At 35.2% G+C, this 144179-nt stretch overlaps 10 protein-coding genes, 1 non-coding gene and 1 pseudogene across 16 annotated transcripts in view; 7 read left to right on the top strand and 5 right to left on the bottom strand.

Annotated features, from left to right (window-relative positions):
* The window catches only part of LOC132307742 (uncharacterized), a 3470-nt gene extending 790 nt beyond the window's left edge, over window positions 1-2680 (bottom strand). Inside the window, exons 1-2 of the mRNA XM_059805589.1 lie at window positions 2540-2680; window positions 1-1551 (exon numbers count right to left, since the gene is read on the bottom strand). The exon at window positions 1-1551 is cut by the window's left edge and continues 790 nt beyond it. Coding sequence (XP_059661572.1) covers window positions 76-1500 — 1425 coding nt within the window. The 5' untranslated portion in view covers window positions 1501-1551; window positions 2540-2680 and the 3' untranslated portion in view covers window positions 1-75. The remainder of the gene's footprint in view (window positions 1552-2539) is intronic.
* Window positions 2681-7606: 4926 nt separating this feature from the next.
* LOC132307741 (uncharacterized) lies at window positions 7607-8263 on the top strand. The gene is made up of 2 exons (XM_059805587.1): window positions 7607-7779; window positions 7919-8263. Exons 1-2 carry the CDS (start codon window positions 7642-7644, stop codon window positions 8108-8110), a joined length of 330 nt encoding a protein of 109 aa, XP_059661570.1. The 5' UTR covers window positions 7607-7641; the 3' UTR covers window positions 8111-8263.
* Window positions 8264-32252: 23989 nt separating this feature from the next.
* LOC132307740 (double-strand break repair protein MRE11) lies at window positions 32253-47784 on the top strand. 3 transcript variants are annotated; one of them, XM_059805584.1, is made up of 23 exons: window positions 32253-32391; window positions 33149-33191; window positions 37067-37202; window positions 37735-37892; window positions 38624-38714; window positions 39285-39404; window positions 39494-39562; window positions 39650-39741; window positions 40124-40226; window positions 40305-40412; window positions 40560-40622; window positions 40689-40760; window positions 40912-40989; window positions 41115-41177; window positions 41261-41321; window positions 42996-43078; window positions 43900-44013; window positions 44216-44293; window positions 44869-44940; window positions 45076-45347; window positions 45918-46038; window positions 46692-46889; window positions 47445-47784. In XM_059805584.1, exons 2-23 carry the CDS (start codon window positions 33175-33177, stop codon window positions 47475-47477), a joined length of 2202 nt encoding a protein of 733 aa, XP_059661567.1. In that variant the 5' UTR covers window positions 32253-32391; window positions 33149-33174; the 3' UTR covers window positions 47478-47784. The 3 variants fall into 3 exon arrangements, with proteins under 3 accessions (XP_059661567.1, XP_059661568.1, XP_059661569.1); XM_059805585.1 differs by lacking the exon at window positions 32253-32391 and having other exon boundaries at window positions 37724-37892; XM_059805586.1 differs by lacking the exons at window positions 32253-32391; window positions 33149-33191; window positions 37067-37202 and having other exon boundaries at window positions 37735-37845.
* A 769-nt stretch (window positions 47785-48553) lies between these two features.
* TRNAF-GAA (transfer RNA phenylalanine (anticodon GAA)) lies at window positions 48554-48626 on the top strand. The gene has a single exon. It is a non-coding gene; the product is annotated as a tRNA-Phe (tRNA).
* A 1309-nt stretch (window positions 48627-49935) lies between these two features.
* Window positions 49936-51548, top strand: LOC132307739 (chlorophyll a-b binding protein 13, chloroplastic). Its single transcript, XM_059805583.1, has 3 exons — window positions 49936-50149; window positions 50252-50413; window positions 50911-51548. Exons 1-3 carry the CDS (start codon window positions 50012-50014, stop codon window positions 51418-51420), a joined length of 810 nt encoding a protein of 269 aa, XP_059661566.1. The 5' UTR covers window positions 49936-50011; the 3' UTR covers window positions 51421-51548.
* Window positions 51549-51844: 296 nt separating this feature from the next.
* Window positions 51845-72732, bottom strand: LOC132307738 (myosin-2-like). The gene is made up of 24 exons (XM_059805582.1): window positions 71707-72732; window positions 70668-70769; window positions 70388-70525; window positions 70147-70297; window positions 70007-70034; window positions 69678-69846; window positions 69440-69503; window positions 69297-69310; window positions 69129-69213; window positions 66777-66880; window positions 66521-66659; window positions 64492-64604; window positions 64113-64265; window positions 63938-64027; window positions 63445-63522; window positions 62805-62963; window positions 61574-61732; window positions 60938-61143; window positions 60715-60850; window positions 60170-60299; window positions 57869-57967; window positions 57678-57787; window positions 53944-54156; window positions 51845-52797 (listed from the first exon to the last, which is right to left on the bottom strand). The coding sequence occupies exons 1-24, from the start codon at window positions 72148-72150 to the stop codon at window positions 52339-52341; spliced, it is 3543 nt and encodes a 1180-aa protein (XP_059661565.1). The 5' UTR covers window positions 72151-72732; the 3' UTR covers window positions 51845-52338.
* Window positions 72733-77270: 4538 nt separating this feature from the next.
* Window positions 77271-80136, top strand: LOC132307737 (uncharacterized). 2 transcript variants are annotated; one of them, XM_059805579.1, is made up of 4 exons: window positions 77271-77446; window positions 77550-77604; window positions 77929-77949; window positions 79781-80136. In XM_059805579.1, exons 1-4 carry the CDS (start codon window positions 77365-77367, stop codon window positions 79938-79940), a joined length of 318 nt encoding a protein of 105 aa, XP_059661562.1. In that variant the 5' UTR covers window positions 77271-77364; the 3' UTR covers window positions 79941-80136. The 2 variants fall into 2 exon arrangements, with proteins under 2 accessions (XP_059661562.1, XP_059661564.1); XM_059805581.1 differs by lacking the exon at window positions 77929-77949 and having other exon boundaries at window positions 77275-77446.
* A 4132-nt stretch (window positions 80137-84268) lies between these two features.
* LOC132307736 (B3 domain-containing protein Os07g0563300-like) lies at window positions 84269-99060 on the top strand. Of its 2 annotated transcripts, XM_059805577.1 has the most exons (8): window positions 84272-84673; window positions 87207-87288; window positions 87428-87526; window positions 87769-87905; window positions 88118-88217; window positions 95124-95298; window positions 95735-95814; window positions 98768-99060. In XM_059805577.1, the coding sequence occupies exons 1-8, from the start codon at window positions 84555-84557 to the stop codon at window positions 98804-98806; spliced, it is 831 nt and encodes a 276-aa protein (XP_059661560.1). In that variant the 5' UTR covers window positions 84272-84554; the 3' UTR covers window positions 98807-99060. The 2 variants fall into 2 exon arrangements, with proteins under 2 accessions (XP_059661561.1, XP_059661560.1); XM_059805578.1 differs by lacking the exon at window positions 95735-95814 and having other exon boundaries at window positions 84269-84673.
* A 2089-nt stretch (window positions 99061-101149) lies between these two features.
* Window positions 101150-113142, top strand: LOC132307735 (cytochrome c-type biogenesis ccda-like chloroplastic protein). The gene is made up of 13 exons (XM_059805576.1): window positions 101150-101258; window positions 104329-104668; window positions 104873-105010; window positions 105208-105263; window positions 108884-109014; window positions 109118-109203; window positions 109321-109352; window positions 109815-109976; window positions 111242-111314; window positions 111410-111510; window positions 111963-112055; window positions 112445-112491; window positions 112757-113142. Exons 2-13 carry the CDS (start codon window positions 104578-104580, stop codon window positions 112827-112829), a joined length of 1083 nt encoding a protein of 360 aa, XP_059661559.1. The 5' UTR covers window positions 101150-101258; window positions 104329-104577; the 3' UTR covers window positions 112830-113142.
* Window positions 113143-114794: 1652 nt separating this feature from the next.
* On the bottom strand, window positions 114795-116619 carry LOC132307734 (uncharacterized). The gene is made up of 2 exons (XM_059805575.1): window positions 115709-116619; window positions 114795-115280 (listed from the first exon to the last, which is right to left on the bottom strand). Exons 1-2 carry the CDS (start codon window positions 116493-116495, stop codon window positions 114895-114897), a joined length of 1173 nt encoding a protein of 390 aa, XP_059661558.1. The 5' UTR covers window positions 116496-116619; the 3' UTR covers window positions 114795-114894.
* A 5468-nt stretch (window positions 116620-122087) lies between these two features.
* LOC132307732 (ADP-ribosylation factor GTPase-activating protein AGD5) lies at window positions 122088-132797 on the bottom strand. Of its 2 annotated transcripts, none has more exons than XM_059805573.1 (11): window positions 132522-132797; window positions 129957-130015; window positions 129682-129772; window positions 125299-125353; window positions 125065-125155; window positions 124694-124928; window positions 123914-124133; window positions 123543-123718; window positions 123005-123253; window positions 122867-122925; window positions 122088-122559 (listed from the first exon to the last, which is right to left on the bottom strand). In XM_059805573.1, exons 1-11 carry the CDS (start codon window positions 132570-132572, stop codon window positions 122436-122438), a joined length of 1410 nt encoding a protein of 469 aa, XP_059661556.1. In that variant the 5' UTR covers window positions 132573-132797; the 3' UTR covers window positions 122088-122435. The 2 variants fall into 2 exon arrangements, with proteins under 2 accessions (XP_059661556.1, XP_059661557.1); XM_059805574.1 differs by lacking the exon at window positions 132522-132797 and adding an exon at window positions 130967-131121.
* Window positions 126310-129675, bottom strand: LOC132307733 (receptor-like protein 44; annotated as a pseudogene).
* Window positions 132798-144179: the final 11382 nt, after the last annotated feature.

Genomic DNA, 144179 nt, shown 5'->3' with positions numbered 1-144179 from the left:
CAACAAAAGGCTTTCATCATATTCAACCTCCTCCTCGCTCACGCTTGATACAACTGAGGCGTGGTAGCAACTGTTTTAAGAGAGAACCCAATCACCTCTCGCTGAAAATATATCCTTTGCAGTTTTTGAATCCTTTGCTCTCAGAGCCTTTGCCCTCAACTCAGAGAAAATAAATTCCTTTAGATTCTCCTCAACAGGTTTGGTTTCCTTGTATTGCATTTCATCAAAAAATTCCTTGAGCCCGAAAAAATCAGTTACTTTGTCCAGCCACTTGAACCGTTCATTCAGACAGTATCTTATCAAGCTGTGCTGTGATACAGATTTAGACCACCGCCATCTATTGTCAAATGAAACTCTATCACGGATGGAAGAAACAGTAGATTTGGCCTTGGAATTGTTGAGTTTCACTATAGTCCAGTCAGAGAAAATGAGCTTGAAGAGAGCCAGTAAGTCCAAGCCAATAGCACCGATTAGCAAAGTGTAGGTAACAGCAACATCAATTCTATGGATTTGGTGGTCTTTATGAATGGATGCAAATTGTATGAAGGATGCCGCTATCAGAGTAGAACATATGAGGCGGAAAAAGTATCCGATCTTACGATGCACCACTGCCATCTTGGTGTAGAGCACATCATACATCAAATTGAGCTCAACTTCCATCACTTTAAAAGCATCTTTATAATGCCTTTGAAAGAAGAATTTTCGACTGTCATTGCGCTCCTGGAAGCTAAACATGAGGTCAACAATAAGTCCCTTAAAAATTTTAAAGAAGTCGTGCCCACGATTCACTACCTGAATATCTTCGAGTTTTGGTTCTGGATCTGCAGTTATTCCTTCCTCTTCCTGTGTAGGAGTTCTGAAACCTTTTTCAGGTTCCTTTACTATTTCAATTTCAACAGGAACTTGGGCAGCTTCCTTTGATGAGTATTCCTCCATGAGCTGAGCATAGTTTGGTCCAGCATCTGGTTTTGGAAGCATGTTGTCCTTGAAATTACCCAAGCATGCTAGATATAGAGCACGGGTCCGCTCAGCATACTTAATAGTTCCAGCAATCATCAGGAGGACTGTTGGAATCCAGAATTGGTTAGGGAACGATTGTGAGAAGACATAAAGAACTGCAACAACCTGGATGACAAGCCCAAGCAAATGTCGAATCCACAGTTCATTATCTTCGAGAGAGAAAGCAGCGATGGTATCGGGGCCACCAAGGTGTAGCAAAAGGAATGGAGCCCAAAATGCTGCAAGCTCATCGTTTACCCTAACCTTCTCACAGTCATCCCCTTGCCCATTGGAGATGAGTCCAACAGCAAAGGCCGCAACCCAATCGGCAAGCAAATAGGCCGACCAGATCATCATGGTTACAATTCTGTGTCCAGTTCGTTTCCGTGATGTTGCAGAGAAAATTAACACTACCTGGAAGAAGAGACTGACAAGAACAGCACCACGGAGATTCCATTTATCCCACACCCTCTTGACCCCGTGTGGAATGGTAAATTTCATTTTACTACTAATTTTTCGATATCTTTCTTAATTTGCTCCGTGCAGCTGCTCCTGATTAGTTTGAGAGAGACAAATTGCAACAAAGTATCAGCAGTCTAAATGAAGGACCCAATATCTAAAATATGTATAACTAAAAGGAAAATCATGATTGGATAAACAAATAGGAGTAAAATGCTGCAGTTTAAATTAGAGCAAAAAATTCATTGTCAATTATGTAGTGCAAATTGCAAAAGTTTTGTTCAATCCAAAGAACAGTACAAATAAATGGAAGGAACTAATTATCATCGTCATCCTTGCCTTAATTCCATATGAAGGGGTTGGCTGTGAAAGGAACTAATGAAAATCAAAATGACAATCTATTTTTACTTGAATTACTCCAACCCGGACAATGAAATTGCACCTCCAAATATTATCTAAGAATCTCAATGGGGCACAATTCAATAACCCCATAACCCCCAAATGAACTTCAAAATCACCCTAAACGAAACTGGGAATTTTTTTCTTTGTGTCTTTCTTTTAATTGAAAATGCTGTTGTTTCTCCAATGGACCAAAACCAATTTGCAACATATCAGTAAATTAGTAACAAAATAAGGTAGGTTAAGAAACAAGATAGTGCTTTGTGGATGTCCCGCATTCACTTTGCAAATAAAGTGCTGTTTGCTTTGCAAAAAAATCGAAGTAATATTTTGATCTCAGAAGCAAATCAGTAGCAGTGCAAAATTTCAGTAGTTGCATCACTGCTTGATCATGAGATATTCACTGTCACTGTTCCCCTCAGGCACTTGAATAGTATTAGATTTCTATATTATCATTTTAATCCCTTTATAGTAATTTAAGTAACACAAGATAATTATGAGTCAGATTACCCAGAATTGATACACCACGACCACTGGCTAACACAATGACAGATCAGAGTAACTAAATTAAGATGAAATAAATCTAGTTTTTCAAGCATTTCTTTGAAATGTACTGACAATACAAGAATGCATACCCAATTATAGTGTACGAATATTCACAAGGCGAAGATAGTGAAATTACCTGTGTGTTTTTCTTCCTCCTGCTTCTTCTTGCTCTCCTCCTTTTGCTTCTTGATATAAGTTTGTGTGTGTGTGTGTGTATATGTATATATTCCTTTATATAATGAGGTTTTAGATGAACAAAAGAAGGGGCTCAGAAAGTTACTGATACCTTCCTTCACATTGCTCAAAGACTCAAAATCTTCGTCAAGTCAATAATATTTTTTCTTTCATTTTTTTTTTTTTTTTTTTTTTTTTTTTTTTTTTTTGATGTGAAGGTTGCATCAAGTCGTTAAGAAATTCGTAATTTGGATTTATTTTATTATTATTATATTATTTATCTTGTATATGTCCTTTTCGCTTTTCACGCGCTTCATGGGAAACCAAACTCTACGCGTGGGGTACGAGGTAGGCAGCAATCCAATGATCTCAACCTCACTGGAACCTCGGTTGGTAAAGGGTTTGCATTCTTGTATCGTCAGTACATTACAAATGTTCTAATTATCACATGAAGAAAAAAGGAAATCAAATTATTGTCAGTACATTTCAAATGTTCTAATTGTCACATGAAGAAAAAAGGAAATCAAATTAATTTGATCATTTTTCATATTAATACTCTGTAGCCTTTACATATTAGATCGGACTTGAGCATGTGTTGGATTGATTAAAATAAAAAGTCAATAATAAGTTTTCCAGGTAAGTAACCACAGTTCTTGATAACCATCACAAATTACGAATTCTTGATTTATTAATGAGCATGAAAATAGAACAACAGGTTTTTCCTCAATATAGTTTGAGTTGGGAAAAATATACATATATTTAATTGCATAAATGCCACCCTCCGATGTTATCAAACAAATTTAGTATTGGGTCAAGTAAAGAACTTGATATTTTAAATGCATAAAAATTACAAAAATTAAATCACATAATGAAATTATGGTATTTTTTTACTTTTCAAAATGAAAGGTCAATAATTCTATATTTGAATCTATCTGGAAGCAAAGTGTTTGTGAATCTAAGAATGCATCAATGTGTAAAAACAAACACGTGATCAATACAAAACCTTGTATCCATATGGTTCTTCTTCTTCAATTTTATCACAAACCTGTAAAAAAAATGCCTGCTTTTGGGAAACTGAAATACTACAAACCATTAATTTCCCATTTTACCCCACATTATATATATTAAAACCCCTCCCTACCCATTTTCCATACACCTAATTCTCAACCCCCTCAAAGAGAACATTGCTACTCCATTTTTCTAGGACAATATTATATAATATTTTTTCTATGAGCAAGTAAAAAATATATATATATGATATTTTAGAACTAAATATGATAAATAAATAACACAACTTAATTAATATTATATAATATCATAGTGTAGTGTAGTATGTATAATAAGTTTAATATATTTATGTCCATATAATAAATTATATAATATTAGTTAACAGTACCAAAATTATATGCATTATTATCTTTTTTAATAAAACGTGTTATATTATTTATGAAATTTTATATTCTTTTAATGTATTGTGTATATTATTTACTAAAATTTATTTTATATACTAACTAATTATAAATTGTTAATTATGTTTATCATCACAATAACCATCCATCTTGTTTTTTTCATATTAATTTTTATCTATAATATAGATTATGTCATTTATTTATTAAATATGCATTATTATGCCAACATCATTATCCGGACCTTTATAATAAATTAATTGAGTCATAAATTAGATAAATTATATTATTTAATCATATCAAATATGTTATCTGTTATACATAATACACTATTATATTATATAATATTAAATAACACAAGTATCAAATTATAATTTTTTAATTCCTCTTAATATAAATTTGAGAAAATTTAGGTTTACTTTAAAATGATTTTTATTTTAGGTTTTCTTTTTAAAATATAAAAAAATTAAGAAAATTTTGAAAATTGTTTCAAGATATTTTCATTTTCTTATAGAATCACCATTAAAAAAAAAAAAAAATCATAATTTTTTAACAACACTATCCCAAATGAATTATTTGTATTAATATTAAATTTGATTTAATATTAAAGGGGTACCATTTTATTAAATTTATATTGAGGGATAGTTTAGTCATTATAACATTACTTTGCAACAAATTAGATATTTAGGGTGGTTTTATGTCAACTTTTTTCTTTTGGAGAGTTTCTTGTTTCATGCAATTTGTCCTTTTAAATATTATTTCATTCTACTAACAGAAGGGTATTATAGTGTTTTTATAGGAACATTGCATCAAATTAAAAAGTATAAGAGTGCTTTATACCACGTATTTGCACTATAGGATAGTGTAGGATTTTTTTTTCACTTAAATATAAAATTATATATATATATATATATATATTGAAGGGTAAAATGTTAGGGGGTTGGTGCCGAGTCTCAAACCCATGCCCTCCAAGAGCCAACATAAGCTTCTTATCAACTAGGCTAGAAGACTTTGGTTATATATATATATATATTGGTAAGCGCCTATTTCACTATTTTTTATTTGGTAATTGAGATACACCGTTACTTAAATATTGTCCTTTTAGATAATGCAACGTGGTTAACTTTGTTAAATTTATATATATATATATTGGTAAGCACCTATTTCACCATTTTTTTATTTGGTAATTGTGATACACCCTTACTTAAATATTGTCCTTTTAGATAATGTAACGTGGTTAACTTTGTTAAATTTAGGGATAATTATATCTGCCTTTCCTGGACTGCCTAAATAGCAAGGACATTACCTATAGTTTTAAATATAACACTGCCCATCAATGTTAAATTTGATCTTAAGGTGTTAAATGATTATTATATTCATTGCATTGTTATTATTTTAATGTAAAATATTTGTATCTTATAGACAAAATAACTATTTCAAACTTTCTAAGTGTAGTATCAAGTTTTAAGTGAATATTGAGTGTCAAATTTTATGATAGGAGAAGTTAGTGTCATTCATACCTAAACCAAAGATGAAATTAATGTAATATTTGAAACTAGAGATAATGTCTTTGTTATTTAGGCAATTTATATTTATTCTTAAATTTATTTCCGATCTAAGAAAAAATAGTTACACTAAAAGGAGTATACTGCGATAAACAGAGGATTGGATCCGAAAATAATGCAATTCAACCGGTTTGTTTTCTTTTCTACACGTCCTGTTTGACTATTCAATTCTGCCTTTAATTCTAAATGGATTAAGCACTTATTTAATTAACTGTATTTAGTAAAGCAATTTAAGTATTATTGAAAATGATAAATACCACTTAAAATGGAATAAAATTTGAAGTGATGTATACTTATAACTCAATGTTGAACACTAAAAATTTTAAAAAATTTAATTATTATTTTTATTTTTTTAATACCACTTAAAATCTTTAGTAATTAAAATTTTTAATTTTATCAAATACTTTACCTTAATTTTTCAAAAATTATTTGTTAAAGAAACACTGCCAAATTTTCACTCCAAACCCTCTCTCTTTCTCCTACAGCTAAAACATTCAAAACTCTAAATGCGAAATTCTAGAACCGAGTCCACTGAGGACATAACAATTGTTTGAGATTTTCCCTTACCAAGTTTAAGTAAAGATTTTCGACTTATTTGGTTTAGTTCAATTATTTAAAAAGAATTTTCAATAACTTTGAAAAATGGTTATTTTTAAAAAATAATTTTCAATTTTTTATCAATCAAATAATTTTAAAAATATTATCGATCACTTGCAACTCTCTTCCTTTGAGATTTGGGAGTCCCAACTTGGGAGACGACACAGACGAGAGAAGCAAGAACAAGTCAAATTAATGATTTATGGTCACAACTCACAAGTTATAAACTTGTATGCAGTGACCTAAAAAAGGCCAAAGAGGGTGCAACAATGATTAATAGATTATACTATAATAAATTCATTTGGGTTGAATCTAATCATTTTGACTCATTTCTTCCTCATAAGAGACGGTAGCTTATATGCTATGATTTTGCAAAATGCCAAATACAGTTGGTTCTTTATTATGAACCAAGAAAACACTTTTTCATTAATTTTTTTTTAAAATTGAAAAATATTATGAGGTCTTACAGTCACTCTTGCTTCAGATGGCAAAAATGGCCAAAAGGTATTGCAACATTGGCCGCTTATACACTCCCTGAACCAACTAGAAACAACCAAGTCTGGGCCTTTAGTAAAATTGAGTTCAACAACCAACAACATAAGCAACTCTAAAATGACCGAATTTTTTAATTTTAATTTTTTGCGTGATTCCATAAATAATGTGATTAGCTTCTAATAAAATCTCGTAGTCACTAATAAATATTGTATGCTTTCAAATTATATGGAATTGTAGTCTTGAAATTGAAATTGAAATTGAAATTGTAATCAGTTGAATTAGAGAAAAATAATTCAAAATTTTGAATTAAATTTTTTTTTCATTCCATATATTCTTTGCATGGATTCGAACAAGCATTATCTCTATTTAAAGTGTTTATCTAAATGATTATCACATTTCGATAAAATGATAAATTTGACATCTCACCGACCGACACATAACATAATATGATTGATGACCCAAATGAAATGGACACCTACACAAGATAAAGAGTGTTTATCTCAATAATTACCGTATTCGGAGAAAATGACAAAGTTTGACATCTCACTCACCGACTAACACATGGCATAATATGATTGGCGACCCAAATGAGGACACCTGTACAAGATAAACCACGACCAGAAAATTCTAGTAAAACTGTGCTTGCCATCTGCACTTCCATGTGATCTGTTCCACAGTTCCACCACAAGAGTGTCACATTTTGAACCCACTTGGCTTATCCATACACATTAGTTGCCCAACTAGTATAATGCCAAAGCATCATTTGTGAACTTGTGATCACCACCACAACCACAAACAATTGATCCACATGCACTTATGTTATTGACAAACTAGCCCCAGGGGACCCTTTATTCCCCAACTCATATATAATCCCCTCACCACTCCATCTTCATGTCCACAAGGACCATCACTAACTAATCTACTTGTATTTGCTCTTTTCCTTCTCTCCACCACCACCACCACCACCACCACCACCACCACGTTTTTCTAACATCCTCACCATGCTTGAAGGCAAGGCAGTCATCGGCGAGACTGACATGCTTCAAACCATGCAACAAGATGCGCTTGATTTAGCTGCGAAAGCACTGGACTCTTTTGATGTCACTGAGGCCACTGAAATAGCCCGCTTCATAAAGAAGGTGAATAACTAAGTATAGGGTGGATAGCTCTTCATATTTAATCACGGAATTGAAAGAAGTATTAAATAATTTTGTTTATTAAAAAAATAGGCTGATTTTTGTGCTTATTAATTGATTTGGGGTTTGGTGTTTGATGCAGGAATTTGATAGGACATATGGAGTGGGTTGGCAATGCATAGTAGGGACCGATTTCGGGTCATTTGTGACACACTGCTATGGCTGTTTCATCTATTTTTGCATAGGTAGCCTTGCAATCTTGCTCTTCAAGGGGTCAGCAGGACCAGATGCTGAGGCAAATCAAGTTCCAGCCTTAGAGGCGTTGAAAGCATGAAGCTTCTCTTTTATTTTTTTCTCTTGTTTCATGTTTTACTTTTGTAGTTAGTGAAGTAGAGAGAAAAATTCCAAGTTTCAATGCCTGAACTCTTTGTTCTAACATTCTGTACTCTTTGTAGATACCATTGGAAGTTGAGAGTTGCAAAGATTAGGTGTTGGTGTTGCCGTGTTGCCAAATTAAGTAAAAAAAAATTAGATTAAAAACATACAACAAGAACACACAGATTTTACTTGGTTCACTTAAAAACCAAGGTTACATTCAAAGTTGAAGGAATTTCATTATGATGATAAAAAATAGAGAAAGTTTAGAAAAGAAAAAGGCATAGCAATCAACATGATAATTTGATAACACATGCTATAGAAGCTAAATAAAATCTTAGCCCTAGAAAAATCAGAGCACCAAGCAAATAAGAAATTGGTTTCTCAGACTAATTTATGGAATGACATTGTGTTATGGTTTCTATGCCGATAAGAACTCATCCAATTACGTGCCTTTTCAGACACCTGGCTGCAAGGTTAAACGAGTATACAAGGTAGTTTCCAAACTAAGTACACCAATTTTAATCAATACTCGTAGTTTCATATCACACAATCCTTTTGGTATTTTGATCCATACACCAATTTTAATCAAGACTTGCAGTTCCATGTCACGATTTGTGGGCGTTTTGGTCCATATACCAATTTTAATCGAGACTTGCAGTTTCATGTCACCATCTTTGAGTATTTTGACCCAGTTGCCTTTGATAGACAGCTAAATTGGTTCAAACATGACAAAAGGAAATTGAATAACTTTCACACTATATGAATAATTATGACAGCTGAATTAACATTATTGTCACAGTGGATATGAATGAAAAAGTTAAAAAGTGATTTCATATTAATATAAAACAAATTAAAATTTTTTATAAATAGAGCAAATTATTTAAGGGCGAATCCAACCTTTCTGAATGGGATGAGCTAATTTTGGACTAGATTACCATTACTGGTTTTTTTTTTTTTTTTTTTTTTTTTTTTTTTTTTTTTTTTGGGACTAGGTTTAAAGTAGTATGGTAAAAAAAAATTTTGGGGTGGGCTAAAGTCCAGCTTCGCCCACCCTTGGATCCGCCCTTGAAATTATCTAAAGTACCCCTCAAGTTTTCATCTCATGCATACAAATAAAAGGTGGTATGATATATTAGTCAACTACCTTTGTGATCTTACACACTAGCTCCATTTGTGAGTTGAGCGTAAAATTAGCTTGGGATAAATTATTTTTTGACAAAACTAACCTTCTTGTTATAAGAAGACCAAATAATCCATTCATGTCAACTGAAATTACGTATTTCCCGGACAAAAGTACCCTTCTCCCATTTGGATCAGCTGACCCACTTATTATCATTGCCATAACCACTTGAATATCAATATCGCCATTGTCCCCCTCTCTGTCTCTCTCATTGCTCTCTCTCTACTTCAAGAACTTCTCTATCTATTTTATTCATCAAGGTGAAGAGCATGTTACTAGAAATGTATATATCATTGAAGGTGATGAGCGCTGCAAAGTGCGTATTTAAACCCCTTAAGCTTAGGTATTCTAGAACCTTTATCTACTTTATTTTACCGTTTTGTATTGATTTCGTGTTATTTTCATTTTCAGGTACTTATCCCCAAAATAAGCTAACTCAGCCAAATAAGAGTATAATTGAAGCAATTCTGGGATTAATCAAAGAAATGAGCAAAGTAGAGTAAAATGAACCAAATGGTAGAATTTCAGCAACTTCGATCGATTTCAAGAAAAGTTCGATCGATCCAACTTTCATCGATCTCAACACTTCAAGATAAATCTGAGTCATGTTTGTCCCTGTTCAAAGATCTCAAAAGTTTGATCGATCCAACTTCCTTCTTCGATCGATCGAATATTCTTGTCATTATCCAAATGATTGATCTTATCCAGTTGTATCACCCTATCAACCACTTTTGTCCTTTTCTCAAAAATATCTTCAAAATATCTCAGATTTGTTTTTATCCAAAAAGGCGCCGCCATTGAGGATCGATCCAACTTCAGTTCGATAGATCTCAGCCATGTTCGATCGATCCAAGTCCAAGGTTCGATCGATCGAACTTCCTCCAGTGCGAAAAAGTTAAATTTCCAGCTCATTGAAAGCTGTCCTTATCCAATCATTGGGGAATATTTGATGCACAACCCCAGCTCATTTTGAGGAGGATGATTAGCATTCTTAGAGATTCTTAGAGAGAGGCTACTCTTAGTGAGGAAGAAAAGAAGAGGAGGAGGCTAGAGACACCATTGGAGACTCTTCATCAACCAAGGAGCAAATTTCTTCCATGGAGCTTGCCCTTGAGGGTTGGAGGACATCATCCATGAGTGACTAGACATCCTCTTGGGGCTAGAGTTAGCCCTAAGCATGCTTTCTATTTCTTGATTTATGTATTTTTGAGGGGATTTGTATTGTAATTCATGTCTTGACACTTTTATATATATAGATCTTGTTTCTTCAATGATTTATGTGATTTAATGCTTCCAATTGATCATTTCATTCTATCCATATGTCTATGTATGCTAGAATAGATGTTCATGTGTTTGTCTCTATTTCTTGTGTTATTGATGTATGTTTATGTGTGTTGATGCTATAGATCTAGAGATTGTCAAGACTTAGTGTTTAATGTCATGTTCTTGTGATTTATTTGATGGTTCATACTCATTTCTTGATGGATTGTGCCTCTCCCTTAGTTTAATTAGTTTAATTTCATATCATTAGCTTAGTTGTAGTGTAGTTGTTAAATGGGAGGACAATCCATGCTTGTTGTTAATGTTCCATACTTATGAAAAGCAAGTAACATGTATCTCTAACCTTGTGATGTGTTTGGATTGTGGGCTTAAAGAAAGGATTAATGGTTTAATTTGATATGTTGTGTTTTTCACCATGTTGTTTAGACAATATATGCTTAATTTGTCATCCATGCTTGTTGAAACAACCACACACACACACTTTATTGCAATATATGTTCTTCCCCTCATTAATCATTCATTAAAGGTGTAGAAAAGCTATACTTAGTGGTGATCTCTAAAACCCAAGATCTCTCTCTATCTTTTGTCCTCTCTATTGCATTATTACTTACTTTAGTTTAATTTACATCTAGTTTAATTCAACCAACCAACTACTATTTTGATCACTCGACCTACTAACCCTAATTTTGATTCTTAAGCTAGTACGACAACTCAATCCCTTGGGACGATCCCTTCTCACTCATACTACATAGTATAGGTGTTAAGTGGTTTATAAATTTAAATTATGGTACCCACTTGACACTAGTTTCCAAATTCAAAGTTTTGTGCATTGTTTTGTGCAACCTCCGAGAAAGACACCAGAAGGCCTACAAGATTCGCGAGCAAAAGTGTTGCAAACCAGAGTCTAAGGTGGGATTGGCCCAAACTTGAAAACTCATATCACTAGAAGTGGCAAATAACATATACTCAAAATCAAAAACGGCAAATAAGTGCATTTACATGTGTGTGTATATATAGATATATATATGAAATTTCATATATATAGGTATATGTATTTGTTATATATATATATATATATAACAAATACATATACCTATCTACAAATTTTTGTATCTAATCACATCCTAAATTTTTAAGGCTAACAGAATTGTTTGAATTCAACATATAGGGAGAGAGATACACACAGTATGTACATACGTGTAAATAGGAAAGAAAAGGATAGGAGTCCCAACTAGAGTATGTTTTTCGAGAAGGGGCGAAATCATAAATTAACAATACACAATATTTTTTAGATTTTTTTATTAAACAAATGGTTTAACTCTAAGGACAAAAATGTAAATTCATACTAATCCACTAACCTCAAACAATTTCCATTATATCGTAGCATTTTCTATATACATGCACAAATAAACACCTACTTTGTAGTTGGTGTAAGTGGTTATAATTTTGAAATATATATAATATATATTTTTTATATTTATAAATTTATATAAAAATCAGGTTCGGTCGGGCTTCAATTGCCAGCTCGTGTTACGTTTAGGTTGACCTGTAACGACTCGAACCCGAGAGTCCAAATCGCTAACTGGGTCCTTACCCGAACCCGAAGTCGTCTAAGGGCACTATAGTAAATTCTAAGGTCAATGCATAATATACGTGCCATCCTAAGGCTTATACAAAACAAATGAGATTACAAATATAAAAGATGATAAAATAGTCTATTAACCCATTTAAACCTATGGAGGAACGTCATTCACCCCTTCCTTCCCGTTACTTGAAAAATGTTAAACTGATAGGGTGAGCATAAAGCTCGGTAGGAAGCACCTAAGACATATCTCTTAAGACCCCGTGAATCCATACAATGAATAGGATACGAGAGAACGAGATCATATTTTGAGGAAAATAAGCAAACAACGGTAATATCAACAGATACATACGCAAGTCATCCAATCACCAAGTATGCAATGTATGTCAATGAAAGGCCATGCCATGCAATGTCGCTCCCCATTTTCGAAACACTACTGTTTCACCTTCCAAACCGTTAGTGTAATCCGACCCAAGGCACCTCCAATGCATCACAAAAGGAGGATTGGCTAACCATCCATGACCACAAGGCATCTCCAAGGAGTCGTATCCGGCCTAATTCTCTCAACCACGCTAGGGTCTCTCCCTAGTTCCCTCTAGACCACACTTGCACCACGGACCACTAGACACCTCCTAGGCGTCCAGTTTTCGTAAAGACTTTTCAAAAACTTTTCCCAAAAACAATTTCATTTGTTTTTTTTTAAAAAAATAAACTTTTCCCTTTACTTTCCCAATTTCAATGCATGAATTATGCAATTTCTTCAATGCCATGATAATATAGAAATTTCATACATATCATTCCATCATTTAAGCATGTTTAAAACATAAATTTCCACACAATATCGTATTCTCATATTTCTAAATCATGGCATTTTACATACTTTAAATTCGCAAATCCAACAATTAAATTCTACACATTCCATCAACATTATATTCACATTTTAAGAAGAAATTCTAAACATTTATTTTCACAACTAATAATCTCAAATTTACATAGCAATTGGCAAACATTTTACATACAACTTGTTATTATTGAACATGTTTTTCATCACAACAAATTAATTAAGTTCATAGGCTCAATTAACACACCATATCACTTATCATCATGAACACAACTAAATACAATCACTATATTCAAAATAACTAAAACTAAGCATGCTTATAACCAACTTTAGAAAGGAAAATTCACAAAGAATCAAAGAAATTGTGAATTAGAACACCCCTACCTTAAATTAAAGAGCAAACCAAAGGAAACCAAATTTCAGCCCCAAAACAACCCAAATTTGAAAATAGTAGAGTGCTCCAAACTGAAATCAGCTCCGATCAAAATGTAGGCCCCGTCAAGCTTATCAACTTTGCCTTCAATTGCAAAGTTGAAATCCAAATGGAAAAAGAAGAAATCAAGGCCTTAAGGATGTAGATATAGAGAGAGGGAGTTCTGGTAGTGAGAGAAAGCTTGGTCACGATTTTTGGGAGAAAAATGATCAGCCAAAAGATGATACAACAATGTAATAAGTTAGTGCTTTTGTGGGGCCTAAACTAAAAACAAATATCTCACTTAACATTTAACATATATATACACTAATCAAATAACAACAACAATAATTAAGCATCCACATAAAATGCACATCAAATAATAATAAATAAAATATAATGGATCCAAAATAAAATCCCGTACATGATTAAACCGACGGCGGGTCCCACGTGGGACCTCCTAGGCCGAAAAACATAAAAATGCCGAAATGGAAACCATTGCATTTCGAAGAGTCCTGAACTCAATGGAATGCCCCCAACCAACTCTTAGACACAACTGGTACACCCCACGGTGTCCAGCATGAAAAACGAGAAGAGACGAAAATACCCTCTAAAAATAAGGAAATTCTTGAAAATGAAAAACGATAAAAATTGAAAACATTACAATCTATCTTCCTTAAAGAGATTTCGTACTCTAAATCTACCCTCCTTATGAAGGAGGCTGTAATACTCCTAATTTTAAAAGGATAGTCTCGGCATTTTAATTATTGTTTTTATTATATTTTTGTGTGACTATTTGCTTATTTGGTAATTGTTTAGTTGTTTTAATTAATTATTTGATTTAATTATCTAAATATGTGTTTAAATTACATTAATTGATTTCTTGTTTTTTGTAATTGAATTGTTTTATTTAATTGTCTTTCTTTAATTAAATTGATTGTTTAATTGTTTTATTAAGTATTAATGGATTTATTGTATTTATTTAAGTGTATAAATACGTTAGCAGGATTAAGTTAGGGTTTTGGTTTTCTTCACCCTGTAGCCGACCTCTAATTTCCGTCTAGTATTAGGACTAGAATTAAGGTAACCTTATGGGCCTATAAATATGTGTCTTAAGGTTCTGCCTAGGGTTTTAGAACCCTATTCACGACTGTAGAGGCAGAGAGAAACCAGAGAGGGCAAACAGAGATTCCGCCGGAGAATTGAGGAAGACGTCGGTGTAAGGCAAGTTCTAATCCTAACTCTATTCCGTTGACTCGTGTTCTTTGCATGTCTAATGCAACTTTAGGAATGTATAAGGATTAAAAGTAAACTGGTTTTCATGTCTCTGTTGTTTAAACTGAACGTAGCCATGAGTTGTACTGCTTGTTTTATAATCTTTCGTTATGTAACTCATAAAATAATTCACGTAACTGGATGTATAATTCATGTAAATTGCTATATAAAGAGTTAAGTTAGTCTGTAACACACTGGAAAGTATTAATGTTAATCTGGTTTGCATGTTTAGGTTCGTCTGTAACTGTATATGTTTGCATGTTTCGTATTTGCTTGTTTTACTTCTTCCTTGAATATTTCTGTTCTAATTAGAGTGGATTTAAGATTAACGGTTTTAAAATATCTGGGGCATTAGAAATTAATTTTAATCAGTAAAAACCATTAAAGTTGAGGACTGATAAAATTGGACGTCACCTGAGAGGACGCAGTTGAAGGAAACAAGCAGATAGGAAGAGAGGAGGAAAGAGGCGGCTCCATGGAAGCATGGAGCCAGCTCTAAAGGGTTTGGAGGCGGCTCCAACTTGTTTGGAGCCGGCTCCATCTTGTTTGGAGCCGGCTCCATCTTGTTTGGAGCCGGCTCCTTCAAGGTTTTTTTTGCAGTTTTTGGTTTTTTCTGCGAGTTCTGGGCTACCGTGGTTGGATTTTTAAAGTTCCAGGTTGAATTAGGAGTTGTTCTAGGGGAGTATAGTGATGTCAAAACCCTTATTAAAGCTTCAGAAGGCATGGTAATACGTAAGATACCATAGGAAGCTAATATAGAAAATAGTAGGAAATTCTACAGAAAGTTTGAGTGTTGGCTTGGATGCGAATGATTCAAGTTGCTCATGTTTAAATTAGCAATTGACTTAAGGGATTTATGGTTTAAATCGTGTCGCAATGTTATAAAAATAAGCATGCCAATTATGATAATTTTCTGTTATGTTTAATGGGAACTTAGTTGCTAACTATACAGTGTTGTATCTTATCAACTTACTGGATATCGTGGAATAATTTAAAGTGAGCATGTTAATTCTGATATTGTTATTATTATGCTCATAGTGGGTTACAGGATGAATTATACATATTCTCTGTATTTTAAACTTATTGGAGAATCATGTATCGGTAATACAGAACAAGCATGTCATATACATATTCTTATCATACTTGTAATGGATTCTTGTTATATTTGTTATGGACTAATTGTTATTTACTTTCATTATTAGTATTATCAACTGCTGGATGGTATGGAATGTATGCACCGGTATGGGACGGTGACATACTAGGTTTGGATTAGCTTAAAACGCTAAGTCCTACCTATATCAGAATAAGGGAACGGATTATATAAATAAAATCCTACTTATATTTGAGTCAAAGAAGCTGCACAAGCTGAATGACTAATTGGATTACTCGCTAGTTATGTTAAGTCAAAGAAGTTGCCCAAGCTGAATGACTAACTGGATTGCTTGTTATCTATGTTAAGTCAAAGAAGCTGCACAAGCTGAATGACTAACTGGATTTCTTGTGGATGGATAGGATAGGACTTTAAATATATGTTTATGGTACCGCGATCTGAGCTTAAGCCTCAGAGTCGTCGGTTAGGGAACGTATATGCAGTAGGATGCGTAGCTAGATATGAGAGATTGAGGTATACCCTGTTAGGTCTAGGTACTCATGCCCACCTTTGGGTACGTTTTCGCATGTTGCCTTCTATTCAGGTTGAGACCCTCTCCATAGTCCAGTGAGAGTCCTGTAGTGTGGATATACTTACGTACGGACTATTAGCTATTATTGAGTTGCTTAGGATATATATGCGTATCGAGTCTCTACTTGGATTGTAGTAGGTTAGAACTTGTTCGTGACCTGACCCACTTCTATTTTTCAGGTACTCGTCAGTTCCAGACTTAGACCTGATCGTGCTGAGCAGAAATTACTATTCATTCTTATGACGACGTAGGACTTCTCTCCATGGATTAATTTTAGATGTCTTGTAGTTTTTACAGTTTGGATTTTTGTATTAGGGGTCTAATGGATGGATTCCCGAGTTGTTAAACTTTGGAGGTTTCAGATTTTAAGTATTTAATTTTAAGGATTCTCTTTTAGATTTCTTCCAGCTATTAATTATTTATTTCTGATTTCATTTTGTATTCCGTGTTCGTTTTAAATACTTTAATTGTTTGATATTCCCTCGGGTTTGAGCTTGGGCCTGATCAACCCGTGTCTCGGATCCGAGGGGTATCACAGAGGCTCACAGTCACACACTTCCCGAGAAACACCCCATAAAACTACAAGACCATGAACTCACCAGCATTATTACCTTTGACACCGAACGTCACCAGGCAATCAAAAATCACTACCACTATAGCCCAATGTTCATCACCCTAGGAGGGTACTCATCACTCAAAACATAACAACATAAAACCAGCTGGTACGTTCTACATTATACACGGCTCAAGACGGACATCGATCCACTCTACACTGCCACGAAAAGCTCCCAAGCCCGAAAAAAAACAGTCATCAGACCACTTGTGATAACCCTGTGGGCGGGTGTGCCGTGGGCGGGTGCGAGACACTAACAGGCTACCACATTGGAGAACTATGGTTGCACAATCCCACATCGCCTGGGAAAGGGAAAGGTGAAGTACTTATATGTAGGTGTGTCACTCCAATTGGTATAAGGCTTTTTGGGGTAAAGCCCAAGAGCAAAACCGTGCGGGTTCACTCCCAAAGCGGATAATATCATACTATGTGGTGGAGTGGGTCGTTACACCACTGAATAAGATGACATCCAGTCACAACTCGTCCTTTAAAGGATACCCTAAACCCTAAACTAGGAACCCCGTCCATCACATAACCAAGCTTAACTCAAATCTACATATCCTTGTCAGACCAAGCACTCACTATCTAACACACAGCTACACCACTACATAATCATACAAACGATCACCAACCACACCAATCGGCAATCACTATACTAATTAACCTCAAGATAACTAAATAATGAATCTCCAAACGACTATATAATCATGAGTCACTAGAACAATAAAACAATTTATCCTGTACCCAGGTCACAAATCCTCAAAACAAGATCTTTAATAGTCAATGGTTGTACCACAATCCTTTATTGGACACTTGATCCTATCTAACACACCTCGTCACCCGAGATAAACCACCCGAATCCATACTGCCACACCGACACGACGCGCAAAACCGTTCTCACTGTCATTAACAAGTTGAAATAATCATTGACCTTTGACCCGATATCGTGCTAAAGAGGGACAGATTCAAGAGAAATGGTTGGCCAGGCCATTCTCATCCTCGATCCAATCTCAGCACATTCGTCGTTCTTGTCCTCAGGTCCAAACCTCAAATACAATCTCACACAGTCCATAAAACAACCATAAGATCCACTCACTATCAATCCATCACTCTACGTAATCTCAACAACTATACAGTCACATACCAGCTCTAAGAATCCCAATCATTCCTCAATCATACAACTCGTAATAGGCTAAAAACAACACGGCACTAAACGTCAGAATCATCAACCAGCATAAAAGATCTCCACTTTCCTCATGACACCCATATCAGGTAAACAACTCATAACATTACTTAATTCAATTATTACCTCGTCAAACACATATTACGACCGTCTCATGCCTGAAACCTCAAAACCATAGTCAATCATTCCTATTATCCTTCAACGGAATCCCTTAATCACTTTCTAGCTGCTTAACACTCAAACAATACCAACACGGTAACACTTGTCCTCAAGACACTGCTCAAATCAAACATCTATAAAAACATTTGAGTACACGACTCACATCACGTCACCTAACCATCCTCAAGCTTACAATTCACGACACACCCCTAGCCATCACCGATAGTACCAAATACCGAAAACACAATCCCTATTCGGCAACTCGTGCCGTCAAAACCATTCTCAAAACAGGCACTACTAAAACCACTGACTTTATCTCCCTTCGTGGGAGTGAGTCAACCAAATCAACCAAACCTTTACTGATGAACATTAATAACATAACAAACCACACACAAATCTGTCCACCCATAGACACGCACAACTCCTAAATGGAGAACAAGACTCACGACAAATGACGTCATTGCCAAGACTAGAACAAACGGAAAGAGTAACAAATCCCCACTCTCACAAGAAACTGATAACTCGCACCTGAATGCACCAAACACCTTGTCATATGCTACATACCAACCGTCCAACCATGGGCATCCATCTCACCCGAGATGAACAAAACTCCTTACACACAAAGAGAATAACCAAATGGATACATGTACGGAACTACGAACTCAATTCTAGGTGACCTCGCCACTAATAGACCGTCATACAGTATCAACACAGAAACCTTGCATACAATACCCCACTACACCTATGCTAACCAAAACCAATCAGATCCCTACCACCCATTCGTCGAGTACTAACATACAACTCACAACACAACCATCAGACAAAGCATCAATGCTCACAACATACCAACACTAGAAACTATCACAACCCATCGGACACGTCATCCCGTCACTCCTAAATGACAATCCCTATGCTATAAAATGACACTTTACCACCCGTTCCATCACTACTTTCCCAGACGATACTGTCTCGATCACCATGTACACCCGACTTGTGACCTCAGTCACAACAACCCACTAACTCATCAAAAGAAAAAGGTGCATAAATGGCAACATCGCTCCCATTGGCTTTAAAGACTAAGCTGTTGTGACACCCCCACATTTTCCACGCATAAGTTGATCAGACTTATACACGAAAAACGAGGGATATCAAAAACAATTGGCAACATACAAGCATGGAATACAAAATGATAATAATAAAAGAATTTAGACAGGAAATGAACACTAAATAATACAACATCATTCCATCCTTTATTTAATACAGTACTCCATTACAACTTGGAAATCCTATGTCAAGGATCCCTAAATATAAACTTGAGAGTACAACGTCAAAAGTAAAAAAAACTGAAACTGAAGTAATACATAAAACTTCTACCCTGAACTGGATCGTAAGAGTAGATGAGTTCGGATGGTGGTCCCACACTGCTAACCTCAACCTTGGAACGGGTACTGACCGTATCCTGAAATAACAACAATGGTGGGTCAACCCCACGAGCAAGTCCTCTCTACTGTGACCCAAATCAGAGAATCCAATAAATTAATCATTATGGATGAGTACTATATCTGTATACATCCTAAGGGAACTACCCAATGTATAATATGACCTCAACCAGAATAGACGGTGATCACTTAGACTCACACTAGGTGGTTAAGTGTCTCCTTTCCCTACCCGGGAAATCAGTTATTATACATGGTACAAGGTACTGACAACACAGACTGTAAAGACTACACAGTAGTAACGCATCTCCATGTACAAATGAATATACTGAGCATATCAATTAGGCAACACATGCCAACAATATTAATAAATATACCAAGTATGTCAATTAGGCAACACATGCCAATAATATTAATAAATATACCGAGTATGTCAATTAGGCAACACATGCCAATAATATTAAACCACATACCCCGACAGTCACACATCTGTCTATCGCAACGAATGCATAAGGTATAAATGAGTCTAAACTTATTAGCCAGCTCACATGGTTCTATATGGCAACACATCCATATAATATAAATGCGATATAATTTAAACAGTCCATTTATTCTCTGAAATGCACACAGCATAATAATCATAGTTGATATATGATTAACAGTATAAATATCCCATAATATATAATGGATAATTTATATGACGATAACCGTGACATTATTATATTTGAACAGTAATAATGAATACCATTTAATAAAATAATAACACCATCTATAGTAATGTTGTTAAATGAATCACATTTATATCCATACGGTAAACGGGCCAATTAAGGTTTAGAAATATTAATCGGCCATAATAATACTTAACGAGTATTAAAATAATAATTTCGTGGCCCGTTAAACCCGTAAATACCAACACAGTACCTAAAAATCCAAGTTTAAGGTTCTGGAATTTACAAAACAGGCCCTAGGGGTATTCTGGTAATTTCTAACAGCTGACAGGGCCCTTTACGCGCCCCCACGCGCCGCCCTATGCTCCCCCACGTGCAGCCCTATGTTTTCCACTCCCTCACGCGCTCACACGCGCCTCCACGCGCGTGTGGCATCATCCACGCACGCGTAATAGTCACTTGCTGACACGGCGACTCCTGGTTCGCTCCTGCATCCGCTTCCTATAGGCGCGTCACACCGGATCATCTCACCCTATCTTCCCTCAATCCAACGCTCACAGATCCGGGTGTATCGCGGTAACATGGACCGCGGTGCACCGGATCAATCGCTCCTGTTAATGGCCCAGATGCGCGCGCATACCCTCCTATGGTGCGCCGCATCACACCAGATCACTCCGGTCATCTCCCCCATTGCTGGTGACCGGAAAACTCGCCGGAAGGTCGCCGGAAATTGCAGAAATTTCCTGGAAAAATTCTAAAAAATTCTAAAAAAATCCCAAAGGCCATAATAATTATTTTTTTAGTTATATTTTAATTAAATAGGCCATAAAATAATTATCTACCACCTTTAATAATTAAAATTTCCTTTCTTTAATAAATTAAAAATTAATTTAATAAATTTCCTAGCATGATCTCTATGCTCTATAATTATTTAAATAAACTAAACAATTAATTTATGGATTTAAAGGGAAAAAGTAGATAATAACTTGCCTTATGGATTTAAAATAAATCCGCCGGTCTGCGCGTAGTCGGGTAAATTCCTTACACCGGTCCAAGCTCCTTTCTTTCTCTCTCTTCCTTTCAGTCTTATACAAGAACTCACTTTTATTATTTCTTTCTTCAACCTACGTGAATCCTCAACCAAAGGGCTAACTTCTATATATAAATAACTTATATAATTTAAATATTACAAATATTTTTTTACTAACCATCTAACTTCCCACCTATATTTACTTAAAGCATGCAATCCAAGTCAAGTACATTGACTTAACCAAAATGCTACCAATATGTCAAGTTCCCATCATGACATTTGATCATTTGATTATTATTATGATTAGTACAATTATTATTAGTATTATTATTATTAATATTCCTAAACTTCCCTAACCACATTTCTTTAATGTCATGCCCCTATGTCCTCTTTGAAATCATCTCATTCAACCAAGATAGTGGAAATTCTATCTTAAGACTAAGTTGGCATCATAACTTGTTTTAATAATACTATTCTTATTATTACTATTATGATTAATTTATCACTATTATCATTATTATATTATTATTAATAAATTATTATTATTATATTATTATTATTATTACATAAGAATACATTATAATCATAATAATACTTTATAACACAACTATAAAACTTTAATTAGCTAATATTGCTTAATATAAACATAACCAACAAATAAAATTATTAATAATAATACATGCACAATTAAATGAATAAATTTACTATTTTAACATACACAATTAATTTACATGCACAATTAAATGAACTTAATATAATAATGTAGCATGCACAATAAAAGGTAAAGAAATCTACACATAAATGAATTTAAATAAACTAAGCTCTTTAATAAAATACAGGGTATTACAGCTGTCCACCATCACCTCGACTGATGTACAATCCCCCATCACCTACCTGACAACACATAACAAACAACTCACAATCTCTAATCTATCATCGGACCATACTCTAAACCATTATACTCACCAGTACTAAACATCATGTAATGACCCGGTCATTTTTCCTCCTTTCCTTTTCACAGATATTTTTTTTCGGTTGATCTTTTCCTTTCTGAGTTCAGTTTCTCGTCACTTAGTGTCGTCTCGGGTGCTCAGAAATAGTTTCTGAGACTCTTTTCTTTGGATTGACAACTTTCTTTGAGAACTGAGTCATTTTCATATTTTCATTTTTCGGACGCTATTCACTTTTCGTCTCTTTCCCTATTTCATCATTTTCCCTATTTTGTCTTTTTCCCGTTTATCACTTTGTTGGCATAACCTCACTTCTTGTGTTCGGAGTTGGTTTTTGACTTCACATATCTTCATTCTAAGTGGTTTCCACCAAATACGTACCTTTACTTTTGCAGAAAAGTACTCTGGTTGCTCCCGGTGTCCATAGGGGTATGAATGCACAGATTTTCAGAAACATTTCCATTTCTTGGGGTGTTTTTCGTAAATACCTTTTGAAGATATTTTATTTCAGGGGTTTTTAAGAAAATATTTTTGGAAGATATTTTTATTATGGGCCATTAGTGCAGTTTTCACTTTTTGGAGGGGCCATTGTGCAATTAATGAAAGTTATTGCTAAATGTCTTGTTTTGAGTCTGGATCCTCGTACAAAATTCATTTTCACTTTTCATCGAGTCGTGTACTCTTTGAATTTCCTTCTGGTTATTTTTCTCCAGTTTCAGGGTTTCCAGCACTGGTTGTCGCCGAACTTATTTGGGGCATAATTTTCTGCTCGGGACTCAGTTTTCGACGTTATTTCTTCTATTGTTCATATTTTCTCATTTTGGTTCTTTTTCATTCACAGTGTTTTACCATTTGAGCGCGTCTGCTCAAATTCCACTTTTTCGGACCCGGCGGGGCCCTTTCGGGACATTTTTAGGGTTTTTCTATAAATAGGAGGTCTTAAGAGGAAAAATGAGATTTTTTTTTTCTCTCTCTCTCTCTCCTCTCTCTTGGCTGGCAGCCAAGGGGCTGCCACCCTTCTTCTTCATTTTTCAGCCACTTCCCTTTAGTAAAAAGGTGTAGTGCCTTAGTGTTTTATGCTCGCATTGCCGTGCTCTACCTTTCCCCCTTATTAGAATCCATTTTTGGCCATTTCTTGAGTTCGGGTTTGAGGTCAAGTTGTGATTTTTATGGGGCTTCCTTGGGGGTTATGTTCATCGTGTTGTCCCCGACAAAACCTAGAAGTTTCGTCGGATTCGGAGCGGTTTCGTTTTGGTGGGGATTTGAGATTTCATCTCAAATGGAGGTAGGGGGTGTTATAATTTCATATTTTTGTTGTCTTGCATGTTTTTAATACTTATACAACTTGTATGCATGCTTTTGTTAAGAATCTATAATTTAATTTAATTATTTTCTATTGTTAAGATTTAAGTCTCATGATGGTATTCAACTTAAAATTAAATTGTGGCATGCTAGGAAATTAAGTTTTGATGTGTTAGTTAACATATATGAAATTTGGATTATTTGGAAAAGAATTGCAACTTTTATTTAATATTTTTCTTTTGTGAAAGATTAATTATCATGGTCATACCTTGTATGAAATTAAGTAGTGATATGCCTTTAAATTAAGTCTTGACATGTTCTTCAATATACTTTAATTTGAGAGCATTTGGATGAGTATGAAAATCTAGAGATTTTGATTACAAGCATTAATTAAAATCTATTTCAAAGGCTCCATTGGCTTACTTGTGTTTTAACTTGATATTTGTGATGACTAGGACTTGTGTACTAGCATATATTGATTTGGGATCATTTAGAGTAGATTTGGAAAAATAGAGATTTAATTATTATGATTTAATTAAATTCTATCTCATTGCTCCATGGATTTCAATTATGTTGTAAAAGTTGTTTCTATATTTAAATCATGGATTTGGACTTGTTGTGTAGTCACTTAGTTATGTTTTAAACATTGAGTACATTATTGTAAAATTTATATTCATGAGAACATGTTTTCTTTATGGAATATATTATTACCTTGTGTAATGATTTGTACACTTTGTAATTGACATTATGTATGTCATTTTAGAATTGAAACTCTAAGGCATGGATTGTGTGGTTTCAACTTACTTGCGCATGGAAGATGTTTTCATGCATTATATAAACTATATATAAGTTGTGAATTTATTTGGATTATTTTGGAGTCTTGAGACATTGTTGTTACAAATGACATGGTAAGAGTTTGGCTCTAGTGTGGGAGGTACGAGTTCTCCCCAATTGAGATAGTGCGCACTAGGGTGGTCTTCACAGCAGGTTAATGCCCGGAATAACCATTGAGGTCTCGACAGAATTCCAAGCGTGATGTCCAAGTCTTCTACTATTTGCTTTCACATTCAATTACAAGTTGACAATCATGTTTAATTGTGACTTGTGGTTTTGGCTATTGGCGGTTTGATGTTGTTAAGTACATCCATACTAAATTGTTATATTTAGTTGTTTTCACGCTTTCAGATTTCAAGTCGATAACTTAGAGAATCTATGTCTTGATGTGTGGTATTGAAATTCTAATTGTACTAAATTGTTATATTTAGTTGTTATTGCATTTTAGATTTCAAGATGGTAACCTTGAGATTTTGTATCTTGTTGCTTTGTATAGCGTGCTCCTATGTTGTTGAAATGGCATGAAGGATGTGATTTATGCTAAAAATAATTTAAGGTAACTTAGGATGCTCCCTAAGTCTCACCTTTGACATAGACGTTAGGTGGCATGTCCCTTTTGAATTGTTTCATGTTGTTATAAAAATCTCTAAAGAAATCAAGTCGATGCATGCCCATTCTCTACGAGTAAACTTGTTTACTCACCCCGAATTTACTGGGGGATTTGTTCAGGTATAGGATTCAAGACTTGGAGAATTGCTTTTGCCTTGGGTGGTTTGGAGAATTGAAGTTCCTTTTAAAGCATTCTTGTTCACATGCAAGTGTTAGCGTGTTTATATCTTATTATCGATGTTGTAACACTTAGTTGGGTTCAACATACCCTTTTTGCCTTATTGTATGTAAAGTGTATTTGGATATACTAGTTGGGACCTATTCAATATGTATGACATGAGGCCAATGGCCACAAGCTTCTAAGTTTATGTGTATGCATTTAAATTCTAAGTTTTTGCCTTTGAAATGTAATTTTTCTAATCTTGAGGTTTGGCATGTCAAATTTTGTAAATGTTATGTAATGAGGCTATGGGCCATTGTAACATGTTTCTTTATGTAAATTACACTTGTTGGCATGCTTTTATAGCTTAAAACCTTGTGCTTTGGACCAATTCCATGTTGGGGTTTGAGGCATGGGTGAAGCCTCAATGATTCTTGCTCATAACAGGAGTTTCAGTACCATTTCGAGGAGTTTCGGTCGACCGAAACTCCAATTCGGTCAACCGATGGCCCAAAACGGCCTACCGAATCAAGCAACCCTTAAAAATCACTGTTCATAAAGTGTTCTGTGAGTTTTGATCGACCAAAACTCACACCACTTCTATTTCAGTCGACCAAAATAGCCCTCATTTGCCCAGCTTCTTCAGTTTAGTTTCAACACTGTTATTTTAACTTCAAACGATCATATCTCCTTCATTTCTAATCCAAATGGGGTGATTCTTGAGCCTAAACTCAAGGATTTTGAGTCAGCTTTCTAATGGTACCTATGCCTTTCTCAGATTCCAAACATAGTGGGAGTTATTCATGTTTTAGTGAGGTAGTGTTAGTTTTCGCTTAAACCGGGAAATGGCATTTTGTGGGATTCTTGTCCAAAGTTTATAGAACCTCTTGGAATATTGTGAAATGACTAAATTAGGTTGTATTCACCTTGTTTGAAATGTTTAGAGTCAAGTTCCTCATTTTAATTGTGAATTAACCATTTTACCCTTGGTTCACAGATTTGCCGTTTTGACCTTTGTTTTTGCTTTCGCTCTCTTTAAGTCTCGTGACTTCATGGAAGGTCACATTGGTGTCTTAGAGATGGTTTATATCTCTAAAGACTTTGGTTTATCAATTGCTTCCGCATTTCGAATCCGTTGTAGGATTAACTTTTGGTTCATCACTGACGCACCGAGTTGAAAAACTTGGGCCGTCACATATCGCACCATTACACATTCACTGTCACTCATTCTAAACAACAGTTCAAACTTATCATCCCACCGGACCATCAAGCCACTACCAAGCAATTCTTCTTCTAACATCCTTAAGATAATACCATCATAATAAGAAAATAAGCATTACTCTCGATACTCCCCACAACGACCACTATTTACTACTACAAAAGAACATCTATACGGCAATGCTATGCCAACAAATCCTCAAAACAAAAATGAGCACAAAATTCTAGAATGCTCAACACCCAACTGTCTCCTTAAAACCATCAACAATGCAATCAATCACAACGCTTAACCGGCTACTCAAACCACTCTTTCAAAGGCAATCTACGTGCCTAAAAAATAAAACTTCACACCCTAGGTTTAACATTATTATCTCAACTCCACACCGTTCCTCAGAACACCCTTGCCCTGATAAATGACAAATGGGGCTACTAACTAAACTTATGGAATCACCCTCGTCCCAATCATTCCAATCGTCAGTCTACCTTTTTTGATCCTCAAACACCAAGCACTATTTCCTGATACCTCAGACACAACTTGACTTACAACTCCTGCATTTTCAACTTCCAAAATATAGTTTATTTGGTAACACAATACTTACCATCAATCACTTCATCCGCAAATGACCAAGCACTTCAATAACCTCATTCAACCTGCCTTATAGTGCAATCATGTTCTACATGACTAAAACTAACCACTATACACCACCTCAAGACTCTTTAGACAGCCGTACCAACCCAGAACCTCGCTCGTCGACCGAGCCATGCAATCGACTCACCGAGAGTCGATTACTCGTAGCACCCGACTGCAGTTTCCCGAAATGGGAGTCACATCTCAACCAACCGTAACCAGCACACTCTCTTAAACCATACCAGAACACCCATAATACACATCAACAACCCACAGACTACATTCGTGACTCAAACAACCTCTGTCACACCTACCACAACCGGTTCGAAAAGAACTTCGCACCAAACCATGACCCAAGTCACAAACACTAACTTCTTAAAGTCATACATTTCTCCCTCGAAACCCTCACTCGCACACCTGACCTCCACGGTCACAGAAACCCATCCACCGATGCATGAAACTCACACACAACAAAGACACCACGCCATGAAATATGAACCCGTTTTAAAGTCGTGCCCTTAGCACTGCACAAAATGTAACAAGAAAATTAGCATGACTACACACTGAATAGCTCAATACACGAGTTAGAAGTCAACATTTATCGTTCGATAAGAACTAGTATCCAACAACCCTGGAGCAACCGAGCTCCTTGCTTACTCAGGTCAAAACTTACACAACCATCTATGCCGTGACAAGTACTATACCGTACTAGCAACCATCCCGTACTCAACCATATGCACACACATAAACACACATATATATAATAACCGTGCCCCTTACCATGATACAATCGTATCTCATAATTTAAAATAAAATTGCACACATCGTGCCTACCACTTGCCACTGTCATGTATCTCATAATTGTCATTTTATCACAATTAACATGCTTTCAGATCACGTATACACTTCATTTACATATACTAGCATTTAAACACGTAAGCGGTAACAGGTAAACATGCTTCTTAAACAGTAAGCACTTTAACACATAGGCACATAAATGATGCAAGTTAACTCTATACCTCATCTAGGTAAGCCACTACCCGTTATCTAAAAGGTATTCGAACATAACGCTCTGATACCAAATTTGTAACAACTCGAACCAGAGGGTCCGAATCGCTAACCGGGTCCTTACCCGAACCCGTAGTCATCTAAGGGCACTATAGTAAATTCTAAGGTTAATACATAATATACGTGCCATTCCAAGGCTTATACAAAACAAATGAGATCACAAATATAAAAAGATGATAAAATAGTCCACTAACCTATTCAAACCTATGGAGGAACGTCATCCGCCCCTTCCTTCCCGTGACCTTAAAAATGTTAAAATGATGGGGTGAGCATAAAGTTCAGTAGGAAGCGCCTAAGACATACCTCTTACGACCTCGTGAATCCATACAACAAATACGATATGAGAGAATGGGATCATATTTCGGGGAAAATAAGCAAAGCAACGATAATATCAACAGAAACATACGCAAGTCGTCCAATCACCAAGTATGCAATGTATGTCAATGAAATGCCATACGATGCAATGTCGCTCCCCATTTCTGAAACACTACCGTTTCAACTTCCAAACCGTTAATGTAATCCGACCCAAGGCACCTCCAAAACGTCACGAAAGGAGGATTGGCTAATCATCCATGACCACAAGGTACCTCCAAGGCGTCGAATCTGGCCTAGTTAGCTCAACCACGCTAGGGTCTCTCCTTAGTCCTCTCTAGACTACACTAACACCACGGACCACTAGGCACCTCCTAGGCGTCCGGTTTTCGCAAACACTTTTCAAAAACTTTTTCCAAAAACAATTTCATTTGTTTTTTTTTTTATTTTTTTAAATCAAACTTTTCCCTTTACTTTCCCAATGGCAATGAATGAATTATGCAATTTTTTCAATGCCATGACAATATAGAAATTTCATACATATCATCATCATCATTTAAGCATGTTTAAAACATAAATTTCCACATAATATCGCATTCTCATATTTCTAAATCATGGCATTTTACATACTTTGAATTCCTAAATCTAACAATTAAAGTCTACACATTCCATCAACGTCATATTCACATTTTGAAAAGAAATTCTAAACATTTATTTCCACAACTAATAATCTCAAATTTACATAGCAATTGGCAAACATTTTACATACAACTTGTTATTATTGAGCATGCTTTTTATCACAATAAATTAATTAAGTTCAGAGGCTCAATTAACACACAACATCACTTATCATCATGTACATAACTAAATACAATCACCATATTCAAAATAACTAAAACTAAGCATGCTTATAACCAACTTTAGAATTGAAAATTCACAAAGAATCAAAGAAATTGTGAATTAGAATATCCTTACCTTAAATTGAAAAGCAAACCAAAGGAAACCCAATTTCAGTCCCAAAACAGCCCAAATTCGAAAATGGTAGAGTGCTCCAAACTAAAATCAGCTCCGATCAAAACGTAGGCTTCGTCAAGCTTATTAACTTTGCCTTCAATGGCAAAGTTGAAATCCAAATGGAAAAGGGAGAAATCAAGGCTTTAAGGATGTAGATAGAGAGAGAGAGTTCTGGTAGTGAGAGAAATCTTGGTTACAATTTTTGGGAGAAAACTGATCAGCCAAAAGATGATACAACAATGTAATAAATTAGTGCTTTGTGGGGCCCAAACTAAAAACAAATATCTCACTTAACATTTAACATATATATATACATTAATCGAATAACAACAATAATAATTAAGCATCCACATAAAATGTACATCAAATAATAATAAATAAAATGCAATGGACCTAAAATAAAATCCACGTATACAATTAAACCGACGGCGGGTCCTATGTGGAACCTCCCGGCCTGAAAAATAGAAAAATGTCGAAATAAAAATCATTACATTTTCAAAAGTCCTGAACTCAATGAAATGCCCCCAACCAACTCTCAGACACAACCGGCATACTCCACGGTATCCGGCACGCAAAACGAAAAGAGATGAAAATACTCTCCAAAAATCAAGAAAGTCCTGAAAATGAAAAACGGTAAAAATTGAAAACATTACATAGCCAGTTCAAATTATAGCTATACGAGAAAGTGAATTAAAAAAATAACATTTGACATTAGTTTTTATATCCATTGCCTCTAATCTTTATACATTGTAGTCGAACGCTTTCAAACTTGAACTCATATCCATAGCTACTTTGAAGAATATTTTGAGAACAAGAAAGTAGAGATGGCAACCTGTGAGGGCCATTTCCCACCCCTCCCCTTTTAAATTCTCATTTCCACCCAAAATTGTTTGACAAACAATCACAATTGTATATTCTTTTTAAATTCCAACTCAAGAGATTTTTTCTCTTAAAATTCTACTTTAATTTTAGAAGCTCATATTTAGGAATATATATCAAACAAACATTTTTCCAAAATTTATACAATTGAATCAAAATAATTAAATAAATATTAATTCTTTGTTTGGTTGAAGAGATGAAAAAAAGAATGAAATCAAGTGAAAAATGAATGATGCATCATTTGGAACTGAAATGCATTTATTTTTTTTATCTGATTGGAAGAAGGAAATGAGTATTTATATATATATATTACTAATATATCATTATATACGGAAAATTTTCACTAAAATTTAACAAGAATTTTGAAAGTAAATAAAAGTTGAGAGAAAAATCACATAACCTCCTTTTACTATCATTTTCGTGTAAAAAATCTCCCACTAAAATTAAAAAACCTCCGAACTTAAGAAATGCTATCAAGTTGCCATATACCCGTGTCCAAACCGTTTATTAAGTTGTGAAATGACAAAATTAATCTTATGGTTTAATATTAAATTTAAAACTGATAATTTCAAATTTTAAATTACAAAAATACCCCTATTAAAGTGGGTCTTCTTCCTCTCACACTCTGAGTCAACCTAGTTCCTCTTCACCCCCCTCCCTCTCTCTAAAACTGGACCCATTTCCACCACGACCCACCACCTATAATTCCCCAGCAACCTAAGCTTGCAACGTAGTGGAAGATTGACGAAGAAGAACGACGACGCCGTAGCGGGCATTGAATATGGTTTAGTATGGTTAATTGGTTCCCAAATCAATCTTTATGCTTCTAACACCTTCGTTTCTCAGATTTCTTCTTTCAGCCATCAATAGTCAATCTCGGGGAATAGGGAGTTGGATTACAGCGAGCGAGAACCTTATAGAGATAGAGAGATTAACTTAGAGAGGGGTATAGCGTGCGCTAAAGCTCACATAAATGGTCTACACGACCTGTTATCAGACCATACAAAAGGGGCTTTCAGAAAAAGTGGGTGAAAAGAGAAGAATATCAACTTATAAAGGGTACTTTTATAATTTAAAAATTATAATTATCGATTTTAAATTTAATATTAAATTATAAGAATAATTTTGTTATTTCACAACCTAATAAATAGGTCTAGCACGAGTACATAGTAACTTGATGGTATTTCTTTAGTTCAGGGAATGTTTAATTTTAGTGGAGATTTTTTTACACGTAAAAGGGGTTATTTGATTTTTCTCCATAAAAATTATTATATATTTATAAAAAATATAGAAATTATCTTCCTCTTTCTCTTCCCTTCTTTGCTCATTCCTTAGTCCCAACCAAATACTCCCTATGTCTCATATCAGCTGTCTATTAAGTTATTTGAAGTTATTTTTAGTTATATTTTATATATATATTTATATACTATCTCCGTACTTATATTAAATGTCTATTTCAAAATTTTTAATTCTAACATGGGAAGGAAGTGGTATGATACAACATTCTTCCAACCATAAAAAATAATTTTTTATATAAGACATCACAAGGGCAAGTGGGTGAGCCCGGGGGGGGGGGGGCACCACAGGAAAATGCTATCGACCTTTCTCTGTTCCCATCTCGGCCCTACGCCCGTATGGGTTTTCATAATAAACCTGTCCGGTCCAAAACTATTTAAAGGGGCCTCTAACTGTTGTAAGCAGGCCGGGCCGGGCCGGGCGGGGCATGAGCGGGCTATCTTGTCATCCCTACAAGAAAGGGAACTATGTAAAGTACTCCGTATGTAATAATTTGTCAACATGGTTTTCCCCTTTTGTACTCGTTTGCTCTTTTAAATTCCCCGCCACCGTTTTATCACTCCCTCCACTGCTCGGCTCTGGCTGTTGCTGAAATCGTTCCCCTTTTGGTTCTGAGAAAGAGAAGGTACTAGTTTTTCCTTCTTTTTATGCTTATTCTACGTATCTTTGAACATTCGCCTGTGTTTGGTTGCCGAGAAATGGTAGGAAAGAAAATGAAATATTGGAGTTTTCACAAGGGCTGGGGGTGGAAGTGGCCGTCGTTAGGGTTCCAAAATTTCATTTCCTTTCTCACAAAGTTCTAATCAATCAAACAGAGCGAGTTAGCTGTTTACTTATGTCGATTATCGCTCGCTGTTTCTTTTATGTAATCGGATGCGGTTGCTCTAGGGTTTTCCGTTTTTTCACCTTGTATAAAATACTCTTTAAATAATGTTCTGTTTTTCATTTATACCTTAAATGCAAAGTCTTTAAATTAGTATTTCTGTTGTCTTTTTCATTATTCTCACATTCTTTGGTCTCTCTCTTTTTTATGTCTATGTGACTTTAATTTTGAACCTTTTAAAAAAAAAAAAAAAAAAAATCAAGGTTAATGAACTGGACACGATCTTGTGGTGATACTTACTATTTCTCTGCATCAAAATTGTTTAATTTAAGATTTGAAGCTACACGATGTTTTATAACTTACAACCTCCAGCTTCCAGCTAAATTGAGTTTTTTCTTGTTGCCCCAAGGGAGAATTGCAGTTTTCTAGTCTAGGTCGGTACCGCACTCACTTGGTGTGCCATACTTCTAGTACAAAGAAAAGTGGCTTATGAGTTGTGCCTGGCCCTTATAAAGTGGTTGTTTTCTGCTAATCATGTTTTGTCACTGTGTAATTGTAGGTTCAAGGAGGTGAGGCTTTGTTGGCATGGCTGATTCGTCAAGGTAAAACATGTTCCTTAGAATACAAGATGGGTATATTTTTGTTTATTTCTAGATGCAGTTATGTCAATCCCTCTCTGTGGCTAATGCAGAAACTTCTTCAAATTACAATTTGTTCACGGTTAAACATCCCCTGCTTGTTTACTAAATGTTCACTATAATTTCAATAGAAATTATGTTAGAAATGGAAGTGATTCGGGTGAACCTAATTTCAATATTTGGTTTGTTTGACAAGTGGGAAGACAACAAGTCATCCGTCAAACAATCTTTCACTATTTGGGTTAGGATCATGGATAACATTTGGCACATTATACCCAATTCACCAAGGAAAGCTTTAAACTAGTGGTCTGTCCTGTATGCATTCCCATGTATGGAAAAAATATCTTGTTTTCAGTACAAAAACTGTACAATTCTCATAGATCTCCTTACAAATATCTTTCTTCGAACCCTATGTACAAGCACACATATTGATGAATGCATGGTAGCTTATGAAAAATATTTATGTACTTATCAATTTTTTTTCATCCATATATTAACTATTGATGAATTACATTCGAGTGACTCGTACTACGGAACTATGAAAAGGGTAATAGAACATAGATTAAGGAAAGAATCCACATTATTAAAAACCTATTTAGATTTATGTCCCATAGATCTACTATGGAGTATGGAGGCCATTGACCATATAAGACAATTGATTGAAGATTGCACAAGGCAAAAAGAAATATTTTTAACATGATTTTGACAGACTTACAGTGGCACATGATAGAGCAAAAAGAAACGAAAGAAGAAGAAGAAATAATTCTTACTAATTTTATTAAAATTGTCTAGGATATATTAGATATACGTGGAGAAACTAATGATTTTTCTTTAAAAATAGGATTATACCAAGGATTGACACTAAGTCCATATAAGTTCAAAATATTTTTTGAAATGTTGTTTGTTGATAATGTAGTTTTTTGGACACTTTTAAGGAAACCTTTGATATAAAAATGTAAAGTTGGAGAAAGAAATTAAAGTAAAAAGGATCAGAAATTAGTATAACTAAAGTAGTTTATATGAAACATAAATTCAATAAAGTTAAAGATGCTCATGATCGTTTAAATGATGATGGTGGGTTGGCTAATCAAGTTGTTTAATGAGATAATAAATAAATAAGGATGTTACCCAAGTATTGACTCTAGAGGGAGGGGGGGGGGGGGGGGGGGGGTGGTCGGTAAACACTGGCCAATTTTCGGTTTTAATTGATTTGCAAATTCTAATAAACACCTTATAACAATTATGCAATAATCGGGATATAAACTTAAGCAATTAATAGCACAATTGTAAAAGAGATAAGGGAAGAGAAATGCAAACACTTGACACAACGATTTAGCGAGATTCGGTAACTCCTACTCCTCGGCTCAAGATCCCTCTTGAGACTTTCTCAATCCCATTATAGCACCTCTTTATGGGAGGAGAGCAAACCAGTATAAGACACACACTGCTTCTAATTCTTCTTGCTAAGAGAACAATCTTCCCTTAGAATTTTGCTGGATCACACCGATCCTTGGGTCACACCAACCCTTACAATTGATTGTAGATAGAAATTTGTTGCACAAGAATATATCTCTCAAAGATTGATATGCAAATCAAAGCTCATAACTAGAGTATAAATGAATACAAATGAAGCTCAATACTCTATGAATGATATGTGTGAGAGGATGAAGAAGATGAAGAACAAAACCTCTTTGATACTCAAGAAGGTTTCTCTATTTCTTTCCAATGCCACAATGTCCAAACATTGTGTATTTATAACCCCTTTGAAGAATATAGCCGTTTAATATGAATTCATTTTCTCAGATCTGAAATTTTAGTCCATCTGATCGGTTACATGTACCATCTGTGCGATCACTTGGAGTCATCTGATCGATTAGATGAATGATCTGATCGTTAACATCAGATCCAAATGTCATTTGATCGAATACATGAAGCATCTGATCGGTCACTTGGACCCATCTGATCGGTTAGATCATTGAAGTGATCGAACTTCATAAAGACGTGAGTTCACTGTTTTATTCATCTTATAGATAACATGAGTTGATCTGGGCGATCACTTTCTTTGATCTGATCGCACACATCGGATGATCTGATCGGTTAGATGAGTAAATGAAAAAATGAGTTTTCTCTGTTTTGGTCATCTGATCGACAGCATGGTGCCATCTAGTAAATCACTGTAAATGTTTTTACTATTTTATATGTCCATTTACTTTAAGTTTACAATGTAAATAAGGAAGTACCCCTTATTTGGATTCAATAAAAAATACAAGAAAATTAAAATCCAACTAAATCAAAATGTAAAAATTCAGTTTTAGTACAAATTGGGGTTCTTGACAGATTTGGTAAAACTTGATCCTCTGTGTAGGCCAATGTAGAATTGATGAAAAAATCTAAAAAAATCAAATTTGGCTAATTGAAGTATAAGGAGTAATTACCGAAAAAAATTATTTTGAAATAATCATTATTACAAAAATTCATTTTTCACACTTAGCCAAAAACACAGTTTTTCATGAGGCGCATTCAAGGGTCCTAATGTCCGTTACTAAGTCATGGTAACAAAGGCTTCATATGCCTTAACCCTTACATTCTAGTGACCAATATGAATCATGTGATTGATGTGTATGGTCCTAGCATTTCTAACTCAAGTGATGAATTCTTTCAAAACTTATGCAAGCTTGAACTAACTCATTCACCAACAGGCCTATGGCCTAGCGGTACAATGCTCCTACTTCCCAAAGGGAGGTCAGGAGTTCGAACCTCAGTGGAGGCAGTGTGTGTGAGTCCCAATTAGGAAAAAAAAAAAAAAAAACTAACTCATTCTTTAGCAATGATTTTATATCTCAATTATATATATATGATGAAGTTCATAGTCTATTGCCAATGGATATAGGAACATATGAATGATGATATGATATGAATGGTCCTATAGAGATGAGCTTCAAATGGATTCATAAATACTTTGACATTGAATCCTAAACACTCACCGAGCTATCTACCCCTTTCTTTAAGCTTTGTCCATGATTGCTTAGGCTTTGAGGTATTCTTGCTTTCTTCCTTTTTTTGAGTTACTTGCTTGCTTGTTGTAGTCTCTTGCATATGGTTTCTTGCAACTTCACGTCTCTTTGCATCCATTCCTTCCCATTGATGTGATCGTTATTGCTTTATTGAGGTCATTCTTGGAATATGAATTATCTATAACACTCAAAGAAAACATTAGTCCATAAACACCATTAATGGTTTGTAATCATTAAAATCACTAGATTGTTCTTGGTTAAAGGCTTTGTGCTAACAAAGGAAGCACCTGATGGTGCCTTGGCTAATAAAGTTGTCCAACTATCTTATATTGAACTAAATGCTGGTCAGTAATACGTAAAAAAAAATAAAAAAATTAAAAAAAATATAAAAAAAATAAAAAAAAACCACTCCTCCATGTCTTTGAACAGAGAATGTTGAAATGGAAAATAGAAGTAACCAGAAAAGGTATGCACATATACTCCATGGATCAATAGAAGTGGTGTGAGAAATAATCGATTTTGGTTTGTTTCTTAGTCTGTCAGGACGCATCCCACGGCCACGCACCAGAATTAACATGGGTGGTGAAGTAATGAGAACATACCTCAAAATATTAGAATAATAGGAGAGGTAATTTGTAATAGAAAAGAGTAGAATAACAGAATCCACATGGCCATTGGGAAACACCATTTTATTAGATCACAACAAGAATGATGATGTGCATGTTTGTTGAGTTGGTACCTAGGATGAAATTTCAGGTAGTATGGAATTCTTCATATGTTTTGCTAAAAATATTCCTGGTCATATATAACGATTAAAAATTTCAGGGAGGATATCAGCGATACGCTTCGAGTACTTGTTGCTACAGATTGCCATCTGGGCTATATGGAGAAGGATGAAATACGTCGGCATGATTCATTCCTAGCGTTTGAAGAGATATGTGCAATAGCAGAGCAAAAGCAGGTGATAATTTTTTTTTTCAACTTCACTTTAATATATTATTGATATATCTTCTGTACATTACAAATGTTTATACTGCCAATCTTATGCTTTTCAGTCCAAGTTTGTTCCCCTCTACTCCTGCATGCATCCACTATTTCAATTTTCATCCAACAGCTGTTAGCTGTAGCCCCCTCAAGAACTCCTGTCCCAACTAATTCTTGTTTATTTTCCCTGTGTTTTTGCTAGCTTATTCCCTCAGCTGCTGCTCCTCTTCTTTGTTTTCTTGGACAAGTTGCTTTTGCACTCAAATAATCTTGGTTCTTTCCATTTTTTCTTCCAAATGATGATATGTTGTTTACATTACTAAATCTATGTTTGAAGATGGACACAGAAAGTATGTTACAGTTTCTGCTTTATTTTCTTAACTAATTATGAAATATTGACTCCATGCAGAACTAGTTGATTATCACAAATTATAAAACTTAATTAAATGGATTTTTGTTAGCTTGTGCATATTAAAGATCACTGTACATTGACTCCAGTGTGGCATCAGGTGGATTTCTTACTCCTTGGTGGTGATCTTTTTCACGAGAATAAGCCTTCAAGGACAACATTAGTGAAGGCCATTGAGATTCTACGGCGTTATTGTTTAAATGATCGACCGGTACAGTTTCAAGTTGTCAGTGATCAGATTGTGAACTTCGCAAACTCGTAATGATTTATTTTTGCTCTTGACAGCCTTTGATTTTGAAAATATTTTTCCCTTCCTTTCTTTGGGAAAGTTGATACTTCATTACTAAAGGTTGATAAGTTTCAGTTCAACTTGATTCCTGTCTTCTTAACACTGTCAATGTGATTGCTTGTTAAGATCTTAATTATTCTGGATTGAGTTTGCAGAGTTCTTATTATGAAACCAATTTATGCTAAGGATGCATCCCGTTTTGACTTCGTTCAACTATTCATTTTGAAACTCTGAGAAAATGTGGAGCTTAACATCCCCCCCAAGCATTGGTTTCTGTGTTAAGTGTATATATAAATGTTTTAATATTTCTTATGAACTCTTATTATTTTAAACAAAAACAAAAATAAAAAACCATGAAAGTACTACCTGGCACGCGTAGGCTCCAGGCTCATTCAGGCGTAACACTTGCGCCTGTTGTGGGCCAGGTGCGCCTTTAACAACATTTGCGCCTTTAATGTTGAATATGAATATGCTATAATAGTAATTTAATTTTTCAATTGTGCGCCTCGCCTTGTGCCTAGGCTCCAAAGGACCTCTAGCGCCTTAGTGCGCCTTGGGCCTTTGATAGCACTGCGGACACACTTACATATGTGTGTGTAAGTGTGGGTATTTTTTGGCAGGTATGCATGTATTTGTATTAGTCATCAAGCAGCCTTTGAAAGGCAGTTTTCACTTCGTAACAAATTGTTGGTCTTTACAGATTTGGTCATGTAAATTATGAAGATCCTCACTTCAACGTTGGCTTGCCAGTGTTCAGTATTCATGGAAATCATGATGATCCCGCTGGAGTGGTATGGATTGTACCACACAATCTTTATATATATCTGTTATATTCTTCACACAATTTGTTTATTCTCTCATGTTTCCCTTGCTCATATTAGCATCTTTTAAAATCTTTGACCAAATTTTGAACGTGCTACTCCTAAAAATCAAGTATTCTGATTTTATTAATTTTTAAATCAACCCATGAAATTCTATTTATTTTATAACCATGAAACATAAGTGCATCAATCACACAACTTGCTGGTTTTGGGTCATGAATTTAAGTTCTAGTTAGTCTAGTTTTACCTTTCCCTCTCTCACTCTTACTCTCACTCCCTTACTCAAATGATTTGCTGATCCCCTTCCTCTACGTACTCAAATGAAATGTATGATCCCCCTCCTCCATCCTCAAAGGAGTATTACTCCAATTGGTGCTAAACAAGACTACTGCAAAGTTTGACGGTAGGAAAGAGAAATTTATCAAAGATATAATTTGGTTATGAAAGAAGTTAAGAATGCAGGAATATTGCCTAAAAATAGGAGAGTTCTTGGATCTTGTTAAGTATATTAATCATGGGTTGTTGTCTACTGTTGTACAGGACAACCTTTCTGCAGTTGATATTCTCTCAGCATGCAATCTTGTGAACTATTTTGGAAAAATGGTTCTGGGAGGTTCTGGTGTTGGACAGATCACTCTGTATCCCATTCTTATCAAGAAGGTGGGTCTGTAGATTCCATTAATTAGAGGCTGAGGAGTATGGACCATTCATTAATTTTTTCATAGAATGACTTGGAACTTGGATCACAGGGTTCAACATCTGTTGCTCTATATGGCCTTGGAAACATTAGAGATGAACGTCTTAATAGAATGTTTCAGGTATTTTGTCTTGGACCAACTGCTTTCAGATGCTCTGATTACTGACTAGAACTTATTTATTAGCTGGGTTTATTTTTTATTCCTCAGACACCACATGCTGTACAGTGGATGCGACCTGAAACTCAAGAAGGATGTCAAGTTCCAGACTGGTTCAATATTCTGGTACTTCATCAAAACAGGTTGTGCTTATTTCTCAGTAATTGTATTAAATCAGGCATGAATAGAGAAGATATTGATTGATCTTGAAAATTCAATTAAATGTTCAATTTTTAGGTGCTTACACAGTTTTTAATATAAAAATGATGTGGTCCTCAATGAGGGTATTGGTAAGGGTAGGGCAAGACAAAAAACTGACATGGATTGAAATAGGGATGACATGATAAAATGTGGTTTAATTGACGTTATGGACTTTGAGCGGAATGGCGAAACAAGATTCATGTCGCTGACCTTAAATAGTTAGTAAAATGCTTTATTGAGCTGAGTTGAGTACACAGCCTTTAATGTAAACTTAAGATATTTATGTATTGAATTATATATCTTGCTTTCTCATGTGCATTACAGAGTGAAGACAAATCCTAAAAATGCAATAAACGAGCATTTTTTACCGCGGTTCCTGGATTTCGTAGTGTGGGGGCATGAACATGAATGTCTTGTTGATCCTCAGGTGCAAAATGATATGGATGTTTCTTCATGAATTTACTTTTAGTTACACTATCTCATATCACGTTTATCGTGACAACAGGAAGTCCCGGGCATGGGTTTTCACATTACTCAACCAGGTTCTTCTGTTGCAACTTCACTCATTGATGGAGAATCAAAGCCAAAACACGTACTTCTTTTAGAAATTAAGGTTGTGAGCGATTTCTAGTTTCCTACAATGATCATTCTCCTCTCCTTTTTTTTTTTTTTCCCTAATTTTTTTTGACGCAGTGTGTGTTTCAATTTTTTAATTTGTTTAATATCGCACTGAATTTGATATTGATCATTTTTTGTACAGGGAAATCAATATCGCCCAACCAAGATACCTTTAAATTCTGTGAGGCATTTTGAATATACTGAGGTAAGCTCATGTCATTTAGGATATCTGTGAAAGAACTTCTGTTGAACGACTCTTATCATGATGCAGATTGTGCTGAAGGAAGAATCTGACATTGATCCTAACGATCAAACTTCAATTCTTGAACATCTGGACAAAGTGGTAAGCCCCTTTTTAGAAGTTTCATCCCCAAGTTGGCAAAGAAATAGACTTTTTGTTAACTTGTCATCTATCAGCTGATATGGTAGTGTTCTCTGGCGACAGTGTGCTATTCCTTGTGTAAGTGTAAATTTGTACCTTGAAATTGTTTTAGGTTAGAAATCTGATAGAGAAGTCTAGCCAAAGGGCTGTTTACGGATCAGAACCCAAGCTTCCGTTAGTGCGAGTGAAGGTAACATTTCCCTACATTTTTCAAGTGATACTACAATTGAAGATGATTTCAAATTTGGCACATCTGATTTTCCCACTAACTCCTTACCAATCTGTTTTACTTAGCTTTACTGTTTGATTTGACAGGTAGATTACTCTGGATTTATGACAATAAATCCTCAAAGGTTTGGGCAAAAGTATGTAGGGAAGGTAACTTATTTCGTTCACTAATCATGGATAATGAATATGATGCTAAATCAAAAGGTAAATAACTCTCTTTAGATCTCTTGTAGGTTGCAAATCCCCAGGATATTCTCATATTTTCAAAGGCTTCTAAGAAAGGTCACAGTGGAGGTAATTCGGTACCCTTTATTTTTTTTCCCCTTAAAAAAAATGATTTCTCCTATTTGTCAATTTGGATTCAAGTGGAGTAGACTATATTTATCAAGGGGTAACACCAAGCGTATCCTGTCCTTGCTTTTGTACCTGTGTATTTCTGCACGAATTATTGCTCTGTGCATGGTGCAGTGTTGTCTGAAAACTAAATTGTTGTGAACTATCAAACAAGCTCGATGTACCATATGATTTTCTTAATATGAGTTGGTGAGATCAAAATTTAGAAGTTACAAGTATTTAATAATCATATTTACGAGTGATTATGTGCCTATAGTAATGTTGTAATTGTCAGAGTTTTGCAAACTTTCACAGGTTAATTCTGCCATTCTAGAACATTCATGTGTTTAAAACATTCTATACTTAGTAAAAAGGGGGGAGAGAGAGACAGAGAGAGAGAGATTGATTATAACCCTGTATACCTTAATTATTTTTAGAGCAGAACTGGTGTGACTGGTTCTGTCCTCTCTTAACATGTCAGGGGGTAGGTTGCACCATTAACTTTTTTCTGTCACTTAAAGCTGTGTATCTTTTGAAAAAAATTTAAACCGTGTGAACTGGGCAGTTCCAATGGTTTTTTTATATCCCCCAAAAATAGTTTTAGATAGCCTAGTATTTCCTAACTGCCCTTTAAGTATGGCAACCCTCCCTCCCAACCTAATTTGGCTTTGCCAGCCTTTTGCTTCCTAATACCACATATACCAGTGCTGCTATTTTGAGCTCCACCAAATAGTTACCAATGGAGGATTGCATATATATTTATATATAAATAATTATTAAAAAAAAAAACCCAAGATATCTGATGCCTTATTTTTCAATAATCGAACTGCCCACAGCTTGTCACTTCAGAAGGAACTACCTTTGCTCTCTCTCTGTTTCTCTCTTTCTCTCTCTCACACACAGGCATTCATTCACACATAGATAGTAAAATACAGGTAGGAAAAGAACAAAGGATTAGTCTGAGAGTATAATGAGTAAGATTTCTAGATTCAAAAGGAAGGTTGACAGATAATGCAAAGGCAAATTATGGGGAGATTCTAACTTCCAATACTCTTCCAGAAGTGAAGTACATTAGACATGAAAGCAAGCCCCCATTGGCTAAGGTCAGTCCATAGGTTGAACTGGCTTACCAGCAGTCCAATTTTTTTTAACGTAACCTATACTTTGTGCTTTTGTTTTTAACCTTCTTTGACATCATTGAATTTGTTCACATTATGGAGCGGTCTGACTGCAACATGCAATAGAAGGTGAAATCATTGATTTTTCAATGCATATTCAGCTGCAGCTTTTGTTCATTTTCCTTCTATTTTAATTAAGTTCTACAACAGTTGAAGTTGATCGACCAAACCCTAACAATTATATGCTACTGATTTATCAAACATGCATTTATTTATTTGAACTTTCCTGGAAATTAAACTCCTTATGAGAATGTTGGAATCTGGAACTGTCCCTTATTCTTTTTATCATCTCCTGGTTGTTGTTTTTTTCTTTCTAGAAATTAGATATCCAGCGTCAATATATTGTTCTTAGATTCTAATACATATAGTCATGGTTTACGTGTCTTCCCCTTTAGAGGTGTTTGGTTTGGCTGCTTACATCGTGATGGAATACATGTATTTTTTTGTTTGACTGCAGCTAAAATTGATGATTCTGAACGGCTTCGACCAGAAGAACTAAATCAGCAAAATATAGAGGCTTTAGTTGCCGAGAATAATCTGGTACTGAAGCAAGTTTCATCCTGTTATAGTTGTTTAACTATAAGATTCATCAGTTCATTTGTGCATCATGAACACTGACAATACATTTTTTTTTTTTTGGTAAGTCATGAACACTGACAATACATATGTTTAGATATTTGGTCAAAGAGTTTTTACAGGCAACTCATTTGTTTCTTTTTATAAAAAAGAAGAAGGAAAGAAATGAGCAACCTAAGAGAGCTTAATGTATACATTGTTGGGCTCATTCTCTTATAGTTTGAACTTTTGGAGTAAGTGGTTATCTAAAATGGTATAACAGTTTTTGTTTTAAGAGTCTTGGATTCAAGTCTCTTTGTTTTCATTTGTTTTTCCATTCTGCTTCTGTCTATTTCCACTCAATGTTCGTTCTATTTGCCTGCTTGTTTCTCCATGTGTGAGGGGTCTTATGTGAGGGAGGGTTTGAGCTTGAGATAATTCATTGTTTAGCCTTCTATTAGTTCAAGCTTTTGGGTCAAGTGGCTGTCTAATAGCTACCAAGAGGGGAAAAGAAAAACCTTCTTTTTGGTCAACTAGAATAGAATTTTCAAAATATATTGAAGTCTCCAGTTGGGCATTGTATCTACGACTATGGATTTTCCGGTTTTCCATTTTGTACTAGAATATATTTCTTTTGGAATTTATATTTTTGTATTTCTAATGCTGGATCATGGAGAACTTACATAGACAACAACTGAAACGACATGTAACTTGTAAGATTAGAAGTAATGTTGGTAAAGTTGTTAATTTTATGTTTTTCTTGTTTCCATTATGTGCCTCTTTTTTATTAGTGACCAATTTTACAGAAAATGGAGATCCTTCCAGTCAATGATTTGGATGCTGCATTACACAATTTTGTTAACAAGGATGACAAAACGGCTTTCTATTCTTGTGTGCAATATAACATCCAAGAAACACGTGTAAGTATTCCATCTTATATCGCCAAGTTGCTGCGACAAACTTGCTGATACTATCTTGACATAATTTTAGACAGATCACAACTATATGGCACTAAAAATATTACATAATTAAAAATTAGAATGTTTCGATTTTTTATGCATGTGCCACATGTAAGGATATTGTCAATGTGTGCTAATGATTGTATGCTTTTCTACTTGGCAGAATAAAATTGGTCGGGATTCAGAGACTGTGAAGTTTGGGGAGGAAGATTTGATTCTAAAAGTTGGAGAATGCTTAGAGGCAAGTTCTGTTTTAATATTGCTTTTAAGGGTGGCTAACTTTTTCGAGTCTGAACATTGTCTTGGCAATTCTTTGCCTCAATAGAGGGCGTGGTGCTTACATTAGGGTCTAGCACAGCTGTGGTTACACACACACGCGCGCGACTTGGGGCCTTTGGTAACTGCCAACTCGTCATTTGTCTTTACCATCTGTATTACTACTGCAGCTGTTGCTATATATTAGAAATGAATGAGAGGCGTTTTACGTGGGAGGTTATAATTTTTTTAACCATGAAGATGGCATTTTACTAGAAAAATCAAGTAGGCTTAATGTTTTGGTGGATAAGAGAAGGCATTTCTCTCTCTCTCTCTCTCTCTAGCTGCCATTTTCCCTTTCATGCTAGCTCTTGTGTTTGATATTTTTTTATGCATTTAGTAGAAATTAGTATGTATAGAAGCAACTCACAGAAAACTCAGTGAACAATTTTTTTCTTCTGCCCTGTTGTCGCTGTGGCGTCACATGGGCATCTAGGAAGGAATGATAACCTTGACTCACTAGAATTATCTGACATGTTGACAATGGATGTATGTCTGCAGGAACGTGTCAAGGAAAGGTCAGTGCAGACTAAGGATGCTCCTCAGTTCACATCTAGTGCACAGGCCTTGGAGGTAATTCTTCAGCCTTTAGCTTGCTGTGCAGATTTGCACTGATCTCCACTGGAGAAAATTTTCCATCCATTATACTTGTTTGTCCAATATTTATGCTGTTCCGTATTCAGAGCTTCTGATTTCGGTTTTATATAGGAAACTAGAAGTAAAAGTACTGGAGGAGTTGGAAGTGCGGTTTCCTTTAGCGATGATGATGATACCACATTCTCTAATTCAAAGTCCACCGCTAAAAGCAGGAAAGGGTCAGCAATACCTTTTAGGTCCTCTAAGGATGCTTCTGAAGTTGGTACGGCTTCTTCAAGAGGCAGGGGCAGAGGCAGAGGCAGGGGCAGGGGCAGGGGCAGGGGCTCTAGTAACTTGAAGCAGACAACTCTTGATGCAGCTATGGGATCACGCCAGTCACAGAGGTTGCTTTTTGGTCTAACATTAATATTCCTGATACTGCTCTTTGAGAAATAAAAAGATATGAGTTTTATTGCTCATTGTGTGTATGCTTACCCGTGTCTGCGTATGAATTGAGAAATAGGGCTTTTAGTTTTGGGGTGTGGGGATTTCTTTCTGTTGATAAGGTCGTGGAGAAGTGTCGGCACTTCTAATGTGCAATGGTTTCTGTGAAGCTGCTGTCTGGTCCAATTCCTTCAAATTCCAGAATAGTACATTTCTGGTTTCTTTTCTCCCACGACATAATATAAGTGGACTCTGAATTTTTAATCAAATTTCCATAATCCCCTATCCAATTCACCCAGTTGCTTTAGAACTTGCACGCTTTGAGTTCCAAAGGGTGACATTTATTGTGGGATGGAGGGAGTATATATTTTCAAGAAGACTACACGGTGAGGAAGTATGGACTCCTGCCAAAGAAGGAATATATCCATATGCAAGAAATATCTGCTGCACCTTTCAGTATATATTGTGTGAAGTTAGATATGATATTCATGCTTGGAAAAGAACTTTCATAGATGACCTTGTTATTGCAGATCTGCATCAGTTGCTGCAACGGCCTCAGTTCGAAGAATCACTGATGATGAGGATAATGTGGATTCTGCTTCAAGTGATGAAGAAGGGCAATATAATATAAACGAGGTCAATGATAGTTCGGTATGAATTATCTTCTTAATTAGTTCATATTATTCACCATCAAGTCAGTTATTGGCTTTCTTTTCATGTTTTATGAGTTAAACATTCAGTAGACCTGTTTGGAATAAATTAATAAATAATTTCTGTTTAAGTATATCACTGACTTTCTGGTTCTAGGCTTAGAGTGTCATTTATCATCATTTCAGATTTTAGACAATCACTACAATTTTGGGCAATCATTTGCCACTTCAACATTCATCTATGCTTTTTTGGCCCGTTAATCTGGTATACAGGAATTAAGAATAAGAAAAAGGAAGAAAAACTGAGGAAAGAAGTTACTACCCTCATTTTTCTTATAATTGAATCGATTGACTGTGTAACTAGCACATTATGAGTCAGTAACTGTTTGGTGCACCTTCACTTGATTCACTTGCATCAGTCATTTGCTAGTCAACCATGTTGATACCTCAGACCTTTGTTGTAGGCTGACACTCATCTTAACATACATTTTTTTTTTTTGTCTTGGTACTCACTCACACATGCCTCGACTGAGGCTTGTATCCCTGACCTCCCTTTGGGAGGTAAAGGCCTAATATTGCTAGACCACTGACCCGTTGGTCTCATCTTAACATACTTATTACCCTTATTTAGCCAATTTGTTATTTCCTTTGAAGGATAATGATGAAAGTGTTCAAGGCAAAGGGCGTAAGAGAGCTGCTCCAAGGGGAAGGGGTAGAGGTTCTACATCATCTTCTAAGCGGGGAAGGAAATCAGATAACTCCTCGCTTTCATTTCAGAAAATGCTCATGAATAAAGATGACGAGGATGATGATGACGACATGGCAAAGAGACTGAATAAGCCTCCACCTCGAGTAAGTGATTTTTAAGCATCTTTTTTTATTATTATTTTTTAATTCTTATGTATACAGAAATATATTAGACATATGTCCACAAGAGGGCTTATTTTATGACTGCTCTCTTTTTCAAGATTCCCTACCCTTTCTGGGAACTCATTGCCTTTTCTTTTGCTTCTACAACTAGTTGATGGTCACATGTTTGGGATAATGTTACTGGAAGGGGAAGAAAAAACTAAACACGGGATGAGATAGTAAGGAAGTATATGGTAGTCTATTCTTTAACTAAAGTTGTTGTGATGGCTTCGGGTAGCCAATTGTAAATAATTAGGGAAATGCTTCTTTGTGTTAAGTTGCCATTAGCAAAAATCTCACTATATTAGCTTAACGTAGTCTAGTTACATAATTTGGTCATGGTATCACCATCTTGAAAAGTAGTAGTAGTTACACAACTCCAAAACAGATCTAGTCTTATATTTTATCTGTTTGGAGCATGTTCTAATTACACCGTTGGTATCATTTATACTCTTGCAACATATCCGTAGTTGGACCCTAAGTTTACTCTGTTTGTAGGTCACAAGGAATTATGGTGCTTTAAGAAGGTAATTACGACTAGGGTTCCGGTCTCTTTCACTGATGCCGGCTTGCCGCATAATTTTGTATGAGAAACCTTTTAGAAGCCATTCTGGTGTACATTCTAATGGTGCAAGTTGAGGACACAAAACAAAAAAGCTGTTGAGCATCGTGGGCTGCAGTTCGTCCATTTTTCTCCCCGGTGACATTAATAATGTAATGATGGTAGCATTTTATGAACATTACTTTAAGCTTTTTCTTATTTACAGAACTTTGGACTTTGGAGATTTGATGCCCAAATTACTTAATGTTATCATTTGGTATTCGTATTTTTCTATTATTCTCCTTTCATGAAAACATATCTCTGGATTGCCGACCAATTTTTTTTTCTTCTTTTTTGGACGCCAATGCCCTTTATTTTTGGAATGAGAGTTTTTTTTTTGTTTTTTTCCTCCTCTATGGTCGCAAAGAGACATTTAACATATTTTTGGCTCCTAATCAAGTGAACGGAACTGAGGAAAAGGACATTTTCTAAAAAAAGAATGCTAATGCCCAAAACATGGACGTTTTCTAGTATTGCTTTTGCTCTCATCTAAGAGGTTATAAAAAAAAATCGAGGGAAGAAGAAGAAGAAAGAAAGAGACTGTCATTACTCAAATATAATTTGGAAGTGCTTTTTATAAAGTCCATTGCTCAAATATAATTTGGAAGTGCTAGTTAAATAGTCCATTCATTTTTTATTTTATTTTAGTAGTCTTTTTTTTTTTTCATTTGAAAAAAATAAAGCATTTTCAAGGTAGTGCTCGACTGCAAGGTAAATTCAATTGGCAAGGCTACCTTTTATTTTTAAGGGGTTATGTGGCATAATGGCATCACTGTCCTTCAAAATATAAAAGTAGTGGCTTCTAGTCTCTCCAAAAATATTGTAAAAATTATTTGATAGGATTAAGTAAACATACGCGTACTCGTTTATCTTTTCCTTTTTTGTCTCTTTCTTTATTGCAGTTTATGTGAATGGTTTATTAAAAAAATATATGTATTGTGGAACATCCTAGTGCGGAAAGGTCAAAATGATATAAGTATTAAGAGAAAAACTTATAAAACAAATTGCGGGGATAGCTCAGTTGGGAGAGCGTCAGACTGAAGATCTGAAGGTCACGTGTTCGATCCACGTTCACCGCAATCAGGATTTTTTTTTCTTTTGGCCAACTGGCCCAACCCAACCCAAATTATTCCTCTTCCCTCTTTTGGCCAACTGGCCCAACCCAACCCAAATTTATTCCTCTTCACTTTTGGCCTTTTTGCAAGCAGGCCCAGCCCAGCCCAATTCAGCAATGCTTCAGGTTTTGACCTGTATGCATTATATACATAATACACGTAATTTTGCAGCTTACATTCTTTTAAAACTAATCACAATTACAATCAATCACAGCAGATGAATTTTTTATTTAGGTAGATACTCACATATAATTAAGATGAGACTGGTACCCTTACTTGTCCTTTGAGAAAAAGTTAGGGGTGGCAAATGGGTAAATTGGATTGGATTAAAAATATGCGGGTTAAATATGAATCAAGATTCATATTCAACTTTTTTAAAAAGGGTCAAAAATATATAGGATCAACTTGTTATGATCCGTAAACACATTAATTATTATTTTTAAAAATTATTTTTTATTTTAAAATTATTTTAATTATCTTAATTATTTTTTATTTTTAAAATTATTTAATTATTTTTTATTTTAAGATTTTTTAATTATTTTTTTTAGAAAGATTTTAAAATTTTATTAAATAACAAATAAGAAAAACAATCTTAAACTCAGCAATATTTATCAATTCATTTTAGAGAGAAAGAAGTAAAGGAAAGAGTAAAATTTTTAGAGAGAGAAACTTAGAAAGAGGAGATTGATAAGAGACAAATTTAGAGAGAAATAGATGATAGTGAGTAAGAGAATTTGAGATAGAGAAATGAGTTGAGTGCAATTAGAATAGATGTGTGTTTATTATGTGATTGGTAAAATATGGGTCGAAAATTAACCAACTTATTTTGATATATTTTAAATATAGTTCACCCAAAATTATTAATAAAAGAGCCAATATGGACAAGTTGATAGGTTGTGACCCATTTTATCACCCCTAAAAAAAAAAAAAAAAAAAAAAGTTATACCAACTAATCGAATACCCTAAATAATTTTAAAAAATTGTCCATGTGGCATACACATGATGATTTCTCTCATAATTTTTTATTTTATTTTATTTTTTTAATTTATTTTTACACATATCTCTCCCAATAAATAACAGTATATTTGAGACACAAGATAAATTGTGGATAGAAGGATATGAAATGGAGATACCAAAAATCTTTTGAAGCCTTGTGATTGGTTGATGCGAAACAGCCCAGGTTTCATCACCACCACATCCATTCATCCAATTTTAACCACCAATCTTTCAATTGATTCTAATTTCCCACGCATATATACACCTGGGTTTCCTTCTACACACTTTCAGATACCAACTCTCACTCTTTCCACAAACATTTGTTTAAAACTCCCCAAGTTTTGAGAATAACAATGGCATCAATGTTAATGGCAGCCACTGCTAGCTCCAGCACTGTCCTTAGCCCAACCCCTTTTTTGGGTCAAACCAGGGGATCAAGTGCTAACCCTCTTAGAGATGTTGTCTCTTTGGGCACTGGCAAAATCACCATGGTACCCCCCCTCTCTCTCTCTCTATATATATATATATATATTATATATGTATATGTTGATTAGGTGATTAAGATTGTGTTTATTTGCTTGTGATTTGAATAGGGGAATGAATTGTGGTATGGGCCGGACAGAGTGAAATACTTGGGACCCTTTTCAGCTCAGACTCCCTCATACCTGACCGGAGAATTTCCCGGTGACTACGGATGGGACACTGCTGGTTTGTCTGCTGATCCAGAGGCCTTTGCCAGGAACAGGGCTCTTGAGGTAATTATATTTTTGTATTATATGTGTGTCTCTCTCACTAGAAAAATGGTTTTTACCTGTTATATTTGTATCAACAAAAATGCTGATTAATTTGTTCAATGATCAGTTAATTATAATAGTATATGTAGTGATACTTTCTTTTAACACACTACATGAGATTTTTTATTCATTCCTCTTTTATTTTGCTCCAATCATTTCATTTGATCAAGTCATTTTCTGCCCCCAAAAAAAAAAAAATTGAAAATTTATTTTTTATTTTTATTTTGAGAAGTTAATACAAACACACACCCATAACTAAAATATGCCCCTAGTGAGACTTGAATAAACACTAGACAATTCAATGGTGGTGTAAAAAAAAATAAAACCGAGAATGCAAAGCTGAGGGATTTCTGTCCCTTGGATGCATTGGAATCCCTCGGCTAGCATTACTGTTAGGTTTGAGAATCATTATTCTTGAGACCGAGACAATAACCCTTCACTTTTTTTAACAATGTCAGGTTATTCATGGCCGATGGGCAATGCTTGGAGCACTAGGATGCATCACACCTGAGGTCCTAGAAAAATGGGTGAAAGTGGACTTCAAGGAACCAGTTTGGTTCAAAGCTGGAGCTCAGATTTTCTCAGAAGGTGGTCTGGACTACTTGGGCAACCCTAATCTTGTTCATGCCCAAAGCATTCTAGCAGTACTTGGCTTCCAAGTTGTTCTGATGGGGCTTGTTGAGGGATTCCGCATAAACGGCCTACCCGGTGTCGGGGAGGGTAACAACCTCTACCCTGGTGGACAATATTTCGACCCTCTTGGCCTCGCCGATGACCCAGTCACCTTTGCTGAACTCAAGGTCAAGGAAATCAAGAATGGCAGGTTAGCCATGTTCTCCATGTTTGGCTTCTTTGTCCAAGCCATCGTCACCGGCAAAGGACCACTTGAGAACCTACTGGACCATCTTGACAACCCTGTGGCCAACAATGCATGGGTCTATGCCACCAAGTTTGTGCCTGGATCATAAATTTATGACAAGGCTTCATCAATCTTGTGTTGTGTGGGTGAGTGAGAATTGGAAGCTTGTGTAAATCATGGATAGTTTTCATTCAAAATGATGTACTGTGAGATTTGACTTAAAACTTTGATTGATCATCCTATGAGTCTTGTTTATTTAGATGAATATGGGGTTGTTAATTTATCAGCTAATTAAAGGGGCAAATCTATTCATCACTCAGCCAAAAGATAAAAGCAATTTACACCTATGAATTATGACCATCCCAGAAAAGAAACTGGCTATATGGTAAACTCAACAGAGTAGATATTTTCCAGTAAATTTTGGTCCAAGTGGAGAAGTGGTTCAGTTCACCTTTTTATGATATGAAGAAATAATGTGGATAAACAATGTAAAGTGGTGTGGAGAGTATGGACTTTATCATTGAAGCTTCAAATTTGGAAGTGAAAAAACATATAATGCTCATTTTGCCAAAGAACGTCGAAATTTACAACATGTGTATAAACTATAGAATTACAAAATATAACCTATCATACACAAGGAGAGACGATACAAACATTTCTCTTCCAGATTCTCAGCACTAGCGACTAAAATACAACAGATTCACAATACATCGACAACAACATATTCACACAAACTATTCTGAGGAGAAAAGACCCAAGTGGAAGGAGTTTTAACAGTTCCAATCTGGCAATGAACAAGCTTGTCAATCCTTCCACCAAGTTAAAAAAATCGGTATTTATACAAATAAGACTCCTCTCCGTTCTCCACAAGTCTCATGCTACAGTATCATACGGGAGGTTTTTTACAGGGAACAAAACTGCTTCAGGAGATTGCAAGTTGCAGGATTTCGATAGCATTTTCTTTTTCCAGAAATTATTGTAGTTATCTTTCACTACACCCCTAAAGTAGATATTGAATAATCCAAAACTAGAATCCCCACCATTTACGGCGACTTTTTTCTGCTTCTGAATGCCCAGACTTGTGAAGTTTTGACCTTGTCTCCCGTAACCGAACTTTGTACTCTTTTTTCCACGTATTGAATTTTATTTTTAGATTCCGGAGTTCTTCATCAGGATTCGTGGAAGGTGATTGTCCTGATTTTACCTCAACAATGGCTTTGGCGTCGTCCTCAAAATTCTGTTTCTTCTGCTCAAACTCCTTTGTCAAACTATTGACAGCATTCACCCCACCATTAGTCTCTCGTCCTGCTCCAACATCGCTAGCCATGTTAGAGAATTTGAGGGGTGTGGTTCCACCAGGAGTTTGAACACCCATGGACACGGTATCCTCAGAATCATAGTAGGGTGATGGCGAACCATCTAGCCTTCGAGGTTGACATGTGGTGTTGTCAGCGACAAGACTCTTCGTGGCTGCATCCAGACTAGTCTGCATTGATATTACATTAGTTATCCCCAGTCATCCCAGGAGTTAAATTATCTGTAGTACAGCCATATATATGGCTAAAATTGGTATGAGACGACAAACAAAGAATCAAAATTTCTTTCCACCCATCAGTTCAGCAGCTTTTACCTAATAGAATTAATAAAAATATTGCATATTTATGTTGTTCTCTAATAGCTAATGACTCTCAATAAATGAAGAAAGACCTGTACCAGGACCCAACAGTAGAAACCAGCGGCAATATCAAGGTCAGGTACCGTTACTAGGTTAGTTGCATTAGTACGGGTGATTGATGATGTCTATTCATGAAACAGACTCTCAATTCTCTTTCGATGTTGGCATGATGCGGCTCTATTGCTAATGGACCATGTTAAAATGGGACGTATTGTGGAGAGCAAACAAAATCGATAGGATAACTTGTGTTACTTTGATACTGTTGTCCTAGGGAGGTCATTATAAGGTCTAGAGTGCCAGTAGATACAAACTTGTGCAACAGAGCAGGAGTATAGGAAAGTGGATGATAAAGGTTTGGATTTACTGTAGAGAAACCCAAAACCAGTGAGCTCTATAAAGTTTATGCAGCTTCAGTATTTCACAGGAGAGACATTTATAAAATGCTGCCTGACAGAAAAAAGTGTATCCAAGGTTTCAGGTACTTTAATCGTACATTCATGGTATCTAGATGAAGTAAATGTTCTACAGAAAGATGACAGATGGGCTTCTGATTGAAGTCTAGAGCAGATAAGAATTTTCCAAATTTCATAAAGTTGATGAAGATAACCCCCATTGCATGGATAATTTTGAAAGGTTCCCACAAGCTAAAAGTGAAACTCTAAATTTTGTTGGGTGAATTTTGGAACTCATACTTCCTTTCTTTGTGCAAATAATGCCAAAAGTTAGGTATCCCGTCTACCCCTCCCAGCACCATTGATTAATGGAGACCACACGAGTATAATAATCACATCAAATCTAATAAGCGAAATCTAAAAATGGACTATTACTATGGGACATATGGAAGTAATATATATAAATTAAAGTTAAAATCTACAGTGGACTATCAACATGCGATGGATGGCAGTAATATATATGGATAAATTCTTAGCCATATCTATACATGAACAGCCAACTCACTTGCAAAGATGCCATCTGCTTTTGCCACATCTCCTCCATCGATTTCATCTTTGCTTCATATTCTGACCACCTTGCTTCAACTTGTTGAAGTTGCTCCCGCAAAGCTGCATTTTCCTCTTCTTTTTGCCCCAGGGTTGCTTCAGCCTCCATAACCCGGTTTTGAAGCTCTGCAAAAACTGGAGGCTGAGCCTGAATATGCTCTTGAGACAAGTCCTGCTCAGCCAAGAAGAGGAATTTCATTTCTTTAAAAATGCTCAGAATCCAATATCCATAAGAAATTTGGAAAGGGGAGAGAGAGAGAGAGATGAAGATAAAATTCTTATTTTATTTTCAATTCAAAAATTTTCAAGTGTAATACACCTGAATAAAAACGGAAAGAATTAAGAACCCAAACTATAGACAAAGTATAGTTGTAAAAATGCCAAAGCGAGCTTAAGCAAACACCTTGTTAGCACTATACATGCAACTAGGAGACATTACATTTATTTTCTAGTGAAGAATTTGTACATGTCACTTATAACATAGATTGTAGGCGTTGCAATTAAGGGTGCAACTTGGGGGTGTTGGACGAGTTGAGGGACTAACCCAAGCCCAACCAATGCAACCTTCAAGCCAAGCTCCCCAACCCAAGTTCAATTTTTTTTACTCGGGTTAGAGAAATCGGGCACAGGTTAGGTTATTCCTATGCATTAAAAATATAATAATAATAATAATAATAATAAAATGAAAATTTCTCAAAAAGTATTTTAAAAAATCCAAATAATTAATTCTCCAAATAAGTAATATATAATAAATTAAGATTTGACGAAAAAGAAGTTGAAATAAAAATGTTGATCATAATTTTAAATATATTTAACTATATAAAAAGTAGAATTATTTGGGTTAGGCTTGGAAAACCTCAACCCAAGCCCAACTCCAACTAAGTTTACGTTGAGATTTTTCAACCCAAGCTCAACCCTAATTGTCAAAATGGTTGCCCAAGCCAATGAAAGATTGGGTTGGGTTTGGGTTGACCCGCCCAAGTTGCAACCGTAATTAGAATATATGATTTATCATTTTCTTTGGTAGGTAGACATCAACTATATATGCACTGTTTTGTTCAGACAAACAATATAAATGAACAGGTTTGTATAAGGTCCACTCCTTCCAACACCCTCAATTAATGGTAAAAAACACAGAGTTACAGCCTCTTTAATGCACTCCTACACAATTTTTGTTGTAGAGTTAAAATTTAATATATAAAATCCAAAAGAATCTAGATATAAGAGTAGAACTTACACACAAATTTCTCTTACTAAAAACTACAAAGACAAGAAGAAGGAAAAGGGATTACATCAAATGCATTTAATAGGATATCTACATGAAGAAACCCAGCCAAACAATGCAATTCAGAACAAACTGTGCACTCCAGATAAGCGATTTCACACAATCATAAAAAATTTAATACCAATACTCTTTTTATCTATAAATACTAGAGTTGTTAGTGAGTGATATATCTCATTCAAGCCTTTACACAATTCTCTCATTTTTCTTCTTTTTATATTTCTTCTTGGTATCAGAGCTAGGGTGGTCCGACTGCAATGAGGGCATTGCAAGTTCGGCACCACCCATTCGAGAATGGTCTAAGGAGACATTGTTGATTCTTTCATCTACATTTTTAATATATGTATGAAGAGGAATGGTCTGAAGAGACAATGTTGATTCTTCTATCTACATATTTTAAATGTGTATAAAGGGAAATGAGCTTAGGAGACATTGTTGATTGATTACGGTTTGGTTAGACATGGTTGGTTGTTTATGGTCTGAGGAGACATTTTTTATTTTGCACTCCTCAGCTTGCAAACATTCTTACAAAGGGCCTCAGCAAGATTGTGTTTGAGGATACATTGTCCAAGTTGGGCGTTTCAGATATCCACTCACCAACTAAAAGGGGAGTGTTAGCAGATATGATAGTCACGATTTATGGAATGACTTACCATATTAGGAGAGATTTGATAGTCACGAATCATGGCATATAATATGCCATAGAATATGATGTGATTTGATTTAGATTTGATTTAATTTCCTTTCTTGTGACCATATGCTCCTTTTATCTATAAATACTAGAGTTGTGAATGAGTGATATATCTCATTCAAGCCTTTACACAATTCTCTCATTTTTCTTCTTTTTATATTTCTTCTATAACAGAGGCCTATTTATAATCCATTGAGTAGGGCAGTGCTCATGCCAATGCGGGGGTCTAATTAAGTCATGCCATGTGTCACACTACCGTGGTCCAGTGAAATGCCACCGCATGCACTGGGGCTCTCTGATAGAATGTGGCAGGCGAGCAGCATTGCAGGTGTGATCATAAAGGTGGCAATGCATGCATACAGACAGTAGACAGTGCAGAGAGGGAAGGAGATCTCAAATACATTCCTATTGAGGGAACCACTTATGAAGCTGCAGCGTGACACATGAATTAATAACGTAAAGTGGTAAGGTCAGATACACAACAACGCAAAGCATCCATTGTAAACATACCCAAAGACATATATATATATATATATATATATATATATACATATATATATATATATATCTCAAGAGAGGAAGAATGTATTTGACATGCAACTAAGTCTGGAAAATTCAAAGAAACCCATGATTTAAAATTTAGAACTCTTTCCAAGAAAGTAATTAGCAAACATGGAAAAAGTCCTAAATTTTCACCACAGTTGCCACAAAGAGAACCCATCATTACAAACCTCTTCGTTTCATTATTTTCACCACGTTTTGGAGGAACCACTCCACATAATTATATTTTTTATAATAGCACTCATTATCGACAAGAAAAAGAAGGGGAAAGAGAATAAAATGTAACACTACTGAGACAGAAAATGAACTAAATACTTCAATGTTGTTCTCAGCAACTTATTTTATTTTTCACATTACCCATGTGATTTTCACATCCATGAAATAAAAGGATTCAGGTTACAAAATAGGAAAATAATAGGGTTATTGGGGAAAAAAAGCACCAAATAACTAATACATAAATCCAAATAAGGAATAATCAAGCACCTACAGCTCGCCCAAACCCCTGCTCCCAAAACCAAAAGAATTTAAAAATAAAAGTAAAAACCAACAGTTTCACTTCAATCAGTCCAATTCAATAATTGTAACTTCTGGGGGAAAAAATAATAAAAATAAAACAAAAATTTACTCTCTCCACTATTGATTAATTTTAAAAACTAAAATGCAAAGTTGCTATAAGCAACCAAAGGCCTTGTAGCCTAATGGTATCTCCTCTGCCTCCCAAAGTGGATGGTGAGGGTTCAAGCCCCCCGTAAGGGCAAATGGGTGTGTGAGTTTCTTGAAAATGTTCAAAAAAAAAAAAAAAATTGCTATAAGCTCGCAAGATGCTTCAAGACAAAAGAAAGACATTCTCTCAAACTAACTTAATATCTGATAACTGGCTCCACTGATTGACCTTTTCCATTTAAAAAAATATTGTAGTTCTTATGTTATTAATCCAAAACTTAATGTTCTAGTGAGGTAACAGAAATGGAAGTCACCACCATTAAATGATTATTGTAGAGGAATTTAAGGTATAATACACAAAGTGTTGTGGACCTGAAAAGAGGCTACTGCTTGGCTAAAATTGAAGAAATTTTAATTACTGACTGCAATAATTAGCAATAAGAAATGAAGTAAATATATATAGTAATTCTCAGTAATGAGCGCATAAAGATAGCACCTTCACTCCATAAATCTTCCTGCCTGGCTTCTGTTTTGTGTTATTCTGATGTAACTTTTTCAATTTCACCAGGTAACTAAAATGCTTTCGAGCCAACCACCCACGGATAACTGCAGAAAAGAAAATGCAAGGATAAGAACATTATATGCAATTAAATAGCCACCTTGTCCAACGAATAACATAAATTTTACCCGATTGTAAATGTACAACTGCCCCTTGCTCATCAATGGTTTCCTGTCTCAACTTTATCAAAGAATCATAGTTCCTTCTAGCATTTTCACCACGGAGAACTGCACCGGGGGGGGGGGGGCGGGAATCATCAAATAATAGAAAACATATATTATCATAAAAAAATAGAAGAAGAAGAAGAAGAAAGGAACATTTTTTAAGAGCCAGAGAAATAAATATCATTATAACACTCCAATCCACAAAGTAAAGTTCTATTTCGAGCTTCATACAACAATCATGAGGATAAATATTCAATAAGATCCTGAAGAACACTGTGTCCAGCCTAAAATGGAACATGTGCAGATGACAATACTGTTTGCTTCAACACGAGATTCACCAAGAAAATTTTCAGGTAGAATTCTGTTGTATGTAAAATAGTAAGTTTCTTTTATTTTCAGGCGTTTGGTATGACACTGTAACAAAAGGTCAGCTGAGACGTTTCATCAAACAGCTTGTGGGTACAAACCTCCCTCCCTCCTACATGTGACACCAAAGTGGTACATTATACCTTGTCGGTGGCATCAAGGTGGCAACCTACATGGCATTTTCATGTGTTTTGTGGCATGACCTGCATAGCTCTCTGGTCATGCTTGTAAAAAGACATGCCACACCTTCCACATAGATCAGAACAACAATTGATCTTATTGACCAAGTTCCACAATCTTGATACTGATAGGTGAGGTAAAGGGTATCGTATAAGGAATGGATACCATAACTTCATTTTGTCTATCTCTTCTCTTTTTAATATGTCAAGTATTGACTTTATATTAGTCTAATGAACACCACCATAGCAAATTTATTTCCAATTGGCTTAAGTGACTTGTAGATGATCATTCTCAGAACATGTCCCTTCACCAACTTATCTATTTATGAATTTTTGAAACCTATGGACTCCAACAGGATCTCATTGCACACCTCCCTGACCGTGTAACAACTTTCTACAGCAATTCCCAAATTTTGTATTATTTAATAACTTGCATGTTATCGTTTTATCTCTAAATCCTCTATCTTGTGAGTTCTCAAAACCAATGGCCTTCAATGAGAATGCGAGACCAGTTGCACACTTGTCCAACCGCGCAATCTCTTCTCTAAAGATGGCATAGAACTGCTTATTCATCATCTATGAGGGTCTAGTTGCAAACAAACCTTACCACTTTCTCCACAGGGACCTACGGTAATAATGGGACCCAACCATCTCTATAGATACTTACTATTATTTATGTGCTTTTTAGAAATAATGAAACAAGCCCTAGGGCGACTGTGGGCATCCCTTAAGTGGACCTTAAGAAATTCAAGAAAATGACAAATCTTTTAAAAATAAAAAAAAAAAAAACTTTTATTTATTAATCATTTATTCATATCATATTTTTATTTAATGACCATTAAATCAGACTAATTTATATCATGCCACAATCATATTTAGCGGATCATAATGTTCAACCTTATGAAATATTTAACAGATTTCATAAACATATGGTTGACTATTTAGATTAATTGCATTTAGTGCTGAATTTTGAATATTTATGATAATATATGTCTAAAGTTTTACACAACATAGTTTTTTTATCGTTGACATTTGTAAACACATTTAATTTGGTCAATGCATATGCATAGGAAAGGATTTATGAACACTAATTTTACTGATCCTCTTAGTTGATATATCAAAAATTCCACTTTTAGACAATTTTTTATTAGTTGTTTTGCATATCTTAAATTGTTCAATTAACACATTGATTTAATTGAATTCATATACAAATTGAGAAGACATATGTATGTTGATTTAGCTAATTGATTGAATAAATATGTTGGGAAAAAAAAAAGATTTTTTTTTTTTTTTAATTATGATTAGTTTGTATTGCATATTTTAATTATTTTTTATATACATTACTATCACACGCGTGCCTTACTTCGATCAGACTCACACCTTATATTGTGCCATGCACTTATGCTCCACAAGACCTTAGTGATCCTTGAGCCTTTAACAACAATCATCTTACTAATCATACTCATGGATTGTTTTCAAAATCAAGAAAGACCAAAAAAGGATTTATAAAAGAATGTTCTGGAAGAAAATATAATTGAAAGCATAGTTTTGCCCTTAGTTGATTTTTTTTATTTATTTAAAACACTTGTTGAAATAACATGTGCATTATAACAACTTAAACAAGCATTAATATACCAATGCACAAATTAATTAAAAAGAAGATACCGGCAAAGTCAATATTCTATATAAATATCAGAATTGAAGAATGCATATCACTTACATGATTGCAGTGTTAATACTGCTCTCTTGAGTTCATGGAAGTGAGAACGATCCCGATGACCACGAAAGTATTTCTGCACATTGAGTGTGCCTTGCAGAACTTGTTTTCTCATATTCTCCAGTGCCCGAATCTATTAACAACAAAATACAGCGGCAGTGAAACCAATCTAAGAGGAAGTTTTGCTTCAAGTGGAAAGAATTATGTTTTACTGCTCCAAAACACATCCTGTTAACTTGGAAAGCATCCAAGTTGTCAAGTAACCATATAGTCTTATAGAGATGGCTGGAATTGGTGAAATTACTTGGTCCACATTTGAGTTGGATTTCTCTTTCTAAATTTCCATTGTTTTTCAAAATAATTGTTAAGATTTTTCAAAAGTGATTCAAAACTCACAGAACAATGAGAACATGTCCATAAGTGGAAAAGATCTCACTGATGTGACTACTAATTATGATGTTGCCAGCACGCCAATGATCATCTAACTTACCTACATGGGAAAGTGCATATGATAACATTAAAGACCTGCGCGAGATAAATAAACTCACCTGCGCTGTTCGAATATATAATTTTGTATAACCAACTTGGTACATATCAGGGGGAACATCAAATCGCTGCAGAACGGCAACTGATATACTTAATGGATCCCGATAACCATTATTCTCCGAAAGTAGGAAACCATACCTAAAATTCATCAAAACATATTTGAAGAATTCCTCAGAATTCATGAGAGAAATCATTGAATAATTAAAGGAGGATTTCGTACTCCACCTGTTTGAAAATTCTTGATGTTTCATTCGAATAGGATACCCAGATCTAGAGATTCTGACAACCTCTAGAACTCCCCAACACCTGAGCTGCTCAAAGACAAGATCTTTCTCATACATGCCAGGAAGCTGCTTAGTAGTTGGTTTTATGCAATGAATGAAGTGGGGTTTGGAGTTCTCTAACTGCTGCATCAATTTGAACAATTGAGCCTGCAAGAATACAAGAAAATCTTATCAAATTAACTCATTTCAAATTTTGAATAACATAAATTCTGCAAACAGATTCTAAATTGCACCAAAACACGGTTTCTATTTATATGTTTAATTTACTATTTATTGTTAGATATTCGTGTCATTATGTTGACATAATGGACTTCGTCATGTAATAGAAAGCACATTTCAAAAAAAAAAATTTAATTAAAAGAGTCATGCACAAGCAAGAATATTTGAGGTAACCACATCAAGAAAAAGTAGCTCCGGATCTTAGACTATTTGCATATTCAAATACATTATACTTTCAAGAGCACTGTTGGTTCCAAAATTAATCTAAATTGCAATCATAAACTTGATAGTTTTCAGTGCCATACAATACATCTTCACATATATCCAGTTCAAAAAGAAAATACTAAAGCCTCTTTACCTTGAAATTTGTGCCAACACTTTGCTTCTGGAATTGGTTGTGAATATTGGAGACAAACAACTGAGGGAGTTGGCAATTGCACGATGACAGAAGTTGGATGGTATCTAAGTGCAGTGGATCTCTGTTCTTCTCCAAGAAGCCACCTGTGTCATACAAAACCTAAAAAGATGTGCACAAAGTTTTAGTAGAATTCAAATGCGTATTACGGATATTATGGCTTGAAAGATCAGAAATATTGTATTAATCAAGTAAACTCAGACACCTAAGTACTATGTTCGAAGCATCATGGTTGTCTGATATTGTAAGGATACTACCTCTATCAAGAAAAGAAAATTCATAAAAATGTGGAAACTGTCAAGGTCGATTAAAGGTATTGTGTTTGTCCTAACGTTTGTGGTTAATATATACATTATTACCTCAATTCAGGGATTATTAAATTACTTAAAGAACTTTTTGTCAACATTAGGAAATACTAATTTTGATTTAGAAGCAAGAAAGTCAAAACTTTGAAAGTCTTGCTTTGGTTAGAAGCTCAAATTTACTTCTTAAGAACGCAACAGAGGACATTGCTTTTCTTCCAAAACATAAAGATAAATTTTTGGAAGCTAAGAAGTATTTATTTTGTGCAACATGTTAATACCATCAGAGGTGGTGTAGCTCCAATATCAGCTTTATCACTATATATAGGTGTCTGAGTGCTTTGTCCATTCATCGGACATCTTCTTAGTATTTACATACCGATTCAGGAAGTCCACAATAAAATTGAAACATCATCACCCATATATTTCCAATATAAGGTTAACCTGGCCATCATTTCAAATTTCTAAAATTTTTAAACTTAATAAAAAATTTGTTGACCCTTATAAATCAATTAATATCTGAAACCATGGCTGGTATATGATAGAGGTGCTCTTGAAGTGAATAGGTCAATGTATAAGATTAAAGCATGGGTCAAGCAACCAAAGTACATTAGCTGTCCCAGATATGATTGAAGACAGGAATGCGGCCAAAGAAAAGGATCTATGCCCAAGAGTTCCATTACTGAATTTGAGATTTGTGCACAAGTTACTTGCATACATGTATTATTGCAAGATATACATAACGTCATAAAATTCTTAACAATATATTTCTTTCATCTTTATTATTCTGTATAGAGCACAACCCTAATAGATTCACGAGCATCGAGCTGTAAGTTTCTGATTAATTTAAGCTAAGCCATCTCACAACTGACCTCTCCGGCGTAATGACGAATTCTGAAAGCTCCACCTCTTTCACCTTTAAAGCAAGCGTTAGAGTTCAAGTACTGCTTCAGCTTATTGGCAAAGGTCATATCAGTGGCCTTGGGCAAATTTGATTCCTCATCCAATAAAGATATTAGCCCTATAGGGCTCTGCAAGATGCATTGCAGTAAAATTATGAGTATGAAGTCCTCCATACAATAAAGAGTGACTCTAAATAGAAAAGCATATAATTTGGTTTCATATAACAATAAAATATCCAAGGAAATGAGAACTTTTTTCAGACAAGGAAAGACAGGAGAATTTAATCCATCATTAGTGCTTCAACTGGAAAAAAAAAAAAAAAAAAAAAAAAATCATTTAGATTTTTTTTAAAGCTCAATATTATGAGAAGACTATAAAACAATTTTTCAACTTTTATCTTTAGATTTTTGCTTTAAAGCTCTATATTATAAGAAGATTATAAAACAATATGTACCAAGTAAAGTTCACCAAAACTGTAGAGAAGACTGATATGCTCTATATCGTCATAACACATGAAATAAAGTCCAGAGCACTACAAAATCAGCAAGGGGCTCTGAAGTAATCCCGAATATAAAATGAATGAGATTGAAGGACTAAAAACAGAAGTACCTTCTCAAATAGATTCAAGCACTCATAGTTGTCTTTAAAATCTACTTTTGTCCAATCAATTCCATCGTTTTCATACTCCTGAAATAAATAAATAATATATAAAAATTAAAAAGAAGAACAAGAACAAGAAACTGTGACATTAGTATTTCAATGTTCAGTTTGCTATAAGATCTTTGGAAAACAAGAAAGCTTTGGACAAGGAAACATGCATCTGGTAATGAAATTCATTATCATAGAGAGCTAAGAAGCACGCAATGTGCTTCGGTCTTCCTAATTTAAATGTATGAGCATGAAAAATAATGCAAAAAGTCCTAGAATTCGCACAAAGGGTGCTTCAACTGCAGTTCTCATCAAGTATAATGCATTCAGATAAATTCAGAAGTGCAGCATTTAAAAATACTCAATCAAAATATTTTTTACTAAAGAAAATTTTGAAAAAAAAGAGGGCAAAATATTCTTGTTGCATAGCTTCCAATAAAACTGAGATGCTCACCTCCTGTTCAAGTTTAAGTAGATGCCGATTGAAATGCTGTTGCAACCTCTCATTTGCATAGTTTATACAAACTTGTTCAAAGCTATTCTTCTGGAAATGAGTAGATGATATCGTCACAGGGGAGACATTGCATTGCATTGAAACATCACTGAACAAATAAACACAAACTATATACCTGAAATGATTCAAATCCATGGATATCCAGGATAAAAATGGACCTCCCAGCATGTTGTTTGTCAATTTCAAGCGATTTATTGATTTTTTCAACAAGCCAGTCAAACAAGCTTGCATAGATGAATCTTGCTATAGAATCTCGTCTATCAATCATCTAAAAATAAAGAGAAACAATAGAATTCCATGTTACAAGTATGTCACTGAGTAGGTATAAATGTAAGTATGCATATGCACATTTATGTTTATATGTGTACATATTCATGCACATGCATACGTAATGATACAGCATGCCGCTGTGTGTGTGCATGTGTGTGCGTGTGTGTGTGAGTGTGTGTGTGAGAGAGAGAGAGGGAGTGTTAATATATAGGCACTTCACAGACCTGCTGCAATGTTATGGCAACAGTATCCTCCCCAGCTTGTATTTTATGGATAGATAATGCTAACATGAGGTTGTTCACACTGCAACCCATCAAGCTAGCAGCAGTGGTAACAGCTGCCAAAAAGAAAAAGACATAAATAAAGGGGGAAGGTAGAGATAGCACCTCAATATAAACATCACTAGATGTCTCCTTTTCTTTGTTTTTCAATTTCGGAAGATTAATCTATACATAAACTCAAAAGCACACATGAACACAGACTAAAAAAGGATTTAAAGGAGTTTCTACATAAAATGAAATAACAATCAAAATAAACAATCTTAGTTGGGATAGAATTCTTGACCTGGCTGATACATAACTTGCAACTAAAATATTGCCACAAAAATGACGTACGCGCACACAAACAAAAAAAAAAATATAGTAAATGCCACCTTAAATATTCACTTCCTATTTTATTGTCTCCAATTGTGGATTCCTTTTCACAATACCATCAAGAAAATATGGAAAAGCATTTTCAGAATCCCACTCCCCAATGGATAGTTTGCAGGATTTCATGATTTTGCACTGAAACAAAGTGAGGCCCTTATTAGAGAGCATATCTTCAAGTTTGAAATAGCCTGGATGGAAGGAATTCATGTGCAGCTGGCTATCGTATACTTGGGCATGGATAAACAATTATCTAATGAATTTACACATTTTGAAGCTAAAGACGCTATTGAAAATAAGAAGAAGAAGAAGAATGAAGTTCTATCCAAATTTCAGAGAAATGAATAAAAACATTACTTCATTAGTGTCATTGGAACTGCCAAATAATGTATGCTGGGTTTTACGGAATGACTGACCAAGTCAGTTGGCAGCACGCATAAGAACCAAGGCATCGCTGATAACAGATGACAGTGCTTACAAGGTGACAGATAGAACACGACACCAAAACTGGGCTCAAAGAGTATCTAAAAGGGGTACTACTTCAGTTATGATCTTGAATCTAAACCAACACAAATTACTTGGTAATCAGTCTCCTTATATTAATTGGCAAGAGGTCAACATGAAGTAGAACGGGTTTGGGTAACACAAACTTCTTAAGGTTGCATTTAGTTGGGTAGTATGATGTACAAGTGTACAACAGAGCATACAGCAGACTCAACCCTACTACTAAGATAAGTGCTTTACAAACTGATCTTCTCTATAGATACTCTCAATAATAGGACAATTGCTTGAGTAGACTTGGCCCTACTACTAAGATAAGTGTTTTACAAACTGATCTTCTCTATAGATACTCTCAATAATAGGACAATTGCTTGAGCTAGTATGTCAGTTGGGATGTACAACAAAGTATACCTCAACTGAGTAAATAGTCACTTTCGCAATATGGCCATATTAAGTTAACAATTTAACATCACGCACATTAACATTATGTTGCTGTCATGGTTTTAACTTTTAAGCCTCAAGAAAAAGACCAAAGAGATGCCTCTGTATGTAACAGTTTAACATGGTTTAATTAATGGTTTTGCTATATTTTTTCTTTTACCATATTGATACTAATTTCTAACCAAATTTGAAGTTCTAGAATAAGTTCAGAGAGATGCCTCCATATACTTATCAGTTAATCCTAGTCTAATTCATGGTATTTACGCATTCAAGTTCTTTTTCCAATCGTGGATACCATTTTCTATACCAGATTCAAAGTTGCAGGGCCTAGAAGAACTTATGATAACTGAAAACACTTGAAACTATTTCATTGCCCGCTAAAAAAGCACATGATGATTAGTACATTGTAGTCAACATATTTAGCCCACTCCTTCAATGTATACATGTCCAACAGAGTATACCTATTCACAGCCATCAATCGTTTGTTTCTAAAGTAGAGAGATACAAATCAGTGCTCTCACACAATAACCATTTATGAAACTCCAAGATTATAGAAGCTAGTAATATAAACTCAAAGTTATGTTGAGATTGCATAGAAATAGCATTAGGTGCAGGACAACCATCAGAAAGTAACATTATACAAAACCAAGCATACAGATCTTACCTTCATCAGCCACAACCTCTACAAGATTCTCATTGACAATAACTTGAAACGTTATGTTTCCCAGCCATAACACTGCAGCAAGCATTTCAAAGGCTTGCTCTTGATCTTCTTTACGAATTTCCAAAGTATTTAAAGCTTCCTGATGGGAGGGAAACCAAAGAAATTTTAACATGTATATCGCAGGAGGCATAGATGAACTGAAAGAAGGTATGTCATTCCATGAGTGGTGGTAATATAATCTAAGCTAAGAAGTTACCATGAGCATATGAAACTTCGAGGCATCATCAACATCATTAATTGCCAAGCAGTCACTCTGACTGAGATAATTGTATTCAATTGCCATTTTTAGGTTCAGTCTATCTGTAAAAGTGAAAAAAAGAAAAGGAAAAAATAGAAAATAAAAGAAGTGGACTAGTCAAACTCCATCATGATGTGTTCAATAAAAAAGAAAGTAAACATGTCAATTACATGAAGTCAATAAGAATCCGTACGCTGTACTCAGTTGCCTTTAGCTAAATATACCACACCAAGGGGAATTTTTCAGTTTTTCTGTTATAGCATTCCGGTGTGGTGTTTTAAATCCACAGTTATGATGTATCCATATATGCAGCATGGTTGTGATCCAGCTATTATGGTGCAATTTTGTAATTCTTTATTATTCACAATTTTGTGATTGTGATGTATGTCACGGTCCGTAATGGTCCATTTAACTATGATGTGATCAATGATATCGCATTCTAATCATCATATCATATTGTGAAAGCTCAAGCATTGTGACTGTTGTGGCTATGATGTTCCCAATAATGTGCTGTGTTGTTGTCATATTGGGATATTTGGTTTCTCGTAGATTGGAGAAATGTTAGAGGCCAGTCAAGGTGTTGTCTAAATCACTTACATTGTGCCTCACATTCCTTATTAAAGGATGCATGCACAGAGCACCTTGGATTTCATCTTGACTGGTTAATCCAGGGAAGGACACGTGGATCTCCAACAGCCTTTGAAGGACTCCCTAACTAACCATCACATGTCAAGCCTTCTATAAAAAATTTACGCTTTAAGTTCACAGGGAAATAAAAAAAAGGAAGTTATTTAAAAGTCTTGTGTTACCTAGGTTCTCCTATTCCCCTTAACGTACCCGTGTGACTGTCGACACAACATGGGTCTAGGTATGGGATATATGTCAGACACGTGACAACTGGATCTAGGGTTGCAAATGAATCTAGCTATTTATAAATAGTCCGGGATCAGCTTGAGCTCATCATTAAGTAAAGGAACCAAACTCAAGCTCAATTTTTTTAGCTCATTTAGTAAATGAACCAATTCAAACATTGTTAGGCTCGGGTCATATGTCTTCGTGAACGTAGGCTCACGAACACATTCATAAACATAGACTTGCATAGGCTTATAAAAAACATTACTTATTTTTTTTTTTTATAAGTATAAAAAAATATAAAAAATAAAAACATTACTTATGAACAAACGCTCGTGAATATTATCTTGTATAAGCTCGTATACGTTCATGAATGAGCCAAAGCTATGTTGAGCATGAGCTCAAACTGACCCCGAATGCGAATATGATAATGAGATTGAGATTTTTTATTAAATGAGCCGAGTCCAGCCTGAACTTTTCAAAAAAATGACAAGCCAAGCTTGAGCTCAACTTTTCGAGCTCATCACAATCCGAGCAAGTCCGAGCCGAACCCAGAAATGACGAGCTAAGCCCGAAAACACTGAAACTCTCAATTCATTTGCAGCCCTACCTGGAACCTCTAATCTTGACAATGGAAGAAGAAGAAAAGCTCAAATGTCCTAGCAAAGAAGGGTTACCTACTTCTGAGGTAGATGGAATCCCTCATTTTTCATTATTTAATTTTGATTATTATTAAGTACATTTTTAGATTTTAACTTTTATGTACCATATTATTTTTTAAGCGTGCAAGACGTGTCCAAGTACCCATATCTAGGTTTCAGATGCATTTCAAGCAAAATCCACATATCCTAATATTTGGGATTCAGGGAGATCTGACATTTAGACACATACCCGTATCCAATATATGTACCCGAGTTCAAGTAACATCTTTTTATACTTCTTATATATCCTTTTCCTTCTCAGTTCTTTACCCTCACTTTCTCCCATCCCTGAATTTTTCTCATGCATCAGGCTATGAATCACCTCAGGGTATAATCACTCAGCTGGCACGTGAATTCTGACAGTTTCAAACTTGACCATAAAAGATATACAGACTATATCGAAGAAGTTTTTTGGTGTATTAGTGAGATGTGTTACGAAAAGACGAGGAGAAGATTATGAGAGAGATGCACGGAGGTGATTGTGGGGAAGCCAAGAGTCAAGGAAGACTGGAAGGGGATAAATGTGAAGTTATTCTGGAGGGTTAGCTACATGACATAACACAACTTTTTATACTTTGAACTACATGTAGCAAACATCGATCATTATGTTACAAACAATTTTTAGATATCGGGGTGATGACAATGACACCTAAAATTAGTATCATAATTTTAACACCCAGTTCAATTTCTTTATAGATAATTAAAAATAAATACATGCACCAGACTTCCAAATGCAATAATAGCGAATGCAAACAACCTTTGAGAACAGTAGGAGCACCAGCACAAAGTTGATAAAAAATATGGTATGACCTCTCCCCGCGGGCCAAGTGAACCACTCTTGACTGCTCATAGAAGGCACAATATTTTGTTAGACAGGGATGTGTTAATTTGAAAAAGGCACGAGTTTGAAAGGGAAAGTACTTACCTTTTCAAGCATAGCTATCCACAATTAATGCACGAATTGATGTTTGACAACATACAAATTTAAGAAATGAATCAAGTCAGTGAATAAACATGAAATGGTAAACATAAATAATATTTGTACCTTCTCGAAGTAAACATACTTACAGGTCTGGATTTTAGCACTACATATATTCCCTGCTGCACTGAAATGAATTTCAGTTAATTTACCCTGCAACACATTAAGAGAATACTTGACTTAAACTGAATATTTTTTGAATTATCTGAATTACGTATAGATTATCAAACCAGGTGGTAATAACCATCAAGAATGTTTAAGTTGCAACTCAAAAAGAATCTATGATTGATTGTGTGCAAAAAGAAAAAGAAGAGAGAGGAAACTCACAAATCGGCTAGAGTTTTTATTCCTGGATGTTTTTGCATTCCCAAATGCTTCTAGTATAAAGTTTGTCTGAAGGATTTTGTGCTCTATCCCACCACTGCCACCACCAACTTCAGCCAAGTACTGCATTGCAATTTTAGCTGTCTCTGTTTTACCAGCTCCACTTTCCCCACTATAAGATAAGATAAAATGGACATTTTTTTTTTTTTTTGTAATTTCATTTATATGAAAAGTAAGCCTAAAGACCGAATGTAGGAGAATGCCGTGAAAGAAACATCAGTAAAGCCACAGCTCTCACTTCATGGAACTAAAACAAAGACATTTCTACCAACCTTATAATGATGGATTGATTCACTTTGTCTGCAAGAGCAACAATGAAAGCAAAATAAATGTAAATGAATGCTTTAACAATATAGTATTCATAATAACATATAATAGTTTTCCAAATTCTTCGAACTATGGTTTAATTCACCTCTCATCATTTTATTATAGGCAGTATCTGCTACTGCATAAACATGAGGGCTGTCAAAAAGCTTCTGCCTGTAAGCTGTGACAAAGTCATTTCCATAAAGTTGGACATCTTTGAAGGGATTGATTGCTATTAAAACAGGCCCTGCTTTACTCTAGAAGAAGCAAACGCAATCAGCGGTCAACGCAGTGGTAAAGGTAAAACCACTTTTACTGGGAAAAACAAGATGTTATATCACACTTACATAAATTTTATCATGAGAATATCTGTACTGAAGGTTGTGAATAACTGATGGCTCATTCAAATAGCTCAGCTGTATAAGATTATCCACACCCTCAAGAATATTTGGATTTGCAGGAAAGAGTGTAGACACTTCCACAACCTGTAGTAATAAGATGGTGGGTGCATGGATATCCCATTTTATTTAAGTGCTTTAGAGAAAGAAAGGACAGAAAAACCAAAAAAAAAAAAACAAAACAAAACAAAGAAAGTTTTAAGAACATAACCAGAACTTATGAACTCACTCTTCCATCTGAGATCAAAACAGAAGCTTTCTCCCCTGAAGTTGATTGTATAAGTCCTGATTCCCACTGCCCATCTGGGAGCATGCACCATACACTAAGTTTCTGAAACGAAGTACTTCGGTGTAAGTATTTCTTGACCAAATGAAAAAAATTATGAGGACATAAGAACTCTCAGAAGATGCAGCATTACACACAGAGATCAGCTGTGACAATTGTAATTGAAAACTTATAAAAATAAAAGGAAAAGTGCACCAATGCTAAAAGTACAAAGAGATCATGCAGGTAACTGCCTACAATATGAACATCTATTATACCACCAACTAAACACTTGAGCGCGCGCGCGCACGCACAAATGTCTGGCACAAGGCCAAAGGGTGAGATGCAAACAGAGTTGGAGACAGGTGCCGATACCTGACACAGACACGATGTCTCAACAGCCAAAAAAGGAAAAGGTCATAACATACATCTATTCTAGTTACCAAGCACATAAACCATTCTGAAAGCTTACTGACAAGAGAATAACAGGCATATTATCCTAATCTTTTGCCACATTAATGAAGAACTCAAATAAATAAATATGCTGAGATCACATATAAATTGCAGCCAAAAAAACAGTTAAGAAGCAACAACCTCAGAGGATGAATTGAAAGTCTGGTCATTTTACAGAATTTTAACAAAAAACAATGTACACACAGACCTAAAATGCAGAACCAGAACTACGTAAGGACTTGATATGGACTCTACACTATGCAAGTATTAGCACCTAGATACTTCATAACACATCCAACCGTGTCTTCCAATCTTGTTCGAATGATTACTTGTGGACTCGATATATAGTTGTCACATTAATTTATACTCAAAGACAGTAGTTGAACCCTCCATATTCATCATGGTCCGGTCCAACATAGAAAGTCTAAGATTCGTTCAGATTGCAAGAAATTAATCTAAGACCAGAAGGGGCTAAATAGGATTAAAAACTGACCACCCTTCTGGAAAAAAGAATGGTAATGGAACAACAAATAGTTAACGGTATTTTCACCTTCTCAACAAAGTAACCAATGATGTCATCCCACTCAGATTCCTCAACCCTTGAAGGCTCAGCTGGGAGGTTCAACCCATCTGTTTCCTCTAACCTGTTTTCAATTTTATTGGGTTTGGAGGAAGCCGCCGAATCATAAGGCGATTCCCCGAGCAGCACTTCCTTTGCCTTCTTGCTCCCAAAACTCCCTCTGAATGCTTTAACATCTGGTTGCTTTTTGCCAACAACGGAATTGGAAGAGTGGTTTGTCGCTGCCGTTGCCGCAGGAACATGATCCAACTTCTTTGGCAATTGGGTCCTGGCAGAGGGACGGCGAGCCTTGGAAGTTGGCCGAGCAGGCAATGCCGGCGGCAAGTCCTTGGGCCTCTCGTTCTCGTCCCTCTGCCGGAGAGATTCAAGCATTTCCTCCAGCGAACTACGAGACATAGACGAAGAATGCGCCATTTCCAATGACTCCCCGATTTCAAATTCACAAGCACGGACTAATTACATAACCTGTAGTATTCTCATCAACAGTTTCATTCTTCAAATTCCAACAATGTCAAGAGGCGGCCAACATTGCTAGCTAAAGAAAATCGAATTCAAAACCCTAATTCAGATCAGAGATTGAAATAACACGGACCACATGGTTGTTTTGCGAGCTCGAAATTACGGTTCATGTTTCTTGATTCTTCTAATTGGGAGGTTGAAATTGAATTCACCGAAGAACAACTTCTCTATAACCCAAATGATAAAAACCTAGTTTTTGAAAAGATTGAATGTGATGAAGAGTAAGGAAGGGGTCAATAACATGAACAAGAACCCTTGTGCAAAAGCTAAAAATGCAACCAGAGAATTTTGGAAAGCAGTCGGCGAAGAGAGGAGACGTTTTCCTTTGTTTAAGACTCCGAAACTGCTTTCGCAAAATTGAGGATGCACGTCGCTTTTTCGTCACCCTCACTCAGAACGCAGAGTAACAAAATTATAAGACACAGAGGAGAGAGAGAGATTAGTGGCAGAAATAGAAATGGTTAAAACCAAATTTTAAAAAGTGGAGTTTTGGTTGTCTTGTCTTAGAGAGACCTCATCTGTTTTTCAAAAAAGAATAATATTAAATAAGTAGTAGTATTAAAATGACGCATCCCTTTTTCAAAAACAAAAATATATATATTAAATGCTAATACGACTCTAATATGTATAATGGGGATATTGTTGGAAGCTTTGGATATTATAAAATGTACTGAACTAATATAATATATATGGAAAACGACGTATAGGGACCTGAATGGATCTGATTAAACAGATACCAGCACCTGTGAGTTGGAAGTGGATAAATGTGGGGGGAAATTTTTTTGAATCGGGTCCCATATTTGGATCAAATTACGGATCCAATACTTTCCATGATACATAATGGGGGTGACAATACTTGACATAGATTATAAATCTCTAACACGGCTCCAACAAAACATGAACGTGTCATGATTGTAATTGTGTCAATTCAAGCTGATATCATAGTTAAATGTGTCATATTTGTGCTTAATCTGTAAACTCATTTAACTAAACTTAATTAAATGTGTTTTAATTATTTTGTTTAATTAAACGTGTCAAATAATTGTGTCGTGTACGTGTCATAAATGACTTAAAACCGTCTTATAGTATTGTTTCATGTTGTGTTAAATCTAATTGCATCTATTAAATGGGTTATAGACATCGTGTTTGTGTTATTTGTGTAATAATAGTATTATATTTGTGTCTATGTCGTGTTGCAACCCGCTAACACAAATTGTTACTTTTCATATATATTTTTTCCACCAAAGTCCTACTCAAATCGGGTCATGGAGCGAAGATAATTTTACTACATTGCAGTTTGAACGTTTACTTTCGAAACGAAAAATCGTCTCAAACGTATAAGAGATAACATTGGATACATTAAACTCGAGAATTTATTACATAGTTCTAGGACCAATGGTCCTTGGCCACTTACATGGTGACACATGCAAATGCATCAGTTTTGTGGTGACTTTATTCCGCTTTTAGCTTATGTGTCATCATGTAATTGATCAGGACCAATAGTCCCGGGATCATACAATAATTTCTCCATTAAACTATAAAAAATTATTACATTGTCCTAAGATCAATGATCTTTGCCCAATCCTTATGTGACACGTCAATAAATATGTCAACATATATCACATGGATTAGTTGATTTGAGATTGAAATGATTTAACAAACAAGGACTATGAATTAATTGATTTGAAAAACATGTATTATATTAATATGGTAGTATGCTAACGGTAAGGAGAAGGCATCTGAGGAGGAGTAGGAGGCAAGTAGTTTTCAAAAAAAAGAAAATCCACTTTAAACAACCCTTTTCATATTATAGTAACCAGACTATGTCAAAACAAAAATTGTACAAGGTTTGGTGGTTAAATAATTTCCATGTTGATTAATAAAGTGGAATGTTCATAATAATGGAGGAGACCTGACATCCCACTAATTAAGGGAAAAAGTATGGATTGGTCAAGCCAACCAAAAAAAAAAAGTTATAATATATATATATATATATATATATTTGCAACCAATCAAAACCGACAAGAGTCACCTAATCCCAATTTGGTGTTGGAAGTTCAAAGTTGGAACTTTATATTTGTTTTTGCCCTTTTTGTTGCAAGCTATTTGTATTGCCACACACTGCGTCCCACTTCCTCCCACAATATGATATGGTTCCTCTTTTTTTTTTACCCTTTTTTTTTTTTATGTTTATTTATAAAATATACTTGCACGTTATAATGGTTATATCTCTCGTTACCTAAACAAAATAATAAATAAATAAAATAAATTAATGTCACGGAAGCTTCAAGTCTTTTAACTCCCTTTATCACAATTTTACTTATGAAAAAACTCCAACAAAAAAATAAAAATCTTTATGATACTAAACGAATCTCATGAGTAGATGCATCAAAATCCACATTGAGCATGTGGATGAACAAAATCATCTTAAAAGGCTCTTAATGATGTCCCCAAAATGAAATTAAACGGTTCCCCATCCCATCGCAGGGCACCTAAACCAAAAGTTGATCTACAAATATAATAATGCTATATATATGTGGAAATTAAATGATATATATATATATATATGAAAACAGTACGACTTATATGGATATCAAGTTTGACAGTTTGGATGTGTAACATGCTTCACTGCTAATAAATGCGTGCACTTTTATTTACTATATTTTGAGCCAAACTTCTTGGTCATTTTTGAAAAATTACATTTAGATATGCTTAATAAGTGTTTTTAATGGTTATTAAATTTAGTTTAGTAAAACGTGTTTGAATGAAGTTACAATTTAGAACTTTTAAAATTGCGTTCTAAATAGTTTAGGTCATTCTTTTTCAGTAGACAATTTTATCCTTGTAATTTTTTATAAAGACAATTACATTCATTCCTTAATAAAGCTGATATTATCAAATATGGTAACATCATATTAAATGATATTATTGCAAAATTAGTAATAGAAGTGTTTAAAAAAAATTGTTACCAAATAAATTAAAATATAATTTAATTGTGAAAAGTACTTCTTATATTGTGCCAGTGTGTGTCACCACACACCTAAAATGTTTTTTAGTGATCGCAAATTTTTGATAGTTCTATTAATAAAATGACTTTTTTTATTCCAACAACAACTCCAAACGACCTCTTTATCATGTGAGAATGGAGAATGCAACCACACCATGTCACTTTATAAAATCGAAAATACAACAATAATAAAAAAAATATTATATTACTAACATGTCATTGGCCTAGCGGTACGAAACTCCTACTTCTCAAAGAGAGGTCAGGAGTTCGAGTCTCAGTAGAAGCATGTATGTGTGAGAACCAACTAGGAAAAAAATATATATATATTATATTATTTATTTAATGGTATTGCATAGTTACATATGATTTTGTCCAAACTTTGGAATGACGAAAGCCTCATACATTGAATTTCTCTTCGCAATATATTGTGTGATGTAGGTTTATTTTTTTTGACAAATTAACGAGTATAAGTGTTCGAAGAGCTGAACGCTTTACCAACTAAACCATTGATATTGAGGTTGATAAAAGATAGCCCCTAAATAGGTTTAAATTTTAGATTGGGCTGCAAGAAATGTATTGAATCTATTATTCTCCTTCCATGTGCCTGGTTGCCTTTTTAATGATTGCTCATCAGGGACACGAAGAAGAAGTTATGGCAACTTATAAGGGTGTCACAAAAGTTTGTATTGATAAATCATTTTGTTCCCAAGTTGAATATCAAAGCTTTCACCTCTCATCAGCTTAAAGTGGTTAGGCCATCAAGGACCCTACTTTTATATGCCCAATGAATGGATGGATGTGTTGGCAATTAATTTCAGTAGTGTGTCCATATGTACCATAATATATTCATTCCCATGGGGGGGGGGGGGGGGGGGGGGTTCATTGATAACACAGAGTTGGCATTATTGGATGAAATGAGAGGTCCCAATTTAAAACAAAACTCAACCCCCAGCAACCACAAAATTCCATGGTGCCTTACGCTAGGGTCCCTTTTCCCCTCACTCTCAACCAAAGTTGGTGGTCTCCCTGCAACTTTGCTTCTAAACAAGATAGAATGGTCTCAAGGAAATCGTCCCTTTTAAGACATGGCATTAACCATTCATACACACCCACAAAACACACACACATGTATTTTATACTATATAACACGTGATTACATACTCTCATATATATATATATATATATATTTCAAAAGTTGAGCAAACACAAATCCATAAATATAATTCCTAACAAGGTTTGAACACTCAAGCTCCCTTTTAGGAAAGAAAAAATCACATCATTTGGACTAATATATATATATATATATGACATTTGGTGGTATAATATTAAAAAGGCTTATATTTTAGATGACTAATGGACGGACTCATTGAGCCAAAATCTGCTCTCCGTGATTTTTGCATAGATTTCTTTTTTACTTGCTCAATCGAAATACATTAATGTCATATTTTGGGAGTACTGAATCGGTGTCTTGAATTTGGGATTAGAGAATGTTTGGTTCAAAATTTGTACTAAATTTTTTATAATATTTTCTAATCCAATGGACGAATTCGATGCCACCAAACATAGCATAAACATTCCCTCAAACATAGCATAAACATTTTATTATGATAAAGGAATCTGTACTAATCATTTGATGATACCACTTAATATATCTTAATATATCTAAATGCAAAAGTAAAACTTGATTATTGCATTTTTACCTTTTGAATCATTTATTTCTTCTTTATTTTCTGGTCATAAAAGATTTTCAGAACTATGTTAGTCATCTTTTTGGTAAACGACCAGTCAAAAAATAACCTAACATACTTTTTTTCGCACTGATCTTGACCATCACAATAAGACTTTGGTGGTAAGATTAAATAGCTCACCTTTTTTTTTTTTTTTTTTCTTATTTTGGGATAAACGAAAAAGATGTATAGCAGCCTGCCCTAATAGGCCCGGCCCACTTTTATTTTAATGCGGGCCAAAAGTTTTGCAAGCTTAAAACGTACAGTGTGTTCTAAATTGGGCCGTGTCGGTTATTTTCGGGTATCTGTTTTAGGACTAGGGTTTTGCAACATTTGTAGCACGAAGAAGACGACGCACGAATCTCTCCGATAGCTATGGCGAAGAACAGAAACAAGAAGAGAAATGCTTTGGCATCGATGGATATCACCTCTGATCAGACGATCGTTGATCTCCAAGGTTGTAATAGTAATTCACTTCTTTCTACTAAATTCAAAACTTCGTTTTTTTTTTCTCTGCTAAATAATTTATCAGCCCCAATCTCTCTTCACTGCACGTGCAGCAATGGATACTTCAGAGTCTGTAGCTGCAAACACAACTCTCAGTGCCTCCAATAGGTCACTATTCAAAACCCTTAACTAATTATAGGTTAATTTTTGTATTTATGTGGTGTATATGCAACTCCTGAAGCTCACTAAAGATACATGACAATTTTCTTAAGCTTTTTGCTTAAAAAAATGGGAAGTGTAAGTATATGTAACTCCATAAATACATAATATTAGAATAATTGCAAATAATATTGTTAATTTCCATATATTAGAATAATTCTCCAAGTTAGGTTGTGAATTGTAGTGCTCAAGGTGATGTTTTGATTTCTCCTTGCTGAAAATCATATATATGACAATTTTTATATTTTTGTGGTGTATATGCAACTCCTGAAGCTCACTGAAGAAACATGAAGTGTAAGTATATGTAACTCCATAAATACATAATATTAGAATGATTGCAAATAATATTGTTAATTTCCAAATATTAGAATAATTCTCCGAGTTAGGTTGTGAATTGTAGCTCAAGGTGATGTTTTGATTTCTCCTTGCTGAAAATCATATATATTGTGTACATTGCATGACCCAGTGGGTCCAAAACATTTACTTGATATTCACCATCCAAGAATCATATAGTGCAATTTTGAACTGTTAAGCGTAGCTTCAGTGCCATGTTTCAAGACCATAATCTAGCCATTTCATGTTACTTGGTCTTCATTTGGTGTTCTATTGCTGGGATGAAGAACTATTGCTGGGCAAAGAAAGGGTCCTCAATCCTTAATGTGTTCACTTTTTCTTTCTTTCTTTGGGGAGGTGTTATTTATTACTGTTTGTTTCACTTACCTCTGCTCAATTCTCTTACCAACCATGAGGTTATGATTCTTGAATATGAAGCCCTCATATGTTAGTGACTTTTATTCTCAGAACATCTTTGATGGTAGTAGAGTTTCTTAAGTTGATGAAAATATAATCACATTTCTTCCATTGATCAGGATAGCTTGTCTTTGTGTATTGCAGAATGTTGGGGAGTTGAAAAGTATATACTCTTGTTCTTAATTTGTGCTTGTAAGGAAATGGCAGTTTAGCTATGTGTGGAAGAGTAGCACTATAATGCTATAATATGTGTTCCGATGAAGGTCAAAACAGCACATGAAGGAAAGGAGTGTAGCGATAAGGTACATTTGTGGAGAAATTATTACATAGTCCAGGACCATTGGTCCCGAGTCCCGACCAATCACTAGTTGACACGTAAGCAAAAAGCTAATAAAGCCGACATATTTTCTTGCATGTAATAATTTCTCACATTTATGGGGTTGGGATTCCTCTCATTTCTTTACTCCTCCATGGCTTATAGAAGACTGTTTCAAGTTTTCTTTCTCCTTTTGGGAAAATGCTGATGGTGGTAGCTGTAGGTACATGGTTTCAGGATGTTTTGGCTGTATACCCTGGAATTCTTTTTCCAGTGTGGACAAGTGTGCTTTGAATTGTTACCTCTTTTGAGGTAAAAAAGCTTTTTAGATTCCAACATATGACATATAAGACTGGCAAAATGTGTTGTTGGAAAATCTTTAGGTAATGTTGTAGGGCAGTTTGCTTTCTTAATTGTGGCGGAAGTGATATTTTAGTGGATTGCGGTTATCTTAATTTATTAATTATTTCCTAGATCTTTTAGGGTTGGTCAGGATGAGTCAGTCTTGAAGAAGCTGATGGAAATCTCAGGTGACTTACCTTACCAGGTGCTCCATGTTTAAACTATGATGGAAATAGCATTGATAACCTTATAACTTCTTGGTCCTTAAACAATAATTGGTCTGGATGCTACCGCTGGTTCAATATTATTTGGTTGATGCTGTAGGATGTTCTTACTGTTGTGGGGAGTTGTTAATATGATTGGAGCTAAGGAGGAGAAATTCTGTTGAATATCTCTATGATTGTCCATGGCACATCTCGAAACAGGAGAATAGGAGTCGAAGATTTCTATGTATTCTTCTTAGAAAAAAAAAAATTTCAAAAAGTTAATTGGCACAAAGATGCATACATACATACATACATACATATATATATATATATATATATATATATATATATACTGTGGGTTCTTAATCTCAAATATTCATAGCTTCAAGCACTTTTATTGTACAATTCGCATGTATTCCCTTGTTATGTGAATTCTCTTTCCTTTTGAATTCCTTTTCTTTGCCTTACTTTTTACGTTTAATGTCTCACTGTGAATCCTTTTTCATAACAGAAAGATAAAAAGGGGAGTACAAATGAAGAGATCGAAGAATGTTCGAAAGATGAAAGCAATTGCAAAAGCTATATCTCAAAATGAGAAATCTTCAGAGAGAATTTCAAAGAACGAGAGCAAGACAGCAAGAACCCAATCTGCGAAAAAGCTGTATGACTAAATTTTGTGGCCTCCTTTGTGCTCTATATATAGAACGGCTCGGTAGCATAAAATAAAATCATTTTTGTGATTTCTACAACGATTTTCTTGTGATGTTATTTACCATATTGAGTGTAATTTTATTACTTGCGGCTTGACCTCAGCATATTCAAATGACTGAATCGTCATTTCAATTAAAGCCAATAAGGGTTTGCCAACTTTGCCCTGTCCATAGTCCTTAGTTTGGTGCAAGTCTGAAAGAATATTATTGCCTCTGTTTTTTCTTTTTATCCTTTTTTTGACAAAAAATCTGAAATTTTCAAAGTCCCTTTCATATCACCTGAAAAGTTTATAGCACCCCTGGTTAGTTACTGAAGCTGTACAGCTGGTGCATTGGATACATATATATATATATATAGATATTTCAAATGAAAATACGAAAGTTAACCTAATTGGGTAAGTAGAAAAACTCAAGCTTATATCTTCCACTGCCAAACTCCATAAACGACCGTGAAGTTTGTAGTCATTTTCTTTGATCACTTCGACAGTTGATTAAGCATGTAGATGCATGGACCAAACAAACATCAAAACAGCTTCCAAGAAAGTTTGTAATTTACCTACCTTATATATATATATAATTTTTTTATTCTTAGTTGGTACTCATGTACACATACTTTTACCTAGACTTGAACACCTGACCTCTTTTTGAAAAACTGACCTGTTGATCTTACCTTATATATCCCAAAACAGCATAAGATTAGTTTTCATTGAATTGTAATAATGGTCCCAATATTTTACGGTAGAGTATGTGATGAGGGTGTGTCCACAGCGAGGTCATTATATTTGGCTAAAAAAAAGTAAAGGTGTTGAAAACAGATGTAATGAGGTGTTGAAAGCAGATGTAATGGTGCAACACCAAAATTTAAAGCAGAATAACGATCTAATTTCATCCAACAGGATCTATAAAATGCAAACCAAAGCGGATGGAACGTGTTTGGTTCAGAGCTGCCACATCATGAAAAAACAACCATGAAACATGGATTAATGATTATAATGAAATTGTGAAGCCAATGACTACACATGCGTGAAGGTAAGATATATATATATATATATTATATGAAATCATCTATTAAGTTTTTTAAACATAAATAATTAAATGAATAAATTAGGCCGTCCTATTTTGAAATACAAACGTAAACATAAGTTTCTTTCGAACCGTAGTATTACATACACGAGGAATCTATGATGTAGAAAGAATCTTAGAGAGAGATAGTGGGGGAGAGAGAAAATTTGTAATCGTGTGTGAGAATTTTAGAAAGGAAGAGGTGAATAAATTCTTTTTTTAAAAGAAAAAAATAAAATAGTAAAATTCTATCGGTGACAAATGAACATACCTACTATATTTTTATTAGTTAATTTAATTTGATGATTTATAAAATCATCAAATTTAACTCTCAACCTCCTTATAGAGCTCACTATAAATTAAGGGTGGCAAAATGGGTTATGACCTACCAACCCGTTTATATTCGCCCGCTTTAAAATGGATATAGGTGAATCATATTAAAATATGGATAAAAATAAGTGACTCATATTCAACCCATTTTCATTTTGACCCATGTTTAAGAAACTCAGTTTCACAATCTCTATTGAACTCAAATTCACCTCTTCCTTTCTAAAATTCTCACACACAATTACAAATTCTCTCTCTCCCCCACTATCTCTTTCTTAAATTCTCTCTGCATCATGGACTCCTCGTGTAAGTAATACTATGATTCGAAAAAAATCTATGTTTACGTCTATATTTCAAAATATGACGGCCTGATTTATTCATTTAATTATTTATTTTTTAAAAAACTTAATAGGTGATTTCATATAATATATATATCTTAGCTTCATGCATGTCTAGTCATTGGCTTTCCAATTTCATTATAATCACTAATCCATGTTTCATGGTTGTTTTTTCATCATGTGGCAGCTATGAACCAAACACACGCCATCTGCTTTGGTTTGCATTTCATTGCAGATCCTATTGGATGAAACTAGATCGTTTTTTCTGCTGTAAATTTTGGTGTGGCACCATTACATCTGCTTTCAACACCTCATTACATCTTCTTTCAATACCTTTACTTGTTTTTTAGCCAAATATAATGACTTCGCTGTGGACACACCCTCATCACATATCCTACCGTAAAATATATATGGCGTGGGGTTTACTATTTATGAAAATTTGAAAGAAATGGAATTACTAGCGTGGCCCACTATTGAGATAATTTGGCAAGTTTGAATTATGTATAAAGCTTCATTGTATATATAATGTTGTAGATGTGACCACATTTAATTATATATGAACAAGTTGTTTCCTTAACTTCTGTAAGCTTGCCTTATGGCTATACATACTTGTGTGTGTGTGTGTGTTTGTGTGTGGGTATTGGTGTGTATTTGAGATGTATAGAAAAAGCAAAAGGAAATAAAGAAAGCTTTCTGTCACGAAGTGATTCCTAAGACGCTTGGAGGATGGAAGACACGCATGCTGGTTGGCAAAGAGCAGAGTTTGACTGGGAATGGTTCCAGGGAAGGGGCGTGCAGGAGCACAGGATGGTACCTCTTCAGAGTTCAGGCAGGTCGACTCGGTTCAGTTCGAGGTGCTTGTCGCTGGTCGTGAACTTGACTATGAAGAAGGGAGTTGGCCATCCCTGCACAAACTGGTCGGGAGCTGGAGCCGTTCCCCTGACGAGGCCATGGCAGGCCGAAACCAGTCAGCATGTATCCTTGGGAGGGCAGGTCGTGGTGGCTGACCGGGGCGCTTGCGCGAGCTGAAGCAACGCCTTGGTGCCGCACGGGCCGTGCCGCTGCGCCAAATCTCTAGGCCCGTGACAAATGGTATCAGAGCAGGACTTGGGGTAAAGCACGGTGGGGTGCCCCCTTGTCGGTCCGGGAGGGGTCAGAGAATGAAGACGGTGCATTGAAGTTGCGTCGATGTGGAGGAATCAATGCAGTTGGGGGAGAGAGCCTCCATCTCCCCAGGAAGAAGCGTCCGTTGAAGTTGCGCATTGAAGGGCCGGAGGGCCGCGCGCACCAAAGTTCGTGCTTAGTCCTTGGGTGATGCAAACCATGGTGAAGGGCGAGCATCAAGTCGGCAGAAGGCCATTGCTTGCTCGGGATGTCGCGGAGGCGGCATGACGGAGAAGAGTCACGTCCTTGAGGAGTGGACGTCCCCTTGGTCCGAGGCCTATCATTGGGCGAGTGCAGTGCAGGGAGCTGCACAAGGAAGCGATGGTGGGAAGGCGAGCATACCGCATGGAGGCAGACTTTGGAAGGGAGTGGACGCAGTAGTGAAGCGCCGCACTGCGACGAGGACGTCGCAGGATTTGGGTGGGGGAGAATGTCACGAAGTGATTCCTAAGACGCTTGGAGGATGGAAGACACGCATGCTGGTTGGCAAAGAGCAGAGTTTGACTGGGAATGGTTCCAGGGAAGGGGCGTGCAGGAGCACAGGATGGTACCTCTTCAGAGTTCAGGCAGGTCGACTCGGTTCAGTTCGAGGTGCTTGTCGCTGGTCGTGGACTTGACTATGAAGAAGGGAGTTGGCCATCCCTGCACAAACTGGTCGGGAGCTGGAGCCGTTCCCCTGACGAGGCCATGGCAGGCCGAAACCAGTCAGCATGTATCATTGGGAGGGCAGGTCGTGGTGGCTGACCAGGGCGCTTGCGCGAGCTGAAGCAACGCCTTGGTGCCGCACGGGCCGTGCCGCTGCGCCAAATCTCTAGGCCCGTGACATTTCGCTCTCTACATTCTGTCCTCTCTTCTTTGTTTTGATATTTTTGTTTATGTTAATTAATATTTATATAACAATAATGAAATTATCTAAAATAATAGCTTTTTTTTCTTTTTCTTAAAACAGGTTGATGGGTTGATCCGGCCCATTTTCATTCAACCTATATTTAGCATGTTACAAGCGGATTGAATATGGTTCACAACCCATATTCGACTGCCCATATTTAACCCCGTTTATATCCAACCCAACCCGCTAATTTGTCACCCTTGCTATAAATAATGACGTGTTAATAAGTGCCTCTTCAATAAAATGATAATTTCTAAAATTTCTCTTAGAGATTCATTTCCAACCATATTAAAAATAATAATAATAATAAATAAAAAAAAAAACAGATTTTTTTTTGGGTATCTTTTTTATTCTAAATTTACTTTTGTGTTTTTAACCTTTTTTTTTTTTTTTTTTTTTTTTTTTTCACACACAATGATATAGAGCCAGGTCAATTCAGAAGAGTCAATAAAGTAACGCTCCAGTGGCTTGATGATTGTTACACAGCCATAGAAATAAACCAAGATACGAGCTTCACAATATCTAAAATGTTTCAACATTTAAATAAATTACATGATCAAGATCAAATTGCCCTAAAATCCATTTTATTTCAACAAATGATATCTTATTAAGTTTTACCAAGTGTGAACAAAGCTCAGCTCCGACTCATGTCATAATTACATTGCCACTCTCTCTACACTTATTCTAGAGTCTTTATCCTCAAGAAAAGATTTGTTCTTAAAAATCTGAGTCTCAAACATCGATATTAATTTGTCTCTCTCTCTAGGGTTTTCTCTCCAGAGCTTCCTTCCATATATGGCTTCTTCATCGTCTCGAAAGGCCTGCTTTCAGTGTGAAAACTCCAATTCTGTCCGCTTCAAAAACGGTTGGCGTCTTCGCAGCGGCCAGTTCGCTCAGTTATGCGATCGATGCGGGTAATCATTTCAGTGCATTCTCCCTCTCTATTCTCTCTCTATACACATATGTGTCGGTGTATTGTGTATAATCGATTTATCTGTTTGAATTATTGCTAGCGTGGTGTTTGTGGATTTGCTTCAATGAGGTTACATTCCTTGTCATAAAGCTAGTGATCATGTGTATAAATTGGTTATTTCATAGGTTGTTGTCTCTTCTAATATCTTAATTTGGATGCATCAATTTTGCCTCGATCAATTTCAAGTGCAGACGTGCTTCCTGTTTCCTTGCGTCTCAAGTAATCTATGGATGGATATATGTTGTTTGACAGTGGAGTCTAATTAGTTGTAGCTACTGGTGGATCTCTTTGGATGTTCCAGGGTTCAATTTATTGTGTCTATACGTGAACTAGATTGCTTTTGTAGTATTTTGAGGTCAGGGTATAATCTGATACTCCTATATAGAAAAATTTCAAGTTATTGCTTTCATTTGTTCGTGTCTGCTCTTTGGAGTTGAAATATATGCTATTGAAGGCATTGATGACAATGTCTAATTTTTCACATTGTTTTTTAGGTAAATGATTTTGCACTGTTTATAAAGGAGAATAATTGATTTTTCTTTGGGAAAATTACCAATCAGTCCTACCTTACAGCTTTTCGGATTTAACTTACGAATTTGACATTAATTATTTTAGTTTATCCAAATTATAAAGTGAAATCATAAACAATGGTTGAAATCTTGTTAAATAAAGTAGACTTGTCATGTATGTAGATGAATTGATTTAGTAATCTCCAAAATATTGTACAAGAATTTTATTTGAATTGAAGCAATCTTTTATTTAGAAAAAAAAAAAAAAAAAGAAAAGAAAAGAAAAGAAAAATTGGAGATAAAATGAGAGAAAATCGGATAAGATGGTTTGGACATGTGTAGAGAAGACCTTTAAGTGCACCACTAAGGAAAAGTGACATTGTCCACATTGAGGGTAATACTAGGAGAAGATCGAGGAAGACCAAAATTAACATGTGAAATTAGTTAGGAAGGATTTGATAGCATGTGGATTGACTGAGGACATGGCTTTGAATAGAGCAGAGTGGAAACAAAGGATTTATGTAGCCAACCCCAAGTGGTTGGGAAAAAGGCTTGGTTGTTGTTGTTGTAATTTTTAAGAAAATCTGAAGTATAAACAATTTGAAAAAGTTGAAAATATTATTTGATTGTTCATGAACATGTTGCATAAAATGAAATCATGAAAAATTTTAAACATTTTTTCAGTATGTTCCTTTTAAACATGTTACTATAATGTTCACTAAAAATAATGAAATTCTAATAATTAGTCATTTTTTTTTTTTTTTTTTTAAAATGTATGTTTGGTGACAATAAGTGCTATATGCTTTTTGTTGTTAAAATAAATTGATTTAAGTTTTAAAAGGAGGTAAATGGTATAATTAATATTGTTATGAGAAAAGGGTACCATTAGTATTTCAATTGAAAAGGACATGGGGAAGTTCAGAGTTATGAACTTAGTTGGATACATTTATTATAAGCAAAACTTTATCTTCGTAATAAATTTCTTATGACTTACCTGTCAATATGATGGAAAAGTTTAATAAGTGACTTTTAGTTTTTCTTTTTAGCCGCGTACTTTAGATTTGCGTATATCTCCTAGATTGTCTTTTCTGTTGTGAGTTTCGTCACCAAGGGATCACAGAATGAGATTCCTTGTGATGCAATCCGGCACATTAAATATGATCCTCAATGAGAGAAAGCAAAACGTGAACTTGAGTCTTGACAGCCTCTCCCCAACACCAACCTGAGAGAGAAGAAAAGCTTACTTTGAATATATATTCAGAATTAGTAAACTGGATGTGAGTTGCACACTTGATAGTGCTCTTGCAAAATGTTGGGTCAATAGAACTTAGGTTGACATATTTTACCGATCAGAACTAGAGTTTGTAAATTTGTTTTTATTTTTAGATTAGTTAGAATTTTAAAAGTTAGTTAGTATAAGGTTGGTTACCACTTTATCATGGTTAAAGATGGAATTCAAGCTTCAACCAAGGGCAAAAGGGTACTTTTTGACATCACGGGTTTAAAGGTAAATTGACGCTACTATGCAATCACAATGAATTACGATTCATGCATTCATCCATTAGGATTTTGGGAATTTATGACTTGATTTGGAAAATCCTAAGTGACATGTATCACAGTGTTTTTGGAAACTTCTTTATGTATAGGATTCTTGAGCACTTTGATCAATCGACTGATCAATTGAAGGCCTATGGACTCATGTTGGTCAATTGACATGTTCCTCAATAGGTTGAGCCACTCACGAAATCAATTTTCTTTTCACAGACACTAAAAACCTATTCTCTCTTTAACTCTGATTTGTTTATAAATACACTATTATAGTACAAGCCCTAAGAGTAAAGGGAAAGAGAATATATACATAGAGATACATAAGTTTAGAGATATTTGCAACATATTTTTAGTGGATTCATATATTTTTCTATAGTATAGTTTGTTAGTATGTGACTTTTTCGTATTTGCATCTAGTTCTTTGTATGAGGAGGGAAGATTCTGCGAAATGTTTCATTCAAATGATGATGGTTGGAGGGATTGTGAATATTGTGGGAAGGTGAGTTTAAATTTCCATTCTCTATGCGCACTTTTTTTTTCTTCCCTAAGAGTAAATTGATGGACAAATAAACTATCTATTGAAGATGCATGGTTTTAGCATTGTCTTATATATGTTAATCTTTAGTCTTTTGTTGCAGCTGGTTCACTGTGGGTGTATTGCATCATTCCATGCATATATGTTATTGGACATTGGTGGAGTGATTTGCATGGAATGCTCAAAGATTAATTTTATTCGGGTAACAGTGAACTACTCTGATCCTTGTCAGTTCTACTTTTTCTGCCCCATGTGTGCATATTCAATCTTTTAATATTATCATCCTGTAGTTAATGCCATCCCTAGTTGGTTAGGGGTCTTTTTTTCTTGATTAATACTAATTTCTGAATGAAAAACCAACTGCGATGCTTCAGCCATATAATTTAATTTGCTTACTCTTCTTCCTCGGGTTCTAAGGTTTTATTTCGACGCTTATTATTTCAGGCACGAAGACGTTGCCTTTCTTCTGAAACTCAGATAGGAAACAGAGAACCTCAAGGGGATGCTGCTAGGGATCTCCACATAGATCCTCAATATTGTCCTCGGGTGTCTAATCTAGAGGTACAGCAGGTCTCTAGAGGGTATCCTGTATTCTCCATTTGTCTTCTTGATTTTGTAGTGTTATAAACTCTTTAGGTATATTATCAATTGATATTATAGAAGTATTTTGTTTTGTTTACTCCATTTCATTTTTTATAGTTTATTAAGCTGGGCATAACTTTCATATGAGCTTTCCATAATTGTACTTCAAACTCAACGTCATGTCTGCTTACAGTCCTTGACCAAATATAAGCTCAAATTCCATTGTCATTCCTTTGTTTGAGAAATCATTGTCTGCTAGTGATGCTGACCAGAAGCTGGCTCGTCTTGTTATACCAAAAAAATGTGCGGAGGTGAGTCCATATACTCCTATTTTTGAATGAAATATTTTGACGATTTAAGTTCTTAATATCCTATGCATTATAATTTTAATGTTTTTTGATGGCCTGGACATGCTACTACTAACAGTGCAAGTGCAATGCGAAGGGTAGCATCTTCGAAAATGATTGAAGGATTCTGTGTTAATTTTTCATCTTTGGAAAATGATGTATCAATCCATGTCATGGTTATCTTATGCAAACTCTGTTGGATCATATTCTTTGGTATGGTAGTTGCATTCTGCAAAATCTTAATGGGCACATTTGGTTGATGGGAGTCAAAAGAAAGAATAGCAATTTCATTTTTGTTCTGTCTGTTCTAACAATTGGTGTGTGCCATTTATAATAGGAATCTAATTTCCTTGAGGACGAGATACACTCAATGGTGAGCATCTTATTGCCTCTAGGTTGAGTTATATTCTTATTCCTATTTCCATTTTAACCAAATTTTAAGTGTAGAAGTCTGACAACAATACTTGTTAAGCCAATAGGAACTAGTAAATGAAGTTAATTATTGAAAAATGAGTTGCGTTACAAAAGCCCATTACTTACTCTTGCTTATGCAAGATACTAGGAGGGATGAACTAAAAACTGACCTAACGTTCCCAACCTTAGGCGTTATGAACCTCATTATGCTCAAAATGACTGCTCATGACATGAACTCGCCATCTCATACTTGGCAGCACATGTTTTCCCCACCAGAGAGACCACTCTCTAAATTTCTATTATATTGTAATTATAAAAATGATTGATGTTATTTAACGATTCCAATTTGTAGTATTATTTTCCAAAAATTGTGAAACGATAAAATAACTTCAAACAGAAGTCATAGTGTAAGTAATGTTCGGATAAATTTTCTAGGAGAAACATCTGTTTCACTCTTGCCACATGCTCTACATAAGACATAAAGATGCTGCTTGCCAAGCCTGATAAATTCTTTTGCTCTCACATCCACTTGCCTAACAGTCATTAAGAGCTCTTATAGATTGAGACATTACCAATGGCACTCAAAATAAATTAACATCTATGCACCACAATCCATTGGCCATCTTTAGTGGAGAAGAAGATGGTAGTGTAGTGGTCTTTTCATCTTTCTTACACATGTAACACCAGTTAAGGATATATTTCCCCTCATCTTTAAGATATCCAAAGCGAACATCACACACAGAAGGAAACTTTTGGAAGTTAACATAACAGTATAATCTTCCAAATTCCTTTCCAAGGAAAGTCAGGTCTATCTCCACCACACAAAACCCTATTCTAGGAACGAACCCCTAATCGGTTGTCCTCATTAGATATCTATCTCAAACCATCCTCCTGCTCTCCACAAACCTGAACAGGGCATCCACTGAATCCAACTCTGAACCATGATAGACTTTTGAGAAAATGTGGCATTTCTGAACTGTGTTAGTCCTACACATGTGCAATGTTGTAGAAGTATAATACAAAACAGGTCCGTCTCCATGCGAGCTTGTAACCTCCATAGAGGTCCACCCTCTGCAACTGCTCCCAACTATTCTTTGTTGCCCTCCTTTATTAGCTTTTAGGATCCATAGCGAACCTTCACAGTCATTTTCCTAATAAAGCCAGATTAAACTGCAAAACGTCATCACTCCAAACCCATCTGAATACAAGGAAGAAACATAGTTTTTAAATTTATAAGATAATGGTTGAATTCTTCCCTCATATCCCTTCACCAGAAGTCTTTCTATATATTTATATATTTTTTACGATTTTTGAGCCACGAAAGTTGGGATGGGAAAGATACGCATCAGGTACTTAAGCTAAGCAAGCTCGATGAGGTAATTTTGGTGAGAGGCAACTTACCTACTTTAACAGATATTGCTTTATTTATTATTATTTTTTTTCAATCTGTTCAGTCTCTCTTAAAATCTTTTGATGATTGTGTCATCAGATTGGTATTACTTTTAAAGATGCACGGCACCGCATGAGAGGCCCAAGTAGGAGGATGGCTTGACCAGAAAATATCAGCATATAACCCAAATATCTGGCCAACCCTGTAACATCCCCATCTTCTTCGGTAAGAGTAATCTCACTCTTTGCCACATTAATCCTCGATCCTGACATAGCCGCAAAGCACATGAGAATTGAGAGTACATCGCATATATATATCAGTTTAATCTCCTTAGAACTATTGAAAATAATGGCATCATTTGTAGAGAGGAGATGTAAGCCTCCACCCACACTGCAGAACTCACACTGTGAAAAAAGTTCCCATCCACTGTTTTGTGAAACATCCTGATTACTGCTTAGAACCTCTATCACCATAATAAAGAGAAAAGGAAAGATGGGATATCCTGCCTCAACCCAACCATTCAACAAAAGTAGTGGACCATGGAGATGCTTCTTTAATCCATCTTATCCACTTGCCTGCAAAGCCTGTACAGTACAGAAAATGAAGAAATCCCCAGTTAGCATAAATCTAAGTTTTCTCAATATCTAGCATACAAATAAGCCCAGTATCTTTGGTCTGAATTCTTGAATCTACACATTCATTGGCTTCAAGAACATTCAGAATCGGACATCCCCCTACAATGTATTTCAAGCAGAGATCAAAGTCCCACGATTGTCGATAGTTGAATCCTGTAGATTTAGTAAGATAATAATTTAAGATAGTTATATGGATATAAACAATATGCAGTAAATTATTTAAAATCAATAGAGTTACTTAAATTATTATTATTGTTAACTACCATCTACTCTAAAAGCTTAAGCTATTAGAGAGGGTATAACTTTATATTCAAGTCCTTCAACACACCTCTCATGTGTGTGGCCTTTCTTTTTGTCCAACACTTGTTTCAATTTTAATTATTAAGGTGAAAAAAAAAAAAAGGTGACGGCGAGGTTTGAACACAAGACCTTGCCTCTCTGATACCGTGTTAACTACCATCTACTCTGCAAGCTTAAGCTGTTAGAGAGGGCGTAACTTTAATATTTAAATCCTTGAACTATTATTATTATTTTCCCATATATATATATATATATATATATATATATATATGTATAGGAACCCTATCCATATGGGATAAAGGCAAGGATGATGATGATATGTATTTTAGGAACTAAAATCTTTTGTGCGCATACTATTTGGCATTAGAGTAAGCAATTCTATCTTAAGATTTCTTTTGAAAGGTTCCGTTATTGTATATGTTAACTGTTGTACAGTATTGTATGAGTTGTCGGAGCAGTAGTTGGCTAGAAGTAATAAAGACCATTCTTCTCAAACTCCCCACTAATCGCTTATTCATCTTGAGATCCTGAAAGACACAACGGGAAGGAGAAATTATAACTAAGCAATTTAAATCTAATATGATTTTGCAAATTGACAATAAATTGAATGAAAATTAAGGGATATATAAAACTGATGAAAAATTGAGACCCGAAGTGCGGAAGGTATCGATTCCATGAACAGGTGGTTTGGCACAATTCACTGTAGTAACAATCGATGGTGAGAAAACATGAGAAATATCATAAAGAAGAGATGGATTACCTTTCATGTGATCGGATGCCCCTAAATCAATGATCCAAGGTGCAGAAGATGAAGCATGGAGACAGGTACTACTTGAAATAACAATAATAACGGTGGAGGAGGGCTGATCTGCACGCTCACGCTTTACCAGAGAATCATACTCGGCTTTGGAGAGAACGAATTGTTCATTCGCATGAGTGGGAGTAGTCTCCTCCTGAACCGAAGCTTGATTAGCCGAAGCTGGCTTGCCATAAAGAGCCCAACAGAAGTCAACACAGTAATTGTTTTGGCCACAATGAGTGCATTTCTTGCTGCCGCGACCCCTTCGCCGCCACGAGTACCACTACTTGGGTTGGAAGGACCTCTGCCCCCTCGTCCTCCACGGGAGTACGCTTCTTGCTGCCGCGACCCCCTTTGCCGCCACGAGTACCATGACCTGGGTTGGAAGGACCTTTGTTCCCTCGTCCTCCACGTAAAGTATTATGTTGCTCAGTAGGAACAACAAGAGCAGAGTGGTTGTACTTCTCAATCGCAGGGGCATGAATAGATGTTCTTCGAACTTGACCAAAAGTCTCCCTAGCTGTGGGTATCTCCTTGCCAGACAAAATCTACAAACTATTCGGACTGAGTTCAGGTTTAAGTCCAAATAAAAATTTTGCCACCCAAAACTCCTCCCCGTGCCATTTTTGTTGTTCTACGTCTATAGTCAATGGTTGGTAGACATTTAAATCTTCCCACATAGGGGTGCACAAAAAATTGGTGGAACCGGAGAACCAAACCGGTGGTTCAGTTCCGGTTCTCATAGTTCCGGTTCCAAATATTTAAAACCATTAGATAACGGTTTGGTTATGGTTTCGGTTGCACACCTGTGGAAATCGAATCGAATGGAATCGAATCGAACCGAACCGAACCGAACCGAACCGAACCGAACCGAACCAAACATATTAATATATATTTGGTTATATAATTATAGCTAATATAAACCACTATCAGATCCGTCACATTCCACTAGTAATCACCACTGTCCGCGTTAGTGTCATTGACTCACAACCATGTAACCACTGCCGGACCCCAAACACATCTTCAATTCATTTAACTCAATCACCTTGTGTATGTAAATTGTAAAGTTGTAAACCACTAAACCTAGACTCTGTGTTGCTTCAGCCGTCATCTCAGAACTTAGACTTCTCAGTTATCGCCTCATGATTTTTTTGTGGTTTTTGCGTCATGTCAAATCCCAGTTATGCCTCTGTGAGTTTGCATGCTTCATCTCATATTGGCTCGATAAGTTTGCATGGTTTAACTTTGAAGCCTCCTCTTACCCTCTCAGATCTACAGCCACAAGTGACTCAAGTAGCAATAGCATAATGAAATTGGTTCATGTGGTTATCAGTTGATTCACTCTTTTTGCGATTTTGCTGTTGTGTTTTGTTCAAGGTTCCATGGAATGTAATATTATTGACAATTAGTTTACTATTCTGTATATATATATATATATATATTTTTTTTTTTTTTTTTGTCTATTGTATTTTGTTTTCTCTATCATCAGGCTCAAATCTGTTTGCAAACTTTGCATAATATTCTGATTATTGAAAGTTCAATGGAGTAGAAAACATATAAATTTTGGCCTTTTAATTAGTTTGAAATTGTGTATAATGGGAACTGTGGAACCGAACCGGACCGGTATTTACGGTTTGGTTCGGTTCGGTTCAGTTCCATGTTTCAACGGTTCGGTTCCGGTTCTAATTTAAAGGAACTGTTGGGAACAGTTCCAGATCCGGTTCCGTCACTGCACCGTGTGCACCCCTATTCCCTCATACCTTTCAGTTTTGAATAATAATCTTCAACGGAACGATTTCCCAGTTGGAGGTACAACTGATAAATAGGAGAAATGACACGTCGTTGAATATCTTAGGCTCCAACCTTTTCCATAACCAAGTCATAATCTGACTATCTTCTTTCTCCCAAGCCTCAATAATCTTTTCGTCACTGGTGGGTTTGGTTGATTTAAGGTAGGATAGTTTTCCTCTAGCCCGTAAGAACACCTCTATGGCTTGAGACCATTGAAGGTCGTTCGAGCCTTTCAGTTTGGTGCTGATGATTGACCCAAGAAGATGAGATTCCTTGGTATCCATAACAAGAGTTACCGAACAAATGGGATACAGTAGGGAGAGGGAGCCGAGATGAACCCGAGAGAAATAATCGAGGAGAGAGCCGAGAGAGACTGCTGAGACGAGAACCGAGATTGCTGGGAAGAGATTGCTGAGAGAAAGCCAAGATGGAATCAAGATTGGAGTCTGAATAAGACTGTAAAAAAAATAAATAAATAAAGATACCATGATGACAGAGAGAGAGAGAGAGAGAGAGAGAGAATATATGAAAACATATATATTATTGAATGAGTAATACAATAATACAATGGTGTTTATACAGGAGAAGCTACAGGGGTAGGTGAGTGGAGAAGAAGTAAACCCTTTACATGTTAATGCTATATGTGGTAATGAGGGGTAGGTGAAGGTGGCTACAGAATACAAAAAACTTTAGTATACAATGTAATCTAACTGTACACGTACACGTGTGATAGCTCATACAATACTGTACAACATTAACCAAACACTTATATGCAAATGAAATTTCTTCACAAGAAATTTACCTGTGTTAAAAAATTGGGATAAGAAAATTTGATACCCTAGGATTGTTGGGCATCTCATACAAAGGTCTAAGATGTTGATTTTGAGACCCCTTTCATGCCTACTAATGCATTCTTATTGTTATCTTTTCCCCATCAATTCATCATGCTCCTATATTAGTTTGAAAGGTCAAATTGGTCGTTAAGTTCTTTAAAAAGATACATTGGTGTTAAAAGTTCATGTGTGAGGTTGGGGTTTTCTATGTTAAACACTTTCAAAATATATATATATATTTACTATATGTTGCAAAAAAAAAATTAAAAAAAAAAATTATTTTTAATATTTTCCTCCTTTTCTTTTCTTTATCTCTCTTTTTCTATCATTACCAGGTAAGAATTGTGTTATATTGAAAAAGGTTGAACAAAAACAAAACTTTTCTCACAGAGTAGGTAAGGGTAGAGAGAACTCTCCACTTTGAGCTTCTTTTTGGGCTAATGGATCTGCAAGGTCATTATCAATCCAAGGCAGTTGGAATGTGGTGCAGAACCTCAGTAGGGAGGGGGTTGTACTTTTATCTCTACTCAGTGCTAAAACATGGTATCATTAATACGTGATTTCCTCTGTGTCTTGACAATTAATCATCCTAAGGTTTCTAGCACCCATATAAGTGCATGAAAATAACTTAAGTTATTAGGTAAGGATGCATGTTAAAAGTCTGGATTTAATACTAACTTCAGTAATAAAATACTCACAATGTAACAGGCTTTTTTCCCCAACATTTCTGTGCCACATGGGTTCCCCATCAAAATCCAGGATACAGATGGCAAGGAATGGGAATTTCAATTCCGTTATTGGCCCAATGGTAGCAGCAAGATGTATGTTTTAGAAGGGCTTAAAGATTATATGATTTTGATGCAATGGCAAGTGGGTGACATTGGTAATTACGCAATCATTTGTAGATTAAAGTTTAGAGGACCTTCAACTTTTTGATTGTTGAAATTGCTTCTGTTGGAACTGGTATTTGAGTGGTATTTTGCCATGCCTTTTAAAGTCATGTCAAATGGTCAAGTAGTCATTTCCAGTTAAACTCTCCTTGCCCGGACAACTTTACTGATCTATTACTTCAATTTTGATTACTCTGTATATGGGTTTTCTTAAAAATATGAGTGCAACTTTTGGGTTTTTCTTCATGGATCTTAGTTCGTCCATCATAACGAACAATTTCATATGTTAGTCAACAGCATAAATGTATATGCTGTCTAACCTGAACTTTTCAAGGCACTTGTACATTCTCTTCTGAACTTGCAATTTCTCAATCATGTGCATTTCATGAATTTTCCTCACCTTAGACTAACACTGATGTATTTCTTCAGTGACATTTTATCGTATTGAACCAGAGGGAAAGCTGGTCATGGGATTACGAAAGACTTTAGCTGGGCCACCACCTGATGAGGTATTGCATGCAAAAAAAAAAAAAAAAAATCATCTGTTGGTGTGTGTGTGAAGTGGAATGTGTGCATTCTGGATGCCTGTTCATTATTTTACAATTACTGCATGAGGGATCTCATATGGTATTGTTGTTATGTCGTTAGTTATTTGTTTTGCATTATACACCTCTTCTAGTTTGTAACCTTAAGAGATCCCCGGGCTTTGCTTTGGGGAACCTTATGGAATGCATGGGAGATGCAAATTTGACGGTTATCGGAACATATTTTTTTATGGCTACTGTTTTTCCTAAAAAACTACTAAATAACATTACAGAAATAATTTTAGTTACATGGAAGTTGCCACACCCCCAAACCAAGCAACTTGCGTTTTTTTTTTTTTTAAATTTATCTTCTTAGGTTCAATAATTGATTGAGGAGTCGATGGACGTCGCATTTGGTTTTGGTAAGATCTTTGGTGTGGTGATCATCCACTATCTCATACATTTCCTAGATTATTCAGTATTGCAGTTGATAAACACGCCTACGTAGTTGACTGTTATCGGCTTGATAGCAGCGAGATTACGTGGGATGTGCATTTTCGGCACTCTTTTCAGGATTGGGAGATAGATGAGGTATGTGTTTTTCTGGATCTTCTGTATCGGCAGGAGGGTGTAGGCAGAGATAATGACGATTTGATTTGGGTTCCTTTTTCCCACGGTCGTTTCGAAGTAAGATCCTTGTTCTTATGTTTGTCTAATTTTGATAATCGAGACTTCCCGTGGAAAACTATTTGGCTTTCCATAGCTCCAACTAGGGTGGCTTTCTTTGTCTGGACCGTTGTTTGGGGTAAGATTTTGACAATTGATAGTTTGAGGACAAGGGGCAATTGTATTGTTAATCGGTGTTGTCTATGCAAGAATGATGAGGAGTCAGTTGATCACCTCCTTATGCATTGCCCTGTGGCGAACAACTGTTGGAATCTTATTGTTGGGTTGTTTAGTATGTGTTGGGTAATGCCACGATCTACTAAGGAATTAATTCATGTTTGGAGAGGATGTCGTGTGAGAAGAGACGTACGCGATTTCTGGAGAATTGTTCCACATTGTGTATGGTGGTGCATTTGGAATGAGAGAGATAGTAGAATGTTCGAAGGGAAAGGGTCGCCTACAGCAATGGTGAAACTATTCTTCGCTCTCTTTTCAATTATGTGAAGAGGAGTTTTTGCTCCTCTTCTGAAGATTTAATTATTTTCTTGGATTCTTTGGGGCCTTAGTCCCGGTTCCATTCTGTAATTGGGACGTGTTCCCCTCTTGAACGCCTTTTTTAATGTTATTTTTATTTAATAAAAAAAAAAATAATTGATTGAGGAAAGGATTGAGGTTATTAAATTAAAAAAAATTTAGGCTGAAATTGGTTATTGAGGTATAGTCTCATATTTAGGTGAAAAAATATTGAGAGAAAAAGAAGCAAGAAAAGAAGATTTTTCTAAGAGTTGCGCATAGAGTTGCAGAGGTTTCTTTGTCTAATATTAGGTTGCGTCACACATCACACAATTCTTAATTTTCAAAAAAATTAAATTTATTAAATTGATAAAATACATAATTATTTATCGGCTTGTAGACCATTTCAATTATTGAGACCATGACTACAAAATAGGTAACTTTTGAAACATAATTATTAAACCTATTCTAGACTCAATAAAGACGACTCAATAACATAACTGGATTCTTTTTCCTATGTCCAAATAGCGCTGACGATGTCCAACAATCTATAAATTACTTTTAAAACCTTTGATTTTTTAAATTGTAAGAAAATATAAATTAAACTGTATGATGTTGTGGCCCAAATTTTGTTTTGGCCACAGGATTTAGGGGTGGCACCCCCGAGAATTTTTTTTGACCCGTTTTTTACTCGTGGGGTGTGGACCGTGTTTAGAGCTCTCTTGTAACCTGTTATATAAGGGCGTTTAGGGTTTAAAGTTTGACAACCAGAGAACACTGAAAATCACAGGAAAGAGTGATAGAGAAAGCTAGGGTTTGGGGGCTGAAACTTGTAATCTCCTATTTTTTGCATAGTGAAATTTTTCGTCAGATCTTCACCGTGGAGTAGGCTTACACCGAACCTCGTAAATCTTTGTGTTCTTTGTGTTGCGTGTTTGCTTTTTTGTCGTGATTCTGGCTTTGTTCTTGGTTTGTCGTAACAACCTGTACCTACAATATATTAATCTAAAATAATTGTAAATTAATACTCATATTAAATATTGACTTGATTAGACAAGGTTTTCAAATCACTCAATGTGAAATTTCTTATTCGTCTGTTATCTTTTTATTGTGCACTGCATAATCCTGTCAAGCTTCTTATGAATGACTTGTCACAACCCACTGAATTTGAATCACAAAATATATATATATATATTTCCTAGTTGGGACTCACACACACTGCTTTTACTGAGGTTCTAACTCCTGACCTCCCTTTGGGAAGTAGGAGCCTTGTACCGCTAGGCCACATGCCTGTTGGTAATCACAAAATATTGTTGTCTCTCTCTTTCAGAGGGAATATAGACATATGCAGCAGTGAGATCATTTGACTGATAAAAATCTTGATAAGCCACTTAGGAAAATAAAAAATAAAAAATCATGAGAAGCGAGTTACTTCCCAGTTAGAAGTTTAAGGTGTCCTATAAGAGCAATCAGTGGGGGCAGAAAAGTATACCAAGTAATTGTAGAATTCTGTGAATGACTTTCATTTGTGACTCCACTTAGTCCAGTTTTATCTTGTATACTATTGGAATATAGAAAATCAATTATGAATTCTCTTTTTGGCTGAAAGTTTAAGAATAATATACTGTCCAACAATTTTTTTTTACTCAATCTCTACATGTCTTTGGTGTTCTCTTGATATTTGAGTATTCAACTTCAATGCTGAATCAATGCAAATATTTTAGTCCCGCTAAAAATTTTGTGCTTTTCCTTTTTGCAGATTTCGCCTCAAGATCGTATTCTCCAAAAGCCATTGTGAAATTTGTGCTTCCCCCTGGATGCTATTGATGGTTTTCGATGCACTAGTCTTTAGTCAACCAACTGGCAGTTGGTGTGTCTGTCATAGAACCTCCCGTCTCAAACTTTTAAGTTACTTTACCTTCCTTTTCTTTTTCGTTTTTTTTGGTGGTTGTCAGATCCTTGAATGTTTTGTAGAAGTAGATTTACTTGCTATGCAATGTGTAGTTGAGGATTGTTCCGTAGACAAAATTTATGTTTGCTTGGCCCCTTGAATACACTCGAGTGATTAGGATATCTGCATTTAACGGGCTCTGAACAACAGAATATCACAATGAAGCCAAAATCCTCACAGCTGAACAGTATAGTCTATACCATTTACAGGAACGTCCTGCGCTAGACAATGCTTCCGGTCCAAAACCACAAATCTACAGAGCTCCTCAGAAATTTGCAGGACAATTGATCCTTTTGTGGTTGAACCGTGACTCGTGTAAAAAAAAATTGAATTAGGAGTTTCAATGGGCAAGGCTAGTGTGAGGGCCATGGTGTGGTGGTTTGTATGGGGCTCAAACTCAGTAGTATAGTCAATATAAGAGAACCTCTAGAGGTCAGTTACTATAGCTGAAGAACAGTTTTGCAACAATATAATCAAGTGCACTTTTGTGGCAACGTTGGTGCAATTGATTATATTGTTGGTTCGGACGTTACGAAATGTTAAAACAAGTTCAAACTGGTTGACATACTATGCTTTGTTGCTTGGACTGCGAAGTAGTACATTAAAAAAACCATGATTCAAAACGAAAATTGGGTGATGATTTTTTATTTATTTTTAAATGATCTGGTCGTGTTTGGAAATGGAATTTCAATTGTATATGTATTGCATAAGTACGAGAGAAATGGCAAGGAAAAGAAAAATGTTAGGTCAGCTAATGAGCTTCCTAATTAACTTTATCCAATTTCAAGGCAGAAGTAAAGTGAGAAGAGGTGGTAATCACATGTGCGATGATTAGTGCGGTTAATTGGAGATCAGTCATTTTCATGATATCATCGCAAGTGAAACGATATTTACTGGTAGAAGGGTTTTTAAAAATAATAATAATAATATGGGTTAAGTACGCGAAACCCTACATTATGGATATCGTGAAAGAAAAAAAAATACAAAAGATTCCCGTGGAATATAAAACACTCATCTACTTTAAATTTGGTGTAAATAACCCCGTCTCGTCTGCATAAAAAATTAAAATATCTTCTTGTTAACAAAATAAAATAATATTAAAAAAATAAGGTAAGATAAAATGATCATTGATGGTAAATAATCCTTTACATGGTACGTCGATCTCCAGTGGATCGACAATTATAAGTTGTTTGTTTGGTGAAATCTACCAAAATTATTAAAATATTTAAAAAATTTAATTGTTCTTGTTGGGCATGTGAGGAATTGTGTCCCAAATTGTATTTCTAATTTGGCGTTGGAATTATGTATTGGGAAGAAATCTCTCTTTTTAGAAGAAGAGCCAGATGGTTGGAATCTCATAACTAGCATTTGTGGGGGGTGAGTAGTGTATCTTACCAAAATTCTTAGTGCATTTCATGTAATAGAACTGAATTAAAGATTGATTCAAGGACTTGAATAGAAAGAAATCTTAGAATGTATCAAAAAAAAAAATTATTTATTTTTTAACAGAAGAATATCTCAAATTGATGATGTAAAATTATTTCAAGGAAGAAAAAAAGTGACCATCTCATTTGCATGTTCTTCTTATTACTGCAATACAGGCCACGAATTCTTTGTAAATGTAACAAATACAACACAACTCTCAACAAACAAAAAATTACAAAGACCAAAACTTAAATCTAAATTTAAAAGAGAAAAATATCAAAAGTGGTCAAAGGAGAAAAAAATAGGGATTAATAGGCATCCTTTTTTAAAAAATTGGACTGACAAGGCTCACTTTTAAAAAGGAAGGGTCATTGTGCAAGTGATGTTTCTAATTTTCAGCATTTTTCATTTTTTTTGGAATTTTGTTGCCCCATTTTCGTCTTTTCACGTTTTGCATACGGGATTTTAGTTGGATCCGTCTGCATTTTATACATTTTATTTTAAGTGTTTATGTATCATTTGTATGATGGTGTGTTACATGTATTCATGTTGTGTAGATTAAAGCAAAAAGGAAAAGAGAAAATAAAAGTGGTCACCATTATCCCCATTCATTGTCTAGAGACCACATTTTGGTCTCTTATCTCTCTCTCTCCCGTAAGTTTCTCTCTCTCTTGTTCCTTGCTTTTTCTTTTCTATTTTGTGTCAAGCTTTGATATTTGATTCCTCTCTTTATACTTGGAATTTTTTAGTGCCGTTTGAGGCAAAACGGAGAGCACGACGAGCTCTACGCGCAAGTACCAACAATTTCAGCTTTGAGTCTCCTTAGGGATTTCGAAATTGGAGACCCATTTTAAGGGTTTTGCATCAATTTGAGGTAGGGGTCCTTAATCCATGTAATCTTGTACTTTAGTGAGTTAATTCTTCATAAATGGTTATTAACATGCTTAATTTGTATAGAATCAAGCCAATTGCTTAGTTGATGTGTATATTTGCTAATTGATTAATTGTGATATTACATGATCTATGTGAAGAACATGTCTATGTGTTGATTCTTTATATGTCTATCGTGCTAGATTTTATTGTATAAAAACATGTTGTGGTTCATTAAATTTTTTTATGAATTGTGTTTTGCTAATTAAATTTTGAGTGATTGTAGAATGATGGGCGTAGACATGATATTGATATATTCATGCATTGACATTGGGCATGAAAAGGGGAAGAATTGTTTTGATACGAAAAAGAGGAATTTTGGGGAAAGTGTTTTGATGAAAAGTGTTTTGTGAAAAACCCGGTCGCCGCGGGGGTACCAAATGGTTGGAGTGTTAATATAGCCTAGAGGGAATTAGGGAGATTGTCCTAGCGTGGTTGAGCTAGCTGGGACCCATAATGACGCCGCGGGGGTACCAAGGGTTAGGGACACTAGCCAATCCTTCTCTCGTGTTGCTGCGGGGTCACCAAAGGGCGGGTTATATTAACAGTTGAAAGTAACGGATTTGAATGTTGAAAAATGGGGAGCGACATCGGCATGCATTGCATTCCATGACATTCTATTATTTATGTTAAGATTGATGATTATGTCGTATCTTCCTGACATAACATAACCCCGAACTCTTTTGTTCTATTCTTTGGTTGGATTCACGGGAACACAAGAGTCGTGTCTTAAGTGCCACCTACTGAGCGCACCCCAATACATTTAACATTTTTTTCAGGATATGGCAAGGAGTTGGCTGATGATAATCCACCACATGCTTGAGGGCATTTAGAGAGCATTTTGGATGTATTTTTGTAGAGCTTGAACTTATTTTATAAAGCACATGTAACAAAATGTATTAAGTTCATTTGGTATGTAAATGATGTAACAAGATGTTGAACTTTTTTTTGATGTAAATTGTCCATGATGTAAAGCTTAAGTTTAAAACTCATGAAATTGGTTTCGATGATGTTCAATGTGATCATGGGTTGGTTCTTTCGTTTGTAATCGTAGAATAATTCTTGATTAAAGACCTATTATGAGTTCAAACCATTATTAAGTCTCCATTACTGCTTCCCTTTCATTTTCATAAAGCAGTATGTCAAATTCAGGACCAAGGCTCGAGGGACCTGTTTCGGTCGACCGAAATAGCTCATCGGTCGACCGAACTGAGTTCACACTCTCAGTATCTTCCATTTCAGTCGACCGAAATGGGGTTCGATCGACCGAATCGTTTTTAACTCTCGGAATCTCACCTTTCGGTCGACCGAAGGGTTATTTCGGTCGACCGGTTCTGGAGGGTCTACTTCGGCCGACCGAAGCTCCATTTCGGTCGACCGAAGTGCACCTGCTTTGGGTTCTTTGCTCTTCCTCCTTGGTACTATATTCTTGATTCTTGGAATTCGTTTAGAGACTTTGTGAGAGCCTAGTGTTAATCCTTAGGACCATGTTTTGACGCTTAAAATGATAAGTTTGATGTAGATGACCTCGGGTTCGAGTAAGGACCCGGCTAACGGTTCGGACCTCGGGTTCGAGTAAGGACCCGGCTAACGGTTTGGACCTCCGGGCTCGGGTCGTCACAGTGCACAACACTAATGTGTTGGATTTTTTTGGCACAAGGCTTCGTTTGTTTGATAGTACAATATTGTTTTGTATTTTTTGGTGTTTGGTTATTTTAAAATATATACGAAGACAAAAAAAAAAAATTAAAATTTAACAAAAATAACTTATTCATGCATATTTTACTTCGTATGTGACTGTTTTTTTGAGTCTGGAGTCATTTATAATTCTTTAATCTGTTTTCATGCTTAGGATATTATTGTCATTTGGTTTTATTTTATAAGAAATGTGCCTTTTAAGTGAGTCATATGACTACTTAAGGTATGTTTTGTAATTTTTAGATCTTTATTCTGCTGGAGAGAATACTAGCCATTAGATTACATTTATTTAAAGGGATATGATTATATCTTTGCTAGGGCGCCCATTGTGTCTTATAAAAGGGTTGTTCCAAGTTGTATTCAGTAGCTTTTGACGTATTGTTAATGTTTCTTTGGGATTGAGTTGTGGTTGTTTAAGCTAATTTTATAGCTTGAATTAGCTCTCTGTTTTTCCTTAGGCTCCGTTTGGTTAGTTGGAATCAACTAGAAAAGAAAGGAAAGAATTTTTTTTTTTAATTTTTTAGAGTTTGGATAAATGGAAAAAGAATCGTAATAGAAAATATAGTTTCCGCATTAGACTATTTTCCCCCAAAACTTTTCTCACACAAAACAGGCGAAAATTATATTTTCTCGTGATTCTTTTTATTTGACATTCATATTTTATTCAACAACTTAAAACAACAAACTTCTTTCTTTTCTAACTAAGTTACTTTTCTACTGAGTTTCAAATAGACAAGTTCTCTAACAATTTATATTTTAGTGGACTTCTAAAAGGCAGTACTATGACGATTTTTTTTTTGGTTTCGAATATATACATTGCATCTAATATATATATATATATATATAGAATAATATACATTTTGCTCTTTTTGTATTCTTTGGTTGAAAGCCAATGAGTCCATTAGCCCAATTTTTTATTTTTGTATTTTTAAGCTTCCCTGTTTCTATTAAATTAATAGTTAACTTCTACCTAAGAAGTCTTGACGTATTATTTTAATTTAAACAATATAAATAAATATAAATAATTATATTATTAAATTTAATAATTCATCATTTTACTAAAACTTTACTAAAAATAGATATCATCAAACACAAATTCATTTATTTTTGTAGTATTTGAAATTGGTATGCATAATCACTTTCTTTTCATTTTCATACTATCCAAACTAACAAATTAATATTTTCGTACAATTTTTCTGAATAAATTTTCATACTAACCAAATGCTCTCTAAAAAATAACTTTTGTTTTCATTCATTTCATTTTTCTTTCATTTTCTAATTCTTTTCTTTTCCTGATCATTTCCATCGTATTGAAGATTTAAACAAACCTAGACTGGTGGGGGAAAAAAAAAAATAGTAATTGTGAGTGAAACGACGGGGTGACTATGGAGGGAAGGAAGGTTATTTGACTTGTGGTGCACGTGCGTTGCATAAAAGGTGTTTCTTTCAGAGAAACGGTGTCGCAGATACTAACGCATAAATGTGGTAAGGGTTGGTTAAACTAGCGAGTGTGGTACACAGACGTCAGTTCAGCTCAGCTCAGCTCTCTTAATAAATCTGAAGAGATGAATTCGGTGATAAGCAATTCCGGCAGCTACACTATTCGTTCTTCCATTATAATTTCAAGCTTCAATCAAACCCAGAGAGCCAGTCACGGTGAGGACTCAATTATGCCCTATTTTCATTTCTTATCTTTTATATATGTATATATGTATGTATGTATCTATATATGTATGTGTCTTTTCTGTTTTCTAACCAGTTCCTAAATTTTGTTCAATTCGAACCTTTATCAAAGTTATTATCATATCTAACGAAAATAGAAACCCTCGAATTTGTGTATGTATGTATGTATTCAAAAAGGAAAATACAAGGTGCCTACCAAGACGCCCAAGAGGTCCTCTTTGGTGGATGAAAATGTTGAGGAAGATGTTACGTCTTTGTCCAAGACTCATCGGAGTTCACACTTTGAATTTAAGACATTTCTGCCTGCCATTGCAGGTAAATGCCCTTTCATTCTTTCTGTTTTTTCTCTTTTCTTTTTTGATTGTTTGGCCCCCAAAACGTTCAATTTGATTTTTTCTTTTCTTTTCTTTTTTTGTTTTTGTTTTCATTCATACAAATTAATATCCATTACTTCGGTGTTAGGTGTACAATAAGCATACAACTTTTGAATTTTCTATTTATGATGTTTTCAGCGGCAAATTTGGCTGTGACACACTCAGCAAAGGCTTTGAACACTGGGATTTTTGTGGTGAGAACTCGTTAGATCTAGTAGTTTAGTATTTCTCTATATATTTCACCCACCAACATGAATGTTTTGTCAGTTTGATGCATGTTATCTATTAAACAGGTTACATGGCTATTTGTCTGCTGAATGCTAAAGTCTGAGATATATATTTTTTGGCAATTAGTATATAAATGATAAATAACAAATAACATTTTTGTTATAAATATTGTGTTATCTGTGCCACGATAGTTTTGTAGAACGGTTTAAAGCATGCTTTCTTTTATTATGATTTTCCTGAGAAATGCTTGTCAATAATGACGACTTTCAGTTTTGGTGTCCTAATGGAACTGCAAAGTGTCCCCTACTGTGTTCTTTTTGGGCCTTGAAATTCCCTTTTTCTTTATGACAAGGTAGAAAATGAAAAAAAAATAGAGCACGATTGGAGAAATGAAAGAAGTTTATAATTATCTCAATTCTGTTTTGATGTTCTTTTGTACTTTCGTGTTATCATTTTATGAGCACTGATAACCATTTGAAGAAGAGATTCAGCTAATAAATCTGTATGATTTAAAAGTTGCGCATCAGTGGTGACTATAGGTTATAGGCCTCATGGTAATAAGGAAGAATTGGACTCGGCTACCCTCCAATGAAGAAACTCCTTGAACTATGTAGTCACCTTGTGAACTGCGAGCTATGTGTTTCCAATCTGGAATTTTGTAGAGACTCACCATATTGTTGTGATGAAACACAAATCAACTCAAGGAAAATTCAATTTCTTTGCAAATTCAATAATTTCCTGTGATAGTTTACGATCTGGAAAAAGGAATAGGGATTTAATTGATGGTAACTTTAAGATGCTGGGACAACAGAAGTTCAGTGCATGAACATGGAGATCCAATGCAAAAAGCAAAACAATCATACATGAACAAAAGATTTACGTGGTTCGGCACAACCCAGCCTACGTCCATAGATGAGAAAGATTCCACTATAATTATGTACAGATATTACAACGGTGGATAATACCCAACATCGGACCGTGTACACACGCTCTTGCTCTAGAGCTCTTCACCATGTACCGCTCTATGAGATTCCCTGCTTGCCAGAGGTGTTCTCTCCACTCTACCATCCTATAAACCACATATTTACCAGATGTGTGAGGTAGAGGATTAAAGACCCTTGCACACCCATCAACTGTCTCATGAGGTTACATATCTCTAAGTTTCAATCCGTAACCTAGGTATCTATTTATAAAAACCTAAACCCAATTCCTTGTTGGACAGTGATTACAATTCCTTAGAGCCAAAGACTTGCTTAACAAGAAATTTCCAAACAAAATACAACTCTAAAATATAAACCTAATTAGACTAGGAATTTGAGGCACAAAACCTAACGTAAGATTTATCATAAGGACATCCAAACCATATTACAATAACTACTCTTCTACCTAGTTCTCAGAATGGGAGGTAGCATGTGTTTGTTTTATATGGAAAACAACTATCTCTTTCTGCTGATAATTTAGATTGTTTCTTGAGAAATAAAATATGATTTGATGAACATGATAGCCACAAAAATGACAATGACGATGATTTTGAGATTCATGACGAAGTAATTTTTAAATGCTTCCAACATTTCCAAATCTTTGGACTTCCTAAATGCATCACGTCTTCTACTCGCTTGCACATGCACAAAAGTGAATGTGCTAACACACACCAAAACTCATGGTAATATTGACCACAAGCAATTTGTATTATGTAATAGGTGGTTGATTCCGGCTGCATCTTTGAATTTATCGAGTCTCCGCTTTGTGTAAATTGTTCATTTGGATGGATATTTAATAGGAGGGGGAATACTGGGTGCTCTGAGATTCCTCTGTCCAAGCTAAAGAATTTTCGTGTTATGTTTATTTATTTATTATTATTATTATTTTTTATATTTGTGAACTTTATTCTGGAAACCCAGGGGGGGTTGTATGTTGGGGGGAGATTAATATTCATTAGATTTTGCAGCATCTTACCTACTAGTTTTGATTCACTTTCTTTACCTGAGTTATGCACTTCTTCTTCTTGTTCTTCCGTTTATTTATTTATTTATTATTATTATTTTTTTAAATAACACACAGGTTAATGCTTCTGTGATAGATTTTGATATTACTTGGTGTGATGGTAAAAGTTTGGGCTAAAAATATAGTTTAGGTTTATCTCTAGTTTTCCCCACCCAGCACTCTGCATAGACAGTACATATGTTGGGTGTTTCCCTTTTCTAATGACATGTCTTGATTAAGACAGATTAGAAATTGAAAGTAAAAGTACATCCTTAGTGGCTTAGAAACAGCAAAATTTTGATTGAACAATTATTCTCCTTTTTGTTTTTGATAAGTAAAAATTGTATTAGAAAGCTTTCAAAAGGGGAACGCATCCCAAGAGCTATACAAATACCGAAACCAAAAACGGTGTCCTATGGACCCAAAGAACCCAAAAAGTCCACGATTTCATCTAAAGATATACAAATTCTCCACATCACCTAACTAAAAAGAGAACAAATAATAGAAAACTTCAATGCCCCAATGGAGGATTCCTCCCCATCAAAAGATCTTCTATTCACCAATGGGCAAGTGGCCTAGCAGTTGCAGGCCCCTACTTCCCAAAGGAGGTTAGGGGTTCGAACCTCGGTGGAGGCATGTGTGTGTGAGTACCAACTAGGAAAAAAAAAAAAAGATCTTCTATTCCGCTCTTTCCAAAGATTCCACCAAACACAAAGGGGGTCACCCTCCAATAGTCACGAGCATGAACCCACACCAAGTTCAATGGTTGCATGCTTTCCAGACCAATGGACATGTTTATGTGAAATTTATAGCTTAATTGAAATTTTTTATTATGATGTTTGATGCAGCCTAGGGTTCATATAAGGTTTGAGCCTTTTGAGAACAAGATCCTCTTTAAGTATTGAAAGTTTGGTTCAGCAGTCATATAAATACTAACACTCAAAATGATTAAAAGAAATAGTTGTTGGCAAACGAATGCAGAAATTCCTTACAAGCATGAGAATTTTGATAGGTCTAGATTCTTGCCACAAACAAATAAAAGCCAATCGATAGGCGAGCAGAACTGAAAGAGAAATGAATGAAAATGATAAATTAGCGGAATTATAGGTTATGCTTAATGATGCACCAGTGAGAAAAGGAAGTTTAATTTCCGTAGAGGGTGAGAGATGGAGATGGAGACCAAAAATAACGTGGGATGAAGTTATTAGAAATGACTTTAAAAAGTTTACATAGTAGGTGATATGGCAGGTAATAGAAAGGAATACAGACAGAGAATTCATGTGGCCAACCCCATTTATATGGGAATAAGGCAAGGATGATGATGATAGGTTAAGCTTAATGTTACATTTCCTTTTTGGCAAACCAAAAAAAATGAATTTATTTTCTTTTGGTGTCTAAATTCCTTTTGTAGCTAAATTCCTTTTGTAGCAACTTGTACAATTTCATCCCACTTTTTTTTTAAAAATACTCCTTTTTTATATTTTGAATAGTCAATTATGATCAAAGGTTTCCACGTATCAGATTATCTGCCATTTGTCTTTAAATCCTAGTTGTGAGTTTCGCTCTGGTCATATAATCTCAAGAATCAATATTTTCTTCTCAGGAAGGAGCTGCTTCTGTTTATTCTTTAGCAGATGGAAGCCTAGGAGATTCGTTTGGAGGCTTTTTATATTCAGCAGGACAACAGGCTAATGATGCTGTTCAAGACCAGTTATCAGCTCTCAGTTTTACTAGGTTTAAGTCCCAGCACTGATTCTTCATTGGCATTTGGAAATTTGAAGATGTGATACCAAATATTTCACTATGCTCTCTGGTTCATTTGTTTTCCTCTTTACAGTTTGGCAGTTATATTTGGTGCGGGTCTTGTAACTAGTCTTTCTCCTTGTACGTTGAGTGTTTTACCACTGACTCTTGGTTATATTGGTAAGAAATCCTTAGTTTTAAATTTTGTAGTAAAATAATGTAAATTATGTGTCGTTGATTTTATGCTTTTCTTGTCATGTGTGATGCTGATTCTTGGACTTGCTGGAAATCATTCAGGAGCATTTGGCTCTGGGAAAAGCAGAGGAGAGGTATATGACTTGTTAAACGAGTTTTTTAATTTTAATTTTAATTTTATTCCTATGCTTCTCCTACAACTTCATAATTTTCGGGAAATTGACATTGGTTTAGAAATGTGTTTTGAACCAAGTTAATTTAAGGACTAAAAGAGAAATAATAATAGAAAATTTGTTTTTGAATGCTGTCAGAACTTCTTCCGCTAAACTGCTGTGTCCAAGAACTTGGTTGAGTTGTTGGTTTTGGTCTTTTCTGTCATCTAAATCTTTTACGCTAAAACCATTCAGTCGAGTTTATTATGCTACTTTATTAAAGTGACACGTGTATATCTTCTGTTGCTTATGCTACTTTAGCTTACATGATTCCAGTAACTCTGCACAAAATATGTGATAGACTGATGGTTTCTCTTTCTCACACACACACAAAAGTTCTGTTTTTCCTTTTTCCTTCTCTTTATTTTATATTTTTCTGTTCAGGTCATTGGGGACTCAGTTGCATTTTCATTGGGATTGGCAACTACACTAGCAGTCCTTGGCATAGCAGCTTCATTTGCTGGGAAGGCATATGGACAGATAGGTCAGGGACTACCTGTGGCGGCTTCTGGTTTGGCTGTAGTCATGGGTCTAAACCTCCTAGAGGTGATTAATCATATTGTTTTTATGATTATCTGGTGTTATATCTTTTATTTTGTTATGTGTTTTTCTTCTGTATAGAATATGTATTTTTTTATATATATTTCATGCCCACTCTATAAAGGGAATAATGATACTCTTTTATTTATTATTATTAATTTTTTTTTGTGACCGTACCGACAGTAAATTTCCTGAACTTAAAAAGGTATAGGGCATTGATGCTAAAAATACTCCTATAAAAGGTGCTTGTTGGTAATTTGAGTATTTAGCTTTTGTTATTATTTTTGGAATGTGTCAACTGTGATCTTGTCTGTATGCTTGTCACTGCAATCAGACTTGGCCATGCACACCATCTCTGTGATATACTGTAGACCTTAAGCTTGGGAGATGCACTGTCTGTTGGGTATTGATTTGCTTCTAAAGGGTTGTAATTATTATTAGTTATAACTTATATCAACCATTTGTGATGAGTTACTTTTGATGGGGTATTTCTTTTACTTAAATTTTTGCTTTGTTGGAATTTCATTTCAATCTTTCTATGCAATGGGTTTTATAGATGTATAGTTCTTCTAGATATTTGATATTTTCCTATAAATGTATCGATGGAAATTCTTTATATCAATAGGCTTACTTAGCCTATATGAATTATGAAGGCATGGAGATTGATATAAAAATTCTGATTCAGTTTTTGATTTTACTCAATTTTCCAATCTAGAGATTAAAGGAGCTACCAGAGTAATTGTTCTCTCTCTCTCCCTTAGATCTTTTTATTCCTCTTTCCTTACTATTTTGCTTAGCATCTTTTTCTCTGAGGTTGTTAGTCCTACCTTTCCATCTGGCCTAATTGGTTCAGAAGGCTGAGGTTTCCCCAAAAGTTAGGGCCTTTGTTTGATCTGTATGTTCAAGTTTCAATTTACAGCTTGCAGAAACTTGGGAGATATTATCTATTTTACCACATTGGTTGTGATTAGATTATGCGCTTAATGTATTTTTGGTAAGATAGTCACGCGCTTAACTTCAATGAAATCAGTTCAATTGTAACATATAATATCGTTTATATTGTTTATGCAACACTAAGGCTGTAGCTCAAGTGAAATCTCCTCATCTTCCAATATGGAGTTCAAGACCCCATTGGGGTAATATTGAGAGCATGTGTGTGCGCTTACCTATCAAAAAATATATACATGTATTGTTTATGCACTTAGAGTAGGTGGTCATGTCTAATTCTCCCTCTTTTCTGTGTGGGCTCATCCTGCTGGCCAATGTTGCAGATAATTGAGCTACAACTTCCCTCATTTTTCGACAACTTTGATCCTCGTGCTGCCGCTGCTAATTTTCCTTCAAGTAATGGGCTTTTTTGTTTTATCCATAGCTTCTCAAGCACACATGATTTGGGTCAAGGTGGCTCTGCTGACTTCTAAAAAGATTTAACTTGTCAGGTGTGCAAGCATATTTGGCTGGGCTTACATTTGCATTAGCCGCCTCACCTTGCAGCACACCTGTGCTGGCCACCCTGCTTGCATATGTAGCAACATCCAAGGTACTTTGAAATGCTATATGATATTGAATTCCATATGAGCTTTAATCTTCTTTTAGACTGCATGCATAATACTGATAGGTTCTGGGCATTATATTATGGGTTTGGCTTTACTTCTTGTGTGTGTGTGTGTTTGTATACATGATTGCTTGCGCGTGTGTGCGCACTTGAGGGCATGCGCGGGGCCTCATGCTATGCATTTGGTATGGTGGGAGGGTATGGCACAGAGACAAACTGGCTTTGCATTCTTCGTTAGTGGAAAGATATTTTTATATGACTAATTTACATGAATATACAGTACATCAAAATCTCATTAAAAAAAAAAAAAAAAAAATTAGAGTTGTCTTGTAAGTTGATACTCTGCATAATGTTTACTGCTTTGTTTTTTGTTTACAAAGTTTTTATTTCGAATAATAATGACATTAAGTAAATATCTAACATGAAACGCTTAACAGGATCCAATAATAGGGGGCAGCTTACTGTTGACATATACAACTGGCTATATTGCTCCTCTACTTCTCGCAGCTTCTTTTGCAGGGGCATTGCAGGTATATGCTTTTCTCACTTATAAAACTCAACAAACTGCTGTATGCCTGTATCTCAACCCTATATGTACAACATTTACTGGTCCTTTTTCCTATTTTCTGAGGTATATGTGGTGCACGATAGCACATACTGGTGCTGCCGTGCCGGGCTGGGCAAACTATTTTCGGTACGACACCTAGCTAATTTAGGCAAGATATTGGAGTCTGACCAGGCAATACTAGGACAGGTCCCAGATCTTTCTATCCCCATTGCAGGCGGAGGCCCAAAATTTTTGTAGTAGTAGTGTTATCCTTGCATTTTGCTTTGTGTTCTTTGCATTCTTTTTGTTATTTTAGTTTATAGATGTCATTTATGTTTGTTTTAGGAATTTCTAACACATAAATATGTGCAGAGGCTGCTTTCATTCCGGAAGTTCTCGGCATGGATTAACCCAATGAGGTATTTTCTGAAAACTAAGTTCAATCATAAGTTTTCCTTGGTGTTTTCAAGACTCCTTTTGCATCAGTTAGTTTTTATTCATCTTTCGCTTTTGACTTAATTATCTCGAAAACTCGTTTTTATTGCTTAATTAATTTAATATCATCGGACCCTATGGTGATTGCAACCACAGCTACCACAAGTATATTTAAACAACTGTTTATGCCCGTAAACTCCCATTAGCATTTTTCTTCCTGATACATGCTTAAATCTGATTTTCTTGCAGTGGCGCGCTCTTGTTAGGTGGGGGTGTTTATACTCTGTTGGATAGGCTTTTCCCATTGACAATGGTGATGTAGAATCTTCATAGTAAATTATGCAGCAAGAACCTCAATATGGGAGAAGAATCTCCGAATGTCAGCGGTAACACTGTTCATCCTCTTTTCTCATTGTATTGGTCATATGACACCCATAATAGAAATGCACAAGTTAATATCAGTGTTCCACTAAGCCACTTCAGTGCAAGGTAGAAATTAGATACACAGATTTGCTTGAACCTTATGGTCAATCATACAAGGGTACTCATTAACAATTTCTGTAAAATGTAATGTGGTTGACAGATAAGTTGTATATTGTTAATTTCAGAATATGAGTTTACACAGTCTTCAAAAAGCTACATAATATATATATGCATATATATATTTCGCTTCCATAAGCTACCATTATTGTTTAGAGCAGCATCTTATCAGTGTTATTCAAAAGATAGGATTGATGCCCATGATCGACTTTCTATAAAATGTGGTTGACATAAATTGTTTAGAATAGCTTCTCTCCAGTGCTATATTAAAAAACCCTTTTGTGTAAAATATACACGGCCACGTATGATTTGTAAATTTTTTTCATCTCTCGCAGTCTGTTAAGATATATTGCCACATCACCAATGTGTAAAGGGGTTGTGTATAAAGGGTTGTGTATTTTACAGAGTACTTTTACACTGCCATGTAAGCATATTTTCTCTCTCCTTCCCTTTTCCCACTCGCAGTTCTCTTTCTTCTCTCTCATTCCTTTACGCCTCTTTGTTTCCCACCTTTCTAGAGTGCAATAGAGAAGAATCTGTAGCTAGCGGCAAGGTAAGAACTGCTCATCCATCTTTTATTTATTTATATATATTTTTAATAAATATAATTTGATTTATCACTTCGGTCTGATCTTTATCTTCTGCAATCATATTGACAAATATGTACTAGCCAAAGAATAGATATATATTTTAATCACATAGTTTCTACATACTTGAATCTTATTTTTATTATTTGTTATAAGTTTTCGGTGGCGATAGTGATTGCAATGGCGTGAAATGTTTGCTATTGACGGGATGGGAAAGTAAAATATAGGGAGAAATTATTATTATTTTTTTTCTAATTAAGGAGGATTGGGACGTGAGGTTTAATCGAAGTAAATTGAATAAACTAGGTTTGTAAAAGTACAAAATTTTTGTGTAAATCTATTCTGACATATCAGATTTACACAAAAAAATTTAACATATCGCTGGAGATACTCTTATAGTTTTCATGACTGTCCATTGACCAAAGTACCACGTGTAAAATCCCTGCGGACAACGTGTAAGTACCCATGGGGTTAGGGAAAAAAATACCATTTTCCTTTGAATGTAGTCTTTGGTGTCATTAATGGACATGGAGAGCCGGTGGAGCGGATAAGATCGACGGGCATTCATTTCAGTCTGTTCATGCAATGACCTAAGTAAACACAAGCGACGAAACATATAGTGACCCCATTACTAAATGTGATCTTTTATGACGAATGAAAGTATCGATCGTCTGTGAAAGGCATCGAGCTGTGTTACAAGCTCACTAGTAAAGTCCGGTTAGTACATTAATATTGACCAAGAACAATAACTTTTAAAGTAGTTCCACAAATGTGGATGTCTTTTAAAAATCATTTAGTTGACAATTGAGTGTGATTGGTCAACGAGAACGAAAACTGTAAACGACGACTAAGAAAGTCATTATACACTCAGAATCTCTCACGCAAAGAAAGAGGTTGGTGAAACTTAATTAGCCCACATGGTTTTACGTCTTTGACAAGCTTTACACAAATCATAAACCTTACATTTAATCAAAATTTTATCGGCCACATCTAATTTATTGACATTGCCAACCAATAATACCAATTTTTCACTTTCCAACTGGCGTCCCGTGAGACTTATCGGTGCATGGGTTTGAAAATAATTGAGACGTACATTTTCGATTTTTAACTCAAGTGGCTTTTATATCAAAATGAAGCAGCAATAAAATAGTCGCAAAATATGAAATTGTAAACATCCTCTAAATATTTTATATTATTTATATATATGAATATAAAGCAACCCTTCATTCATTTTTTTACAAAATTTATCCAAAGAAATCTTTAGTGGGCCCCACGGTTGATCATCTCCATGAACTGATTGAGAGACTCCTGCCTCTGCAACCTCATGTCCTCATTGAATTTGTTGATGAAGGCTTCGACCCGGCGATTCAACTCGTCCTGACTCGGAGACGGTTCTTTCCTGAGTTTCCCCGAACCGGACGACCGACTCAGCGGAGAGTTATTGTTAGCGGTGAAGGTCTCTGATTTGGTCATGTGATGATGTGGAGTAGTGACGTGGAGGGCTTGAGAAGGAGGAGTCTCCCAGGTGTCGGACTTCCTGAGATGCCTCGTCAAGGGCATCGGACGTCCGTCCGTTATCGTCTTCCACGTGGCCTCCAGCGTGTCGTTTCTCTTTGGCTTCGACGCTACTCCCAGTGTCCTTCCACCTGAAATAATATATATCCAGCGGAAGGAATTAATGCCATTACATTAAGGTTCAATTTGGACTTATCTTTTCAATTTCATATGGGATGAGATTAATCTGAGCGATCCAGAATGAAAAAGCTAGTCGTTTGTCTTCTTCACCACCGTTTCAAGGGGTAAATTCGACATTCTGAATGTGTGTATATATATATATAGCATGCTTAGATTTATCTTAACTAAAAAATAATTTGGTAAAATATGTAGAAACCTGAAAATATACACAAACCGGAACCTTCACCGGCGATTACTCTACCATTATGGTCTAACATGGGCCATGGCCTCCAAAGACCCTATTTTTATCGTTGAAAACCCTATGGAAATGATTTGTCGTAAAAAAGTGCGATTATGATTAATTGATCAGTGTGTGTGTGTGTGAGAAATAGAGAGTTACCTTCAGGAGGACTAGCTTTAATAGTTTTCCGGTGACCGAATCTCGCAGAAACAAGGGGTTTCTCGGTGGAAAACGAATATTCCGCCGACCTTTTATTTGAGGTCGTGTTCGACGACATCGATACCACAAGCTTATCATGACTCTCATTCATCTCCTTATCCAAAGCATTCGTCGTCGTTGTAGTCGTCGTCTTCATCTTCGAATCGAGTTGACCGTACACATCAAGTCCGGAAGCAGCTGATGATTTCACGTCGGCATTCGCATCGTAACCGTATCCAAACTCCGGGCTTACTTCCGGCGAAGTATAAGTATTGTTGTCCAAAGCGTTCGTCGTCGTCGTTGTACTCGTCTTCATCTCCGAATCAAGTTGACCGTACACATCAAGTCCGGAAGCAGCTGATTTCCCATCGGCATTCGCATCGTAACCATATCCAAACTCCGGGCTTACTTCCGGCGAAGTATAAGTATGGTTGTATGCGACCGGAAAATCTGTCCGAACATCTCCGATAACATTGATCGGTACCGGCGGCGAGTAATCGACCTTGTGCTGTAGTTTAGAAGAAGCGAGGATGGTGATGATGATTAAGTTGATGATGAGGTAGAGATACGGTGGTCTGAGCCACGAAACCACAAAGCTCCAAATTGAAGGAACTTCAGAGACCGCAAACTCTGTGATCACCGGAACAGACAGCTTCAAAATCACCGCCATGGACAGAACACCTGTCGATAAGAACACAACTTTGATCGACAACATCCAGTTACTTGAGCTTTGCGAGAGGATCGGCATTTTCCGGGAATATATATGACCCAAATCTTACCTTTTCCGGCGAGGTAGAGTGTGTGGGGGTGGGATAATTGGAAATGGGGGTAATGGCCAATGGGTTAGACAAAAATGACGATGGTTTGTATATATATATAGTAGGAGTGGTGAAATGGTAATTTTGTGATGGAATGTGAACCGCTAGATTTGGGTATATACATACATACATATGTAGAAGTTGTGGGCTTAATTGAATTTGGTTTTGCGTAAAGTATGTATGTGTGTCTGTCCCGTACAAGGCTACAAGGTCTCTTGCTGGCTGCTCAAAACATATCCCAGTTGGCCCACTAAGATTGGAGCCATATATAGATGAAATAATGGCTCATATATTGATGCAGATTATATAATTTATATTATATTCTTCCAACTTATCAATCTTATTGTAATTCTAAATACATATATATATACATATATATATAATTTTTGTCAAAATTAAATTCTGGGCACCCTAATTCTGATTTGATTAAAACTTTATGTTGATACCAGAGCATACATGGGATCTACGTATCAGCAAAGTAACATGCAATAAAACAAAAATGCATGTTTCCATTATTTTTTCAGTAAATAAAAGGTTTCCATGATTTTATGCAAGATATATATATATATATATATATATCAAAAAACAATTAATCTCAAGCACGTGTAAGTGGTTTTTTATTTTATTTTTATTTTTTTGTGTGTGTAATTCCGTAAGACACACTTGTTAATGGAGATTCAATTTGTGACATGGTTTACATACAAAAATCATCCACTAGTTAGCTATGAGCTTGAACTGTAAAATCATATACAAAAGTTGTCAGTGTCGGCAAAGAAGGTACTTTAGTTATGCTGTCGTTTCTTGGATGAAGGAACACCATTGTTGCGTAGAAGATGCTACTTTCGACGCGAATAAAAATGTCATTTTAGCATCTCGAAGCCCTAGCTAATGACTTTCAATAAGTTTAATTTTCTCCTTAGTTAAATCTGATTAATCTATTTAGAGAATCTAAACACTATTCAACTTTTCATGTTGTTAGCAAATTTTATATGCACAATGAATACATTTAGTGTTGTCAGAACACCTTAATTTTTTTCAAGTGGAGAGACATTTTCAACGGCGTATATTATATATAATTCACCGTTAATTACCACCTAGCGTTGTTTCAGGATCTTCACTCTGGCTAGTCCAATGGGTGCTGGACCACGTGCCAAACAGCTCTTAGTATGTGAAACCCAAACCGACCATATACAAGCTTCCAAAAATTAAAAATTACATGGTTTAATGTAGTAAATATTAAAATTTTACGTCAAAAGCATGTTATATATATATATGAGGAATTTAACTGAGTAAAAAAAGAATTTCACGCATAACATGACGACACGTCTAGGATAACTAGAAGGAGGCTACTGTTACTCCGACTTAAAACAAAAGAAAGTCATTATTTATTTTAAACTAAAGAAGAATTTCATGTGTATGTGGTGAGACTAACATGCGAGTGATAATACTTAGCTATCTTAATTTGCCTACAACCATTATAGAGTGACAAAGATTAATTTAAATTTCATTTCTTTAATTAACTGTCATTGTCTTCCACGATATATCACCTCAATTGATCGAGATGTTATATGAAGCAGTGTAGAGTTTAACATATTCGTGAATTTAGAGTACTAGTAAGTGAAAGTGAGAGCACACCTACCATGCTTATATTTGTAGTACTTATCAATCATTAGTCCTATGAATATAATCCCATAGAGGAAATTAGTAAATTGTAGCCAGAAAATAGAAACACACATCCTGTTTATACACGTAACCAACTGTATATTCCATGGTCGGCCATTGCAGGACTACGAAGGCAAGCGATGGAGCTCGTCAGCACTAGTTTAGTCAAGCTAGACGGTGATGAGTCGAGTTGATATCACACGAATATCGGCTGCAGCATGGCTAAGTTATAACCACACACATACATATATATATATATATATATATATATATATATCACGCGCACACAAGACGTGGGCTTTCCATGCAATTAATTCAACTATATAGCGTATGTGACAAAAATTAAAACCATCAACATCAATTGTTGTTCCATTCAGATGCAACAATGAGGTGGGTCAGACTTTGAGATTGTGACTAATTGGGCATGTGGTCCAATAATAAAATCGATTTGAACACGCACTAAGTAAGAGAAATTAAGAATGAGACGGATGTTTGCTAGAAACAACAATTATAATAATTTGTTGATAAGTACTATCACAGTTTGCCTTTTGGTCAGTATAAAGTGGTGCCATCTTTTGCCTATTAAGAAATGTGCGCCAATGTTTTCTTTGTTTTTTTTTTTTGATCCATGACTTGTGTATATTAATTTTAATAAATAATAATATTACACACTTTCTTAAAAGTTGCTCATTATTTAGAATTACAATTAATTATTTTTTTGGGTTTGTAATTATAATTAATTATTAATGATTTATAATTAACGAAATAAAAAGAAAAACAGCATTTATATGACTCGAATATATACCCGACACATTGATGATATATAACGCTTGAACCCAGATTTTCTTCCTTACAAATGTCTCTTTATTTGAGTCTTAGTGCCCCCTCTAATTTCACAAAAAGAAAAAAAAGAATTGTATTGTATTTTGTTATGATGATATAACAAAAGATTATATCGAGAATGTAACTTATTACATTCTCAAAGTAAAATTATTCACATTAAAAATTGCAGTATTTTGTCTTAAAACAAATATGTTACTGTACATAAATATCACATTGTTATCTATATTCTTGAAGTAATAATGCTGCAAAAAAATAAAAAAAGGTAAATTGCACTGACACTTATGAACTTTTGGTCAACGCCTTTACATTGATACCCCATGAGGTTTCAAAAATGTGCATTGACACCCTTGTAGACCTCTAAAATCGTATGAAATTACCTTTTAATCCTTTGACATGTCTACAATTCCATTTAAATTATGAAATTACAAATTTAACATCCTAACTAAATTTAATGGATTTAACTAACTTCTTTCTCTCTTCTATATATACATATAGATATTTATATAATAATAATAATACTTATACCACCATAATCACTATAGCCGCAACATAAAAATAAAAAATAAAAAAAAAATAATTTTTTATTTTATTTTAAAATTGTCAGATAAACTGTACATCACTATAATCATCACACCAAGACAACATCACCAACACATCCAGACACTACTAGAACCACCACCACAATATAAAAATAAATAAATAAATAAAAATTTGAAACACCCTGTTAACCTAGACACCATCATCACCACCATAACCACCATCGGAGTAGAACAAAAAATAAAAATAATCATGACCAACCCAGACCCACCACAACAAGGAAAACCCAAAGAAAAAAAAAAAAAAAAGAAAAAAAGAAAAAAAAAACCATGTATGAGATCAAGAAAAGGGAGTGTTGACAACTAGAAAAAAAAAAAAAAAAAAAAAAAGATTAGGGTAGAAAAAAGGTTTAATGATGAGGATAGTTTTGTAAATAAAAATGATTGATATTTTATAAATTAATTAAATTAAATAATCAATGGCCAATGTAATATTTGAAATTATAAAACGTGTTATTGTTAAAAAGAGTGTTATCTGAGTGACATTAATCAAAACTTCAAGAATATCAATGCAATTTGCCCAAAAATAAAAAAATAAAAAAACTGACCAGTAATGAGTAGAAATAAACGTGCAGAGTCAAAGATGGTTATTGTGGTTTTGGAGGTACCACACGAGACAGCACCGTCCGTTGGACAGATGAGTGACAAGTGTGACTCGCGGAGTTATTATCGTGATACAGTATATATATACACATATACATACATATATGATATATCTCCCTATTACAAGTTCTACCAAACTTCTGAAAAGTCCTAAAAAGAAAAAGAAAAAAAATTCTGAAAAGAACAAAAAGAAAAACAAACTATTCCACAAGTTTGTTCTTTTCTGTTTCATGACACAATTTCTCACCTAAATTTTACATATGTGGAAAAAGCCTAAAAACCATGACCATACGATAATACAAGCCTGAAATGATTGGAGTTAAAAATGTGATTTGGAATTAAAAATGTGATTAGCCTGAAAGATTTTATTTTTTCTTTTCCCTCCCCACCCAATAAAGATTTATAAATTTTTTTACCACTCAGATACTCTTTTTAGTAATTATTTAAAAAGTTGAAAAGAAAAAATTAATTTAAAAAGTTGGAAGGAAAAGAAATAAAAGCCGATCTATTGGAGTTTATTTATCTTATTTATTACTTTACTAATTTTGTATATTTATAATTTAATTTAAATTTGAAGTATAATTTGAATTTAATCCACCATACAAAATATTAAATCCAAACCTAACCTCAACACAGCCCTATCTTCGACCCCAAGGGCAGCCGGCATGGCAATAGCTATACTGACTGGCAATGCATATATTGATTGCTAGCGACATCAGCAATTAGTTACAGTAATTTGCTAGGAAAAGTTGATGGTATGATGATAGATATTTATTATTTTATTAATTTTTGTTGGTCCAGATCTAATGCCTTTTTATTAACAAAAAGGAAAAAAACAAACAGGGAAGCTTTGGGCCTACTTTGGGATAGCAATCAGGCTGTTATCTGTTGCGATGCAATTTGCTAGCAAAATATGCTGGCCCACCGTTAGCCAGTCCCTTAGTATCGCAATACTGACTAATTTGCTAACAAAAATCTATTTATACCGGTTGCTCTAACTACTCAACTCCAACTCAACCCATCTTTCTATTTTTAAATTCAGGCATGCAACTCGGGCTTAGATTTCATGTTAAAAATTGGAGTGAATTCGAGTTACTCGTATAACTAATCTTCACATAAAAAATTTAATTTGAATTAGTTTTAGATTAAATTACTCTTAAACAGAAAATAATAATAAATAAATAAATAAATTTTAAAGACATTTTATAAATTTTATATAAATTACAGACAAATTCTTGAAAAATTTATTGTCTTAAATATTAACATACAATAAGTTAAAATTTAACGAATGAAGTTGAAAAAAAAAAAATGGTAATTGTAGTTTAAATATTATATATATAATGTATTTAAAATTAAAAATATATATGAAAATAATATTAGAATTTGGGTTTGGATTGCTAGTACCTCAACCCAAACCCAACCCTAATTAAATTCGGATTGATTTTTTAATCCAAACCTAACCTTATTATTAATAAAAATAATTGTCCAAGCCTACGAAAAATCGATCGGGCTCAAATTGAGTTCGAATTACCCAACCCAAATTACCCCCTACTCACCCGTGAGTAAGTAGGTATTTCCTAAGATTTGAACAAGCTTTGGTGACATCTGCGAGGTTCAATTTTATTTTGCTTCACGATTAAAGTGAAGGAAAAATAACTGTTGTCATTACCGAAGCAATAGAAAAGGAATATAAGCAACAGAGAAATCTAAAAATTTAAATTTAATTCCTCTCTATTTCTACCAAACAGGGTATTGAAGGAAAAGGCAGCTACATTCCACACAATTGTCCACAGAACACCATGAAACGAGTAGACAATGTTTCTCAATTGGCACAATTTTTCTCCGGCCGGGGATTGTACAGTCCATTTTATTTCGAGGTATATCAAATTGCCATACATGAAAGTAATCAAATCATCCACATCAACTGGGAAAAAAATAAATCTATTCCAATCAATCTAAAACTGACTTATTACTCAACATACATGGAACAGGTATAAATGAAGCCACCACCACCCAAACAGAAAAAAAAAACTGAACATGCCTCCTCCTCTACAGATAGTTTACAAACCCACCACAGAAGAAAAACCTCCAAAAGCTACTTTTCCTGTAAATATACTCTTTTGGTGTACTATGGAGTAACCCCAGCATCGTTTTCCTCAAGATTGCTCAGGGTTTCGAGAACATCCCTTGTGTCAGTGAGGAGAAATCATAATCTTTCCCCGTCTGTGTAGGAGCTGCACTCGTAACTGCACCGGTAACTGGGGAAGCATTTTGTCCCGTAGCAAAAACGCTGCAGTAGAGGAATGCAAATAATGATGGATCCGAACATTCTTAGTGTATATGTGTATCATAAGGTAAGCTTTTACAGAAAATAAAACTAAACGCATTCAAAACCACTTAAAATTTACTTTAGATGACATACTAGAATGGAATGCAAATAAATTTATTTTCTAATGATTGCCAGAATCAAAATAAGTCATTTTCAAATAACAAAGCATAGTAATTTTAATATTATGTGCTCCAAACAGCCAATTAGACGTTTCTACTAATGAATGCTTTAAAATTTGACATGTAAAAAACAAAGATGAATAGCATGCCTGGGTGCTGGAAATGGAACAGAGTTCCCAACTGGATGTGCTGGCCCCATGTTCCCCATCTGTCTCGAGTGAAAATGGAAAAATGAGTGCTCAGATGTAATTGTAATTTACAAAGCATGAAGAACTAATGTATGCTACCTGCTGCATATATGTCTGCAGGTCCATCTTTCCAGATGCTGGCACCATCATTCCAGGAAACTGGTAGCCAACATTTGGCCAGTTTTGAGTCGGTGAGTTGGTACCTTTGGACCCTGGTTGTTGTGCATTGACTGGCAATTTTGGCAACCCACCAGCAGATTTCGCTGCAGCAGCCATAAGAAGTGACTGCTGCTGTGCCAGCACAGCGAGCTGTTGTTGATGAACAGAAAATGGTGACACCATATTGGACTGCAAGACAGCCAAAGTATAAGTTTAGGTATTACCTTTGATGTTGTAATTGTAGTAGTAGCAATAACAATACTAATTCTCTGACAAAACAACATTGTAGTTCTTCTTCTATGATATTAGCCTAAGTTAACTGAACTCAACAAATATATTCATGCGCTTTAAACCTAAATACCAAAACAAAGCCTAAACCAGGTTCTCCAAGCAAGCAAATAAACAACGAAAAGACAGAGCTAATCACCGCCTCTATAAATGCTACTAAAAAAATCGGCAAACATTTCGTAGCACATACCTTGTCAAAAAGGCTCATAATATCATTTTTAACATCTTTTTGAGGGTTTTCTGATACTGTAGAAGGCGCTAGCAAAGGTGTGTCTTTAAATAAATCTTCAATTCCTGATGCAGGGGTAGTATTATCATTTGGGTTCGTAACTTCAGTTTTCTCAGCTGTTGATGCTTCTTCAGCAGCTGCAAGTTGTTTAAACCAAAGTCAATAGCAACAACGAATTAAACATAAAAAGTGCCTCTGCAACTCAAAGCATGGTTGTTACAAAAAATTTAACCCCCAACCCCCAATATAAAAGTTAAAAAACTTGAAAGCAGATATTGTATTGCTTAAGCGGTCTCATTAACAAAAAAAAAAAAAAAGGGAGAAAGATGTACATTGGAAACCTGCCCATGCATTATCATCAGCAGAAACTGCCTCTGAGCCATTCTCACTAGGACCATCCATGGAAAGAATGTTGAAAAGATCAGTAGCAAAATCAACTTTAGGGGGGGAGGCAACTGGAGTAGACACTGGACCCTGCTTTGCTGATTCATCCAGCTGAGCAGCTGGTTCTGATGGCTGAGTAACCTGTTTAGGCTTTGATGCATGTGTGATCTGTTTGTAACTCAAATATGTAAGGTCCAAAGATATAATATTTTAATCATTTCCTCAGCCATTTAAAAGGGAAACCAGAGAGAAGGGAACAAACACCAAGTAAAACAAGTGAGACATCAACTAGAACCGCATAGGAAAAATTATAACCAATTCATGGAAGGAGTCCAGGCCTGAGTAATCATGATAGAGATGCATTCACTAAAGACGAGCATGTGATTGGTGTTATATGCTAGTGAATGTACCACCTAATTTGGCCCACAAGACCACCTACCTTTTGTGGTATCCAAACCGAAACCCCAAGTCCCATTTATTTTATTAATACCAATCCTGGTTGTGAACTGGAAGGCTTTATACAAACAAGCAGATAATAGCATTGTGATCTATCCTTTATACACGAATCAGCACAAACAGGTTTTAGTAAACCCGTGCAATGGAAAAGAAAATATAGCCAAGACAACATGAAAAAAGGAAGAGGGAGGAGGGCTTTTTTTTTTTTTTTTTTTTTTCCTTTTTTTAACAGAATCTATGGAGATTAGCAAGGTAAAACAACTGAATATTACCGGTTCCGGTCCTCTAGGAGGCACAGGTATACTAATTCTTGTAGCAGGAATGCTGTCCTTTGTACTAGGTGCCTCAAAATTTTTCCTTTCCTCAAATGAAATTTCTGAACTGCCGGCATATCCATGCCCATTTTTTTCAGCAGGTCTCTGCCACTGCACAGCAAAGTTTTCTTCTTGTCCCCAAGAAGGTGACTTTGTTTTGCCATCCTTAGAAACCCATCTCTTCTCTTCATATCTTAGTTGACAATATTAAAAAGACACAGAATAAGACTAGACAGTCATGGAATCAAAGAATCAGAATACATAAATTGAATAAGGAATACAGTTCAAATTGGCACGAAAGTTCATCAAATTGGTATGAAAGTTCATACTTTGCACGAATGAAATTCTCAATCCCAACTCTGTCGTAATTTGGGGGTAGCTCTGCTTCCCAGTAACTATTTGACTTCTCATTTCCCATTGCTGCATACAAAAAGGAACCAAAATCACAATAATGGCTCTCCATAATCTTCTTTTCTTTTTTTTTTCGATAAGTATGGCTCTCCATAATCTTCAATCAGCAACAACAAGAAAATTCAAAATTATGGACTGATAGACAAGCTTACATTGAATGAATGCAACCTGTTCAGGAAGCCATGTATCCAGCGTAGCAGACCTCACCTGCAGACGATTGAGAAGAAATCCATCAAAGAATGTTGCAAATGGTACTTGTGTTTCCTGAATTTCTAATAAACGAATGTAAAAGGAGTACAAAAGGGTGAGAGGATATAATTTTAGAGGTCTGATCAAACAGTATCTATGTAGCCATTTTCATAGATATAGAAAAAAAAAAAACAACAAAAAAGGTTTTTTTTTCCTTAAAAATGGAGCAGTGTCAACGAATAGAAATGGTAATTTGGGCAGATAATACAGAACAACACATCCTTTACAGGATGAAAGTTTATTTTCTTTTTTCAAACTCATTGTGTAAATTCCTTGATAAGCCACAAGCATTATTGTAACTCGTTCAACACGTATTTAATTTTCCACTTTCCAAGGTGCAAGGCATCAAAATAATTTTTGCCTCATTGAAGTTCCATACTTCAGCACAGTAATCTCCATGTTCCTTTTATGAAATTATATTACTACTAAATGGAAGTCAATCACACAAATATCAGAAGTCAAAATAGTGTTGGTATGGCCTTGCAGCTTCATTGACTAACGTGTTATTGTCAGTTCGATCCTGAATAAACCAAGAAAAAATTACATTTCCATTATGTGTGTGTGTGTGTATATTCTGACAAGGCAATGATAGAAAAATAAATAAATTAAACACACATGTTATTGCACAAATATTAAGATTCAAACAATCAAGTAAGAAAATCTAAAATCTATAACAAAACAAAATAATCAAAGAGATTTAACAAAAAAAAAAAAAAAACCGATATAAAGCAATTGTGATGAGACAATGAACTCTCCTTCATGCAATTTTCGCACCTTTACGAATCGCGCTCAAGCTCAAGCTCAAGCTTGATTGACTGCAAAACACACTTGAACAGGGAAATGCATCATGGGCGGCCTTTCTTCGCACACCTTATACTTCCATTGTGCCACAGACACCATTCTTACCACTAGTCATATACCAACACATGTAGTTTCACTTAGATGATATTGTTGGAAAAGACATCAGTTTTTTGAAGCACCAAATGTTAGATAAAATTCCAACTTGGTGGCAGTATAAACTTTAATCTAATGTTAGAAACCTAAAGGATAAATTAACAGAGTCAATTAACTATATCCAGGTCAATGTGTGTCAGTCTATTACAAAGTCAATCCAAGATTAGATAGTTAATATATAATCAGATACACACAAGTATCAACACAAGAAAGAAGAGGGGTCAGGGAGACCTTTTGCAATGGAAAAAAATTTATTCATTTATTACGGTAAAAAAAAAAAAAAGGGGGATAACTTACAGACCTCCCCTAAGGTTTGGGCAAATTACACACGGATAGACCGTTCAACATTAATTACTTTGACCTCCCGTAAACCCGTGCGTTGGCTACCTGAAGGTGACTTTGAGTGTGAAAAGTCAGTAACGCCATTATATTATAGGTCACTTTGAGTGTGAAAAGTCAGTCACGCCATTATATTATAATAAATATATAATATTGCAAATATTTGCTAAACTAAAAAATAATAATTTATGCCCTTACATGTTTAATGATGATTTTTGTGTCAGATGCAAGCTGTGAAGGGCTCTCTGTCTCTCTCTCTTCACGTGCATGCCTTATATTATTTATATCTGGAAAAAATATATATATTCCCAATCCGATTCCCCAACGAAGCCGGAATCGGACCAGAGAGTCTATTATTCGAGACGTCAAAGAAGGGGAGCCGGACGAGAAGACCCAGCTGCTGAGGGATTTGACCGGAGACCGAATTGTCGTGGAGATTGATGACGTTGAGGATTGTTGCCAGAGAGGCTGTTGGCAGAGAAGCTGAGGACGCCGAGGTTGAAGAAGTACTGGAGCTCAGGCAGGATAGGTCTGGTGAGGGTGTTGGAGTAGAGGTCGAGGGACTGAAGATTGGTGCAACTGGAGAGGTAAGGGGAGATGGAGCCTTTTAGAGAGAAATTAGTGAGAGAAAGCTAGTAGATGTGGTCGTTGTTGCAGGTGGTGCCCTGAATGTAGGAGGTGAAGCCGGAGCAGGGGTTGGTGAATGTGGCTCTAGTCCAATTCCGGAGGTTCTTCTTCAGGTCTTGTAAGGACTCGCTCAGGTGGGTCAAGCAGGCTTCGTCGTCTGGATCTAGGCTGGATCGTGGGAGGCCGGCGCACATTAGCAAGCACAACAACAGCAATCTCTACCCATCCATCTACTTGAATAGATAGAGTTAGAGAGATACGATGATGGTTTATAGAGAGATAGGATGATGGTTTTGATGAGTTTCTCTTTTTCTCCTGTGCTTTGATGGCACACGTTAGTAAGATAGAGAGAGATTATTTCCCTCGGGAGGGAGAGATTAGTGAATCATGTCGAGGGCATTTTTGTCCATGTCTTAATGGGGGTTTTTGTCATTTCATGGCAACACCTAAGGCTATTATTGTCTTTTCATACAAGGGAAGGGCAATATGGCCGTTTTGAAAAATTTAGTACACGGTCATGCCAGATAACAACAGGGGTGTCATTGAGCACATGCGCCAAACCTGAGGGGAGGTCAAAGTAATAAACATTGATCAGTTTACCCGTGCATAATTTGCCCAAACCTCAGGGGAGCTCAGTGTAATTTACCCAAAAATAATAATAATTATGGCGTTAGATCTATAATAAGCAGCAGTAGCATATTCTTCTTCAAAACAGCTTTTACACTACTTCTAAAATATACAAACTCATGCCCGACACATCCAAATTTATCTATAATTTAAAATTTGTTTAAATTGTGAAAGCATTATTTGATAGTTCTGTACTTTAAACAAGTCTTAAAACATGTCTAACATTGAAAAGCATCAGTACAAGTATGTAATTAAGAGTGTACTTGTAAACAAAACATAAGGGTTCTAAATACTTCAACCACTTAAAGAAAAAGAAGGTACAATGAGGGAAAAATGAGTATCTACTCACTAAGTCCATGAATCTATATTATGATAAACAATAATAATTAAAAAATGTTCATAATATATTAGTATATACTGGCACAACGGTAAGACTTCACTGTCACTTGGAGGTCACGAGTTCAAAATGGAAAACCTCTCTGCTTGCGGAGGTAAGGTAGTATAAATTTGAACCTTCCAAGACCCAACAAAGGTCGAAGCCTTGTGCCTTGAGCAATGGGCTAGCCCTTTATTTAATATATTTATTATATGGGTGTCCCTGCTATATCAATATCTTTATGTCTTTTTAAACAAAAAAATGTATAATCGGTGAGTTCATACTTGATATTGTGTTGCATCTGCATTGCATATACATTTCCATGCTTCATAGCATGTACAATATCCTCTTTTTCTTTCTTTCTTTCTTTTTATTTATTTATTTATATATATTTTTTCAAAACTTAACCATACAAATTTGATGGCATAGTGAAAAACCACATAAGATAGATCTGTCTTTGAAATAAAAACAAGAGGTCTTGAATTTACAAGGAATTCAAAAATGATTCCGACCTTTAATCAATCTATCTATCGATATTAAGCTATTGCTACATATCAAGGTTTATTTATTATGCTCTACATAGGGGTCATTGCGCCATGCAATTGTAAAAGCTTGGATGACAAGCATGATTATGAATTTATGCAGGCCCAAGTCTTGAGAGCACCACACAAGTATAATCATTTCATTTACCATTGTTTTCTACCATATGATGAGTGGCACTTCAGTTTTTCCCCTAAAATAACATCCTGATAGAAAATGTAAAATTAAAAAGAATTACCTTAAGTACATGAGAAGAGAAAAAATATTTTAAAAAAAAAAAATTTCTTATGTGATGAGGCAAATCTAGCCCTGGTTCACTATTAACTAAAACCGATTTGTAATAGAAAAATTAAAGGACTCATATAATTTTCAAATACTGCAAGTTTTTTTTTTTTCATTATCATTGATCAAAATTAGCAATTTATTACTCGGAGATGTCGATAAAAAGTACTCCATGAGGTATAATTTTATGTTTTCTATAGGCTCACATCTTTTCCAGAACATTTTCCACAATATTCATAAGTTAATAAGGAGACAAGAATATATAACTTGCTAATACATGTGGCTGATCTCGTATGGATTGGCTGCATAAATCATCTTTTCCCTCTCTTTTCTATTACAAGCAATGTCTCCTACTATAATTATTTTCTCAAGGCTTTTTCATATTACTTATCCCATATAGTTCTAGTCTGCCCCTTTGTCCCTTACGTCATTAACGTTTAAGAAAAAACATAGTGGGCCTGACCCATACACTTGACTTCCCATTATGTTCACATAAATTCAAATCTACAACTAAGCACACAACGAGGGAGCAACATATCACCTTAGATATGTGCACTCCAAGACTTCTGTGGATTCCAGAACATTGCATGCATATAAAGATGCCTAGATTCACACTAGCCCATCGAGGACCTCTGCATAAAAAACAAGTAACTGTTAGCTACTCACATAGAAAAAAAATAATAATATAAAAACTTATTTCTGAGCTATGTAATCTACTAAGATCCACTGTTTCTGAATTTAGCCCTCCCCTTTGTGTTTATTTCGTCATAATTTTAATATCAATAGAGCCAACTTTGTTTTTTCCCAGATACATACTTGCTTTTGCAGTCAGCACATTCCCTATTCTCAGGCAATTTAAGAAGCCCTTCCAGTATCTGCAAATAAGTGCAATAGAGAATATACTATCAATTTCTATCAAGGGAAAAAATTGATGGAGAAGCAGCAAAACAAACAATAGCAATTGCTTCAGCGGGCTCCAAATCAAAAGGCCATTTTGTATATAGAGCATGAAACAGGGAAAATTGAGGATATCATAATCAACAAAACCAAAAAAAAGTGTAAATTTTGGTGGAGAAGCAACAAAACAAACACTAGCAATTGCTTCAGGGAACTCCAAATTCAAAAGGCCATTTAATATATAGAGCATGAAATAGGGAAAATAGGGGAAATCATAATCAACAAACCAAAAGGTGTAAATTTTATGTGTTTATTTATTTATTTTTTATTTTTTTGTGTGGGTGTATGTGGGTCGGGGTAGGTGGGTGGGGGGTGGGTGGGTTCTGAACCAGATTGTCATTGGAGTGGAGTTCCCAATCATCAACTGGACGTAATGCAAATTTTAAGGCACCAAAAGTGGATGTAACACTTTGGGGAAAAAAATAAGAAGCAATCCCAATTACTAGAGGCTGTACGAACTTTTAATTCTATGAAACTTCGAAACACCAAAAGCAAAATTAATTTGAGGAAGTTTAAATATTGGAGAAATGACATATGAGAACATCAAGCACACTAAAGTCATCTTCAACAGTTGATGATGCTGAATTAAGTCGGAAGAATTTAGAAATTCTAGTTTGAGAATCAACATCCAAAAAACCTAGATATGCATTAGTTCCTTGGATCCTTTTGAAATAAGGTTTATACTTCACTCAAACAAATACATGAAGATGTCTAAAATTACACCCATTTAGGAAAGTTTTCAACAAATTGGGAAACAAAAAGAGTTAACAGATCCAAAATATTAGCTACAGGTTCTCTTGTACAGATTTTATTTGTTTCCTAAATCTCTTGTACAGATTCTCTTGTATAGGCACTAAAGACCGACTTACAACTTCTCCGAACAATGTCATCCCGTTGGCAATTACCATCTACAGCCAGCAATTCTGTCTTCTTTCTTTCCTCTCTCTTGATTCACGATTTCACCCCAATCGTCCCTCCATCTACAATTCCGCAAGAATAGGAAAACAGAGGACAGAGAGCAAAGAATCTCCAAAAAATTGTAATTGAGAGCGTGATTCCACAAGAACAGGGGATAGGAAACCGTATTTTAAACAATAAGCTCTCTCTCTCTATATATATATATACATACACAAATACACATATATAAATTAATATAGTGAATATTTACTGTTATATCTATTGATATATGTATTGATTTATATAAATAAAAATAGAAATATAGGATTATATACTAATTCATAGAGGAATATGCTGATTTTTATAGTATATTGACCTATAGAACACCACGGCTATTCTTCCTTTCTATATATTTATGCATATGTGTGTGTAAACTGACTTTTATTCTTGAAAGTGGTTATGTTATCATTTGTTTTTGATTGTTATTACTATTGTTTTACTTTTTACAGAAGAACTTGGTTTGTTGGGTTGTTTTTGCATTTATTGCTTGTTTAATTTGTCTCCACTATACTATTTTATGCATTATCTTTGATGTTTGAGTAATTATTAACTGTTATGCTAGACAGTAGATAGTTATTTTATGTGCAAAAATAGTACTTATGTTGCTTAAGACTAGATAGATTAACTGCCAGACTAGTAAGAAAGAAGTGCTTATACACACACACACCCCAACCAAGTTAAAAGGGATAATTTATAGGAGGATCATTAGGCCAGCTATGTTATACGGAGCAAAGTATTGGGCATTAAAAAGATACAAGAACAATGCATTTATGTAACTGAAATGAGCGATAATAAAAATTCCCTAATAGACCCTTTTGGAGGCTTGATTATCCATCCATGCCAAAATCCAATTCTTACCAAATTTGATCTTTGAAATGTTTGTAAAATTTAATTGGAATCTCTGAAATGTAGAGTTTTTGTGAAACAAATAACAGGAATTATGTGATGGCACCCCATTCAAGGTTTGAATCCCCTTATCAAAGAATAAATTCAGAACAAAACTTTATAAGACGTAATTCGAATGTATTGATCTAAAATATTCATGAAATCGCAATCGGAAAATGAAAATCACAGCTTTTCAACATAGGTGTAACAATACCATGACTCCTTCAGCTCATAATGCACCCACAGTAAAAACCAATTGTTTGATTCGGCAAACTACGCAAATTCCGATATATATATATTGAAAAATTAACTCTAAAGAACTCAGAGATCCAACATAAACATAAAAATCCCCAACTCAAATTCAAAAAGTCACAATAACAAAATCGAGAGAGAAATTAATTGGTAGTAAAAACAATAATTTGAAGGTTTTGCACCGGCCAACCAATCAATCAATCAACAACAAAATAATATAGGGTCCAATACGTAGAGATCAAATCTACATTAGATCGAACACGATTAAGAAAAATAATGACCAAATCAAAATTTTGATAATTTAATGCATTATAAGGGTAAAAATGAGACCTTTCTGTGTCTGGCATTGAGCTCTTTGGAGACGTTGGCCTTTTCGTTCATGGTGGGTGACTGATGCGCCCAAGATGAAAAATTACGAATTAACAATATAGTCACAGAAAGAGAGAGGGGAAGGCGAAGAAGGGACGTTGGTCTTTCTCTCTCCTCTCCCTCTTATTTCTCTCTCTAAACCGACTGATTGATTATCTGACCGACCACCGTTTATGTCTAATGAGAGAGAGAGAGAGAGAGACAATGAAGAGAGGAGAAATCGTAACAGCGTCCACTTGACTTTTTTTATTATTATTATTTATTTATTTACAAATTTTCTCCATTTTACTATCTTTGATCGGACGTCATCCTACACACGTGTGGAGTGACCGAGGGTGTGTTTTTGATGGGATTTGGCACGTGTGGATGTAAAGGCTTTTGGTTAAAACTTGGTCCACGCGTTAAGTTTAGACTGGTCCTAAATTCCTAATATGCGAACGGGATTATTCTAGCCGTCGTCAGTGCATACCAGTTCAAGGATTCTTTTTTTTTTTTTTTTTTGGGGGAAGTTTTATCCTTCCATCTCATTTTTAATCATTTTTAGTTATTTTCAATGTTCTACTCTTTATTATTATTTTCTAAAATTACAAATTCTAAGTCAGTAATTTAAACAAGACTGTAAGATAAATTTTATATATGTATAATTTTTACGTTTGAATTTACTATTCATTATAAAAAGATAAATTTTAGATATGTACAATTATCACGTATAAATATATTATTCATTATCAGTTGGGTTTTTTTATTTATTTAAAATGTTAAGAAAATTCATGCATAGGAGACTAAACTTTGAATAAATTTGTATCGGCTAGGTTATTGGTGATTTGATAATTCGATGAAAAGGAAGTAGAGAGTGATTTTTATTTATTTATTTATTTTTAATCATGCTTGCAAGTGATATACCAATTGATCCCCACAAGACCTAAGAAAGCTAGCTGTTCTCCAATTGAAGTGGTCACATCTTATTAATGGAAGAACACAAGATCGAAAAAGTGGGGAATCTATAAATCCACTAAGTAACAAAAGGGCGGCAACAAGTTTCGGAGTGGCCATGTGATATAATCTACATGGATGGATTCTCCATTCACTTTTTCTTTCTAATGTACTTTTTTTCCAAGATGAAGTAAAAGAAAATGTTATATTTCCATACTCTGTTGAGCAATCTTGATCACCAAGTGGAAAACCCTCTCCCTATATGTGTGTGCATTTGCACACACACACACACAACTTAGAGAGAACAGTTTAGCATGAACATGCCTCTTGCTACCTGGTTAATGTCCACAGTCCATTTACTGTTTTATTTTGGAGGTCAGCTAAAAGAAGATAGTCCTGGCTTTATATTCTCTCCATCTTGTCTGCTATTATATTACAACTTACAAATCACTAGCAGCTATTTAATTCAATCTTTACTACTTCACAATTTCTGTAGTACATGCTCAGAACTCTCACTTTTAGCGAATTCGATTTTGCTGAAGTTTGGTTTGTAAGATCAACTTGTTATCTGACATTTATCAACCTTTCTATAAAATCAGACGGAGTTACTTAGCATTTCATTTCATTTCCAGTGACAACATGCATAAATTAAAATTGAAGAACTTGTAGCCACACCACGAAAAAGAAAAACAAAAAACACAACATTTGTCTAAATGGTGGAGACCAAGGTCTCTCCATCAAATGTTGCATCTATCCTCTGGTTTTTGGCACCTACCTGGTCTATCACTCACAACTACAACTACAACTACTCACATCTTGGTAGAATTTGGGTCATTTGGAAATCAAACCAAATTGACTTAATAATCATTGATACTAACAAGTAGGCATTTCATTGTTCTATCTCAACTAGAGGACAAAATATCACCTTCTTTCACCTCATTTATATATCCTTCTAACCTTGTAAAATGAAAGGTAACTCCTTTGGGATAACATTACCCACTATGCTGGTATTTTTTCCATTTCACCATGGCTAATCACGAGGGATTTCAATGTAATCCCTAATACTGGTGAAACCCGTGGAGAGTCAATGAAATGGTGCCTAGCAATGACATATTTCAAAGGATGCTTGCAACAGGTTAAGCTTGCGGACTTGAAATTCAGTGGCATTTTAGGGCTTGCTTGATTTGTAACTCTAAAACAATTTTTAGAGAATAATAAATAAAAGATAGTTATCTGAAAACAGACATTTTTATAACTGAGTTTTTAGAAAACTGAACCAAGCAGATATTTTTGTACAGTTTTCTATTTTCAGCTTTCGGAGAACAGAAAACTGTTCTCAGAGTTACAAACCAAGCAAGACCTTATTCTCTTAGAGCAACAACAGTCAGGGCAATGCATGTATAGCCAAGAAGCTTGATAGAGCCCTTGTAATCATATGTGAAGCTCCTCATTTCCATTATCCGAATGCAACTTCTTACCACCAAGAATCTCAGATCACAACCCAATCTTGGTGACCATGGATTTCAATATCCTAAACAGGTGTGTTCCCTTTAAATTCTTTATGGAGTTCTCATCCCAACTTTTCATCTTCTGTTCATAAAGTGTGGTGCACCTACATTAGGGGCACTGCAATGTTCCAAGTGGTTCAAAAGCTCAAAAGATTGAAGCCAGTGCTAAGAGCTAACTACAAAAATAAGTTCTCATATGTTGATTCCAAATTGTATGCTCTCACTCAAACAAATGGAAAGGTCCCTCATCTCTGAGTATCTAACACTTGCAAAGATCCAAGAGGATATGCTGAGGTAGAAGTCTATGATGAATTGGTTGAAACTCAGAGATTGAAACTTCTCTTTCTTCCACAAATCACTATCCTCCAGAAATAATAGGAATAAAATCATTTATCTAACCACTGAATCAGGTAATCTGATCAATGATATGGAAGTCATTAATGAGGAAGTTGTGACACATTTTCATAATCTACTTGGTAGCTCACCACCAGCTACTCATCAACTCTTTGACCTACAACCGTTCATCGCTAATCAGCTTCATTTACATCTCCACAACCTCCTTGATGACATCCAAAGTTACATGATGAAGCTCAAAAAGGATAAAGCTCCAGGTCCGGATGGTTACAAATCCTCTTTTCTTCCACAAAGCTTGGAATATTGTTGGGAAATCAATTATTAGATCAATTTCTGAATTATTTAAGAATAACAAGCTTTTATCAGAGGCAAACACCTATACTGCTTTTGTCCCTAAGTGTTAAAACCCTACATTTCTACATGACTACAGACCAATCTCCTATTGTAACACAGTTTAAATGCATAGCCAAGTTATTTTCCTACAAGTTGCAAGCTACTCTACCTTCCATCATTGACATATCACAATCAGCTTTTATCCAATGAAGAAAGATCACTGATCCAATCTTACTAGCCCCTGAGCTCTTAAGGGGTTATCACAAGGATAGTTCTCCAACAAGATGTATTATCAAAATTGACCTAAGGAAAACTTTTGATTATGTGAAATGGGATTTCATCCTCAATTGCCTCTCAATGCTCAATTTCCCACAGAGGTTCATCTCACTGATTGAGAGCTAATGCATTCAAGTACCACTGGAGATGCAAAGAACTGAAGATCACTCACATGTCATATGTTGATGACCTTTTACTGCTTTGTCATGCAGACATCACTTTTGTATCTGTGTTGAAATTGGCTGTTGATATTTTTTTTAGAATGTCTAGCCTTGAAATTAACTTTAGCGAAAGCTCCATCCTCTTCTTTAGTTCTGAGCTACGCAAAAAAGAACACATTACCAACTTACTAAGTATTGAGGTTGATACTATACCAATTAGATATCTCGGTGTTCCTCTCATTACCACCAACCTCAAATCATCTCAATGTGGTCTTCTTATTAATAAGATCACCCAACGCATCACACATTGGTCATCTAGATCCCTATCATATGCTGGAAGATTGCAACTTATCAAAGTTGTATTGGTTTCCACTCGGATATATTGGTCCAACATTTTTATACTGCCTAAAGGTATAATCAATTAGCTAAAAAAAATCTTTAGAGCTTTCCTATGGTTTGGCCTAGAGATGAATTCTACTAATGCTAAAATTGTTTGGAGTAAAGTTTGGAAGCCAAAGGATTCAGGTGGATTGAGAATTCTAAACGTGGAATTGGCCAATAAGGCTAGTATTTTTAGATACTTTAGGACCTCCAAAATGATGACTCAAATAAACTTTGGATCAAATGGTGTAATACTTACCTCATCAAATCTAGGAATCTATTGACTCTCAAGCTTCCACAACCATGTTCTTAGAGTTGGAGGAAAATTCCTCAAATGAGACACCCTACAAGGCTTCTCATCAACCATATAATTGGTGATGGCATGAATACATCCTTTTGGTAGGACAATTAGGCTCCAGGGGGCCTTCTTTGCACAAGATTTCCTTCCACCATTCTCACTAATGTAAGGCTAAATGTTGAGGTCACTGTCAGCACCTTCATTATCAACTCAACTCGGTCATTCCCATACTGCATTTCCACTTCAATTCCAGAACTGCAATCCATGAATCCACCTTGTTTATCAATAAAGGATAAAAAAGTGTGAATGCATCTTCAACTGTTACAACTTCAATCATACCTCATCCTACCTTTTTGGTCAAATTACCAACAATCCCATGGTACAATCTTGTATGGCAATCTCCCACAATCCCTTGTATGAAATTCAATCTATGGTTGGTTGTTCAATCCAAATTACCTACTATTGATAACAAGTCTATGGCACAACATCACAACTTGTGTGTACTATGCAACATCTTCCCTGAGTCACACGAACATTTATTCTTCAAATGCTGCTTCATCTTACCAAGTTGGAGTCACATCCGAGATAAATGTCAATTTTACAATCTAATCCAAATTTGGGATTACCTAGTCCAACACAATAGTATTGCATGGAAGGAAAATTCTCTTCTGAACCTTCTTCGTAAGATTTGCCCATCTTCAATGGTGTATCACACCTGGGAAGAACGCAATGATCGAATTTTTCAAAAGAAAAATGCATCACAAAGAGTTGTACTGGCACGAATTTGCACCACCATAACCTCGTTCCTCAAATTAAACTCCCTTAAGGGCTGCTCAGCTACAAGAAGGATCTTCAATGACTGGAATGTATGATACCCCCGGATTTCCGAATGTTGGTTGGCCAGGCCCACGCCCGAATACCAGAGGATATCAAAAATAAAATCGGCAATAAACGAACACAGAGTACAAAAGAATAAAGAAGAATAAATAAAATGCTAACAAGAAACTAAAATGATAATCTAATAATAAACCTCATAATATATTTCCATTAATTAATAAACTCTTCTGATACAACTGATCCTCCAAAATACAACTCGGGAACCCATACTGTGTGAACCCCTAGAAAATCCAAACTAAACAAATGACAGCAATAACTGTTTAAATCAGGAAACTGAATCATAAAGGAACTCCTATGTAGCATCGGAATAATAAAGTAGACTGATCCACACTCAGCACGAATAACCTCTACTCCTGACGAACACTTAAAAAATAATGGTGAGTCAGGCCCACAAATAAGTTCTACTCTATTACAGTCCAAGTAGAGATCCGATACACGTATACATCCTAGTCAATCCAACAGTAACTAGTAGTCCGTATATATATATATATATATACACACACTAAAGGAACCTTACTAGACTATAGGGTTGTCTCAACCTGAATAGTAGGCAATATGCAAAATGCACATATAGTGACCATGAGTACCTAGACCTACCAGGGTACACAACTACACTATATCTAGCTACACATCCCTGGCGATATACGCGCCCTAACCACTGATCCTGAGACTCAAGCTCATATCATGGCACCATGCTTATATATATAAAACATAGTAACCATCCTATCCGGTATAAATTAATCCTCCATAAGTCATTCAACTTGTTCAGCTGAACTGATTTGAATATAAATAGGACTTAACATTTTAGTTAATCCATTCCCTTATATAATAAATTAATCCTCCATAAGTCATTCAACTTGTTCAGCTGACCTGACTTGAATATAAGTAGGACTTAACATTTTAGTTAATTCATTCCCTTATATAAAATAGGTAGGACTTAACTGATAAGTTAATCCGTCCCTAGAATACTATCATCCCATACTGGTGCATTAAACCACACAATCTAATAATTGATGTAACGATTAAGAAAATACATCAAACAATCAAGAAATAACTATGATAATATGATATCAAGTTATCATAAAATAGGAATGACTTATTATTTATTTAAGCTTCCTATATCATATGTCCTACACAAACTGAATCTTATACATAATGATATTTTAATATACCGTCAAATAAGCATTTTCTATATCCAATTCATCATACACATTTAATCTCAATTGCTAAAACATTTTAAAAGATTAAATCCATTCGTTTGTTTAAAACATTCAAATAGCAAGCATCATTATGATTGAGTCTATTTAAATTTATTTAAACTCAAACCTAGTTCCTATTTAATGTTCAAGAATCCTAGACATGTTTCTACATTCCATCATTCCACAGATATGAAAAATACATAATTTAAACATGTAAAATTCACACCAGAAATCAAATCAAAATCATACATTTATTAATTCATAACACAAGAACAGATATGAACCAATTTCATAAAACCTATGTTCTAATCCAATAAAACATGCATAATTATTTAATTTCATGTGTTTATTAAATCCTGAAATTTCCTAGGCATGTATAGAAACACGAATCAAAGGGAAAGAGATAGAAGAAGAACTTGCCTTAAACTTTAGGATCGAAAGTTAAACTTTTTTTTCCTTAATCTTCTCTGTACAGGATTTTTCTCCTCTTTCATTCCTTTTCCTCCTCCCCTCTCTAGCTCTTTCTCTCTAAAATATATCAAGTGAATATTTCTTACCCCCTTTTATAACCTATAGCTATATATATTTATAAGTTAAATAAAATAACCCTAACCCTTTTCCCAATCCAAGTCAACTTAAAAAAAATAAATATTAAAATATTAAAAAGGTAAGTAAAATATGTTACGTATATAATTTATATATATCTTTATTAAATAAATAAATTATACACATTCCATTATTTATTAATAGATTATCCAATAATACTTAAGTTACCATAATATTATAAAGTAAGTTAAAACATAACACGTATCAAATCTATGTATATTTTTATTATTTAAATATAAAACATATACATCAGATTAAATATTACTACCCAAGTTACTATAAAAGTAATTAATAAATTACCTATTATTTATTAATGAATTATCTAATAATACTTGAGTTACCATAATATTATAAAGTAACTTCAAACATAATACGTATCAAATCTATGTATATTTTTATTATTTAAATATAGAACATATACATCACAGTAAATATTACTACACAAGTTACTATAAAAGTAATTAATAAATTACCCATTATTTATTAATGGATTATCCAATAATACTTAAATTACCATAATATTATAAAGTAACTTAAAACATAACACGTATCAAATCTATGTATATTTTTATTATTTAAATATAAAACATATACATCAGATTAAATATTACTACCCAAGTTACCATAAAAGTAATTAATAAATTACTTTCCCTTTTATATATGTATATATAATATATATCTATATATATACATACACAACTATTCATGGGTAATAATCCATACACATTCAACCTTTTATCCAAGTAGTCTATGTGACCCAATTGGTTGGCCCATTACTACTAACTATAACCATAAAAGAAAATAATAAAAGAAAAGAAAACATTCAATTTACAATTAATCAAAATGCCATTTAAGCACATAATCTAATTAAACAATTAAAATATAGACAAATACAAATAAATTAATCAAAACACCATTTAAGTACATAATCTAATTAAACAATTAATACATAGACAAATACAAATAACACATAGATACATAATCAAATACTCAAGTAGCACTTAATTTAATTAAACCCATAAATAATTAGTCAAATAATTAATTAAATAATTAAAAATACAATTAAAACAAATAAATAAATACCGAGACTATCCTTTTAAAATTAGGGGTATTACAGAATGTATCACCATTCTTCTACCTGCCACCTCCTCATCCACCGAACTGAACTTTGTTCCACCATCATCGTCTCAAAGTTAGGGTTTCGTCACCGAAAAATGTAATTAATACCCACCATTAACGACTCATTAACAACCGTTAATTGCGGTTATTTGTTTTGATCTTTGGACTGGGCTTGTTCTTTTGTTTTTCCCTAATATTAGGCATGTCTCTTGTTGTCGGGCCTATCTACAAGCTTTTGGGTTTCTTGACCTAAAGCCCTTCGTGTAATTATTCTTTACTTATATATATTAGTTGCTTAAAATTCCAAAAAAAGAAAAAATAAATAAAAAATAAAAAATAAAAGAAGAAGAAGTAGTTGCAACTACCTATTGAGATGTTATCTAGTCTTTTTTTTTTTTGGTTACATTGGTACTTTACTCAATAATTTTTAATATTCATTATAGTTTATGGGTTTGTTGTGTTATGTTCACTGTGGGTTTGTTGTCTTATTACCGTAAGATCTTTTAAAAGAAAAAGGGAAAAATATACTTTTATTATTATTGATAGGGTAAAATAAACCTATCTTGACCTAACGATAGAGGCAACCAAGTGTTGACCAGCCGCCAGATATTTTCGGTAATCAACGATAATATTTTATTATTAGAGGTAACGATTTCCATGGATAAGAATGATGACAAATCTTATGCAGGATAAGATTTCCATGGAGATGATGACAAATCTTATCAAGGATAAGATTTCCATGGGATGAGGATGATGAAATTCCCTTATCGAGAATAAGTGAAGCGACGATAAATAAGACGACGACTCAGGAATAAGGTACGACGAAATAACTATTATTAAATTCCTGCCTTCTTTTTAGACATTTGGTGACTAACTTGACCGTCAGAGAGCTCTTGGCAGGCACCACACCGGTGCCGTCAAGGGTCATCGATCTTCTCCTCTCTTCCGTGCAAGAAAACGGTGTCGTATCGGACCGTGTGAATTTCACCCTCAACAGTTGGCGCCATATGTGGGAACGACGATTCCCTTGAATCAATTAATTACTCTGTTGGGTATATACGTTTGCAGTCCGGTATGGTTACCGAAGGAACACGTCGCAGGGATCTGGTCAAATGGTAGAGTAGGGTGAAAACCTGGACATCCCAAACGACCAGACACGGCTTGCAGCGTTGGAACTGCAGGTCCAAACTTTGAGTCAGGGTATGGACCAGTTGATCCAGCAAAATGCAGCACTCCTGCAACATCTTGTTCCACCGGTTCAACAAAACTTGCCGCGACAAGATCTCTTAAATCCAAACGGAGGGAATGGGAATCTTGAAGAGTAAGATAATTATCCCCCTCAAAATGAGACTGAAGTGGAACAAAGCCAGGTGGGAACCTGACATAGAGAGGTGGTCCACCCATCTCTCCCACAGAGTTTTCGACCTCCTGAAAGCACAGCCTTCTGTTTTAAGGAAAAGACAAAAAAAGTTATCTATCTTGGTTTGCAGATTGAGGATCTCAAAGGGAAAATGGAAGGTGTAATGCAGGCTCTGAAAAAGAAAGGTCCTGCCACCGTAGATGACCTGGTACAAAGGACCAACTTGCTGTTCAGCCCTACCGTTATGAAATGTCCACTACCTAGCAAGTTCAGGATGCCCTCGTTCGAAAGCTTTGATTGGACCAAAGATCCCCTCGATCACCTAATAACTTTTCAAGCTCTTATGCATTTACTCGTTGTGCCAAACGAAATCATGTACCGAGCTTTTCCCACTACACTTAAGGGATCAGTAAGAGTCTAGTTCAACAAGCTGAAGCCAGGAACCATCAACACCTTCGAAGAACTGAGTAAGCAGTTTGTGAGCCACTTCATTACAGGTCAGAGGCACAGGAGGCCAGCTACCTACCTGTTTACCGTGGAGCAACAAAAGGAAGAGCCGATTTGAGAATACATCACCTGATTCAACGCAGAGATGTTACAGGTAGAAGAGGTGGACGACAAGGTAGCTTTCACCACTTTTATAGGAGGACTCCAAACCTCCAGATTCTTGTTCTCCTTTTCAAAAGAACCTCCCACCAGCATGATAAAGTTACTGATCAGAGCACAAAAACACATCAACGCTAAAGACACCATGAGTGCACGGAAGGAAGGAGAGGACAAAAAGAGGCCAGCCCCTCTCACCAGGGATGAAAATAATACCAAATATAAGAGATCGTTCTTCAGCCAGAGCGATAGCACATATCATGAGAAGGACTCAGATGAGTATACCGACTAGAAATTGTCTCACGGCTGGAATTAGCCTTATCAAGTCATTCACAATAAAGACTGAGGGCATCTTAGTTAATCAGTTAATCATTTTAAATAGAGGGTAGCTCCCTTACGTGTTATCATGTTTTTAATAAGCCTTGAGGCAATGATGGTCTTTAATCAAATTCTTTTCAGTTACCTTGACTCTTGGTCAATTATCTTTATATGTACAGTATCCCCGTACTATAAGGGATAGTAAATGAGTGTCCTGTATTACAAGGACCCGGGCCGAGTGAATCTCATAATCCATATCCCCGTACTATAAGGGATAGTAAATAAGTGTCCTGTATTATAAGGACTCGGGCTAAGTGAATCCCGTAATTCGTATCCCCGTACTATAAGGGATAGTAAATGAGTGTCCTGTATTATAAGGACCCGGGCTGAGTCAATCCCGTAATCCGTATCCCCCGTACTGTAAGGGGTAGTAAATGAGTGTCCTGTATTACAAATACCCGGGCTGAATGAATCTCGTTATTCATCTCTTCGTAATATAAGGGATAATAAATGAGTGTCCTGTACTACAAGGACCCGGGCTGAATGAATCCCGTAATTAATATCCCCTTACAATAAGGGATAGTAAATAAAAATCCCTTACTAAAGAGGTGAGCTGAATAAAGCTCGTAAAGTTCAATTCCCTTATTAAAAGAGTGACGATCTGAGTAAAACTAGTACCCAGGGATAGAGTACCCAAGGGTACTAAAAATAGTACCCAGGGGCAGAGCACCCCAGGGAAAGATTACCCAAGGGTACTAAAAATACCAATGGGCAGAGTACCCAAGGCTACCAAGAATAGTACCTAGGGCAGAGTACCCAAGGGTACCAAAAATAGAACCCAAGGGAACAATACCCAAGGGAAGCATACCCAAAAAAAAAAAGAAAAAAAAAAAGAAATTACTGTTCCCAGGGCAGGGAAAAAAAAATATTATTATTCTACTGTTCATATGAACAGTACCCGCGGGTACTGTTCCCAGGGCAAAAAAATAATAAATAAAAAATTCTACTGTTCATATGAACAGTACTGGTGGGAATAGTACCCGCGTGTACTGTTCCCAGGGCAGGAAAAAAATAAAAATAAAAAAATTATTCTACTGTTCATATGAGCAGTACCCGCCGGTACTGTTCCCAGGACAGGGAAAAAAAAAAATTCTATTGTTCAATGAACAGTACCCGCGGGCACTGTTCCCGAGGGAACAGTGCTGGGGGCAAAAAACAAAAAAAAAAACTTACATTCCCAAAGCTAGACGAGCAAGCTTGGGAATGGGGGGAC

Source organism: Cornus florida, unplaced genomic scaffold, assembly GCF_030987335.1.
Source record: "Cornus florida cultivar Cherokee Brave unplaced genomic scaffold, ASM3098733v1 CherokeeBrave_3.0.0_Hap2_Chr05, whole genome shotgun sequence".
Classification (NCBI taxonomy): Eukaryota; Viridiplantae; Streptophyta; class Magnoliopsida; order Cornales; family Cornaceae; genus Cornus; species Cornus florida.
The sequence above is the reverse complement of the archived record's forward strand: the minus strand, read 5'-3'. Positions and strand labels throughout refer to the sequence as shown.

Coding starts and splice junctions, on each gene's coding strand:
- LOC132307741 (XM_059805587.1), top strand. CDS start 7,642: ATGCTTGAAGGCAAGGCAGTCATCGGCGAGACTGACATGCTTCAAACC. Junction 7,780..7,918: donor TAGCCCGCTTCATAAAGAAG/GTGAATAACTAA, acceptor TGTTTGATGCAG/GAATTTGATAGGACATATGG.
- LOC132307740 (XM_059805584.1), top strand. Junction 37,893..38,623: donor ATTGTGAACTTCGCAAACTC/GTAATGATTTAT, acceptor TGGTCTTTACAG/ATTTGGTCATGTAAATTATG. Junction 40,227..40,304: donor AATGTCTTGTTGATCCTCAG/GTGCAAAATGAT, acceptor TCGTGACAACAG/GAAGTCCCGGGCATGGGTTT.
- LOC132307739 (XM_059805583.1), top strand. CDS start 50,012: ATGGCATCAATGTTAATGGCAGCCACTGCTAGCTCCAGCACTGTCCTT. Junction 50,150..50,251: donor GCACTGGCAAAATCACCATG/GTACCCCCCCTC, acceptor TGATTTGAATAG/GGGAATGAATTGTGGTATGG. Junction 50,414..50,910: donor CCAGGAACAGGGCTCTTGAG/GTAATTATATTT, acceptor TAACAATGTCAG/GTTATTCATGGCCGATGGGC.
- LOC132307738 (XM_059805582.1), bottom strand. CDS start 72,150: ATGGCGCATTCTTCGTCTATGTCTCGTAGTTCGCTGGAGGAAATGCTT. Junction 61,144..61,573: donor GTGTTGGCACAAATTTCAAG/GTAAAGAGGCTT, acceptor GTATTCTTGCAG/GCTCAATTGTTCAAATTGAT. Junction 54,157..57,677: donor GGAAGATTTATGGAGTGAAG/GTGCTATCTTTA, acceptor TTGGCTGAGCAG/GACTTGTCTCAAGAGCATAT.
- LOC132307737 (XM_059805579.1), top strand. CDS start 77,365: ATGGCGAAGAACAGAAACAAGAAGAGAAATGCTTTGGCATCGATGGAT. Junction 77,447..77,549: donor GACGATCGTTGATCTCCAAG/GTTGTAATAGTA, acceptor CTGCACGTGCAG/CAATGGATACTTCAGAGTCT. Junction 77,605..77,928: donor ACTCTCAGTGCCTCCAATAG/GTCACTATTCAA, acceptor CAACTCCTGAAG/CTCACTGAAGAAACATGAAG.
- LOC132307736 (XM_059805577.1), top strand. CDS start 84,555: ATGGCTTCTTCATCGTCTCGAAAGGCCTGCTTTCAGTGTGAAAACTCC. Junction 87,527..87,768: donor CAAAGATTAATTTTATTCGG/GTAACAGTGAAC, acceptor TTATTATTTCAG/GCACGAAGACGTTGCCTTTC. Junction 95,815..98,767: donor CTGGGCCACCACCTGATGAG/GTATTGCATGCA, acceptor TCCTTTTTGCAG/ATTTCGCCTCAAGATCGTAT.
- LOC132307735 (XM_059805576.1), top strand. CDS start 104,578: ATGAATTCGGTGATAAGCAATTCCGGCAGCTACACTATTCGTTCTTCC. Junction 109,015..109,117: donor TCAGCTCTCAGTTTTACTAG/GTTTAAGTCCCA, acceptor TCCTCTTTACAG/TTTGGCAGTTATATTTGGTG. Junction 111,315..111,409: donor CGCTGCTAATTTTCCTTCAA/GTAATGGGCTTT, acceptor TTAACTTGTCAG/GTGTGCAAGCATATTTGGCT.
- LOC132307734 (XM_059805575.1), bottom strand. CDS start 116,495: ATGCCGATCCTCTCGCAAAGCTCAAGTAACTGGATGTTGTCGATCAAA. Junction 115,281..115,708: donor TAAAGCTAGTCCTCCTGAAG/GTAACTCTCTAT, acceptor ATATTATTTCAG/GTGGAAGGACACTGGGAGTA.
- LOC132307732 (XM_059805573.1), bottom strand. CDS start 132,572: ATGAACGAAAAGGCCAACGTCTCCAAAGAGCTCAATGCCAGACACAGA. Junction 124,929..125,064: donor GAGAATTTCATTCGTGCAAA/GTATGAACTTTC, acceptor TTGTCAACTAAG/ATATGAAGAGAAGAGATGGG. Junction 122,926..123,004: donor TGCAGACATATATGCAGCAG/GTAGCATACATT, acceptor CACTCGAGACAG/ATGGGGAACATGGGGCCAGC.